Below are 114,342 nucleotides of genomic sequence, written 5' to 3'. Positions count from 1 at the left end.
GTTAAAGCTGAATCGGTTGAAGTCCATTAGCAATGAGGTACTTTCTACTATAGGATTAATATTTTAATGTTTTTATATATAAATATTTTAATGTTAATATAGAAATAATTTCAAAATGAATAGTTTGAAATAAAATCGAATAACATTGGCAGTCTACAAAAATTCAAGAAAATCCAATATAATAACAACTCGTCAAATTGGGATTTAGAGCTCTTTAGAGATAACTCTTTTGGTTTTTAAACGTCCTCTTATTCTCTTTCTTCATATACCCCACATCAAACAAGAAAGAGTAATATTCAACACTCTAACCTTGAAAGTCTTCGAACTTCACCAACAAACTTACCTTCATAAAGCCCTAGCTATTGGGGCAATGCAACAATATGAGAAAATTTAACAAAATATATTTATATAATAATATATCTTTAACGAATAAATTTGAATAAATAAAACGTCAAAATTAGAAGATAACCTTTTTAATTTATAGAAAATAACTTACCTAATTTAATTTGATTTTATTTAAAAAATATGAAACCTTTTTGATGAAAAGAGAATATGAAACTTAATAATGATAATTTGTATTGTATTGGGTCGTTTTTGTAAAAAAGACATTGATGACATGCCAAAATGATGACATGCAAATATGTGGGGTTTAAAAAACTTATGTATCAATATTATAAGAAAATCAATAAAGAGTTTAAACTCCCATTTTATTTTACCACCACATGCAATGTACAAGAAAATTTGACAAAAAGATTTTATATATTGTGCATATTTATTAATAAATAAAAAGTCAAATTAGATAACACATGCAATGTACAAGGAAGTTTGACAAAAATATTTTATTTACAATGCATATTTATTAATAAATAAAAAGCCAAATTAGATAATTTATAAAAAAAAAAAATAACATACATAATTTAATTAAAAATTATTAAAGAAAATCAAACCTAAATTCAATAAGAATTTCTTTATTGCTAGGTTGTTTTATCCAAAAAACTAGTGATTTAATTGTTTTTAGCTTAGACAGTCTAGTACTGTTGCAAAATCTAGGCTTTCAAAAAAATGAAAAAGAAAAGAAAAGGTTAAAAATGTGCATGTCATATTATAATAATCTAGAATAGATATATAGATAACCCAAAAAAAAAAAAAAAAAAAAGAATAGATATATAGATAGGTGGCTCTCCGTACACCGTAAGTCTGGCATGGCCATACCATAAAGAAACATAGAGCGTAGAGACACCGTATATAAAACGAAGTGTGTTTTCAATAAAAGTCAAGTTTTTTTTTTTTTTTTTTTTTTTTTTTTTGAGAATCAATAAAAGTCAAGTTAAAATTGGCGCAATAGGGATTTCTTTGGGAGGTCCATATATAGCCCTAGACTAGATGGCGACCAAAAAAAAAAAAACAAAAACACAAAAATCAAATGAGCACAAATATATATATATATATATACTACTTTTACCGCTCCTATTAACAAGAAAAAATAAAAATAAAAATAAAAATGATAAAAAAAATAAAAAAAATGAGCACAAAATAGATATACTACTACTCCTACTAACAAGCACAAAAAATAAAAATAGAAAAAAAAATTAAAAAAATAAAGAAAAGAAAAGAAAAAGAAAAAGAAAATAGTTTTAATTTAAAGAAGAAGAAGAGGAGAGGCTGTTTGTTCTTCATACGTTTCATTCCCCAGTATCCAGAACAACTAACAGAAATTAGACACACAACACAACACAACACAACACACCCTCTCTCTCTCTCTCTCTCTCTCTCCCTTGCTATTAGTTTTTCTTTTTGCTCATAAATCTCATTCGCACACAACCAACCAACAAAGACCTATTTCCCAAACCCAAACCCAAACCCCATTTTGAGAATTTCTATTTCTCTCTCTCTCTCTCTCTCTTTCTCTCTGTGCCGCTTTCGCTTCCCATAGTGTGAAAAACAAAAACACTCTTCTCTCTGTTTTATTTTGTTTTTGTTTTTTGGTCCCCGAAACGCATTGCTCTGGTTGAGAATACACTGAGGCGGTTATTAAAGCGGTTACGTTTTATATATTAATTTTTTTTTTCTCTCATCAACCAACCGCAAAGGCTAGGGTTAGTGCTCTCTCTATTTCTCTCTCTCTCTCTCTCTCTCTCTCTTTAGAACTTCCTTCTATTTCGCCAAAATAATTTTTGTGATATTTTTCAAACCCTAGGTTTTGGGACTTTACAATACACAAAACACGTTTGGATTTTCCTCCATCTTTTCTAGGGTTTCTAAATTTTCACACATTTTCACTCTGATTCTGTTTCTCTGTTAGGGTTTCTTTTTTTCATTCTTGTTTTCTTCACATTGGTTCTGTTTCTTTTGAATCGGTTTTTTCTCCAATTTTTCTGGGGTTTGGGGCAGAGATGAGGGTCTTGTGAGTGTGTGGCAATCGTTTTTCAATTCCATCTTCAATCAAACAAAAGATGGATTAAACCCATTGAACTCTCATGCATATTCTTGTTGCCATTGCTCATGTGCTTGTGCTTTGGGTTCGAACTTGTATGAGAATTTGCTTCATTTAATTCCATTCATGGGGTTTATTTGATAAACAAAAAAAAAAAAAGGAGGAACTATTTGAAGTTTAGGTTTGAGTTTGGTTGGTGATTGTGGAGCAAAATTGGTTGGATTTTGGGGAGGAAGAAAGTGAGTTTGTATAGAAGGATAACTCTCTGAGAAATTTTGTGCTTATTTTTGATTGAGATATGAAGGACATATAGGTCCTAGACGGGAAAAAAAATAGAAGAACCTATTACAGTTAATTGAGTGTGTTTGGAGGACTACAGGTTTTGGGGAGGGAAAGAAATTTAGGGTTAGGTTTTACGGCGTAGAAAGTCGGGGTAGAGAAAAGGGTGGAGTCGGTGAAGGTTAGGAGTGTTATTCTTGTTAATTCTGATCATGTTCAGTGCTCCTTATGGAAAGAAGTGAACCCACATTATTTCCAGAATGGTTGAGAAGTACTGGAAGTGTTACTGGGGGTGGCAGTTCAAGCCACCATTCTGCGTCAACTGCTTCTCATTCAGGTACTATCAAATTTCCGAGTTGTACTTACCGTTATTTTGCCTTTGATGCACAGAAATGTATGTATGTATGTTTATGCTTAGTTTTTGGCATAGGGTAAACTAGTGCTTAGGACATTTCTGTTGTTGAAATTGTAGTTCTTAAGTCTAGGCATGTTTAATGATTGTGCTATTTCTTCTGTAGATGGTCCTTTAGTGGCTCATCACACACGGAATAGAACTTCTAAGAGCACGGGTGATTTTGATGCCCCTCGTTCTGCATTTCTGGACCGGACATCTTCATCGAATTCACGGAGGAGTTCTAGTAATGGTTCTGCAAAGCATGCTTACAGTAGTTTTAATAGAGGTCACCGGGACAAGGACCGTGAGAAGGAAAAGGAGAGGTCAAACTTTGGGGACCATTGGGACCGTGACTGTTCTGACCCTCTAGGAAGCATATTTCCAAATAGGCTAGAGAAGGACTCGTTGCGTCGTTCTCAATCAATGGTTTCCAGGAAACAGGGTGAACCATTGTCACGAAAAGTTTCTGTAGAGTCTAAAACCAGCAGCAGTAACAATCACAATGGCAATGGTGTGCTTTCTGGGGGTGGTATTGGTAGTAGCATTCAAAAGACAGTGTTTGAGAAGGATTTTCCCTCACTTGGGACTGAAGAAAAGCAAGGAGTGCCTGATATAGGAAGAGTTTCTTCTCCAGGTTTGACCACTGCTGTTCATAGCTTACCTGTAGGTAGTACAGCTTTGATTGGCGGGGAGGGATGGACATCGGCTCTGGCAGAGGTGCCTACCATTATTGGCGGCGGTGGCAGCAGCAGCACAGGATCCTTATCTGTTCAACAGACTGTTGCTCCAGCTTCAGGGTCTGGGGCTTCAAGTTCAATGGCTGGTCTTAATATGGCTGAAGCATTGGCCCAAGCTCCATCACGAGTTCGTACTACCCCCCAGGTAATTGAGCAGGTTTTCCATGCATTATTTTAGTTACATTGTTCAATTTCCTATGTGCTATTTTGGTTACATAATCCACTCTTGTGGCTGATCTAATTAGACCTTTTATTTTATTTTTTCTTTGTAGTTATCTGTCAATACACAGAGACTTGAGGAATTGGCTATTAAGCAATCTAGGCAATTAATACCAGTTACACCTCCAATGCCTAAAACTTCGGTAAGAGTATTTCCCTTCATTCATTCATGAGATTTCTGTCCCTTTTAACCTATCTTTTATGTTAAGTATTATATACCGACATCAATACTATAAGCCTTAGGACTTCTGGATATTGTGCAAATTACAGATAAACTAATATTTAGGCATACTCCAATATCAAAGATGTATTCTGGACTAGACTGACTAAACGAAATTATCATTGAGAAAACTGAGATACACTGTTTTATTTTTTGGTATTATCTTTGATGTTTTATTAGGCTAAGAGCCTTGTAGCTCAATTGGTTGGAACCTCCTAATGTTTCTAACAGAGACATCCAGGGTTCAAATCTGCCCTCCCCTGTTGTAATTATCAAATTATTTTTGATGTTATATTACTTGATATAGTTTAAGTAGTTGGGTGAGGCTGTAAGCTTTGTTTTCCTCCTGTTTTGTCATTGGTGGTGTTGCCTTTTATTTTTATTCTAAATAAAAGTCATGAAACATAAGTGATAAGCCAAATAGCATTTTTGCATTGAACCAGGGCAAATGTTTGATTTATTTTTGTGTCTGCTGTTTGTAAGTTCTGTATTTTGCTTCCTTCTAGTACACATTTTTTTCTTTGGGCTGTTAAGGCTGGAAATTACTATGTAATACTGCTGATGGTGAACTCTTGTTATACCCCTATTGGCTCCCAATGCCTGATATACATATGAAAATTGAAGAAAAGAATATAACATTGGAAGATTGACATGTTTGCAGCCTTCCTAGAACTTAGGTTTTGTAGGTAATAAATAATGTTGAAGTTCACTTTAGATTTTAATTCATTATTGATCTAGGAAATGTCAAATGTTTGTACATTTTTCTTGTTGATGCTTTACCTCTTCCAATAAACCTTTTTTAAAAGAGTAGTTGAACATAAATAATATGCATGTACATTTTTAATATATCTGTTGAAAATTTTACTGTCATTGCAGGCTGGAGAATGTTATTATAATTTTTTTTTTTTTGGGGCTAGAGATTGTTATAAAGTAATTTGACATTAGAGGAAAAACACTTAAAAGCCACAGGCTATCACTCTATCTAGAACTTCAGCTCTGTTTTGTCCATTATTATCGTTATTTTAAATTTTTAGATTTATGTAATGAACTCTATACAATTACCTGCTTTATCCAGGCTATTCATTATAAGTTATGTTTCTGTATACCAGATATTTTGAATGCTTTTACAGGTTCTACTTGTTGGATCATTTTTGTAGAATGTGCTTATTGATGTGATTTTGAGGATTTTCTTTTCTTTGGCCAGAGACATGATTTATAGGCTTATCACCTTGTCGTTAGTTTGCATTTGATCCTCTCCTTGTTTTGTTGTTGTTGTTGTACCCTCTCTATGCAAGCTATTGACACTTTTCTTCACTTTTGGATGTGTAATATTTTTTGGCTGCTGTTTAAGAAGTAGATAGTGGAAACCTTTATAGGCAACATTGTCATGAGTCTCAGGTTGAATGAACGGCTAAAAAGTTAAATTTTCTGATTGTGTGAAAGAAAGAGTTTTGTCTTAAATAGCTTTATTTTAGAAATGTCATTATGCAGAAACCTTTTGATGGCAAAAGCAATAATATTGAGTTGCAAAAAATGAATTTTAGTCGAAATTAGCCGAGTCTCTAAGCGTTCCTAGTAATGTGATTATTGAAAAATTATATGGTAACTTTAATTGTAATTTAGTGTTTTGTTTTTTGGCTTCTTAATTTTCTTCAGCTTTTTAAAAGTATTTTCTCTTTTCTTTTGCCTATGGGATTCCTAGAGCTGTGGTGATTGGTTGCTCCTTTCTATGTCGTTAGACGTATCTTTGTATTTTTTAACTCTTTTGCCCTCCTCTTCCCCCTTTCGCCCTCGCTCTTTTCAATTTCAATGGGAAAAAAGAGAAATGCATCTTTTTCATCATTTATTGTGTGTTTTTGTTTATACGACTATGGGAATAGATATCAAATGTGAATTTCTCTACCCATCTCTTTCTTATTGTCGTTTTTGTTTTTTGGTTGAAAAGTGGTGTCCAATCTGAAGTAATAGATGTTGCCATAAGCTATTATTTTGTCAAATGGTGTTTTATAGTCTTAAAAATGATATGTGGTAGGTGAAAGATTGCAATGCATGTGTTAGGATGTCTTGCAATGGTTTTAATATAAAAGGGTGATAAATTCTGCAAATTTCAGATGATTTCTGTTGAAGCAACTGTGCTATTTTGTAAATAAATTCAATACGCTATGACTGAATGGGTCTTTCCTTAATATTATAGTTTACAACAGAAATATCTTTCTCCTTGTGTTTGTTTGCCCTGATCTTATTGTTATTGTAATGTAATATGATATTGATATTTAAGTTTTGCTCATTGGTGGACCTAGTATTTTGTTTAAACATTGTATTTGTTAAGAGCAGTTGTTGTAGTTAATTCTTTATGGTTTAGTGGGATGAGATAGAAATATTTATAGATCTTTTTTAATCCTCTTTTCCATTTGTCTCATTTTTTTAATTAAACCAATTAAATTTTGTTTTAGTAAAGTTAGAGATAAATATTTGTGATTCTTTAATACTCTCTCTGTTGTGGGTAGGTGCTTGCTTGGTGAGGGTGTTGGCAGGAATACAGTGTGTGTGTGTGTGTGTATTGTATACCTTTTGTAATCAGATGCACATGTTAGGTTTAAGCCAAACAAGTTGCTTTATTAGTATTGATCGATATGTTTGCCCATTATGCCAAAACTAGGAGCTTGTATGGTTTCATCATCTACTTGTTAGAAACTTATTAGAATACACACTAATTAAATTAAGATGAAATATTTGTTTTGCTGAATAACTAAGATGGAATACTTGAGAAGCATTAATGTAGTACAAGATGAATGAGATATCACACATTTACTTGGAAAGCATCCTTATATTATGTTAAAAAATTAGCCTACTTTCTGTTTTCTTGGTGGACCATAGAACTTTTCATTTAAAGGAATGTAAAACTGGGCATGTTTGTGCTCTAAACATTTTAATTATGGTAGAATCATTATTGTGATGCTGACTTTTATGTTACCCAACAGAGATTTTTAAGTTTTTATTTTCTTCTATCTTTATGCTTGTGCAAACTCTTGGTTCAAAATTCATGAAAACCATGATGCTTTGTAACTTAGATTGTGGAATGTCTAAGTGGACTTTGCTTGCTTACAGTTCACACCTGGAGTTGGCTACTGTCTATATGTCAAAACATATACATGCCCTTATACATATCAAGATTCTTATTAAGTTATCTATTGCTGATTTCCTTTACAGGTCCTCAATTCCACTGACAAATCAAAGCCCAAAACAGGGGTCAGAACTACTGACGTCAATGCAGCTGCCAAGAGTGGGCAGCAGCAACCATCTTTACAAAATGCTAATCAATCTCTTCGCAGTGGACATGTCAAATCTGATGCTACCAAGACATCTCATGGGAAGTTTCTTGTTCTGAAAGTGCCATGGGAAAATGGTATTTCTACTTCTCCAAAGGAAGTTGCTAGTCCAACAAATAATGCCCCCAGAACAGCTAATAGCCAGCCTCCTGTTACTCCATCAGCTGCATCTACTCCTTTGAGGAGCCCTAACAATCTTAAGAATCCCTCCTTGGAGCGCAAGGTTGCTGCATTTAATCAGAAATCAGGATTTAAGGAAAGGAGACCTTCCTCGTCTCAAGTACAGAGCCGGAATGATTTTTTCAATCGTTTAAAGAAGCAAACTTCAACAAATACTTCTACAGTTCTCCCAGATTCTGGCCCTGTTATTTCATCTCCTACCATGGAAAAATCTGATGAAATAATTGGGGAAGTAGTCAGTGCTCCTGCAAGCCCTCATGCTATTGAAAATGGTGCTGAGGTCACAAGCAATGGTGATGCCTGTGAAGTGGTTCAGAGGTTTTCTGTTGTTGGAGAGGACAACATAAGCTCCAGTGCAACAATTTGTCCAGATGAGGAAGAGGCTGCTTTCCTTCGTTCTCTTGGCTGGGAGGAAAATTCTGGCGAGGATGAAGGCCTTACAGAGGAGGAGATCAACTCTTTTTATCAAAGGGTAAAGAACTCTTGCCTCTATGACTTTTACTAATATGACCATAAAACCGGGATCAGTTTAAGTTCACGTTTCCTTTTTAAGAGCTCTCTATATTGGATTTGTTGGGAGGTGGAATTACATCCTAACCTGACTCAATGATATCCAACCAAAGAATTATATGGAATTTTTTTTCCTATTTACATCTTTTGTTTCTTTTGGAGGGGAGTAGAATTAGTTTTTCTTTTATTACTAGAGGTTTGAATATATCACGTTAGGGTTTGAGTAGTTAGTGACTGTGTTAGTGCCACTGGCCGATTCAACGGAGAAGAGTTCTTTCTGTATTAAAATATGAAAGTTAAAAAGCCATCATAAGAAGTTTGTTACAGCAATTTGCAAATGTAGTTTTACTAATTTTATGTATACTCTGTCTTGTGCAGATCCAGATCATGAAACTGAACCCATCGCTGTGCCGAGGTGTGCAGCCAATGCTTTCAAAGTTGTCTGAATCTCATTTGACTAGCTTGGGTGGAGCATCCTCTGAGTTGAGCCCACCTGACTCTGGATCTGAAGCTTGATTTACTTTTTCCATCACCCAAGAGATCCAACGAGTTCCAAATTTTGATGGCAGATGGTTTCTTTTTTTTCTATTGTTTTGAAAGAAAGCTGACGAGTGGGTGTGAAAGAAAGAGGTCAGGTATTGGTTGGAAAGTCTGCATTTTGCATAATGCAATAAGTTAAAGGTGCCTCAAGCCTGCCTGCCTAAAACAGGGAATTTTTTTAGGTTTCAGGATTGGTTGGGATAGGTAAGGTTAGGGGATATTTTGTCTGCAGTGGAAGATGCTGGAGAAATCACATCTTTTGGGGGGTATTTTGGTCCGTTTTTCCTTTTCCTTCTAATAGGGTTCGATTCTACAAGATAAAGCTTATGTGTTTTTGGTCAATTTTACGGAAAAAAAGAAAAAAGAAATCAGAAAATTCTATTTTTAGTTTAGCTCTTGTCGATATATGTTTTCCAAGTTTTTCTTCTTTTTTTTTTTTGGGTAGTGCAGATCCTGTTGATAGCACTAATTACACAAATAAGAAGAAAATAGAAGAATTTGAGTTTATAAATTGATTTCTCGTGGTGGCTCACACAGTAAAATGCGTTGATTGAGCAGGAAATATGGGATCATTCAGCAGAAGCCAGACGAGAAAATATGATTGAGACCATTTCAGGCTTGAAAAGTGACAAAAGGAAAAAGGCAGAACATTTATAAAATCTCTATTACCCTGCTGTCTTGCATTAGATCTGAGGGACAATTTGAGAGGAATGAAATGATGTTTGGATTACTTTAATCTGAGGTTGAGCTCAACTCTGGCTGGTTTCAAATTTTCAGTGAACAATGGATAAGTTGGTTTGGTCATTTGGATATCAATAACTATTTCATGCACTCTCTCTTTGATGCTTATGTCCTATATATGATATCTACTACTTTGATGTCCTTGTACTTGTGTCATCGAGCTTTGACACAAGTACCCTGTTGACCATGAATTCCTTGCGAAGTTGGATTGAAGCGATGAGCATCGAGTAGGCTAACATAGTGAGGTATAATATCTATCCAATAGAAAAATTGTTAAGTGTGAGGCCTAAGCAAATATAAGAGTACAAATTTCTCATAGTGGTGCACCAGTAAGTGACAAAAATGCGGTCGTACCCATCACGGCCCCGAACTGCACTCTTAAAGAGCCCATGGAGGGGGATATATATTAGAGCTATTGTCGCCATAAAAGTTGTCAAACTTAGTGCTAGTCATATATTTTGGTCATTGCTTGAGGGATATATGGGGATTACGGTACTGGAATTGTATTGTTTGTTAAGGTGATCCAAAATTAAAAGGCCAACATCAGAAAAGTAGGTGGTAGGTAGTCTTACTCCTCACCTCTTTTTTGGAGGTTGATCTTAATACTTGAGCAGTAGCAGCAGCTCTAGGAATTATTTTTTTAGGGTAGTCATTAAAAAATTTAAATTATACAAAATCTAATAAAGTGATAATTTGAATATTTACTATAATTGTGAGTTGAGTCACTAAGAAGAGTAAAATTGTTGTGACTTCAAAACCAAAAAGAATATAATTGTCATCATCATCAACAACAATATTTTTCTTGGTACCACCTTTTAGGGGAAAATGAAATTAGAGATTATTTTTTATTGAATAGGTTGAATGAACTACAAATTTAAATGTTCAGCGATTTTTATCTTTTTGTTTTATAGTAGGCTTTTTGTTAAATAGTTAGATCACTTCTTGTTGTTTGGTCTAATTTTGTTTTTGTGTGGTTTATGTTTGTTGTTATTTGGGCTAATATTTATTGTTGTTATTTAAGTTTTTTTTTTTTTTTTAATAATTTTATAAAAGAGATTAAGGGTTATATTTGGGGGACATAATTAATTTTGGAATAATGCTACGTCCACAATATATTTTTACAATAAATGTTATGCAAAAATCTGATATTAATGGGTAAAAAAATAATATCAGTATTGAGTTCAAATTAGAATTAGTAACAACTTATCACATTATTCTTATTTTTGTTGAACCCAACTTTTTGTAATTCTTAAGTCAAGGTGTTCAATATTTTTATTAGAATAGTCACAATAGGTTAGTTTAATATATATATATATATTCTTTTTTTTTTTTTTTTTTACCAAGTGTATATATGTCATTTTTTAATATATATATATATATATTCTTTTTTTTTTTTTTTTTTACCAAGTGTATATATGTCATTTTTTGCAAGTCAGGGTAATCCTATGACTACCCTGGCTTACATGTAGAGCTGCCAACGTCGAACAGGTCATTTTTGGTATGCTAGAAAAGTGCTTGTGGAAGTACAAGCTTAAAAGTAAAAGTCATTTTATTTGTTAAAATTTTCAGGACAAGTTCAACCATCCATCAATTTCCACTTGCTTCTACTAACCACAAACGTATAATTGTAAGTACCAAGATTCAAGGGTCTGAGGAATCAAGGGAAGCTGAGCAATCACGAACATAAAGCTGGCCCATATGCATATCTTAATGGCTGTAACTTGGCTTCCTTGTGTAAATGGGATTGTTGAACATATATTTAGAGAGGCTAATTTGGTGAGTCATACTTCATAATATCGTTCTGGGTAATTATTTTGAAATGATTTCCATGTCCTACCATTGGGGATGGGGTTGATTGATTCTCCTGTTTTTGTCTCGCCCTCAGTTTGAATTAATTCGTTACTTAGCCGAGAGAGAGAGAGAGATCTTGCTTTGATTGATGACAAATTAGTGTATGCATCTATATTGATAGTAATTTGGTCAAATCATTTTGAGATATACATCATACAGTTCATGTAAAGTTGTCATTCACCAATCTCAACCTTCTTCTAATTATTTTTCCTGTTGGCTTCGTAATCATCATGTTTTTTTAATGAGTGAGTTTGGTATAAGGGGAGATTCAAATCAGTGTCTCCGTGTGCGTGTGTTTTCCTTGCCTTTTGTAATCATTATTATTATTATTATTATTTTTTTAATGAGTTTGGTCTCGAGAGATTCATATTAGTGACCTCTGTTTTATGAGGCATGAATCTCAATTGAGTGGATTACTCCTTGAGATTTTTATAAGCTAATTTAGGGAAAACTATACAATGCTCCAAAATTATAATAACTCATTGTAGATTCATGCAATGAGCAGAAAAATGTGAAGGCTTATTTTTTTGTTAACTGAAAAATGAAAATAGCATATGAGACCTATAAGCCAAACCTTTCTTAAATTGATGTGATTATTTTCTAATAATGTATAGTTGATTCAATATATTAGATTTTCTAAATTAAGCTATCTATATTATTGTTTGAAAGTGTTTTAAATTTTGTAAATATTTTTTTTAAAGGAATCAATACATTTTACATTTATTATTATACAAGGCGAGATATTTTGTAGATAAAGAAATGTGTAGTTGAAATTTGTGTCTAGTGCTTCTTACAAATGGTTCATCCTTTATACATCTTGACTAGCCTAAAGACAAAAAAAAAAAAATTAATAATAATAATAAGAAGAAGAAGAAGAAGAATAATATAAAAATCTATATAATTTTATCTAAAACTTATAAACATTATGTTGAATATGTGATATAATTGTTAATAAAGCCGCTTCTCTTTCTACACAAATCTCTCATACCAAAGCATTAGCATTGTTTAAGTTATTTAGTAGTAAATTACTTCTATTATACATGCCCAAAAACTCATATTCACACACCTATCCATCACACTACCCCTATTTAATTGCAAGTTAGCAAAAATACGTTGAATTGCAAGAGCATGAAGATTGCTTGCAAAATTTCGATTTCTACTACATGCCAAAATTATCAGTCTTTTCAATCGTGCATAATAAGAATACTCCATAGTACTTAAAAACCATCATAATAGAAATAAATCATAAAAATAAAAGAGAAGCAAAAAAATTGTGCAATACAAAATGTAGATTATGTTTAATTTTGCCCTTACAAGTAGAAAGTTCTTAATCATTTCATTTTTCTTTTCATCTATTTTATTTATTTTTTGAAGTACAAGTAATTTGTGTTTTGGATGTTTGGGAGAGGAATTGTAGAATTTCATGTGTATTATTATTATTATTATTTTGAGGGGGTCTTATTATTTTTTTGATATTGAATCTTTGCAGCTTTTTTTTTTTTTGTGTTGAGGTTATTATTTTAACATAATCTTTTTGTGTTTTAGATATTAGTGAGAGGAAGTTTGTATTTTGGTGTAAATTAAATACGAAGTAAAAGGAAAAAAATATGTAAATTACTTTATAGCACCATTTTGTTATGGACTTTAAGAGCATGAAAAATTAGGTTTACAAATTTGATCTTACAACTAGGATTTTATAATTTATAGAGGTACTCTTTTAAACTATAAGAGAGAAAGAGAGATGGACCAAATGGACAGATGTGGACCGAAATGAACCATTGTGGACTGAACTGGATTGAAATGGATTGCAGTGACCTGAAATGGACTGTAGTGGACCAAATTGGACCGAAAATGCTGATGTGACTCAATATAAACGTAACAACATTAAATACTATCTTTAGACTTTTAGATATTATATAGAATAAAGATGACATACTATTTACTCACATAAATAGTCGATCCAACCATGAATTGAATTAGTAAATAGTGAGATTTATTATTATGTAAGAAGAGAGAGCGTATAGTACTCCTAACAGACATGTTGTTAGAGATATCTGTATAGCAAAGCTATCATTAACTGATATGTGCAGACGTTATCTAGCTCTCTGGCCATATCATTGAGGTCCAAATAGTGATTCCTCATAAGAAATAAAAACACCACTAGCAGTTTTGTCTCCCAAAAATGAAAAGATTAATGTGAAATAGGGCCGGGTTTCTGAAAGATCTCGTACTTGATGATTATAGGCTTGGTAATGCTTACTCTTTGTTCTTCTTCTTTTTCCTTCTTTTTGGGTGAAAAATGCTGCTTACTCATAATAAAGTCCACACTTTTTACAAAGGCCTATAACACAACAAATTTCCTCTATTATTAGATTTAAGAACAATGCATTTCCCCATGCTAGAGATCAAACAATTGCTGTATTTATCATTTGGGTTATTATATGGCCCTCGAAACTGTAACAGTTTGCATGAAACCATTTAGCATATAGGAGAATCAATTACTAAGAAAGATAAGCATAATGTTCCAACTTCCCACTTTTTATTATCATCCTGGTGAGTTTGTTGTTTTAGGCTTTTAGAAGAGTCTACCTTGTATCATATTGATACAACAGTGATATGCATTGCGTTCTAGTATTACTAGCAGCTTTCAAAATTTTGATAAACAGGCCGAGGGTCCAGATTGAAGAGTCCAATGCTCTGCTCTTCTCCAGCTGGTTTCTTATCTTCATTGAGCATTTCAAACAATAATGTATAAATGAGGCAGTCTAGCGTCCTTGGCATCCCACTCCTCACCAAATGAACGTAAGGTTTGCCTTGTCATCTGTACATGAGTGCATTTTCTTTGCTCATGTAGGGATTCCTTCAGGCACTTGGCCAACCAGTCTCTGATATGGCAACAGAAAAATTAGCTATTTTGTCTCCAATTCTGCGGAAAAAGAATTAACCATGTCAATGAAGAGACTAGTTTATATTTATCCATTGAATGTGGTGTAAGAAAATATGCTCTGGGTCTGAGGCATAGTCAAAGTAAGGGTAACCTTGAGCATAAGGGGTGAAACTGTGCGTACCAAAAATGATGTGTCATCCTTTGTGGCAATAAATGCTTCTCCAGAGAATGCCCCAGCTGAAGGAGGATAAGAGGTACCGAGGATGTTCATGTAACAACCGCTGTGATCTTAGCGCTAGGCCAACTGAAGTAACAGCAAGGTGCATGTTGGTCATTACACTAGCAACACATTAGACGTCAGGTCCAGGGATCACCTTGTTTCCTAATGTGATTTAGCCAAACAACTCGTCAATTGTGTAACGGAAATTTGAGCACTAACCCATTAATTGGCCAAATATTGACTCCAATGCAAGATTTTTCAGATCTTGACTTGCCACGCCCAAACAGAATTGGAGATTTGAAACTTGTAATGCTTCAAGTACTTCTGGGTTTGGCTTGAATAGTAATGAATATGAATCCACATCTTTGACTAAGTCTTATTACATCTTTTGGAGAGAGAAGATTATATCCATTTCTTCTATAATTGACACCAATGTGAGAGGTGCCTGCTTTATTAACAAAACAAAACTGTTTTAGCATCATCAACCGTCAGTATCTGTTTGATATAAGTTTTCAAGAACTAATTTTATTGACATTCATGTATTGCAGTTTTCAGATCAGTGTTTATTTCATAGGAGTAGTTCTGTCCAAATACCATGAGAAAATAAAGGAACCAGATTTAGTTCTATAGGCTACTCATGCAGGCTGAAATTAAGTTGATCTTCCTTCGTAAGTAATATCAGCTATTCCTAGCCTGGCTCTTTCATAGAATACAAACCTTAAGAGGATTCAGCCTATGCTCTCTCACACTAGAACTCCTCTGCCTTGCTACATCAAATATGGAGCCTGCTGCATTGAACAATAGCCGGTCAATCTCAGTTGACAGCAACTAGATGAAGGGTGTAATAGTTGAAACTAGTAAGACGTGGGACGCAAATATGTAGGAACCAGTATGTGTTTGCTAAGTAGTAAAGACACTTAGGAACCACTATATATCTCAGAAAAAGAGAAACTTCATACTCAGTTCATGCAATTCCTCAACCAATGTAAAAAATGTGAACAAAAAGGAAATTCAGAAACTAACCATGAATGTGTAGTGGCAGCATTTGGGATAAGGATGAAATCATGGTTAAAACATTTAAAAAATTTAAATTCTACAGTAGCTAGTTACCTTTTCAACTTTGCCTAAATGTTCAATGCCAGAGTCTAGAGTGGTAGGAGTCCAACTGGAGAAAATTATCACTATGATAATTGTCAGTTGTCATAATAAAACTTCTGCCAAGTTGACATCCACTTAATTGGTAACAATCTGTTGCAAAAGAAAACAGTTGAGGCTATACCAGACCACAAATGTGGAAAACCAATGCAAAAATAACTGCTCGTCAGCCAATTAAACATTCTGACTATTCATAGGCAAAATAAAACAGTAGCCAAGACAAGAAGAAACAGAAAACTCAAATGCTTGCCCGATTGAAATATTATCCTTTGAGACTGATCTAGTGAATTTCCCAAATGAACTGTGCACCCAATAAGAAGAACAGTATTGTTGAAAAAGAAATTACGATCAGAATCACATGGTAATCTTCTGCCTAGATAGCATTTGATGAGGCTACACTTAGATAGCTTGATGCTCCATCAATGCTACAAAAGTGATTGAAGGTGAAGGCTTTCTTATATGCTAAGAATTGCATACACCTACCTTAGTGAAATCAAACCTAGATGACAGCACACATAGTAACTGATCAACTGAAATTCTCTTTTACACATAAAATCATACAATAACAGTTTCATATAAGTATGGCAATTTAAAATATCATCCAATTTGCATAATCAGGGGGTTTTGCTATTCCATGGATATAATATTTTTAAAATTGGTAAGTTACACATGCATCCAATGAGTTTTGAACCCAGGACCTAACCCTCCACCCATACTTGGGAGAGGAGGAAGTGACATTTAAGTAAAGGCTTATTGGCACTATTCCATGCAGATATAGAACATGGAAGCCATGGCTAAAAAACAGCTCATTTGACAAAGAAAAAGACTTGTAAACTAATCAGATGACTTCCTGGAATATTAAATGGAGCAATTATCACATAAGGTGAAAAGATTACAAAAACTGAAACACTGGGAAATGGATAATATATACCTGCATGTGGAAATGCATGGTTCTTATCTTGCATAAAAGGGAGAGGAAGTTCCAAGTTCAGTAACAGAAATCCAATTTTTCCAGTTCCATTAATCAGCTGTATCCAAATTATAAAGCAGTTCTTTTGCTAATTGACCAGCCTTCTGCAGCTCCCCTCTTGAACAGAGTGAAGCTAAGACAGTGTAGAAATTGTCAAAGTTAAGAAATTTAGATCTTTTCCCTGATCGATCATAATTTTTAACCGCCTTCTCTACCTCCTTAACATCGGACAATCCAAACCCCAAATCAATTTCAGAGCGCCATGTTACAGACCTCGAAGCAACTGTACCAAATCCCTGCCGTTCATGAAGACTTTGTATATCTGATTTATGATGAGCACTATACCATCTTTGAACAGGAAAAAACATAGATGCAACTTCATTAAGAACTGTAATAGCTTCTTGGATACTTCCTTGCTCACATAAATCAACAAGAAAACTTCCTATTGACTCTGTTTCAACCTCAGTATCAACTCTGTTTATAAGCTCCACAACTGACTGAGACTGAAGCATTTCTCTCAAGATACTCCTGGCTTCTTCCATCCTTCCTTTCGCACATAGACCTCTGATCAAATACAAGAAACCCAAGAAATCAGGGGATTCACCTTTCTTCTTGAATTCAATAAAAAATCCTAGAGCCCCTTCCATGTCACCCTTTTGGCTATAGCCATTGATAACAGCACTAACAGTGAATTCCTCAGGCTTAAGGCATTTTATCTCCATATCATACAGAAGCCTAAAGGCTTCTTCCATTTTACCGAACTTGCAATAACCATAAATTAGTGAGTTATAAACATGTGTATTTGGTTTGAATCCCCTCAGAACCATTCTCTCAAACAAACGCTTGCCATCTAGCAATAGTCCCTCCCTACATAAAGTGTCTATCAATGTAGCATATGTAATTTCAGAGGGAGCTAAATCAATTCTCTCCAATGAATCAAATAACCTAAATGCTTCAACAAGGCAACCCTGACGGCACAAGCCATTTATAATGGAATTATAAGAGATGATGTTAAGGGTAATCCCCTTCTTTTTAACAAATGTACAGAGATCTAACGCTTTATCAAAATATGCTCCCTTGCAAAGTCCATCAACTATAATTGAATAATCAATCACGTCCATAAGAGGTAGATAATCTTCAGCCTCAACAAGAAGTTTGTATGCATCTAAAACTCTACCATGCTTTACAAGTGCCTTAAAAACAGAAACGGGAAGAGTGACAGCGGAAATCTTCTCCTTGATTCTGTCAAGAAATTGAATGGTGCTGTTGGCATCTTTTAGACTCAAGTAGAATGCTAATATCTTGTTTACCCTAGGTTCAACTAGGCCATATTCTTTTAAAAAGGCAGTCAAAATAGGCTGACTGAGCAAAACTTTTCCGCCACTAATAAGCCCTTTTAAGATTAAATAGTAAGACTTGAGTGTCACAGTTGACCCTTTCCTTCTCATCACCATGTAAACTTCACCTGCTGTCTCAGGCAAACCTCTCTTGCACAAGAAGAATATGGCAGCATTACATATAACATCATATTCTGGCCTTTGATTATTCAATCTGCAAACTACATTTAAGACCCCATTTGCACTTTGTGCTTCAAAAATTGCTCTGATCAACATCATGTGGATATTACCATCCAAAGTTAAACCTTTCTCATTTAGTTCAATAAACACTTCAGTGGCCATATCCACCATACCCTTCTTACAGAGCCCATTAATAATACTATTGTAGCATGCAGCTGAAGAAATAGATGTCCTCCTAAACTCATCAAATATCTCAAGTGCCTCATCAATTCTATTTACTTTACAATACCCATTGATCATTGTACAATAAGTAAAAGAATCTGCAACTATATCCATTTCTGGCATTCCCTTGTAAAGTACATAAGCATCTTCAAATGCCCCAACCATAAAGAGTGCTTTAATAAGTATATTACACATAACAATGTCCATACAAACTCCAGCTTCTTCCAATCTCCTCTTTGTTTCCAAAATCCCTGTTATATTTTCTTCCCCAATGTACCCATGTAACAATGTGCTATAAGTAATAACATCTCCAGTGACGCCCTTTGATACCTTATCAGCCTCAGATGTCCTCCCAAATTTGCACAATCCATTGATCACAATATTGTACGTCACAGTACTTGGACTAATTCCCCCCTTCTCCATCTCATCAAGCAGATGAAAAACCCGATCAAAATCTCCTCTCCTACACAACCCATTAATTAAAGTTGCATACATAAATTCATCCACCACAATCCCCAAATCATCAACCATTTTGAAAATGGAAAATGCTTCTTCCAATTTCCCTCTCTTGCAAAATCCCAACATAATTGCAGTGTAAGTTACCAAATTGGGCTGTACTCCATCTTTTCTCATCTTATTCAAAAAACCAACTGCCTTTTCCACATCCCCAAGCTTGGAAAACCCATCTATCAGTATAGTATAACTCACGGTATCTGGGTTTATTCCCCTTTCAACCATTTCTTTCTTCTTTCTAAACACCTCCATTAAAAGCCCTTCAGCTACATACCCACAAATCCAACTACTATAGAAAACCACATCAAATGCCATTCCTAGTCCTTCCTTCTCCATCCTATAAACCAAATCACCAACCTCATTCACTCTTCCCAACTTACAAAGAGCACTCACAAGAGCTGTATAAGTCACAACATTAGGTCTCAAAGCACCTGAACTCACAGCATTTTCAAAAAACCCTACAGCAAGTTCAGGTTTCCCAATCTTACAAAACCCAGCAATCAATGAAGTACAAACAAAATTATCAAAAGGGTATCTAACATTTTCGTCTGTCATCAACTCTAGCACCTCAATTGCCCTACCCATGTTTCCCTCAGAGCTAAATCTAAGAATCAATGAAAAAAAAGTGAAAGAAGAAGGCACAATACCATTGTTTCTCAAGCAAAATTGCAATAGTGATAGTGCTTTTTCTGGGTTGTTTTGTTTGGTACAAAGGCCTTGAATCAAAGAGTCCCACATGCGAGTTTTGGGGGCTATCTGATCATGGGTCTTCATGAAATGCTCTGCTTCATCAAATTTGTGTGATTTGAGGAGAGCCCATGTGAGGATTGAGTGGGTGTGAGAGTTGGGTTTGATCTGGTTTGAGCTCAGTTGAGAGAAGAAGTGGATGATTGAGTCGTACCTGTGGGTTTGGGAGAGAAAGAGAAGGAATTTGTTGATAGATTTGAGAGTGGGAGTGAAACCTCTTTTGAGTAAAGTTTGAAGAGAAGAAGAAGAAGAAGAGTGGAAGAGTTTGGTGTTGGAGTAAAACATTGTTTTTGGAACAAAGAATTTTGGCCAACGATGTCGTTGGTTGCTGTTAGGAAGAGAGGGCCAGTTTGAAATATTTTTGTGTGTTTCAATTGAAATGAGTTTATTTTATGGTTTAGAGAATAAAACTGAAGGTATAACCATGATCATGCATGTTTTTCTTTTCTTTTTTACATTATTGGATCTAAAAAAATAAAATCCCAACCATTAAATTGACTTTCTCTGTTTCAATGAAATAAAGAGAATTTGTTCCTATTTAGTAAAAGACTTTTGTTGTTGTAAAATAAATGAGTTTAAACTCCATCTACACAAACAAATAAAATAATCCAATGGTACGTGTCTTTGGTAGTAAAAAACAATATTATGGAATGGATGCATAAGTTTCTAATCCTATTATATTTATTTTTAAAAAAATTAGGATGAAAAACTATAAACTAATGGGCTTCTCATACTACACTTTTTTTAATGATTTCCAATTAGAAAGCACATTTATTTTCAAAAATTTTAGATTAAAATGCATACCCAAAATTTGAAACCGTTCGTATTCATACCCGTTGTATTTTAAATAGCAATAATTAAGTATAATCCTCGTGAATGAATTTTTTTTTTTAATGAAAAATCTGGTTATCCAATTTAGTAAACTATTTAACAACACCATTGAACGAGAGAGACCCATAAATTTTGTTCTTTCATCAAAATGTTTGTTATGGGAATTTAATAAAATATTAAGGTTGAAATTTTAAACGACACTAAAAATAATAAATAAAAAAACATAACTTTTTTTTTTCAATAAACTCGAGAGTTACAATAAGAATGATATATTTTGAACTATTTCTGTTAAAACACTCAAAAGATGTAAGTTGAATTATAATTTAAAGGCTTTTGGCATGAAAAATAGAACCTTTTTTTTTTTTTTTGGAGAAACATGAAAATAGAACCTGGGATTGTACTTCAATCTTTTTTTTTTTAATCTTTATTGGGCCTTGGGGTTTAAGTCAAATAATAATGACAACATCAATGGTATTTGATTTATATGTTTTGAACCCACAATCCCTCTCCCCCACTATTTATCTATCTATGAATAAAATAAAATAACAATGTAAGAAGGGTACCATTTTGCGGTGGGCATTGTCTAAATATAAAATTTTAATGATATGGAAGAATTATGTTTGAACCATTTTATGAAAGACCTGGTAAATTAGAGTGAGTTTAATGCTTTAAGAGATACAAATGACCCAAAGGGGTCAATAGCAGCAACAGTAAAGGTAGACAAGTGGGAAAAAAACCTATATAGAAGAAATATTTTGAACTTATGTCCACTTTACCACTTTACTACCTATCTCAAGTAGCTGAGGCAAAAAGTGGACCTTAAGACTAATCTCACAGAGTTGCCCATCTGCGGTATAAATGACAAGAATGGCAGTAAATGTAGACTTGTGTGGAAATAAGGAAGAAGCCGGAGTAATATGATTGCAGCATGCAAAATCAATATAAATCAAGGGGATTTATTTGAGATGACAGACATTGTAGTAGAAGAACGGGACAGAACCTAGTTAATTGGTGCCTTGACATAGGCTGCAATAAGTGGAGGCGATTTTGATGTACTATTAGCAAGAGGCTCAGGAGCAGAGAGTGCAGAGGGACTAACAGTAGTAGCCTGGTGAGAGGGAGGCTAGAACTGGTTCTTGAGTTGCACCTCGCAATGCTTAGTAACTAAGTAACCATGGCAATGGGAGATACTTACATAAGGCGTCCCACAATAGATTTGGATGCATTGAGAGAAGTAGTCATGACAACATTTGGAGATGGCATATACATAATGGAATGGTTTTCTTCAGAGATGAGCTGTTTTGACTGTACCCTCTAGAAATAAAGTAGTACAATGCAAAAGATAGGCTCATGTGTGCTCAAAGTCCTCTTGAATAGCCATCATGAAATGAATAAATTTAAGGTGATCCCAATAAGTTGCAACTAGCTTTGCATCTTTTAAACGAGTTAGTTGAAGATATGTAGCAGGCGATTATTCACATAGGTTAGTGACCTGGGAACAAAAATCAACAATAGATTGATTTGAACGTCATAGGTTGAAACTCTCAAAAAAAAATAGTCAATGTAAATTTGGGCCTTGATTGGATATTGCAATGATGGATTGTGCAAATGATTATAGCATTTAGGTAAAAAAAAAATCTCACGCGGTTTCGAGAGTCCTAAACTTTGACATTAGGCTGTTGATGGAAGAATTGAAGTATTAATAAACCATGATAAATGTAATAGATATAACATATATAACATTTCATGGTTTAGAACTTTATATTAAATATTACAAATTTAAAAATATATCTAGTGTCACATCATTTCAGATTTTAAATGATACGATTCTCTATACATTATTAAATCCAGAAAATAAAATATCTATTATGAAATGGGATGATCTTATTCCACCCAATTTATCATTTAAATTCCAACAATTATTACATGCTAGTACTACCCTTATTGAAAGGTTGCTAGAACAAAATGCTAAATTACCACATAGGCCAACTCATAATGATCCAATCTTGAAGATTAGTCATTGACAACTAGTAAACTTGTATGAGTTGAATACCTTCTTACTGAAATTAGGATCAAAATCATATTAATCCAACGTTGAAAGATTAGTATTGTAATACTAATGGCATCAACAACCAATAAACTTGTATGAATTGGATACCATCTTACTGAAATAAGGATCCAATAGAAGAGTAGCTAACTTCAATCATTCATGTCTCAACAAATTTCATAACAAAGTAGCAAACAACACATATATATGTCATATGAAGTAACATCAAATTTTACTTTTTGAAACAGGGCACATGTGACAATGTTTTAGAATATCCACAGTATAATTCAAAAATTTTGAACATCCATGCACAATGCACTGTTTAATTTCGTTGCAGAGGAGACCATCCTTTCTCCAAAGACAGAGAGCTGAGTTCAATGGGTTTTCTTTTTTCCATTTTAATTTTTTTTCTCACCCAACCACATTGCACCAATTGATAAAATCAGAGGTTTAAACAACAAAGTATGCTTGATTGTAATCAAAAGCCAGTGGGCCCAGGACCCATCATTCAAAGTGGGACCCTTTTCTATCTTTATGCTGACATGGCTGAAAAGGAATTTGGTTGCTTGAAGCATGTGAATGTAAAATTGTAACCGAAGTTGGCAAAAGCCCAAAGACAAAACTGAAAGTGCCTTCCAATGTTACTTTGCTACGTATTTGGCGTCCACTTGTTCACAAGCAAAATGATAAGCCCTGGTGTTGCAAGAATGCAAGAAATCACTCTCCAACGGTTTCCATCTTTTCCATGCAAGATTATCTTCCAGCTCTCCTCTCTCTCTCTCTCTCTCTCTCTCTCTCTCTCTCTCTATATATATATATATGTACCCATGGCCTCCCCATTTCTTATTCTCTAACATCTACAGATCTCTCACTCTCTCTCTTTCTCTTTCTCTCTCTTTCTTTAAGAAAGTGCTCTATAGGCTTTGAAAAATAGTATACAAGAAACAATGGCTTGGGATCTTATGCCTTTCTTGGCCATTGTTCTACTGCAAGTGGGCTATGCAGGGTTAAACATCATATCAATGCTTGCCATGCAATCTGGCATGAACCCTCTTATTCTCGTCGTTTACCGGCTAGTTTTTGCAACCATGGCAATCGCACCTTTTGCATATTTCATGGAGTGGTAACTATAAGAACTCAAGAGTTGATATTTATTCACCATAGCTTTACTTTAGTCACATTTTGCTTGTTTGGTACTGGTGGGGTTTAGACTTTTCAAATAGGAATTTCTTTTTGATTTCTTGAATTGGGCTTGATAAGTAACATATAATTTTTTTCCTAGACAGAAAACCAGTCTTCATTAAAAATCAATTAGAGTTTGGGCTAAGAAAACAACAGAAATGAGCAGAAAACAATATGTTGTATATATCTAATCAAGTTTTTCATTCTTTTGGGCTTTCCTTAAGTAACTTACCAAAAAAGAAAGGGTTTCCTGGTGGAAAGAGAAAGCATTTCAAAAGAAAAGATCTTTAAAAGTTCCTTGAAGATATTGAAACTTCTGACAACATATAAACAAAAACAATTTTACAGTGTGCTATGCAAAAAAGATAAAAGCAAGTTACATCTGATGCAACTCTTGCTTAATATTACATCGCTAAAAAAATTTTATTAGATAACTATCTTGAAAATCACACTATTTAGTTATATGTTTTCTATGTTGTTAACATACATGCCAAATTTCATGTGAACTAATTTTAATTTATTATTTGATTTATAAATTCATGTTCTGTACATAAATTTAAAATTCAAAGAAGAAAAAAACCCCTTTAAATTTTATACATAGATAAGATAGTTATTGATTTGTTATTATTTTGATATTCTACAAGCCTATAAATTATAGAGAGACAAAATAATTCAATAGTGAAATAGAAAGTTATTGAGTAGTGTAATATTTGACAAATGTTATGCACTTGAAGCCAACCCATATATGTACCATGTCACTTCTTCTTGCAAGTGTTAAGGGCTAGCTAGATCGCTAGCCTCTCATGGTTGCCTCGCGTATCACATGATTAGCACATGGAAGAAGGGATCCTTCCTGGCTATGCAAATTAGAAACGTATGATTAATATGTTTCACCTAATGTTTCAACTACTTTTCTCATACCAATCCTCATCAGGTTTTCCTAAAGTTCTTTAAATTCTCATTGGTGCAATTCCTCTTTTACATGACCACAAATCTTAGCACTTTACTCTTTCTCTCTCTCTCTCTCTCATATTATATGTTGCATGGGAAGCTTGCATATTTTTTGATTCCTCATTTCTATTTAGCATTCAGTTCACAAGTCTATGCTTGTTTATAGAGGCAGAAGTACTCTTTGTCAACATTTTCTTTAATGGGCTAATCAAGTGCCAGGACATTTCATATCTTTCTGCATAAGTAAATGCTTGTTCATCATTAACTTTAGAACAATATATTGACATTTCATATTTCCCTGCAGGAAGACGAGACCCAAGATAACAATACCTATTTTTCTCCAGTTATTTTTGTGCTCCTTAACAGGGTAAGTTTTTAATTCTGTTCCAAATGTAGTAGATGAAATATTTGTTCAATCTTTGCATAGGTAGATTAAATCTTCTAGTCTTTTTTTGTCTGCCTGCCCAACACAAACATTTTAATGTGTACATTTTATCTTCTACTCTTTTGGTTTTCTTTTTACAAATTAAGTTGTCCTAAATTACACTTTAAATGCAGGGGAACTGGAAATATGGTCTTTTACCTTGTAGGTTTAAAACACTCAACCCCAACAATTGGTAGTGCATTAAGTAATACACTTCCAGCATTCACTTTCATCCTGGCTGTCCTTTTCAGGTAGTTTATTCAATTTTGTTTGTTCATGAAAATTAATCTTGGTTTCTTTCTTCCAATTCGTATGAATTGAAAGTTTTTGGCTGATGTTTTTGTAGGCAAGAATCTGTGGGAATTAAGACCAAGCCAGGGCAAGCTAAGGTAATAGGGACAATTATATGTGTAGGTGGAGCCCTTTTATTGTCATTCTACCATGGACACACCATTGGTATAAGTGTACCTAGCATGCAGTGGACATATGCTGAGAATATGGAAAAGAATAGTTCCACTTCTAGCAGCCATGGAAACGCCATCATAGGCCCCTTGCTTTTTATTGCTAGTTCTCTCTCTTGGTCAGTTTGGTTCATAATCCAAGTAAGTTTAGCTCCGATAATTCTATGAACTGCTCAGATGGATCTAACAAATATCACCCAAGTTTTTCTTTTGGTTGTACTATTGGATCATTTGCCAAGTTCTACTTCAAATATTTGGTATATGGTCCATGGCTCAATCAATTACTGAGATTCATAACTTATAAAGTGAGAATAGTTTTATATTGGTTTGTGTTACATTGCGTGCATGGTTCAAGTGCAAATTTTCAGGTCTTGATAACTCCTTGTACTAATTCATTTTATAATTTCAGGCAAGAATGAACAAGATTTTTCCAGCTCCTTATACAAGCACCACATTGATGTGTTTCATGGCTAGCATTGAGTGTGGGATCATTGCCTTATTCGCCAAACACGACATTTCTGCATGGTCGTTGAGCAATCCAATGTGGCTTGTTGCATCTCTCTATGCAGTATGCTTCACTCAATTTGCCAACAATAATTTGCATTAGTGTTTCTTTCTTTTCTTTTATTTTTCTTGGGACAATGAATGCTTATTTCCAGGCCTAGGAAATTCTCTCCAAAAAAAGTTGAGTTGACAAGGTTAACAATTTCACTCACCATAATTGATGTCAAATATCGTTAAGCTAGTGAGCTCTCCATTTTTATGTTTCAAACACTTCTGGCAGCCATTTCTATCAGGAGTTAGTACACCAAATTAAGTTGTGAGAGTTCTAAAAAGTTTTTAAGTTAGCCAGATGATGTTTCATACAGCCTATAAATTATCAGTTATTTGAACATTCAAGATAGTTTAAGGCCCTAATTTAAAAACCATGCTGATTTCAGGGGATTGTCAGTTCTGCACTAGCATTTGCCATCACTTCCTGGGCTATCCAGGTGAAAGGTCCTCTCTATGTCTCGGTGTTCAGCCCCTTGTTGCTTGTTATCGTGGCTATTTCCAGCTGGGCCCTGCTTCATGAGAAATTATATGTTGGAACGTGCGTATAAAAAGAAAAAAAAAATTACTTACTAATTTGTTATTATTTTGAATTCATTTGAATCGGAGTTTTAATTTCAGCTTGTTGCTTGGTTATTATTATTTTGAATTCATAGAAGTTGCTTCAAGTCTGTTGTTTATAACAAGTTTGATCAGCATATTTTTGTTACTAAACCTATATGTTTAATTCAGTGTTTTAGGGTCTATTTTAATCGTCCTGGGGCTCTTTGCGGTTCTATGGGGGAAGAATAAAGAGATGAAACGGATTAGTGCTATCGAAAAGATAGAAACAGCAAAGCTAGATGATGCCATGATCCAGAAGGACGACTTGGAACTGCAGGTGATTGCAAAATCAGATGGCAATCTTTATGTCACAACAAAAAAGGAGAAGCAACAAGAAAATTAATCCAGTTCGGCATTTATTCAAGAAAAAGAAACAGCTGCACAACATTTCTTGTCACAACTCGTGACTCTCTATTTACTTTGCTGTAGAGGTAATAATGGCTTCCACATTCCATGAGGACTCCAATGAATCTTAAATTGAGATGTTATTTCTGTAATCCATGAAATGCATGCTTGTGTTAATGATTTCGAGTTTTCAATGGTGTTGCTGCCTTTGCTGGCTCATGTTTCTGGTTCATAGTAAGGATGATTTGTTTGGCAAAAAAAGGGAAAACATAAAAAGACAGCTTATGGATACTCCATCCAGTTTTATTACATTTATAATGTAAAGTTGCAGAGAAGTTTTGTTACTCCACAATAAATATGTTATACAATCAAACATACAGCCAAAGATTTTCAACAGAACAGCATGAAAATGTTAGGAAAGGAAATCTACACCAGTCATCACAAATTCAAGAGTTGCCTTGGGTTTACTTTGATGCTCAAGATTGTTACCAAAACACACATTTACATAAGGTTAACTATTTCCCATCTCATTGATTGAATAAGTAAAAAGATACATGTACAAATGGCTACCCCACTTGTAATTTCAAGCACCAAATGGAAAGCATATGATTCACATTAGTTTACTCTGGGTGAGAAGTCCAATAAATCAGCCCACTGCAAGAAACAAAATTTGAGTTAGTGAAAAAACTAGCCAGTAGCACAACATTCTAAACATTACGGTGATGTATAAATATATCTTCAGAACTGAAAGCAGGCACGTGTGTGTGTGTGTGCGTGTGTGTGTGTGTGAGAGAGAGAGAGTGAGAGAGAGATGGTCATCTTAGACCCACAAGGCAGCAAAACCCTTCTAAGTTATCATAAGTGTGCTCAGAACCGAGTTATCATCAATGTGCTCAGACACGGCGTTGAGTTGCAAGTTGACTGATATTTAGGGTGAAAACAAAGTCATTTAAACCAAAAGGAATTTTTTTACAAGATTAAAATTTAATTCTATTGAAGAAAAAGTCAGCCAGCAAACCTAATTACTGAAACAATATCTCAAAACAAAAAAAAAATCTTTGGTAAGCTCCACATGCACCCGGTGGGTTTTGAACCCACAACCTTACCCTCCACCCATTCTTCTTGTGCAAGGAAGAAGTGTCCTTTGAACTAGAACTCATTGGCAAAACAATAGTCTCAAGATGCTCTCAAACATGGAAAAGCGGAGGGAAAAAATTCGGCTAAAAAGTACTTATACATCACCTAAAAATACATACTTGAAAAGGCAGTACTGATATGGTAATGTGCTCTTGAAGTTGTGCCCTCACATTTATAACTAGGAGACAAAGTACACAAATAAATCAATCTTAAGCTGAAAGGCCTTTTTTTACCTGATCAACACAAACACACATTGCAGGACACCCGCAGTTCCTGTCCACACAGATGGGCCAGTTGTTACAAGTGAATCTTGTATTAATAGGCCCACTGATGCCGCTAGAGATACAAAGGACACAACATATGCGAAGAAAAGCCAAAGCTTCAATCTGTTGCAATGATGGAAGGATTAGCAGCCATCAACTCACTCAAAGGAAAAAGACAAGGGTGCAATTTCTCATGTCAGATAAATCTAGGAATAATGCAATAGAACAGATACCAGCACCACAATGGAGAGATCAGTGCTTCAAAATTATTTATTAAGAAAAATCTAAGAGAGATCATTTTGGTTGAGTTTCGTCTGATTAAGGCATAAAAATCTTAAGGATGTCTGAACTTTCCCCCAACCAATCAGAGGTCAAATCACAGTATTCAGATCATTGGCTCATTGCTTAATTTACCTAAGTCAGTCATTGCTTGGTCTGACAGGAGAAAAGAAGAGAATTTTTTTTGTAAATAAAACTTTACATGGAATGAAAAGAAGAGAATTTTAAACCGTCATACTCCAATGGCAAAAGTCACATTAAAGATTAAACCCAAAATAATTCCCACATCATTTTTGTTTTATTTAATGCTTATGTAACATGAGTGTACATAAATAAACATCTGATATATATATTCTTATAAGTTTATTCACATATCCATACATACTACGAATATGTATTGAAATAATTATATAAAACAATAGGCATAGACATTTGTAAACTAAGATGGACTTTTTTGATAAGTTTTATGGCAATAAAACTACCTCAGGAAAATTACAAAGCACGAGATAGCTTAAAGAATTGCTATTAAAGGAATTAGACTCAAAGAGAAATGGAATTCATAAATTCTGTTAAGGTGCCACTGTCATTGAGACCCACAACCATGGACCACCCACAAAGTATTCTAAGAAACAAGAGCTTCAATTACATCTCCGACCCTTCACATTTTCAAAAGGATGAAAATTTCCCTCCACAAAAGCCATATCAAACAAAACAGAGAGAAGTTCCACACACCAAATGTGCGTTTCCCAATCCAATTCTACCAACCAACTTGTAAATCCATTACTCTACACAACATAGCCCAGTGTTCTCCAAAGAGACTGAAAACATAGCCCCATAGTTCACAAGCAAACTCACACTGCAGTAAGAGATGATCCCACAACTCCCCACTATGACGGACTTGATCTTGTTTTATCACAACTCTTTTTAACATCAATGCCAGTATCTTCCCCACATTAAGAACAAACTGAAGTGCATATCAGGTTTTTTTTTCCCATTCACTTTCCTTCATTGGCTTTCCTTAATGACTCACTCCCAAGTAACCGGACTAGTGGAACCTTTTTTTTTTTTTATAAGTAACATTACTAAAAACAGAAAAAAGTGCCACCCAAGTACACTAGTAACCGGACTAGTGGAACCTTTTTTTTTTTTTATAAGTAACATTACTAAAAACAGAAAAAAGTGCCACCCAAGTACACTAACTGTATACAGAGGGACACACAGGACAAGAAAGAAAACAAAAAATCTAAAAATAAAAAATAAAATAAAAATCTAGGAAAAGCTCAAGGAGGCCAAATAATCTAAGGAACCCCAATCATGAAAAGCTCAAAGCATGCTGAACTCCTGTTGGCAAGGGTTGTCTGGTCGGCATAAAATAGTCTCATTGGGAATGCAAGTTCACATTGCAAGATTTGGAGAGGCGGAATAATAAAACTTTTGAAGGTGTTAAGAAATCTATATCAAGATCAAGTATGCTTTTTTGTGTTTTTTGTTTGAACATAATATTGTTATTGGCAGGGTATCTTGTATTTCCTTTGCAGAGTTTGTGGATTTCTCAAACCTTATATTGTAATTCAATGTACTTGATTTCTTATTTCATCAATAAAATTTGTAAGTAAATAAACACCACTAACTATTTTTCCTCTACACATTTTTTTAATTTTCTAGAACTTCATAATTCTTAAGAGCATTTTTTATATCAATTATGTGTCACTCTTATATACCTCTAGTGTACTAAGGTCATAACTCATAACTCATAACCCATTATTTGTGTTTATCTTACTTGTCAAAAAATAACATCTTTCTTGATTTCTCCATGTAATTGATGAGGTTATGCACTTCCAAAACAAAATGCATAATTCACTTGATTGGACAAGTTATGATTCTTAGGTACTATGAAAGAATCTTAGGGTATAAATTTATCTTCACTCTTTCAGCTTTTCCAACTTCATTTGAACATGAAAAAACGAGACCTCAACAAGGGAACATACTCAAGAACGTTTTTATGAGATCATTTGGAAAGTTTTTTACCTCTACAAGATACATAGTTTTCCAAAAGAATTGATTATAAAAAATAATAAAAAATAAAAATAACAAGAAATCCAAAAATATATGAATAAATTGGATAGTATGCATTCTTATATTTCATATATGCAACTATTCAACAAATAAAAGCCCCTGATGCATTAAAAGCCTGCACCCCCTCCTAACTCCTAATTACAAAATCTTATTACATAATGTACAACCAGGTACTAAATAGCGATATTCTGTGTTTATATGTGTGCATGCACACATTGACGGACCTAACAATTAAGGTCCCCTAAATGACCCCCATATTCTCATGAAGAGTGACTGTTGAATTTCAACTGTCTGCCTAACAACAACCCTCCTAAATTCTGTACTTGAGATTGGTTTCCCAACAATTGAGACAATTTTTATGAAATGGATGGAGTTTGCACTCTCGCACCTTCGAATTTCCAAGGACAAATGCTTCATCAACCCATATCCTAAGCCTGCTCTTATTCCTCCTACTTTTAACCTTTCTAATCCCTTTAAAAAACTAATCCACACTCAAGTAAAATGTCTATCTGACTCTCACCACACACAATTGAGTCTTTGTCTTCAGCATTCTAATTTCTAGATTAGCATTCAACCAATATAACAAAATCTCCATCAATCGGTAAAACCTAGACACTACCTTCAAAAATCAGCAGTACATTTGTTGCCCATATTCAAAATCTTCATTACACATCACCACTACTTCAAGAACCCGTGTTCTAAAAAACCAATACCAATTTCTTTTAAATTTACAATAATTTTTTCGTTGCGTGTAACTAGTATGGGTATGGACCACTGCATCGAGTCCCCAGATTCTTTTTATTATTATTATAAGTAATCATCAAATTTATTAATGAAACAGGTTACGCATGCTCATGAAGATGAACACTTACGAACAAAAAAGAAAATGAGTCAATGAACCCCAAAATTCTAAAAGACCCAAAACAATTTTTACACTCCTTTATGATAAATCTTAGTGCAATTAGCTATTATATAGACATTAAATCTTAAATTTCTGGCCAATAGTACCACAACATTGTTTATCGGTGCTCTCATTTTGAACTTCAAAATTCAATAACACATTTGAACTCGGATTGAAATATCAATGACAATTCTCGAGCAAAAAAATCAAAAAATCCAAAAACAAATAAATAATAAACACAGAGAGAAAGAGAGAGAGATTACAGACCTCCACTCGCCTTCTTCGTAGGGAGAGTAATCGATGTCTTCTTTCCTAACGCAATTGAACATCAGAGCCGCAAAAGAAGCAAAAAATCCTACGAAACCAGCAACAACAAACAATCGAATCAAACCAAACCCTAATTAACACGATCGATATAATTACACAGAAACCAAAAAAAAAAAAGAGACTGACCAGGAAGATAGTGGACGAAGGAGACCGAGACGGAGCTGCAAACGACGGCGTCCACCCAGAACCACCACCCGGCGCCGAATACGGCGCCCGCCACTCCTGGCCCGAATATTGCCCAAAGCTCCGACAAATCCATTTCTGCGATTTTTGGAGCGATAAGAAATTGTTGGATTTTGTTTGTTTCTTTTTAAGAGCTGAGCTGATCCACTTCCAAGCCTAATGTGATGAATACTGAGAATTTGCTGTGCTTCCTTCCCAGTATTCTATTCTTTCTTTTCTAGTGTTATTTCTGTTTTCCTCTATATTTCCTTTTTATCTTTACTTTATATATATTTTGTCCTCGTAAAATAATAAATAAATATAAACCTCTAAATATAATTCATAAAAAAAATTATAAAAAAGAAAAAAGAAAAAAAAATCACTAAGATACGGTTTGAAATCCACTTATTTTGCTAAAATTAAAAACTTTTTTTAAAAGTATTGTAAATTAAAATAAAAATTAGTTGAAATAGTACTATGAAACTCATGAATAGTACCAAAAAGTACAGTAAGACTCATAAATAATAGCAAAAATAAGTTAAATAGTAAAATAAATTGACTTTCTAATCAAGGACGAAATTGGCTTTTAATCAGGGACGAAACTAAGATTCACACTTAGGGGGGGGGGGCCGAAGTCCTTTGTTAAAGATTTTAAAATTTTGAAATATCAATACTAGAGGTGGACAAAGTTGCATATTAGCATTAATTTATTAATTATTATTTGTATTTTTTATTTTGAAAAAAATTAATAATAAGATTTTATAATTAAGAGTTTTGCAAGTTAATTAACACGTCTTAATATTTTCAAGGTCCAACTAATATATGGATGAAGCGATCAATATGTGACATAGGACTTGTCTCTATGGCTATGAGGGTGGAGTCATTTGAGAGGGGCATAGAGTTCTCAAGTGAGAGAGACAAATTGGGTAAAGGTTATTGGATTTTTGTGATTTTTTTTTTTTTTTGCTAGAATTTGTAATTGATTTGTTGTTATCATTTTTGTTTAGACCGAATTTATGATTTGTCAAAAGATTTTCTTATTATTTGGATATGTGCATTTTTTTTTTATTATAGATTTTTCTTGTTATCTATTGTTGAATTTCTTGGGCCAGTTTGTAAATTTTTTGGGGAAGGGGAGCCAAGTATATAAGTTTAAGAGCCAAAATTAAATTTTTTTTTGTTAATATACATACTAGTATTTTTTTTTTTCAAAGGTTGGGGGGGGAGGGGGGGGGGTGGGGGCGGAGGGCATGGCCCTCCAGCCTTTGAGTAATTCCGTGACTTCCGTCCCTGCTTTTAATTTAAAGTCAAACGCACACTAGTATAATTGAGATTGAGATTATCTAAAATAACCTTATGTTTTATTTTAGAGATTATTACAGATTTTGAATCAGTTCATTTTATTTTATTTTGAACAAAAATCAAACTTAAGCTCGAGCTAATGAAAGTGTTAGATTACCCATTTAAGCTCGATTAGTTTCCTTACCAAACAAACTTGAGTTTATTCATAAGTTACTTCAACTGAATGTAACCATCTTTGGTTTGTTTTTCTATAAATATGGAATCATATATTATATTAAAGTTTAGGCGTAATTATAATCTAAATCAAATTAAAATTAACTTGATTCTATATAAAAATAAATAAAAGTCCAAGTTATGTCCAAATTTTATTTTTATTTTTTTAAATTTGGGTTTCATGCGAGCCTTTTACCCAATGTGATTAGTTAGCCTTTTACCTCAATTTACTTATAAAAAGCGGGTAATGAGATTCTGACAATGGGAAGACCTCCTGAGGCCAATCTGGCGGCCCAAATGAAAGAGTTTATGGTCTAGCCTATATCCTCCTACCCCTTTTGTGTATCCCCTGAGGAGTCCTAGGCTTAATGGTGAGTTACTCCTCTTTTGTTGTTCCTCACAATGTTCTCTCATGTGTGTCTCTCGCCCTAAATTTTTTCAACCCCCTTTCTCACTCCTTCAACTCCTAGTTATAGACTTCCTTTACTAGGATTGTCATGATGATAGAGAGGCTTTTTAGGTAAGTGGGGCCCCTTTTAGAACATATTCCTGACCAGATGGGGCCTACTTCTCAAGACACATGTGACAGTCTTGAAACTTACACCTACTGCCAATTAGTTATTGGCAGGTGATTTCCCCCAAGGCACTACCGTTGCCAAACAGCCATGTCCTTGATATGTAGCAAATTTTATGGACCGGTGTGTCCTACTACCTGTTACTGGGCTTGGGGTTCTCGAAATGTTGAGGTTGATGGGTTGGGCCTCTATATCACGCCCGTGCAATGGACTAGACCTCTATATCATGCCTATACAAGTTCTAACCATGAAACCCAAGGGGACTACAATAAAAACAAGCATTAAAACATTGCTTTGGGATTCGGTAGTTTTAACTTTTAAATACCTATAATTTATATATTTATTTATCTTCTTATGTTTCATGAGGTTGTGCGGCAACATGAGAAATTATTATTTATGTTACCNATTAACAACAAATCAATTACAAATTCTAGCAAAAAAAAAAAAATCACAAAAATCCAATAACCTTTACCCAATTTGTCTCTCTCACTTGAGAACTCTATGCCCCTCTCAAATGACTCCACCCTCATAGCCATAGAGACAAGTCCTATGTCACATATTGATCGCTTCATCCATATATTAGTTGGACCTTGAAAATATTAAGACGTGTTAATTAACTTGCAAAACTCTTAATTATAAAATCTTATTATTAATTTTTTTCAAAATAAAAAATACAAATAATAATTAATAAATTAATGCTAATATGCAACTTTGTCCACCTCTAGTATTGATATTTCAAAATTTTAAAATCTTTAACAAAGGACTTCGGCCCCCCCCCCTAAGTGTGAATCTTAGTTTCGTCCCTGATTAAAAGCCAATTTCGTCCTTGATTAGAAAGTCAATTTATTTTACTATTTAACTTATTTTTGCTATTATTTATGAGTCTTACTGTACTTTTTGGTACTATTCATGAGTTTCATAGTACTATTTCAACTAATTTTTATTTTAATTTACAATACTTTTAAAAAAAGTTTTTAATTTTAGCAAAATAAGTGGATTTCAAACCGTATCTTAGTGATTTTTTTTTCTTTTTTCTTTTTTATAATTTTTTTTATGAATTATATTTAGAGGTTTATATTTATTTATTATTTTACGAGGACAAAATATATATAAAGTAAAGATAAAAAGGAAATATAGAGGAAAACAGAAATAACACTAGAAAAGAAAGAATAGAATACTGGGAAGGAAGCACAGCAAATTCTCAGTATTCATCACATTAGGCTTGGAAGTGGATCAGCTCAGCTCTTAAAAAGAAACAAACAAAATCCAACAATTTCTTATCGCTCCAAAAATCGCAGAAATGGATTTGTCGGAGCTTTGGGCAATATTCGGGCCAGGAGTGGCGGGCGCCGTATTCGGCGCCGGGTGGTGGTTCTGGGTGGACGCCGTCGTTTGCAGCTCCGTCTCGGTCTCCTTCGTCCACTATGTGAGTGGCGGTAGGTTAGGAGGCACTGTTCAGAGGTCTTCTCCACATAAATGCGGCCAGAAAAGCTGTTGCAATGCATTGAATACGGTGGCAGCAGCCTTTCCCTCAGATATTTCCTCATCCTTATCGTTCCTGAATATGCTTTGAGCTTATCTTGATCAGGTGGAGTCCTCGGAAAATCAATCAGGCTTTTCCCCTACTCAGTTAGTCTCCGATATCATATCAAAGTAAAACATCTTCCTCGGACAGGTGATGTCCTCCTCGGACTGGAGATATCCTCCTCGGACAGCGATGATTCTCTACCAGGAGGATTTCACTTCACTCTGGGCCCTGCATTCTCCGCATCTTTCTCTTCGGATGTGAAACAGTCCTTTCCTGGGTATTCGGCCCATTAACTTGGGCCTGACCCCCTTATCCCCCACAATATGTATATATAAAGAAGTGCTGTGAAATTTGGAATTTAATGAAAAAACCTTTGAAGAATATGACAAGTGCTCAAAAGTAAGAGATAATTAATTAATGTAGGGGAAAAAACAGCCTATGTAAACAATTATAGTCACAAAATGTAGGTAATGGGGGAGTTTTTAGATATATGATGTGTGGCTTCATTTTTTATTACTTTTAAAATTTAGTTATACTCATTTGTCCCCATTTATTAGTTATTTATTTATTTATTATTTTTTATAACTAAAACTAATGTGAAGTGCATGCTTGGGAGAGTAGAAGAAGGTGGACATTAAAGTCTCTCTCTCTTGCGTGCGCATACATGAGATTGTAAATGAATGAAGCTCGTTCATAAACAACCTGACTTGACATGATACAAAACTCATTAATTTTTTTTTTTTAATTATAAACAAGTCAATCTCAAGCTTTAGTTTTCAGTTTGTTTAATAAATGAGTCAAGCCCAAGCTTGTGAGCAACAAAGATTAATAAAAATAAAAGTTCAGCCTAGACTTGTTGTGGGATTTGTAAGGAGCTTGAAATGTGCTCGACAAATAAACCCATATCCAAGCCGATAATTAATTAAGGGTTGGAACTACTCGTCCAAAACAAAACGAGCTCAATGATAGGCTTAGTCTGAGCTTAATAATGTTCGTTGTATTGAATCTCGAGTTTAAGAACTAGATATTGAGTTTAAGTTCAACTTGACTAACGAATTAAGCCAAGTTCAAGTTTTTTGACGAGTTCAACCTTGAACATTGTATGTAAAATTGATTTAAGTGAAGCTGAGCTTGAATATTTACTTTTGTTGTCAAGCCAAATGCCTCTTTTTTGGGGCTAATTTAGAGTAGCCCAACAGGTTTTTAGTTGTGAAAGCTGAAAGGGTTTAATAATTTTTATTTTGTTTAATTACTGAATTGTATATATTAAATATATAAAATATAATTATATAGTATTAGATGCGATGTGGTGCGCTTTTTTGCAAATAGAATAGCAAATTGCACCACGATTTTTGCACCTCTGCCATGGCTGGCAGTGTAGTGACCACATTTTAATGGTTGATTTTGGTCGGTTCAGATGCGGTCATGGTTCGGAGTGAATTTTTGTACACCCTAATGAAAAAACAAAAAGAAAAAAAAGAAAAAACAAAATAAAAGGGGAACACAAATTCGTCGGTAAAAAAGAGAAAGTGATGCTAAGCACTCACCCAAAAAAATGCTAAAAATACTGACACGACGAATGAGTTTGCATCACAATCACACTCACGCTTCCCCAAAAAATTAAAATTAAAAAGAGCAAGCATCAGTGCATCACGTCACCAAGCCAATAACATAATGCTACGTGGTAATAGTTATTTGACACACGAACGCAAATCTATGGCGTCACAACACACAAGAAAACCCCACCTATAAAAATATCTCCCAAAACGAACCGCTCTCACTAATCGAATCTCTTTCTCTCTCTAAACTATTTTTTCCCTCTCTCTCTCTCTCTCTCTCTCTCTTCACCTCGAAAGCGAAATCGAAGTACGAAAAAACAAAATCGTTTTTTTAAAAACGGATCCGAAGCAAAATACGAACCAGAATAACTGAAAACCCTAACCCTAGCCGCGACTTTATCCTCTCTCTCTCTGCATGTGAAAGACGTTAGCCACAGTGAGATTAGGGTTAGGGTTTCATTTTCGGTGTAAGGAAGGTCTCGAAGGAGAGCCAGATTTAGGATTAGGATTAGGATTAGGATTAGGGTTAAGAGTTTTGGGGGCTCCGCCGATGGAATGCGGTGGTGGGTGGTGTTGTTGTTGCTGATGACCGGAGACCGATGTCACCGGCGGAGGAAGATGATGGGTAGGGGTGCGGACGGAGGTTGTGGCACTGAGGAGAGGCCTTGCCCTGTTTCTAGGGTTCCGGCCAAAAATCCGGCGACCCAACCGGAAATTGAAGAAAAGCAGCGGACTTCACCAGATATTGATTTGTACTCGCAGGCTAGGAAAGCGCTCAGCGAGCGCTCGCCTTTCGACGCCGTTCCCGAGGAGAATTCGGCTTTGAGTTTGCTCACTTTGCCTAGTGGGTTGGCTAGTTTCTTGTGGAGGAGTTCGGATAGTCGAAGGCGGCACAAGAAGTCACATTCGGGTGCGGATAAGAAGTCTGCTCGGCCAGCTCGAGGTTCCAACATTTGGGTTGAGACTGAGGAGTACTTTAGAGACCTCACATTGCCTGATATTGAAGCCTTGTATGAGGTATCTTCTCCTCTTAGTTCTTTAGTGACTAGGAAGTGTTTTCTTATTCCGTTTTTGGAAAATGACCCGAGGGCGAGGGTAGGTAGTTTTGGAAATGAGAGTGTGAATGAGCAGGGTGGGAATGAAGGTGGAAATGGGAATGGGAGTGGAAATGGGGATGGAGATGGAAATGGAAATGAAAATGAAAATGAAAATGAAAATGGAGATGGAAATGGAAATGGGGATGAGAATGGAAATGGGGATGAGAATGAGAATGAGAATGGGAATGGGAATGGGAATGGCAATGAGGATGGGAATGGAAATGGGGATGGGAATGCAAATGGGGTTGTTAAAGAGGAGGAGGTAAAGAGTGAGGCTGAGCAGGCTATGGAAATTGACACTGTAGGAGCTGACGTTTCGGCTCAGGATGAAAAGAGTTGTTCTGTTTCTGCTTCCTCTGGCGGGTTAGAGTGGCTTTTAGGAACTAGGAATAAGATTTCTTTAACTTCGGAGAGGCCTTCGAAGAAGCGAAGGCTTCTGGGTAGTGATGCAGGGTTGGAGAAAGTTTTAATTGCTTGTCCTTGTGAAGGGAATTCATCTTTGTGCCATTTTTGCTGTATGGGTGACACGGGCAAGGAGTCCAACCAATTGATTGTTTGCAGTTTGTGTAAGGTTGCAGTTCATCAGAAGTGCTACGGTGTACAGGAGGATGTGGACGAGTCTTGGTTGTGTGCATGGTGCAAGCAGATGAGTGATAGCAGTGATTCAGTGAAGCCTTGTGTGCTTTGTCCGAAGCAGGGTGGTGCTTTAAAACCCATTCATAAAACTAATGAAAATGATGGAGCTTTGGAGTTTGCTCACTTGTTTTGTTGTCATTGGATGCCTGAGGTTTATATAGAGGACTTGAAAAAGATGGAACCGATCATGAATGTGGGAGGAATAAAGGAAACCCGGAGAAAATTGGTGTGTAACGTATGCAAGGTGAAGTGTGGCGCTTGTGTTCGGTGCAGTCATGGTATGTTCTGTTGCTTCCTTCCTTTATAACATTCTTCATTTCATTTTTGGTTGGTACACCTGCGGAGCATTTTAGAAACTGGAATATGAGGCCTAGTTGTGCATCTATTTGACTTCTGTGTTGGGTCAAATTTCAGTTAATTCAAGTTACATGTTATATATTTATTTATATATTTTTGTTTTTCTGGATCTTAGAATTCTTTTTGATATATGTCTATCCCTGAGCAGGAAATTGATGGTTACATTTCGTTTTGTTTACATGATTTGTGTAACTGATGTACAAGTTGATTGGATGAATGAAATCATTGACCCCATTTCTCAAGTCTTTAAGACTAGTCTGGCTATATAGTACAGTATTTATCGTTGGATGCCTGAGGTTTTTTTTTACTTTGGAGTTGGGTAGAGATTCTTGTTTGTTCATTTTTCTATCTTGCATTGACAACTCCCCTATATCTAATTATTAATTTTAAGTGGCAATGATTATTCTAACTTGCTAGATAAGCAAAGGAAGACATCAACATACATTGATTTCTCATTGAGTTCTATGTTCCTTAGAGAGGGAAACAACGGAGAACCCATCTTGGATGCTTAATCAACAATTTAGAGTTCTCATTGGAACAAGAAAGCAAAAGACAACCTCAATTAATTCTTGAAAATAATGTATAATTCAAAACTACCTATTACTGTTTTTATTTTTTTGGGATAAGTTAAATTAAAGGGGTGCAACACAAGGACTTCTTACAGCGTCCCCCATCCTAGTACTACTCTTCCTATTGCTTTGTATATTTAAGAATAATAAAACCTAAAACCCTGGAAAGAATGAACCATGAAAAAAGATATTGACTAATCCTAAACTGAACTAGGCAGTAGCTTATTTTTTAGTTGCTGCCCCTGCACCTAGCTTGTTTTCATACTTTTTAAAAATTCAACGTTTCTTTCCACTCCACCTTACTCTTCCATATGCATTGTTCAAGTGTTTCTAAAATATTGTGGCCCAAATGTTAGCTTGTGTGGTGGCTTATTTCATCAAGTGATCTGTGGCCTCTTTTCCCAAACTTCTTCTTTTAACCTCTCTCTCTCTCTTGTTGGAGCTCATTGGGTTGTGTTACGTCAAGTTCATTCCTTCCATTCTCCTTGTTTGTTGTAACTTTAAATATACATATGCCAATTATGAAGGGTTGGTTTACATGTTTAGTTGGCTTATTGCACTAATTGCATCTGTTGCGGATGGATTTTATATATGTATGTATGTATGTATGTATGTATGTATGCATATGCTATTTGCCTTCTTTCAAAAAGTTTGGAACTTTATGAAGCTAGTAAGTGAAAACAGTATTAAAGGGCAAGCATTTTTTCTCTTCTAATGAAATTCTTTTTGTATCTAATTAAGAAAATTGCTCGCCAATTACTTTTTTTTTAACTCTTTTTAATTTATAGTTACATTTTAAGTGTTACTAATGGCATGCAAATAGGACATTGAAGCACTTGTCATTTGCTATGCTTTGTTGGACACTTATCCTATTTTTAAAAAGTTGGTGGTTTAGCACTCGAGTACATGATACCTGATTCTATTGAATATGCATTTTGAGATGTGCAGAAGTATTCACCTTTATTTGCTTTTTTTAGAATTACAATTTGTTATACATTTAGTTAAAAACTTAAATTTTGATTGGTAAGTCACACACACACACAAACAACTGTCCTTTAGTACCCGTGACTTCACCCTTTATTCTGCTCTTACAAGGGAGGAGGTGCCATTTGAACAAGAATGCATTGGCCCATTTTAGAAAAATATGTATAGTTACTGTTTCTTAGTTTAGTGACAATGTTCTTTAGCATGCAAGAAAACGTTGTAGCAAGTGAACTCTTAAACAAAGAGAAATATAAATGCTTGTATATATATATATGCTTAGTAGTATAAATTTTCAAAGACTCCTATACATGTTCTTATATTAAATTTTTTTTTTAGTTGCCATGTCTGTCACCTTGTGTTCATTTATGGTCTGTTTGGTTGAATGAAAATGGAGGAGGATGAAAGATGGAAGTTGAAAAATTGGAGGATGGAAAAAGACCACTCGAGCCCATCAAAAACCATCAGAAAAGTGAGGAGATTTTTTTTTTTATTTTTTTTTATTTTTATAATTTAAAATTTTTTTAACTTGGAATTTAATATTTTGCCTATTCTTATACAATAAGGGTATAACAATAAATTTATTTGAATAACACTTTCTATTCTTTCGGTTTTCCATCCTCTCTACTAAACAAACATAAGAGAAAATTGGAACATTGTCTATCCTTCCTCTATTTTCCATCCTCCTAATTTTCCAACTTCTCAAGCAAGTAGACCCTTTGAAAATGATAGTTATATCCCATGTCCCCAATTTATGTCTTGTGTGTGCTTGGGAACAATGATTGCAAAAGTGATGGGGCACATAACATAAGTTGAATGTGTTTTTTATTTATTTTTATTTTTATGATGTGAATCCTCACCAAGCTAGCGCCCTTTGGACTCACCCCTGTGGACTAAATCATGAATACACTACCCCACCTGCTAGAACCATGTATCCGGTAACTCAGGGGAACTCTTGGTGGGGATCAAACCTAGGATGTATGGGTGTACAGCTCATCCCAAGCCTCTAACCACTAGGTTGCACCCTGACAGCTATAACTTAAGTTGAAGGTGTTGCAAAGACTCAGTTGATGTTAGGGCTAAAAGAATAAGGCAGCAGTCTTTTGACTAAAGTTGAGGTCACCAAGTGGAGTAGGAAAATAGGAAAGAATGATCTTAGTAGTTGTGAAGGGCTTCAGTATTTTACTTGCTCACTTTGGAGCTTCAAGTCTATGATTGCAACCATTTTATCCTTTAAAATATAAGGCTGCGTTTGTTTTGGGTGAAAATCATTTCTGGAAATGCTTTTCTGTAATTACGGGTGTTTGGTTGCGCACGGAAAATCAATTTTCCGGAAATTGATTTCAGTTGACCAGTGGTCAAAGGTGAAAATCACTTCCCTTTCTATTTTCACTTCAAATATTATTTTCCGGAAAACTGAGAAACAAAGAGCACGAAGAGAGAGAGAGCCTAGCGCCCATCGCCCATCGCCGATCCAAGCCCAGCGCCCATCGCCGGCAATCACGAACCGCCAATCCAAGCCCAGAGCCCATTGCCGGCGACGACGAACCCAGTCCCCATCGCCTCACCGCAATGAGCAGACCCAGTCGCACCTTCGATCCAAACCCAGCGAGCCGCACCGCACCGTGCCGCGCCGATCGAACCCAGTCGCACCAACGAGTTGAACCGCGAGTCGCACCGCACTTGCCGATTGAATCCAGTCGCCTCACCGCAACGAGAAGATCGGATTTGATGATTTTTTTTTTCTTTGGTTTTGTTTCTTTTGTGGCTTTTGATTGTCGGAGTTTGCTGCCATGAGTTGAATTGGAGTTTTGGTGATGTGCGGTGTTGGGATTTGGCTGTGATTTTGAAATTTTTTGTAACAAAATTTGTTTGGATGCTGAGAAAATAGCTGAGAAAATGTGAAAAATTGTAGGAAAATAACATTTTCAGAATAGAACTAAACACATGAAAATATTTTCTACAACAATTTTTATAATGCAACCAAACACTTGAAAATATTTTCCTTTTCCGGAAAATAACATTTCCGGAAAATAGATATTTTTCGAAAAATATTTTACGGGAACCAAACGGACCCTAAATATATATATTTTTTTGGGCTGAGCAAATTTAATATTATTTAGTAGAGAAGATAGTTCACACACTTAGGTTTTATATTGAATCACTCGTAAAGAAATACAATTTATATGAAGAGTTTCCTGGAATTTATAAAAAGACAGATTTTCCAGGAATATCCTCCAACCCATAATGTGGTGATTTATAAAATTATCCACGTGTATTAAATCACATACCTCATTAAATTATATAAACAAGTTATGTGACTCATTAAATAGGACAAGTGGCTAAATCTACATGTGGTTGGTTGTTTGAATAGCATGTTTGGATAACATCTTAGTGGATTATGAATAAAAAAGAGAAAAAAGAATATTAACTGTGGATTGGAGGAATTTTTCTCCAAACTGGTTTGGAGGTAAACTCTATAGTGTGTCTTCCTTACATTATGCAAGGCTAAAGAACGCTAGGCTTTATTTGAAAAATGAAAAAAATTACTCAAAGGAGTGAGTTAGCAGATTTGGAAGGAAATTTCAGACCAACAGATGAGGTGGGATTCATTTTGTTCTTGTCAATGAGCTCTAGCACGTCCTTCCTTGTAAAAACAAGGTAGTGGTTAAGGCAAGGTCATGGATTCAAGACCATTGGGTTTGTGTGTAATTACTAAGAAAAAATGTTTTCTAGCCCCATGTTTGTGTATATTATGGTGTGTTTAAATCTCTGCTCTTTTTATTTTTGATGAATACTAGATTTTTTCCCCAAACCAGGGACATCTCTAAAGCAGGATGTAAACCAGCGAAGCTGCAAGTATTTAAACTCTACACTACTATAAACTGGAACATGCTACACCAAACAAAAATGATTATGAAAAACCTAACAACAAGAGATAACTTAGCATCTTCATGAACTGAATCAGGAAGCTTCCAAAAGGAGCATAGATTCTCATTTAAAGCTGACTTTGGAATTCCTGATAGTTAATTGAAATCTCACAGCCCCTTTAACTTGATTAATCAACCACTCCTCACTTCTAGCCCTTTTCATGGTCTATGCTTTAATTTTTTTGGCATGTATGGAGTGAGAAGTGGGGTATGAATTGAGCCTGCGTATGTTGAAATCTTAAGGAGATCTAGAAAATTGAAAAATGACAAAAGCTAGATTTTGCCTAACACAACCATCTAGGTATACAAAGATTTTAAAGGCATAGACCTCTGAATATTAGGTTGTTCTGTTGTTTCCATTAAACTCACAAATTGCATTAAGGAACAGCACTCCAAGTTTAGCCTCCTACAGAATATCTGCTTCAAACCCCAAGCTCTTTTTGCCTTAGTGAATGTCTAAAGCTTGTTCTCTCCACTTAGAAAGATGAGTTGCCTCATCTGTAAGAATGCCACTGTTGTGAATTTTCACTGTACTTAAGTGGTTTCCATGTCATACCATAGGTCAGCAAGATAGTATATTTGTGTCTGTGTCCCTTGACAAAGAAGCAAGCTAAAGATTGTTTAACGTTAACATTAAGTACCTTTGAATGAAGTGAGAGATCGAATCATGATTTAAAGTTATCTTTCCGCCAAACTATGCTAGAGTGGACAAATGCTTAGGGTGTTTTTACTTTTAATTCTTTGGCTGATTGCTTGATAGTTGTACTTTCCATACACCATAGTTTTGATGTTTTGTTGGTTCCTTAGTACACTGCCTGTGTGCTTTGGTTCCTTGTATGTTTTCAATTTTATTCAATGAAGCATTATTACTTTTTTTTTTTAATTAAAAAAAATTAACATTAAGTAGGCCAGAACTCTCAGTGAATGCATATTGAAGGATACCTGGCTTATTAGTGATCTTAACATAATGATCTTTTGGGATTTAGGGTTTATGTAATCGTTGAGGTTGTGGAATAGTATTCTTTTGCGCAAGCCTGTTTTCTTAACTTTTTTTTAATAGGCTTATTACTTACCCAAAAAGTTTTCTTTCTTATAGATTTCTTTATCTACTCTTTTATGGTCCTTTAAATGGTTGTCTTATCTATTTCAATGATTTTTCAACTACTTTTCTGTACGTACTTTGCAAGCTTTTAAGTTTGCTTCAATGAGTTCTTTAATTGATGACACATACTTTGAGTTAATTGCTGCATCTTGCTGTACAGTTACCTCTTTTATTGCCTTACATTAGTTAATATATATTTAATCAGTCGGCTTCAAGTGCGTTCTTTTTAGATGTGTTTATACTCTTTATTCTTATCCTCCCTCTGTTAACGTGTTTCCTTTTTTGGTTGTGGTTTATGTTCAGGAACTTGCAGAACTTCGTTCCATCCTTTATGTGCAAGGGAGGCAAGATTGAGAATGGAGGTCTGGGGAAAATATAGATGTGATGATGTAAGCCATCTCTATTTGCACCCTAGGATCAGAATTTCTTCTTATAGTTGTTATCAGTACTACTTCTGACATAAGTACTACTACTGCGGCTACTACAAATATTGTTAAGGGGATGTTTTTCTTAGTTATCTTGCCCTCCAACTCGTCTTTAAGAGTTGGTTTTAGGCTATGAGGAGGATTTTTGACTATGAAGCCTGCATGTTTTTAATACTTCTACAGGTGGAGTTACGAGCTTTTTGCCCAAAGCATTCGGATGTACAAAGTAGTAGCAGCACCTCACGTGTAGATGATCCGACTTTGGCTGTTGGTGGTGACTCCAATGTTGCTAACCATCTTCCGGTGGCAGTCTCTTTGAACAAACTGCACAAATCAAAGATTGATTGTCAAAATGGAGAGAACATAGCTGTCCATATAGGAACTCCTGATGCTACTAATAAATCAGGCGATAGTGGATTACAAGAGAGAGGGTTTTCTTCTTCCGGATTAAATACTGGGATTATGTCAGATTGTGGTGATGCACAGCAACTCATTAATGTGGGAACGCTACAGAGGAGTACTGAGGATGTTAACCTATCTGACTCCCTTAATGTTGCACTGATTTTGAAGAAGGTACTTGTGTGTGTGTGTGTGCACGTGCTTGGGGTGTCAATTGTATACTCAGCCTTTTATTTTAGCTCCAGCTTGTTTTTAGTTTTTGTCCTCTACTTTTGCAGTTGATTGATCGAGGAAAAGCCAGTGTGAAAGATGTAGCATTGGACATTGGCATATCACCTGATTCATTAACTGCCACACTTGCTGTAATACATGAACTTTATGTTTAATAATTAGTTTCTGTAAGTAGTAAGAGCACGTAGTTGTCGCTCTTTTGCCTTTTCTTGTATGTAATGTCTTCACTTTCTTCCTGCAGGATGATGGCATGGACCCGGAATTGCGTTGCAAAATATTGAAATGGCTTAGAAATCATACTTATATAAGTACTTTAGAGAAAAATCTGAAAGTTAAAGCAAATTCAGAAATTTTATGCAAGGGTCAAGGTGGAACAACTGATGGGTCTGATGCTTTAGCAGTATCAGATTCTAATAATCCAGATTCTGTTGCTGTTAAGTCGGTGCCCCCACGGAGAAGAACCAAAAGCAACGTTAGGATTTTGAAGGATAGCAAAGTAATATGTTCTCCGGCGGAATTCTTTAGTGACAATGGGATAATGATGGCTAAGAATAAAGTAGATCAATTTGGCAGTGAAGAAACAGAAAAATCAAGTAATATATCAATCCCAAATGCTATTGAAAAGGTAATAATTTTATAGCTTGCAGCCTTTTGNTTCCTTTTTTTAGGGGGGGGGGGTGTTGGGGGTGGGGTAAGGTTTTATTCTATCACTTATTGTGCTGTCCTGTTAGAATATAAATTTTGTTGTAAATGAGCAACATTAGAGAGATATGAGGGAGAATGTTAGCAATGTTTTTTTGTTTTGTTTTTTTTTTTTTTGGTTTTGATTCTCCTTGAGTTTCCTGTTCTATGTTTCTTAGGGTTAAAATCGTAGTCTATATAAGCACAGTGTTATACTTGTTTGGGAGTTATTACAAGTTAAAGAAAATTTTTCTTCAAATTTTTCCAATGGTCTTGTGCTGACTCCTAGGTTTTCTATCCCGCTTGGTGTTGACTCCTAGGTTTTAAATTTTCTGTTCAGTTTTTGTGTCGCATCAAAAGTTCCTGTAGTTTTGTTTTCAGCCTAGTAAAATCCTTTTTCAATAATAACGTTTTAGTTTTGATGTCATTTTATTATGATTATTGTAGGTATAGAATTTGTTTTGCGTCTGGAAAGTTGGTTTCTTCAAGCTCTTTATGGTCAGGTACCTTCCCATGAAATCTTCCTGCCACCCTCCGAAATTCTTCCACCCTTACTAGATTGAGTAGAAATCGTTCGCCATTTTGCTCACTTGGCCACTTCTTGAAGTTCTGAATGTGGTTTGGAAGTGATATTTTTGTGAGATCTGGGTCCTTTCATGTACTTGAGTGTAACATGTGTTTCTGGTCAAACCATATATGATTGAATGTATGGTGTGATCTTACCTATCCAAAAAAAATAGTATGGTGTGATCCTGCAGCACCATGGGGGTTCCATCTAAACTCCTATGATCACAGCCACCCATTGAAGTAGGACAAAGAACCCTGATTCCAAAAGATGGAACTTTTTTTTTTGGGGGGGGGGGGGGTGGGCAAAAGTCAGAAAATAGTGAGGTCTTTGGTCTTAAACTTGGAAGATAGGTTTGATTTTAAAAAGATGGAACTTGATGGAGGAAGGATGATTCAGGGTTTGAGGAGTGGTGAGAAAGTTGCTAGATATCACACCTAGAATTCCTATGCATTGTACCAAGGATTTCCTTGGCTTCACACCTTGAATTAAGGTTGCATCACAATTCTCAAAGATAAAGAAAGCTTCATAGCTACTGAGATTTTGATAAAAACTCTTCTTTGAGTAGAAATCAAAGGATATATGCAACTAACTTAATCCTTATATGATTTGGATTCCGTGAACTTTGACTAGTTAGCCAAATTACAAAACTATTAATACCAACAAATGAAAAGCCCAATAACATAGGCAACGCATAATATAGCCGAATGGACCTAGCTACAGCCCATACCCACAATTCTGGTAATTTTGTAAATGCCCCTATCTCCTAAAATCAAATAAAAAAAAATAAATAAAACGAGCTTGTCCCTGCCTGCATCACCCATTTATGATTGTGTGGAAGATTTTTCTGTACTGGGGCCCATATATATAATTGATGGTGTTTCTGAAAAGTCAGCTTTATATGGTCATCTCAACGGTAACTATTGTAGGATTCCATAATTGACAGAACCTGATGCAGATTTATATTTTGCTGGTTATTTGTCTTCTACCTGATTGTTTTGAGGTTTGATAAAGGCGGTTAATTACATGTCTGGTCTTTGCCTTGGTATGAAGGAAGAAACCCCTGTTCTTTATAATGCATGAGGTAGTTCATTCAAAATAAAATCTCTTTTTTATAAAAATAGAAACCCTTCAATTCATTTCAATTTGGCATGTGTGTAATTGTGTATTGATTGTTAGGATGGTCATCACTCTTAAGCTATGTTTTTGGTATTATGACTGCATTTAAGATATGTATGGTAAGAATTTTTAGGTTGTTTGGGGCTAAGTGGGCGGTGCCATCGACAATTGCAGACCTAGTATTTGGATGGAGGAATTGGTTTGGGAAGCACTATTTGGATGTTTGGAATCTTACTTTGTTATGTTTGATGTGGATAGTGTAGAGGGAGCGGAATAGCCACACTTTTAAGGATATTGAGAGACCTCTTGATCAGCTGAAATCCTTGTTAATTCATTTCTTGTTTGGTTGGTTTCACGCACGTAGTTTTACACATTGTAATTCCATTTTTGAGTTCCAAGACTCACTTTGATTTCTATGATTTTCTGTACTTTTTAAAGATATTATTATTATTATTTTGATAAGTAATTCATGAAAAAATGACAGAATACAAAATCCAAGCACACAGGCAGTGTACAAAGTGAATGGGAAAACTCCAAAAAACTAGGACTCATGAAAAGTACATCTATCTATGGAAAATATTTTGCCTATCAAAAAACCTTTTTGGATACATTTCAAGTGAGAGAGGGAGACTCAAACCTTGTACGTCTCCATTGGAAACACCAATGTGTCATTTGACATAAAGGCCATTGGCACATATAAAGTTTACTTCTTCTTGAAGAGAAAATACTAGAACTATCACAAGTGATCACAACTAATTCATTTTTGACGCCTCAAAATTTAATGGAAGGAATCCTAAATTGGCCATCTGGGTTGCTGAATTCCTTTAGGATGTGTAGCCTGATCTCTGAAGGGTGGATGATCTGGTTTCTGCCATTGTTGAGCTGTGGGCTGTGCTTTGTGCTCTTGATATCTTTGTGTCCTACTGTCCTGTGAGAGTGATCTAGTGAGGTAGATGGTTTGGTGTATGTAGGAATGAGAGAGGTCAATTGAATTACAACAAATTTTCCGATTCGTTCCTACTCTAAGGTGAAAATAGGAATGTGTGAAGCAAAACCTGTAGTTACACTTCTCACAGTTTCATAAATAGGCTGTTGATTGTTAACTAACTTCCTGTCCTCCATATATGCTTTGTTAAATTTTTATTATTTTCTGAAGTTTTCTGGAGTTGCGTTTATGCACTTTGGTCCTAGAGCTTATGCATTTAGCTTTATACTTCAATTGATTTTTTTTGGGGCTGCAGAACTCCACTGAGGCTGATGGGATTGTAGATTCTTTGCTGAGGCATTCACCTAAATCTGAAGGTATGCACTCATCTTTGTGATCTATATTCCTTTTTGTCAGTCAAATAACTGTTCTTATTTGTACTTATAAAAAAAGCTGTGTATGTTTGTGGTTGCTTTTATGCGTGGTATCAGGCTTTTAATTCTTCACTTCTATTTTTTTGAAGATGATATTAGTTTGCGTGCTTCTTGATTATGTCTACTGTTCTCTTTTATTTATTTATTTATTTATTTTATTTCTATTAAAATCTGTTCTTGAGTGTCCTTTTACCTTTCTTAGCAATAGAAAACAAATCAGTTATCTGCAAAATGTAATGTTGATTTATACTTTTATTGAAGAAGAGTTTCAAGTTCATAGTTTTCTTTATTATCACTCTTGAAGTGGTTTTAAGTCTATTATGAGGTCATGATTATTAGTCAATTTACTATTTTACAGATGAGAGGCCTCGTTAGTTTTGATAGGTTGACATGCTGTTGTTTTGTTTTGTTTTTTGTTTTTTTTTTTTTTAATTGTCATTTGAAACATATAACATTTTCCAGGTTTATGTTTCCTTTTTTGTTTTGCAAGCAATTCAGGTATCTGCTCAACCGTTTATATGTTCATTGCAGGATGACATTTTGGTTGTATTTTTATTATGAAAATGCAGTTTAGCAAATTGATGACAGTGTGAATAAAAAGCATTTTGTAAATATTTCCTTGGTTTTTTTTTTTTTTTTTTTTTTTTTTTTTATTTTAGAAAATTTTATTAGTGAATACATTTTAGTGAGGGTCTAGCATATCTTGTCAAAATTTGATGCAATTTTTTACGATTAACATAAGATCTATTTTTCTTTTTAAAAACTAGTATGGGTTATATTAGAATGTGGAGCTCTGATATTGACGTAGAAGTCCTCACTGAGGGATGCTGCTAAATAGTAGTTTTGCATACCTTCAGCATGCAGTTGCTGTGAAATATTGGCATGATAGTTATTAACTAGAGACATAGGAAAAGCTCCTGTTGTAAAATTAAAGGCACAGATTTTCCATTTGAGAATTTGTTTGGAAGTGAACTGCTATGAGAGAATCCTCATGCTCTGACCAATCAAATTAAAAACAAATAAACCAATCTAACAATTACCAGTTGCAAATTAGCAGCATATTGGTGGAAGCATTGTTGATGCACACTTTATTTGATTGGTCTCGAGTATGGGGTCTTACAGATTGTAGCACGCTTATAGAATTCACAGGATCATTTCTTTTTTGTGTATGATCTTTTTTGTAATTCTTTTAGGTTACACAGTGCTCATGACAAGGGTGTGATCTGGTAGAATTGAGTGAATTTTTTGAGAATCTCATTTTATTGTTTTGATAAAGTAGATGCTGGTGTGCTGCAAAGAGTGATTTAGTGGGCACTAGTGAAGTTTGAATTAGAACACACTATTCCACGTTCTAGGGCTTTGAACTTCCCGCGACCAAGTTGAAGCTTATGTTCTGGATCATTCTTTGGTTGGATGGTTTCATTAAAGCATTTTTATATTTCCTCAATTTTTGATTTTTTGTACTTGTTATGTTTTCCTTTCTGTTCCCCCCCCCCCCCCCCCCTTCCTTCTTAGATATCCATTCTATTTCTTGGTTTTAGTTTTTTAATAGGTAATAGAAACTTTTATTGAATAAAAGTACATCATGTTCACGATGGTGAACAAATTGTACTTGAAACAATTACAAACAAATCAAAGAGAAGAAAAAGTAGATTGTAGGAAATGGATTTACCGCAGGTGATTCTGATTTTTACTATGTATTTCTTGGTGAGTCCTTTGATACAAATTGCATTTTTTGGACAGGCAATTCTGATAGACCCTCAAATTACAGCTTTCCTGGAAGGGTTCATTTGGAGGACGTTGCCATTTGTGAGCAGAAAGCATCAGTGAATGGAGACCAGGGAAATCCAGTTTGCTCCACTGTAAATTCAGTAGTCTCTGGTGTCATGTAAGCTTTACAATGGATCTTTTATTTATTTATTTTTATTGTTTTTTTGTTTTAAGGATCTCTTGGCATTTGTTACGTGGTCATTTTTGGAAGCTCTGGCAAGCTACTCCTTTTTCTCTGTATTGCTAAGATGATGTGATTTCAAAAGAACTTTTATGATTTTGTTCTCATTCGTGAAATGTAGGAATACAGAAGCAGTATCTAGTTTTTACATCCACCCGTGTATTTGCAAGAAATTGTTGCAGATGGAATGGGTGATGCTTTCGAAGCATCCAGTATATGAATTTAATGGTAATGTCTTTTCTGTTCTCTTCATGTATTTTGGATGGTTCTAACAAATGTTTCCCTTGACAGGTCCAAGGGGGAGAGAAATCTCTCGGTTGGAGGCATCTTCCACTGCCAGTTTTTGCTGTAATCACCAAAATCAACTTCCAAAGTGCAATAACAAGATATGTAACTCTGATGGACTGAATTTAGAACAATTGGCTAAGGCTAGGGAAATGGGTGTTTTAGACTTGTCTCCAGAAGATGAAGTGGAAGGAGAAATTGTTTATTTCCAGCATAGGTTGCTCAGCAATGCAGCCGCAAGAAAGCAGTTTACTGGTCTCTTCTTTGTTCTCTTTACTTTTTCAGAATATTTTGGACTTTCTATCATTCATAAATTCTTGTACCTCTTTTTTTGGTTCCTGTCACAAGGGGCATGGGTAATTATTATATTTCTGATGTATGACCCATTGTTTATGACTGGTCTTTGCAGATAATTTAATTTGTAATGTTGCTCAGAGTTTACCACGGGAGATTGATGCGGCACGTTGGCAGAGATGGGATTCTGTGCTTGTTAACCAGTATCTCTGTGAGCTTAGAGAGGCAAAGAAGCAGGGTAGGAAAGAGAGAAAGCATAAGGAAGCACAAGCTGTGCTGGCTGCTGCGACAGCTGCTGCTGCAGCATCCTCCAGAATTTCATCATTTAGGAAAGATTCCTTTGATGATTCAGCTCAACAGGAGGTTATTAATTTATTGTTTTCTGAAATGTCTTTTACCCATTATCTAAGCAACCACTAATATTTGTTGCCTTTTGATATCTTTGATAATTTACACTTTTTTATCTCATCTCTTTCCCAGAGTTTGACAAATTTGAATACATCTAACGGGAGGTCTAGCATCAGCTCCCAGTTGATGCCACGGGTAACAGAGACACTTCCAAGGGTTGCCCCAAGGGTTTCATCAGAAAGGCAGTCTGATTTTGTTCATTTGGTATCAGATCTTTCTAAGGAAAATCCTAGATCGTGTGATATCTGCCGACGGTCTGAGACAATATTAAACCCGATTTTAGTCTGTTTGAGTTGCAAGGTTGTCTAGTCTTAGCCACAAATTATTATTTGAAGACTTTATATTCTCTCTGCATGAGTTTTAAAGAATTATTTTTCTAACAGGTTGCAGTTCATTTGGATTGCTATCGTAGTGTTAAAGAATCTACCGGTCCATGGTGCTGTGAATTATGTGAGGATTTGTCATCTAGAAGCTCTGGAGCTACACCTCATAATTTTTGGGAGAAGCCTTATTTTGTTGCGGAATGTGGTTTATGTGGTGGCACTGCTGGTGCCTTTAGGAAGTCATCAAATGGTGAATGGGTCCATGCTTTCTGTGCTGAGGTGAAGTTTTTTCTCTTGTTGTCTACTTATTTTTATTTCTTATTTTGACCAGAATTCTTAATTATAATTTTTTTAATTTTATCATTTTATAGTGGGTCTTTGAATCAACATTCAGGAGGGGACAAGTAAATCCTATTGAAGGAATGGTATGTCTATTTGTTAAGTCGTGAGGGAATCTCGATTTTAAATAATTTATATTTTGACTATATTTTTATATTGATTGAATCTGGCATGATGCATGGAACTTGTTCTTTGTGCTGAACATTTTTGCAAGTTTAAGTGTAACCCTGCAATGATCTTATGTAACATCTACAATTTCATGCAATGGAATGCAGGAGACTGTTTTGAAGGAGGCTCATGCTTGCTATATCTGCCGTCGTAAACATGGTGTATGCATAAAGGTTAGGGCCACCTTAAAATTTCTCCGTTTTGTGATTTCTATTTTGGACTGCAAGGGGTTCTTTGCAATTAAGTTTATTCATGTTTGAACAACTGTAATCTCTTTATCTGCAGTGTAACTTTGGCCACTGCCAGATCACTTTTCATCCAACATGTGCCAGAAGTTCTGGCTTCTACATGAATATAAAGAATTGTGGTGGCAAGTTGCAGCACAAGGCTTATTGTGAAAAGCATAGCTTGGAGCAAAGGGCAAAGGTATAATATTTTATTTGGTGTTTGTTTAGGGATTTAAGGATTTATAATTCCTTAACTGATTGAATCTGTGCAGGCTGAAACCCATGAGCATGGAATCGAGGAATTCAAGAAATTCAAGCAAATTAGGGTAAGGTTTATTGTTAATGCTCGTATACTTATCTCTATGTAATATTCAGATTTAGGATCCATTTGGGTAGATGTCATTCGTGTTGATAACTTTGTCAGATAAAAGAAGTTGAAATGTATTGGAATCTTGAAATTACTTTGTTGGAGCTATTTCTGTAAAATGAAGGGAAGATACTTGATCTGATTTATCTGTCACATTTGTAGTCCTTTCATTGGGTCCTTTTTTGTTCTCTGGTTTCTGGTGGCAATATGAATCAACTCCAAGTCCTCATTCCTTTACCATTTTGTGTCAAAGACATCAGTTCCATCCCCCCACCCCAACCCCCACTCCACCCTTTACAATAGTTATGGGGTTTTGTGTTATACTAAGTTACCTTAATTTCCCTTTTGTGTGTTCTTCCTGTGCTTTTAAGGAATTTTTTCTTCGTGCCTTTCATTTGGAGGTTGTTGGCTAGCTTCTTTTATTGATAGTCTTATTGATATTTTGGATTTCCTAAGTTGCTTTTTTCCTAGAGATGTTCCCTATACACACTATTGTTTGCTTTAGTTTGATGCTTTGTGAGCCATTTAAAAAAAAAAAAAAAAAGGTACTTTAGTCTGCATGCATATTTCTTGTTGATTTTTTCATGCCTTTTGATACAGAAAATATAGGCCAAAGAAACTGTGGTTGAATCTGTTTTTGGGGCAACTTAGGTGATGAATTTAAGTATCATTTGGGATATCTGTTCTCCTGATCAGTCAGGATGTATGATTTTCTCATTTTTAATTGAGCTTTATCAGGAGATGGCTTTTGGAGGACAGTGGTGAGGGTGAATAGTGTTTTTGCTGAAGGTACAGAATAGTGTAGGTGGTTAGCTTGTGGAGGAGTATTAGGAGTGATTGGGATGCATAATTGTTTGGAATTTGATTTTCAGTATGGTAGTTGAGTTAGCTTTCAGCATGATTTTTAATGTGGGGACTTTGCATTGGAACTCATATTTACTTTTATGCAGTAGATAGAAGCAAATTTTGTTGACTATATCAATTAATTTACAACGCTTATTAGAAGCCAAGATTTATTTTTAAATTAGGCTAAAATTTTGGTTTTCTCAAAATTTGGGTTTGTTGTAATTTGAACTTGCAGATCATCATCTATGTAACCCTTTTGTCGATTCTCATTAACCTTCTTCTATTAAATGGCACATGAATCTGAATTATGAGAGCAAAATGACATTGTTTTAAATAAAAAAAATAATGAACATCAAGTACAATGGAGGTATACTAGATGTAAAGAAAACTAGACGTTCAATGATCAAGAAACTCTGATAAGTTTGAAAAAGAAAAAGTCCCCGAGGCCGATAACCACTCTAAAAGTCCTCATAAAATGCAATTTTAAATCTGATTTTGACCACTTACACCCTTTAAAGTTTCTGGCATTTCTTTTCCTCCTAATACTCCACATCAAACGATGAGGAATCGCCTTCCAAATCTCACTATTACAATGTCGCCCGGAATAGGCTTGCCAACTAGCTAGTAAATCCACCATTGGGATGGGCTGGATTTTACAAGGGGTTTAAGAAGTTGAAGGGAGGCTTGGTATTAGTTTTCCTTGTTGTTAGAACCTTTGGCTTGGTTATCCTTAGAAAATGTGAGAAAATGATACTGGTTGGTGCTATTTGCATTTGAGATGTGTGTTTTCTTTATTTTGGTATATGTAGGGTGATAACAGAGTAAGTTGATTTTGAATGCTGTCCCTTATATGGTGCATGAATTTGGAAAAGAATTGTGAAAATAAAGGCACTGAAGGATTGTTTTTAAAGTTGTTGATGTTGTTTTTGAGTCTAATATTAGGTTAAGTGAAGACAATTAGTGGCTTCTCCCTTTGTGTGTGTGTATCTGTGTAATTTGGGACTTGATTTTCCATTTTTCTGCTTTGTTTTTTTTAATGTTCCTTGTGGAATTTCCATGTACTAGGGTTACGACTGTGTTGAATATTTTCTATAAATTTGATTACTCACTAGGAAAAAAAAGAGAGGAAAAAAAGGAACAAATATACTGGAGTTGTAAAGCAAATAGAGGAGTCTAAAAATCCTTTGCTAAATGAGCAATCCTTATAGCTTAAGGTATCCTCCATGTCATTAGCTTGTCAACAAACTAAAGATCTTATCTAAATGGCAGATAGTTCAATAGTGTTCTGATCCTATGAGCAAATTTGAGTGTTAATCTTTCTACTGGTTATCTACTGAATAACATTATATACTATACCTTTCTACATGAGGACTAGTGCTGCTACCCTCTTTCATTGTATATTTTTCTAGTTCCCTTCAACTATAGCTTGATACCTGTTCATTGTCAATTGCTGTAATAGCTTCTAATGAAGACTCTCACAGTTCATGCTCTTTCTAAGCGTGCTATGGTAAGTATGTGATTAGAATCCTCAAGTTCCCACCTTGGCTAGTGTCCAGGTGTATGAACTTATACTATGAGTCTTATCATGCATTTTGTGTTCTCTACATCAAAACTTACCTTGTCATATGTTCCCGTCACAAATCATTTACATTCACTCCTCTCCTTTTTTTTATTATTATTTTTATTTTTTGTGTGGGGAGAGGGCAAGTTTTAATTTTTAGGCTCTGTCAATGATTGATATTTGACCGCTACCTATGTTTCTAAACTTGGTTTTGCTACTTTTAGACTGCTGTAATCTTGTGATTGAATCCTTGTATGTTTTGTTCAGGTTGAACTAGAGAGGTTACGCCTTATTTGCGAGAGAATAATCAGACGTGAAAAAAAGAAGGTAAGTAATTGTAAATTAAACAATGTGGTTTGCAACTAATATTGTATTTGTAACTATGATTGTTTTCTAGAGTTGTCTCTAAAGATTCCTATTATCTTCTGATATTTTCTAAGTTAGCTGAGATATCTTCTGCCATGTTGGCCTACTTTTAAATGTGTCGATATGAAACCTCGTTGCTGTGATTCTGAATTTTGAAACCACATTTATCTATTGTATTGATATCATCTGAGGAATCTGACTCATTTTTTCCGTCTTCTGGGCATGCATGGGCTGGTTTAAGGTAGACAAGACTAGATTTAAGGTCATTGTTGAGGCCTATGACCATTAGTGGCCTACCCAGTTTGATGGTTTGGAATGTTCTTTTCAGTAAACTGTTAGTCATTGCAGAACTGCCTTCTTACAATCCGCTGAAGTTATCTTATTTCAAGGATGTTATAGGGAAGGACTGGAAAAGAAAGAAATCTTTTCCCTGGCTCCTTTAGTGGGCACTTCAAAGGCATGAGTCATGAATTCCAGTCTACACAAGACCGGAAAAAGATTTGGGAAAATGACAACCCCTTCCCCGTGAAACCTACACTGATCCTTGAAGTTTGACTATTCATTAGTTTCCTCTTTCAATTTATGTGTTTCTCTACACTTAACTTCTTCCATTAAGTACCTGTTAACTTGCCAATAATTTATGCCTCTCTCTCTCTCTCTCTCTCTCTTTTTAAGTTTTAATTTTTTATCTTATTGGTAAAAAATGCGCTAAAGTGGATCTTATACACAACCTCACCCTCCACTTTGCTCTTAAAAGGGAAGGAGGTACCATTTGAAGTTAGAGCTCATTGACTTAATTTAAGCCACTAATTAACCAATGATGTAGAAGAATAAATCCAAATTGCCCTAGACAATATAAAAATGAATTTCATTTAGAAGATGGTGCTTACCTCCCACATTGCTTTTGACACTTGTTACTCGCCAATTGGTCTACTAAACCTACTTTCAATTAGTATAGATTGGTTGAAGTTTGGTCATTTGATGGCAAGTTTAGAATGATTTGGAAAAATGAGGAATGCCATTGTAGACTTATGTTACAGTGGATGCGCACCATGAATGAAAGTTCCTGGATTATACGATTTAGATTTTTGAAGAAAAGAGAAACAGGATTCATAACAGGACAGGCCAGCTAGATAACATCCTATGCTAGTAGTTATCCATGCCTGGCCAGTGCTTGTGGAGATGACTGCGAAACATTTTGCAATATCATCTACAAGCTTACTAAATATGAGGGAGAGGGTTAAAAAAGAAGATGTAGATGTTAATTTTTTGGGTGGCTGTTGCTTTTACAGATTCACCTCGTAGATGTAGATGTTAATTTATGGCTGCTCACTGCACTTTTTTTGTACTGTTTTTTCAGTTGATTCTCTCTCTTTTAGACACGCCATTCCATGTAACCATTTTTTAACTGCAATTTCTATCTTTATGCATGGGTGGAACTTGTTTGATTTATTTTTTCCCCCTTTTCCTTTTCTGAATCATTGCAGCGGGAGTTGGTTCTATGCTCTCATGACATACTCTCTTTCAAAAGAGATCAGATTGCTCGTACACTGCTAGCTCATAATCCCTTCTTCCTTCCTGATGTTAGTTCTGAATCAGCTACAACCTCCCTTAAAGGGCACACTGATGATTATAAATCATGCAGTGATGCAATCCAAAGATCAGATGACATAACTGTGGATAGCACAGCTTCTGTTAAGCGCCGGATTAAAGTTCCTGTTTCCATGGACACTGACCAAAAGATAGATGATGACTGTTCCACATCTCATGTTTTTTTTACCCGAAAGCTCACAGAGAGGTCTCAATGTTCTGGGAAGCAGATTCCTCAGAAGCCTTCTTCTGTTGCATCTCGTAATCTTTCTGATGAGGGTGGATGGAGGTCGAAATATAGAAAGGTATTGTTTATTTTGATTTTGGTATGGTATACTGTATTGTTTCACTCTCTTTTTTCTACTGGTTCCGGACTAATGCTCCTGCTGTAATTCTATATTTACAGCATGCTGAGACGTTTGAGAAGGAGATTATAATGACATCAGATCAAGCGTCTATGAAGAATATGCGGCTACCTAAAGGATATCAATATGTTCCTGCTGATATCCTTCACAGTGGGGAGCAGATAAACCAGGATGCCTCTTCTTCTGGTGAACCATCGGAACGTCATGAGTAAAGGGAGGCATCTTCTTTTGGGTTCTGATTTTGCCTACTAAGGCTACCACCTGTCGAGGACAAATATATTCTTCCCTGAGGCTGCCACATTTATCTGATTATGAAAGAGAGAAGGGCAGAACGAACACCGAGCTGGGGTTCTGGGTTATGGCCGGTGTCCTCATAAATGGGAATCATACTGGTTTGGGCAGGGAAATTTTGACAAAATTGTTGTATATTCATTGTGAGAGTAATTGTACAGTGGGTGAGGGTTATTCCATTTGCATGCATTAGAAGGGCATGAATGTCTTTGTATTGATGCTTTGTCTCTCTTGGGGTGGGGGTGGGATGGAAGCTCAAGTCCTACTTCTGGTTGTATACGAGGGAATTAGAGGGTATCACCTACTGTGCCTGCTCTGTAAAGTCGGTGTATATATTCCTACACAATATCAATCATCAAAGAAATGGCGCTCAAGATTGATTATAGCTTTCGTTTAAATGCAACCTTACTGTGTTTATATTGCTCGTTAATTGGTCGCAATTTGACATTTTAGGGTTTGTAACAGGGCAGTAGGATCCTCATTAGCTATTTTTTACTCGTTAGACAATTTTTTTGTCAGTCAGATTTTGAGCTCCCTATATCTTATATTTATTTTTGTATCGAACGATAGAAACATTGTCAGTGGCTGCTGTACAGTTACTTTTTACCATTAACATATTCTACATATCAAACGAGACTTAGATGTGAGACTCTGTCTTCAACCACAGCATCTTGGCTCTGTAAAAGGATTCGCTTCTGTCTTGTTTTTCTAACGAAGGAGGGCTGTTTGTTCATTTTCCAATAAATTTCTTGTTTTTGCCTATGGCCGTGGGTATGATTATGATAAGACTCTCTCCCTCTCTCGCTCTCTCTCTCTCAAAGCCGCTAGCTTCATTTAAGAAATAGTGTCCTGATTTGATGGTAAACTCGAAAATTGCAATCGGTTTAAACTGATCCACGTTGTGCTAAAACACAACGGCTTTTTTGGTCCAGAAAGCCTTAGCAATTCCTCTTCGCCAAGTTGCCTCAGCTCTGCTGCTCCATATAATATTTCAGGGTAATCATTCTTCATTCCTTTTACTTGAATTTATCTTAGACCAAATAAAGACTTTGACCCTTGAAGTCAGATCTAAAAGAATTATTAGAGCCCTCCATGATTACCTTAAAAAGCACCAGTGCCACTTTCTTGCTATTTTCTCTGATATAGACCAACCATGGAAAACTCTTTTTGCCTTTTGATAACTAATTGGATTGCTCCGTTTGACACTTGTGATCAACTCCAGCATTTGGTAACCAGGGCCTCTATTCTTGTTGCATGTGAACCTTATCCTAACATGCACAATTATTACCATGTCAGAGCTATGTTTGGTAACTTGTAACCATGATTCCACGTTGAGAAGGTGGGGCGTTTGGAAAGAAAGAAGAAAGAAGTGGGATCGTTAGATTTACCGAGAGAGAGAGAGAGAGAGAGAGAGAGAGAGAGAGAGAGAACGGGAACGTTGGGTGTAGGAGTCCCGGGGATCCAAAACTTGGCGATGGAGGAATGATAGTAGTAGAATTAGAGGCAATGAAGAAGAGGAGAGCGAGTATGCTACCACTGGAGGGACTCCAAATACCACCCTGTCAAAGTCATCGAATGCCACAAAATGCACTCTAACGATTACGAGTACTACCTCCACTACACCGAGTGTATGATTTCTCTCCCCCCTTTTTCTTTTCCTAAATTCTGCTTTCACTTTCGATTGTTGCTGTTAGGGTTAGGGTTTTCAAGATACTGAAAATCGTTGCGCTCTGCTGGTTTATAATTTTATTATTGGGGGTTTAGGGTTACGGTTAGGGTTTTGGTGGTGAATTGTGATTTAATTACTGATTTTTGATTTTATGTGAACTGAAAGGAATTGAGTCAAAAATGCCTGTGTTTGTAATTGAGGTTTTGGCGAGTTCAGTTGCAAGTGGAATTATTGATGGCAGTGACTTGATTGAAGGTTGCTTCAGTAACATTGGAAAAAAAATATTAAAATTGATTCTAAATGATAAAGTATTATCGGCTGACTAACGTATGAAAACATTTGGAAAAATGAATTGGTCTATTCATAGTGTGTGTGTGTATATATATATATATATGAGTAGTTTAATAGTTGTGGATGAGGAGATTTGAACCCTTGATGTTTCTGTTGGAAACACCAGGAGATGCCAACCAATTGGAACTATAAGGGCATGTTTAATAGACTGTAATATGCGCTGTAATGTAATAGTTATTCCTATGGTTTAGTTATTCTTTAGTTTGGTTATGTTTTTATTATAAGGAATAATCATTCCTTATGAATAGCTATTCTTCAAAATGAGGAATAACTATTCCTTTTTAAAAGGTTGTATTAGCTATTACTTAGTAAGTGCAATAATTTCAAAACTTAATATATTTCAAGTAAACAAACTTTCCATATACATTTAACAATTATAAAAATAAAAAATCATAAAAAATAACACATATCTCTCTTAAATTTAAAAATAATAATTTTTAAGGAAATATAATTATATGAGTAAGAAATTTTCAAAAATAAATATTAAGTTTCATTTTAATGTTATAACTCACAACCAAACTAATGAATATGTTTAGTTATTACATTATAACATATTTTATTCCTAGTAATAAAGATTACAATTCCCGTCGTAATTCTCATTCAGTGTACCAAACGTACCCTAAGACACTTGGCTATATGGATGCCTATTTTTTACTCATAAAAAAGAAAATGATAGACACCATATATATACTTTTCAATTTGTCAAATAAGCATCTCTTCCTTTTTTTAAATAAAGGGTAGAAATCGAGGCATTGGTCCAATCTAGAAAGGGTGGCCGAGTTGTGTTTACCAATGAGAGAGAGAGAGAGAGAGAGAGAGGGAGAGAATACCATGGAATGTAGAACTTAAGGGATTATCAATTTCACAATTGGGATACAATCTTGTATAGTGCATTAGTGGGCTCAATGTGCGTGAGAGAGAGAGAGAGAGAGAGAGAGAGAGAGAGAGGAAACCCATGGAATGTAGAACTTGAGGGATTGTCGTATGATAAGTAGTGTACAATCATGTTTTAGTGCATGGATTGGTTCACTGAATTATGATCAAGGAGGATCTTTTAGAAGAAATTTAAAATAAGTAATTTTTGTGGTTAACTTAAATTGAAATTGAAAGATGTGTGAGGGATCTCATGGGGCTGTCACAAATATGTGCATGCTTACAAAATAAGTCACAACCATATTTCACAGCAATGTTCTTTTTTGTGGCTGCACCCTTTTCGTTCCTTTTTTTTTTTTTTTTAATGAAGATTTATTACCATTTAAGAAAAACATTTTTTTTATATGGCATTCCATTGATGTCAAAATTGTTACACGCGTTCTTTATGTAGGCCCTTCTCTTCACAATCCACATATAGAAAAGCGAGATTTTTTTTTTTTTTTTTTATTTTATTTTATTTTAAATTTTGTAATGTGTGTGTGTGTACTTGGCTATTTATTAGTTTGTGCTTTTTGACCGTCAATAGGAGGCTTGATGAATGGGTGAAGCTTGAATCTCGATTCTGTAGAGACTATTGTTGATGAGAAGGTGGAGGACAAGGTAATGAGTATGTGATATTTTTCTAATACATTTTTTATTTGCTTCTCCCACAGAATTTACTCTTTCTTATTTTTAATACTAATCACAAGAATTGTGCATGAGTTTTTCCAGGTTACAAGCTTGAAAATGACACGCCACCAGAAGCGAAAGATTGACGAGACACATGTAGAGGTAAATACAAGTAAAAAAATATTTTCAAATATTTTTTGCTCCATCTTATTTACATTCCTCTTTGTACTGAAATCCTGTCTAAATTGAAAGCTTAAAAGAAACCATAGAGATAAAGGGAACCAAAAGGTGCATGTACTGGATGGGTTATCTGATCAGCTAGGATTAAAATGAAAGTGGAATCTGAAAGTTAAATACTTTTCGTCTCATTCTCTTTTATTTTATTCTCTTGCAACATCACACACCTAGAGGGTCTTAATTCCATTATCTCAGCCTTCACTCTAGTGTTATCTAATCTAGAGCCTATTTTTCCTGAATGTTAAAATGTATTACAAGAGGAAAATAATAGAGTTAGATTTTGCATTGATGAAACTTTGAGAAGATTTAGCAGGCAGTTATATATCAGTTTTGACTTTGAGCCGTAATCAATATGTCATGGTCTGTCATGTGTCACATGATTGCACTTGTTCTCTCTCTCTCTCTCTCACACACACACACACACACACACACACACATGAACATGCACACACACAACACATGCATACACACATGAATTCATAACAGAGTGGAAATAATGTAACATCTTTTTAATTTCTTGTGAGAAGTAAATGATTTATTTAGTGAAATACCAAATGACATGAGCTGCTTACATTTAGAATTTTATGAGCTGAATCTCTGGCTGTCATTCGAGTTTCCTGCCTCCATCATAAGTCATGTTGTAATTTGTAGTTATATAATCTGAATATTTTCTTCACAACTTTTAGGGTCATGAAGAGCTTGATGCTGCCAGTTTGCGAGAACATGAAGAGTTCACAAAAGTGAAAAATATAGCAACTATACAGCTTGGAAGATATGAGATCGAGACATGGTACTTTTCCCCCTTTCCACTGGAATACAATGACTCTGTGAAGTACTTCTGTGAGTTTTGCCTCAATTTCATGAAGCGTAAAGAACAACTTCAGAGGCATATGGTGAGCAGTGCTTCATATTCCACTGTCTTCACTCACTATATACTTTCAGTTTGTGGTATAGTTGGCCTTTAAGGAGGAATTGTATTGGCAGCATTGAGCTGTATTCAGTTCAACGGTTATAAACGTTAATTTTCTAAATTTTGTTTGTCAATTTGTTGTCTAATATTATTGGGTTTTCTTATATGTTTTTTGATTGCTTAAGTGAAATTTGTGCTGGACATGGTTTGTCAGAAGCCTTGATGGATAGAAACCACATGGTTTGAACCTGGTCTACAGGGCATTTAGATCTCTTCCTTTTGATGTCTTTAATAGACTTAAATTTTACTATAACTTATTACTATATTATTTTAAGAAGAGATAGGAGACAGAAATTTGTGTTATTGAGGGGTTAGATTTCATTTTCTTGGCTATCTTTTCTGTTAGCAATTTCCCTTTCTTCCTTTAATTTTTTGTAATTTTTGTATGTATTTGGTCTATTTTATTCTTATTCTGCATGTGCAGAGGAAGTGTGATCTCAAGCATCCCCCTGGAGATGAAATATAACGATGTGGTACATTGTCAATGTTTGAGGTATGTTGTTTTGTTATTAGTGGTGGTTTTATTTGGGTTAATAAATTTTAAACATCTAAGTACAGTTTGTACGTAAGTTGTTTTGCATGTGACTATGACTATAGTTTGTAGCTCTCCTTCATCTGAGATTTCCTTTTCCCCAATTATTTTTTGGCATTTAAAATTTAAACGTGTTTTTTCTATCGGAGATTATATATCTGTTTATAAAAAGACATATGGTGTTAAATGTAAATATCAATTTGTATAACTTCAGTAAACAGACTTCATGTATAACTTTATCAAAAGAACTATGAGTTTGGTTTACTTTTAGAATATCTTGTTATATGGTTTATTCAATATTGGAATATACGGTTTCCTTTCTTCTTGTTTCCCATATTCTGTTTTGTATTATTTGTTTTATAGGATACCCTGTTGTATATGAGCATATTTAAATTTTTTAGTTGATTTAAGCTTTTCTTTAATTAAATGTTTCAAAACAGGTTGATGGCAAAAAGAACAAGGTTTATGGGCAGAATCTTTGTTATTTGGCAAAATTTTTTCTTGATCACAAGACCCTCTATTATGACGTTGACCTCTTTCTGTTCTATGTACTGTGTGAATGCGATGATCAAGGATGCCACATGGTTGGTTATTTTCCTAAGGTAAATTATTTATCCATTATTATTATTATTATTATTATTTTTTTTTATGTGCTGTCTGAGTGAAAATGTTGTCTCATACCATTTTCTTAAGTATCATGACATTTTTATCAGTCAAATCTGAAGGCCGGAATACTAGCATAAGAAGCATGGAATTAATTGGTCATGCATTTAGGTGAATCCCGCATTCATTTGGAATTTACTCAAACAGTTGCTAATCACAATCCTACAAGTTATGATTCTTTTGGCCTACAATGTTGTAGGATTGTGATTTATCCAAAAAAAAAATTGTAGGATTTTGATTAGGATTCTTAATTGGCATGAATGGAATGCATGCTTGTAAGTTGTAAGTTTATTTAATTGCTTTTATGAACTATGGTACTATATCATGTATTGCCTCTTTGCTACAAATGTATTTAGTGGTGATTATTTTTTCTTTCTGACATTCTTCTGACTCCCGATTCAATAACAATGTGACAGCAGAGTAATGGCTATATTCCTAAGTTAATACTGTGTTTGAACTTGACTTATTTGTCAGAACTCTGATTGTAGAGGGTACTAAAATTAGTTTCAAGATACAAGGTTTAAGTGGTAGATTTTAGCCTACGGGCTTCTTGCCTTTTGGTTCATGACAATTTTGGAACTACAAGTTTTAGGCAATATCTTCAACCTCCCATCTCTTTGTTGTTCCATTGCTGACCTTCCTCATGAACCGTTTGATCCTATTTTACAAATTTTTTTAATGTTTGTTAAATATAATGGATAAGCAGAGGGACAATTTTCAATATAGACATGAGTTTGAATCTTTCTGAAATTTCTTAAAAAATTTACATATATACATAAGCATGTTTTGTCTGCTGGTGCAGGAAAAGCATTCAGAGGAGTCTTATAATTTAGCATGTATCCTCACCCTTCCTCCCTATCAAAGGAAAGGCTATGGCAAATTTCTAATTGCCTTTTGTAAGTTATCTGCCTATTGAAATTCTACTTTCTATTTTGCATGTCTTTGTTTTGGTCATGTATTTTCAAGCAGAAAGAATATCTAACAATATTTCTTGCATGTAACAGCTTATGGACTTTCCCAAAAAGAAGGTCAATTCGGCACACCTGAAAGACCCCTTTCTGATCTTGGGCTATTGAGCTACAGAGGATACTGGACCCAGGTTCTTTTGGACAATATTGGAAAAGCACAAGGGCAATATTTTTATCAAGGTAGCTTTGTTTGAATGTTTGTTAAGATCCAGACAAGTTTGCCTTCTGTGGTTCAATTGCTTATTGTCTCCTGTGAAGTTGTTTGGCGTTTGAATATCCCACAGAAATGGTTTGAAATGTTATGTAAAGAATTTTTACATCTCTAATTGCTCACATTACTGTGTCTGAAATGACAACATAAGTAATCTGCACCAAATGATTTTTGAAAAATAGTAGCAATGCAAAGATTGGGCTCCGCACTTTGAAAAGTAGAAAACATTGGGTTTGTCTATAGATATAGTAAAACCTGATAATTTTGTACGATATATTAGTGTAGATGTTGATCTTTGACAAATCACTCTTAGCATTATCTTATCTTATCTTATCTTTTTTTCTGACTGGTAAACATTTCTAGAGTTATTCCATTGGTTTTTATTTTATGAACTTTTCTCGTGAACCACCTGCTTTCTGCTGGTTATTATTGTATTAGTACTTTTCTATAAATCTTTCACTCTTTACAGGAACTTAGTGACATGACAGTCATTAAGGCGGAGGATATCCTGGCCACCCTTCAGAGCTTAGAACTGATTCAGTACAGGAAAGGGCAGCATGTCATCTGTGCTGATCCAAAGGTCTTGGATCGTCATCCAAGAGCTGCTGGTCCTGGGGGTCTTGAGGTTGATGTTAGCAAATTGATATGGACTCCTTATAAAGAAAAAGTTTAATGTCAAACAATTTATCCAGATACTGGCTACCAACTTAGACGTGTAACTGACCTCCGATTGTATAAAATATAAGCTTCAGGGTATGAAACTGGGTATTCTTCCTGGAGACTTTCTTGTCATTATCCATCTTATGACTTTGTATGTATGTATCAACAAATAATTAATAGTATATTCTTAATTTAGTAGGTGTAGGCTACAACTGACTCATTGATTTTAGATTTGTGAACTACTTGTTTAGATGCATTGTAATGCTCTTCTGATGATGAGATAAAATGACAAAAAAATTGGGAAGGTGATCCGTGAGAATGGAAAAGATTGAATTGCCATCTCTTTGAAAATATTTTGTAAAACCAAACGTCTTTAGATCATTTTAGGCATACTTTATATTATCCTTTGACTTAATGATTGAAGTATCTTTTTGTCAAAATTTGAAGCAAATTTGTGTGGTTCTATGGGGAAGTAAGTAAATGTTTGAGCTTTAAAGGAAAAAACAGAAATTTGAAGCAAATTTATGTGGTTGTATATGGGGAAATAAGTAAATGTTTGAGCTTTAAAGGAAAAAAAAAAAAAAATTTGTGCCGTGGCTTTTCTTCCTTTCACGACTGCCATTTGGAATCCAACAACGCAAACTACCCTATATTGGTGTTGCCACTGGTTGAGTCATCCTGGTTTGGCTAAATTTGTATTCGGTTTGGAGTGAGTGGTGGTTGCAAAAGCTGTTTATGTCGGCAAAACGCGTGTACATGTACTCGTTTAATTCTCAGCACGAGAAAACTATGGGCAAAAGGCTTTCCTTTTTCTTTGGTTCTTTTTGTCCTTGGTAAGACATTGAATTCCCTATCAATGCTACAGTCGGATGATGACACCTAAAATCTCCAGCTTGATTTCTGTTTAGAGAAACCTCCTTGAAATGATGAGTGCAAGGACAGTTGAATTCGCTTGCTCTTCGTTTGAAATCCATGCACTGAACAGAAAAATGAACTAAAAAGCTTTGGTATTTCAATTTTCACATCCCATTCCGTTCTGCACTCTTTTTCTTTGCTTAAAGACTAGGTTTGTCTTCGTTCCAATCCAATTCTAGTATTACTATCTATTCAATCGATTCCAAATACGTAATGCAACTTTTTTCTTGAAAACCTTTTGCCCTTTCCTTAGACTCGGTTCCCACTTCCCACTATGACACTATGGCAATCACCATAAGCACTCTCTCTCTCTCTCTCTCTCTCTCTAACTGGAGTAATGTTAACTTTTCCTATTACCGGAAAAATAAAATAAGGAGGTAAGTTCGATCTGTTTTGCTATCACTTGGCTTGTCTGTTTCATTTACACATAGTCAATTCTACATGTAAACAAACTTCTAAAAGGCTTTACGAGATAACTTCAGGCAGGATGATCTAGTGGTGGCTTTTCTCATTGACTCATTTATTATGTTAAATAAAAAAAATTCCCTGGATCTACATGAGAACAGTAACCACATACATCATGATCAGCAGCACCAAATTTTGAGCACAGGATTAAATAATAATATAATAAAAAATTTGTAAAAACTAACTGAGAACATTTACATTACTTTTTTCTCCCCCTTTTCTTATGCATCATCTATCATTCTATCTCACTCACCTCTCAATGAAATTTTCTCATCAAACGGTGGTAGGTTGAAGATGATGCCTAGTATGATGAATTTGTTGAAGCTGTAAAGTTTTCAGTGCAACCCCACCAGATCTTCTCTTCCAAAGACTGTCTGCATCCTCTCCTTGAGGCTTTTGCTCCTTCTTGATGACTGGCAATGGAGGATCCATATCAACAATGCTTATACAAGTACGATTCTCATTGCTACCATTCATGCTCACTTGTCTCCTGCTTCCACAGCTAGCAGTAGTGGTAGTGGCCATTGTGGTGGGCAGGTTTTTGCTAGAGAACATTTTCTTGAGCTTGGAGTACTTGACACTGTTATTGTTGTTGGTGATGTTGTTAGTACTATGTCTGGTGTTTTGGTTGAGCTTGCTGTGTGTAGCTGGAAAGCCAACTACTTTGTTGTTCCTTTTCACTTGGCCCATGCAACTGATTCTGGGGGACAAAGGGTCGTTGGAGAAGGACACACAGCGATCTTCCCATTTGGGAATTGTAACATCTTTGATGGATGGTTTTGAACACAAAATGGGCAAGAATGTGTTTCTTGAATGGAGATTCAGTTTTTGATGGGGGACTCGATTGTATTCATTTCCCATTTGGAGTTTAGAAAGAGAGTAAGGATATGGGATATAATAATAAATATATAATAGTACTTCTCAAACCTTCTTGGTTATTTTAAGAGCTTGCACACACGCACTCAGAGAGAGAGAGAGAGAGAGCAGTGAGATGAAAGGTTAATAAGAGAAGGAAATGGGCAGGGGAATTTATCTTTGTTCAAGTCTCCTTTGCCTTTGTTTTGGTCTAAGCAAGGAGAGAAACAGAGTAGTGTTGAGATTGTCAAATACGAACAGAGTGATGTGTACTTACGCAACAGTGAGAGGTTACCCTTTTATCTCTTGTGTTAACTTGGTCTATGAAGTACAACTTAAAACCATAAGGAAAAGGCCAAGACACCGTTTGTTGAAGACTAATTAGTCTCGGACACGAGTTGGCAAAGGGGACCAATATTTTAGAGACTTTTGGAGTAGCTGTGTATGTATGTGTAAAATTGGATGAAAAAAAAATGCTATTTGTTACTAATTATTATAGGGAGGGTCCAGTATGCACCTTCTACCAATTTTACCAAACCATAGCCAATTGATTCATGCCAAGTTCATACGCAACTTGTGATGAATCATTCGCTGACTCTCACTTTGTCTCCTTAGGGCCCCAAGTAACAATTTGCCTTCAGCTTGGTAAACTACCCTGGAGGAAAAAAAAACATTTTTCATGTGTAATTCATAGGTTTAGTGATTGTTCACAAGACAAAATAGAATATAATGTAAATCAATTAAGAAATTATTTTTCCAAGGAAATATCAGGATTCAGGACTCTATCATTCTGGCCTTTATTTGGGTGTTTTATCAATGAAAAATCATTTTTAATCTCCCCTCCCTCCCAAATAAGCAGATAGTTTGTTCAAAAAAAGAAAAGAAAAAATCAGATACTCTAAAAATATAATTGACACTAGTTAACCACCCGTGTAATGCACGTGAAAGTTCAATGAAATATAATTTTATCGTAAAAAAAAAATGTTTTTCTTTTTCTTTTATTATGTATATAAAATATAAATATAAAATTTGATAATTATGATAGTTATTAATAGACATTTACTTTGATTATGCTTATATATGAAATGTGATAACTATGGTATTTATTAATAAGCATTTATTATAATTGTGTTTTTATATGGAACTATTAATAATATAATTGTGATAATTATTAAATAAATATTTATTATGATTGTGTTTTTATGATTCCTATCATTTAATTGGGAGTTTAAATATAGAATAAAATTTAAGTCCAATTAAAAGATATATAATAGAAAACTGATGTGTAAAATTGTGATGACACAAAAACTTATATGGCAAAATATAATGAGATTAATTAAAAGTTAAATTTTTTATGTTATATATATATATCATAAAATACTATTATAAATTATTATAGATTAAACTCCAAATCAATTAATATAAAAAAAAAATTCTGTTTATATCATATTATTTTATGAGTTTATTTATTTTTCAATTTATACCATATAATCGAATAACTATATCATTCATTACATGATGAACTTTTACAACATATCAAATATGTCCCTAGTGTGAAATACGAAGAAAAATACTTAATAGTTTTACATCATTGCAGATTAAGTCGTTGTACAAAGTCCAAAGTCAACAAGCACACACTTACTAGATTAGTTAATGTTAATTTAAAATGAACCCTACTATTTCCTTTCCTTTTTGCAGAAAAAACCTATAACCTTGACTGGAAACATCTTAAACCGGTCAAAGAGTCCGACAGCTCACAATAATTAATGGGAACACGTATTATTAGGTGGAATCACGTTTGCCAAGAAGCAATTAAAACACGGGCTTCACTATATTATATACTATCATCATATTAAAACTATATAATATAAAAAATGAAGATTGTACCAGAGAGTAAAAGACGGCAAGTTTGTCATTTTCATCTTCGTAATTCGTACGGAACATCCACATTATCATTCATTTCAACCATTTTCTATAAGTTTATCACAATTTTTCTTGCCCCGTCGAATATATATAATAGAAAGAAAATCTCTGTGTTCCTATTATTTGACCACATTACTATAGCTTTGTTTGTTTGTTTGTATTTTTTTTTTTTTTTTTTGGGTTCAGTAAAGACACCATTTATATTTTATTGTTGACCTCTATCAATAGAATTTTGTTGTAATTTGAGTATAGTTCAAAAATTGTTCAAATTTGACGAGATTAAGATCCATTTAAAGCTGATGAATTGATACCTTTTTTAGCAAAATCTTTTACATTATAATGATTTTTTTTTTAGTCAAACTTGTTTCATTTAAAATTAAATATATGAGATTTTAAAATATACATAAATCTAAACCTAATTAGATTTAAAATGAGTGAGATATAATCACAATCATTCGAAGTTAACACAAATGGAGTGTCATCATGAATTCACTTGACTATTACTCGAGCAAAATTGCATCATTTTTTACCTAATTTAATTTCTTATCAAACTTTTTTTTGTTGTCATTGATAATATTAAGTATTTATCACACACACAGGGAGATGAGTGAAAGTCTTAAAGAAACTGACAGTGGTGTATATCCTAAAGGCCTAACTCTTGGATATAATTATTTCAACTATTTCACATTTTTAACATGGGATGCAACTATTCTAACCTTGAGAGAACCTCAATTATTTTAGCCTAACTGTCAGAGGACCTTCTACATTGGAAGTTCTCCTTTCAAGTTGATGCGGACTGCGTTTGTTTGTCAAGGAAGTTCAATAAAAGATTTATGAGTTTTGGGGCCACTAGGCCCACTACAGAGGAAGGCCAATAATTAAGTTGTTTGCCAAAGGATATGAATCGAGTTTAGTCTACAAAACGTTTTGTGAGTATAGATTGATTGCAACGTGTTGTATTCTATAGTGAATTTTTCAAAGTTTGGCCACCCCAAATTAGTTTTCTTTCAAAGAGTTCTTCAAAAGTTTTCCATTTTATCACCAAAACCTTTGCGTTGCTTTAATTGTTTTATCAAATTATTAACTTAGGGCATAAGTAACAATTAATCTATTAATTGCAATGTTCTTTTGATCAATCTCGGATTTTTCTGAATTGGGGTGTTTCTTTAATTTGAATTTTTACCGACTTTTCCGGTTTTGAGCTCCTAAAAAGCGAGTATGTGCAACTTTATTACAACTTTTGTTGGTATAGTTGAAAACTACTTCTCTAAAGTGTTTGGTCTCACCTTTGGCAGCCTCAATCAAATGACTTACCCGGGATCTGTTTGAGTGTTGATGATTTATAATTACTGAAAGTATGGTTGTGGAGTCCCCCTCAATGATAATATCTTTAAATCAATTTCTTTGACAATTTGGAAAGCTCTCTACACTCTTATTTGACAAAAGTTACCATTTGGTACTTTCCTTTTCACATTATGAAATGGTTTTGAAAACCTATCAAATCATTGAGAGTTGGCTCTCTCTCTCTCTCTGATTTGACAAACCAATCCAAAACTTCTGTTCTTACTTCTTAATTTGCGGTCCTTTAGCTTGAACTTTTTTTTTTTTTTGGTGAAATTACTTTAGATTGAACTTAAGAAAGCATGATTGACAAGGGTCAAGAGCACAAATTCTAAGTAGCAATAAATTATGAGTAGATCATGCTCTTAAAGCCAAGTGCCCGAAATCTATATATGCAATTCGAAATTCTTTCTGAAAATTAAAGGACCGATCATGATGAGTAGCTAGTCAATGCATATCTCTTCCTTCGTCTCTCCCCGAACTCAGCTAAAATCAAAAACAAAAACAAATTATGTTAAATTATGATTCCCAAAGTTACAACAATTCAAAATAAACAGAACTTTCTTCTCATAAAAATAGTTAATGATTGACAAGGGTCAAGAGCACAAATTCTAAGTAGCAATAAATTATGAGTAGATCATGCTCTTAAAGCCAAGTGCCCGAAATCTATATATGCAATTCGAAATTCTTTCTGAAAATTAAAGGACCGATCATGATGAGTAGCTAGTCAATGCATATCTCTTCCTTCGTCTCTCCCCGAACTCAGCTAAAATCAAAAACAAAAACAAATTATGTTAAATTATGATTCCCAAAGTTACAACAATTCAAAATAAACAGAACTTTCTTCTCATAAAAATAGTTTTTTTTTTCTCATGAACTGTTCAAAGAGGATAACAGGTCAAATCATTTTAAGCTGAATTTTTTTTTTTTTTTTTTTTAAAGTCAGGTCAAGTTAAAGGGTTCAAGTCCAATTTTTCCAAGTCAGTATTATATCATCATGTTAAATTGGTGATTTTTGATAATGTTGATTTTGTTGTATCCTCCACATAGTATTTTTGGCTTATAGTAATCAAATTGTTGTTATTGTTTATGTGGTCTGAGGGAATTTCATAATACAATGTGGGAAATAATCATGGAATGTATTTCACATATCTTTCTCTACACTCCTTGAAATTTTTTTTAAAATTTTTTTTAAGGTTTCTTTTTCTCCTTCAATTTTCACTCATTGTTGCTAGTTTGTTTTGTGGATGTCATTGGATCAAACTTTAATCCAGTAATGGTTTGAAAATTTTTCTTATGTTAATAGTAAAATTTGAATTTTTAGAATTAGTAAAATTTTTATTTAGATGCTAAATGGCAAAATATAGGCTTAGTGGATGTGTTTTGTTAATTAAGTGTGTGCATTTAACCCACCAACTCGATAAATTGACCCAATTCAATCTCAAGTTTTGGGTTGGTTTTTGACAGGTTAGTAGGTTGGTTCGGGTTTGGATTGTCAATATTTTTAACCAAAGTAAATAGACCAAACTCATGCTATTAATAGTTTAACAAATACGTGTACTTTAAGTTAATTAGTGTGACTGTTTTTGGATTTCGCAACTAAATTTTAAAATTTTCATTTGATTAGTATGACTATTTTTTAACCAATTTTTATTTTAGTATTTTGAATCTTAGTTTTGATGAAATTGAAATACTAGATCCAATTATGTATGCTGCAATAATTTATTGAACAGTAAGCATAAATAGTTGAATAAAAATTTCATGTTTTTTTTAGATCCAACACAATGTATGTACAAGTTGAGATGAGATTAATTAAGCTGTCAACATTAAAAAATATTATCCATAAAAAAATTAAGAATATTAAAAAAGACTGTCAACAATATGAGGCCGTTGCTGAGTCCACGTTTTGCATTTTGCATTTTTTTTTTTTTTTTTTTTTTGGAAAGTGAACAGTAAAATCACATGATTTTACTGTATAGAGACAAAAAACACTATTCATGCACTGTTTGGCACTGTTCACGCACTAAAAAATATTGAAAATGAGTCCCACGGTACTATTTACACATTTAAAAATTATTTTGCTACAGTATTTTCAATTTTCAGTTTTCAGTTTTCAATTTCAGCAACAATAAGTTCAATCCAAACGGACCCTATATGTACAAGTTGAGACGTGGTTAAACTCAAATATAAATTTGAAAGTAAGATCTAATTTAATTGAGAGTAAACATATACTCTATATATATAGATTACAAAACCAATGCCAACATAGTTGGATTTTGGGTTCTTCTAATAATGATGATATGGTGCAGCTCGAGATTTGATTAAGATAGTGTAGTCTTTTGTTAACCATATTCACGAGGAAATAGGAGTAATTGTAACTCAATTCCTCTCACTCTTTTTTGGTGTAAATTCAAAGTGGCCTCCCAAACGTGTGGCCCACATGCAATGAAATTAGAGGGAGACCCCACATCCACCGTCGGATCCGGATCTGGATGCCCTTGCCACGTCACACATTCGTGGTAACTGGTAACTACCAAATCCCTTTCTCAAACAGTTATTTCTGTCTTCAATGTTTAGACACAAACAGTAATTTCCTTTTTCAGCAAAAAAAACAGTTATTTCTTTGTCTTCAATGTCGTGAGAGAGAGAGAGAACAGTTATTTCTTTGTCTTCAGTGTTGAATGAGAGAGATTCCATGTAAAAACGATGTTTCACCGATCACAATCGTACTTACTATTTAGACAAAAATTGTGATAAAATGTGTTATCATAGAAGAACAATAAAATGCTAATGTTGAATCACTTTAGTAAAATTTAAAACTATAATCACTACTATGTTAAATACTATAATAAATATAAAGATATGTTCAATTTCACAACTTATTAATTTATGCGGTTATGAATAGTGTGTCCATTATTAATTTGTGCGACCCACTACTTTTCTTCAATCACTTACAATTGTATAAATTAACAGGTCATAAATTAAATGATGTTATATTGATAGTATTATTGTTGTAAATATTAATCTCATACACGTGTACGGATTTGATAAGTTTCAGATATGCAAATTTATTAATTTACTAATTGGCTAAAGGATATCTTATTTATTTATTTTTGGTTGCAAAATATAGTACCAAAAAATCACAGGTAGGGGACAGATCACATGCAGATCACGTGTGTGGAAAATTGAAAATAAATGGTGATGCATCCATCTTAACGGACACGCCATGCATGTAAACATATGGGAGGCACGTGAAAGGCTCATTTTGTCCCCAATTAATTCTTATTTTTTGAGAAGTAATCCTCAATTAATTCTAGCACAATTATTTACACAATTTTTATCCCAACTTTGTTGTAATTCTAACTTTTTTTTTTTCCCTTCTAGTACAAGCCTATTAGGCTATTACCTTCCCCGGATAGAAATAGAATAGTAGGCTACTATTAATGAAGACTATAAGAATAAGAGGACAAATATATGCTTCTCAGAGGTGATAGGACCATCAATAAATATGACCACTGACCTGCCTAGTTGAAAATTCACTTTGATTTGTAGCAGCCTATAGTTGGAACTTCGAAGCTTGAGTGGAAAAATCCCTCTCTGTGAAATATGAACAAGATTTTAGAATTTTCATATAAAAACTTTTGTCCTTTCTTTTGGGGGGAGGGGTGTTGGGTGGGTGGGGGGCTGATTTGGGCCTCAAAAGCCCAAAGCAGGACTTTAGTCCACCCCTAAGAGCCTTTGAACTCATAGCCAAGCCCACCATTTATGGGCCCACTAGGATTGGTTCGATAGGGCATCTTGACCGAAAGTGAGTTGCGGCTTGAACTTCATGGAGGACCCTTGATCCCCTTAATGGACGTCTAGCTGCTGAACTTTACTCGGTTATTGACCTCAAGTGACCATAACGGTCAACTTTTCTGAGGGTAATATAGTTGCCTTCTTGAGGACATGTTCTCCTTAACTGGTTGATTGATACAATTCTCCTCAAAATGCCACTAATTCCCTTACATGTCAACAATTATTGCACACCACTAATCATCAATTGTATTTGACATGATTGAACCTATCCCTTATGTAGTTATGACTGCAATTTTGGGGGTGCTATCTTGGCACCCTTCCTCCCAACCAACCAAAAATAATAATCACTTGCATGTCAAGAAACTTGATTTAGCCAAATCCAAGTCATCTTTGCCCTATAAATAACTAAGGTATGCAACTCTTCAACTATTATTACCATGTCATTTTACACTTTTGTGTTGACTTAACCATCAAAGCATTCTCAATCAACCCCCCTGCCAGTTGATCCTAATTGTACTAAAGATTTTTTTTTTTTTTTTTAAGATTTTTTAAGAGAATTGAACCTTCGATTAGAGCTACTCAGGTTCAATCTCATTAAACATTCTTGTTACAGTTTCATCTTTCTTAAATCACCCGATTCTATTATTAAGAAAATGCAAAAACCAAAATTAGAGCTAGTCAATAGTCTCATTCTGTTACTTCTTGTTGATCAATCATTACTACAATTGTTGGTTTATTATGGCATTACAATTATTATTTTCTCGCCATTATTATTGTTAACACCACTATCACCAACAAGGTCCTATGACTATCCACAAGTCCACCACATTCTATTACTATCATCTTCTGTGACAATCCATGATTCATATTCCTCCCAAATTCGAAAACTTAGTAGAAAAGGAAAGTGCAATTGAGATAAAGTTGGCTACGAATGAAGGTACTCATAAGCCTATATAGGCTTTGAAAGAAGAAAAAGCCAAAAAACATTGGTAAAGTGCGAGTGTGCAATGGATAGCAAGTGCAGAAAGAAAACAAGTAGAGGTAAAGCAGAGTTATACGCACTACTTTGGAGACACTGCTATTGTATTTGTGAGAAGCTATGTAAGAAAGAACATGCTTTGTCTTGACTCACATCCACGTTCATATTATTAAAGGTTGTTGGTCCCAAAAGAATAATTAAAAAGGTTCCTTTGTTGATAGAAACATTGTCCCAAATATGTAGTAGTTGTAAAGCACGAGATATGGAGGCTGATTCGCTGCTTGTTGGTCTGTCCACCTACAATACATAAGAGCGGCCAAACATGTTCGCATGCACGAGCCAGCATGATCCCGAAAAATCCAGATCAACAGCTAAAAAAAGTGAGGGAAAGGTATAGAAAATCGCACCCTACACCTTATTGGATAATTAGCCCATGTTTACCTTATTACACACTCATTATTGTACACTCAGTATACATAATTTTTTAATTTAAATTAAAATCATACTTTCAAAACGTAAAATTCGATTTATTTCAACGAAAAATAATTGTTCTGGAAGACTGTGTTGAAAGGGTCAAATTCTCTATGATACAAAATTATTAAAGGAATAAGGGCTAAAGAAAAATTTCAGAGAGAAGCAGACAAGGTGTGGTGCTGTTCCCCTCCTATCCTATGGTCACAAAAGAATAAGTATTAAGTAGACGATGGAATAACACCGCCAAGTTTTGTGGTTTTGTGCGCAAAGCCTTGACAGCGTCTTAATGCTTTGTTCGCTACTGTTTGTATATGACATGGAATGTCGAAATTTGTTGGTCAAAGAATCATTTAAGTCTTAATCTATAAGTATAAAATTTTACTAGGACAATTCCCAAGAAATATTAACTTGGGAAATGCCTAAGAAATCTGACTCAACTCGATTTTATTGGATTGGGATCCGATGCCATGCATGCAATCTGACTCAACTCAATTTTTATACTATTAACTTTTAGATCTCACATGGTTGTGGAAATTTCTTGGTCCAGGACTCCAGATTCTAATCCAATTTTACTGGCAGAAAAATACTATGCAAATCTCAAACCGACATATTTTCAGTATCCTAAAAATACTGCACAACTTATTTTCATAATTTTTGTTTTCAACTAAAAATAAAGTTGGTGGTTATTGATTTTCTTACAAGAGCCTACTATGATATCACTTTATTGCTTATCTTTGTTAATTTTAATTTGCCACTACAGCAATTGCAAAAACAATTGGGGGAAGAAAGCTAAAGTAGGTCGACTTATTAAGTGTCTGTTTGTTTCAGCTTTTAGAAACTGAAATGCACGTTTTGAAGAAAACTGGAGTTCAAAACCTATTTGGTTCAGCACAAAACGCAACTTTTTGAAAAAAGTTATGTTTTGGGCTAAGGCATAAAACACGCAAGCCATTATGGAGCTCTGGATGTCTATTTTACAAAAAGTTCATGTAAGTTCTCAGCTATCCGTTGGGCTCTTCGGGCAATTACCAAATTATTCTTGATAAATCATCTTAATTTCCTCAGTAAATATTATTATTTTTTTAATAATTATTTTATTGAGAAAAGAAAAGCTCATGTTCAGCAATGTATGCATAAATAAAACTTTCCTAAAATTTTCAACCGAGAAATATAGTAAGAGAGATTATGAAATCTACAACGGAATACTTTTCAAGACTACTCCTCCAACAACTTATGAAAAACGAATTTTCCAACAATACAATTGAAATCTCCTCACTATCAAGAGTGCAATTATTTCTCACCCTCCATATCTTCACATAAGACAATACAGCTATCTTTGCTAAGGAGTGTAACATGAGTACAACATCAATCTTCTACCCAGAAACCACGTCTACTAAAAACATTTTGGCCTATATATATTGACCAAAGACTTGACTGCAAAAGTTAAGCTTCACAAGATGTCGAAAGATCAGTCGGTGTTGTTTTTTACCGGCAGTTTAGTTTAAACCACGTATGAAATAAAATAGTCTTGTATAATCTTCTACGTATTTGTTTTGACTGTTGACAAATGCTGCTTTAAGCAGGTAGTTGTACTGTACACATCCTGGTATGGTTTTCATGGGCTCCTCTTATTCATGCTTGGTCGCGGTCGGTATGTTTACAAAGTCCATACCTAATCTAATCGTAGTGCTAGTGTGTATGTGCCAGAATTGAAAAGGTCAGACTAAGCAGTCCCAATTGTAGTTCATACAATCTTTGAAAAGCATTGATTGCTTGAATACGCATTCAAAATATGGGTCCTGAATGAGCATATAGTATGAAATTTCACTAGAAAGTACTACAAATATTCTTCCCCTGAGGTAACAGTCAGAAAATTGAAGTTAACAAAACCTTTTTCATGCTTACCATGGAAAATTCACTCTCTTTGGGTTTACTTGAGCAATCATACAACAGAACTGCAAAGCAGTCAAGCCTCTAGGAACTCATAGCAGTCCAATAACATAAAAGGGCTTGCATGCTATGGGGGCCTAGCTTATAGAAGGCCTTCAAGAGCCTATAGAAAAAGAATCCACAAAAGAAGTGGGGGCAACAAAAGGCAAAAATGTGTACGCTTCAAAGAGGAAGATCAATGGTACAGTGGCAAACTAAACCAAAAACCATATATTCCGTGTGTCTTAATACTTTCTTATCAATTTTCAATTCTACAAATATGCAACTACAAAAAAATCAGCCCTTGGTATTATGACAAGTGTCTTCTACCAAAAAACAGGGGGGGGGAGGGATAAACTAACCTACCAATCACCTCTCCTAGACCTTGCGAAAGTTTATGCATTGGGTACAACTTTTTTACAAATATGCATCTACAAGTACATGTCATTGCATTTTAGGATTGAGGATTTGCCAACTTGAGTTGCAGTGACCTCGTAACTTCATGGAAATGCTAATTAACGATTTCCAAGCCATAGGCTATATTTCCCATTTCTTTAAAGATTTTTCTCACTGCACTCCCAATCAGACAGCATGGCAGCCACTCGTTGCCAACAGAAGTTAAAGCAACTGACAGTTTCACATTCACCACAGGAAAAGAGAAAGGAAATAGCTTGATGACTGCTGTTTATTCGAAAATTCAACAAACTTTTAGAAGAAACATGATTTAAGAAAAACTTCATTGTGAAGTCTAGTCATCTCCCGCATCTTGAGGAGCCTCATCCTGGGCAACTTGATTCAAAATTTTCCTCTTCCAATAGTGTAACTCTATCTGAATCATCATCAGTCCTAGCTTGCTTGTTTGACTCATTTGGTTTTTCAGCTTAGCATCTTCAAGTTCCTTTGTGACTTCTGGATGCTGTTGTTTCTGAGATTCTGGGTTGGATGAAGCAAGAGGTGACTCATTGGGTTTTACCGCTCTAGTATCTTCAGGTTCCTTTGTGGCTTCTGGATGCTGTTGTTTCTGAGATTGTGAATTGGATGAGGCAAGAGGAGTGACACCCAACCCTTTGGCAAGACTAACATACTTGAAAACAAGTTGCTTGTAATTATTTAGCAGGTCCTCTACATCGTTGAATGTTAGATCACCAACATTGGCAAAAACGTATGGATAATCCCGAAAGACTTGCCTTACCATATCCTCCTTCAAAAGCATGGTTGCCCCTTTATTCTCCAAATCCGAGAGGGATGGAATTTTTGTTAACTGATCTTCTGCAAATGGGACCTCCTTACTTCGGGATTTTGATTCAGACGATTTGGGTCGTATTGTGGAGTCCTTATCCTTATAAACATTCAAAGATTGATATTTAGATTCCATTGGTTCTGCTCTAGATATGTCTCCTCCAAATCTATAATCACTTTGATCAGATTGACCATCAAAATCAGACGATATCCCAGACAGAAGTGCTCGAGCAGTTTCCATGTTACTTTCAAACTCGGTTTCATCCATTGAAAGGGCCTTTGCATCAATGTTTGAAATGAAGGACTCAGCAGAAAGCATGTTGGTAAAAAAATATGCTGCTTCTGCAACTAAGCGAGATTGACTCCTGTATCTTTGTATATACAACAGATTTGAGTGCAGTTGTGGAGGGTTTGCCTGCATAATATTGTCAATGCAATTGTAAGTACAACATTCTAAATGCCACATTTCAAGGGCCATTAACTAACAGTGATCTTATGAATCATGGAAGCCACTAGTTTGCAAAGCATTAGTGATAACTAAATCAGGCTTTGTGCCCTTTGATATTTTGAACTTTCCACCTTCCGCATCCTCTCCCCCTGAAACGGATAGTTTAAAGGGACACTTCATTTCATGATATCATGAGACATAATACATGTCTTTGATTGTATCACCATAGTAGAATCACTTCTATAACTTTATCATCCTTGAATTCTAACTTTTGAAAGAATAGGAAGACATAAAATATATAACCAAAAAAAATCTGAAGGAAAATGTTTCAAGACCCATCTATGGTGGTTAATGAGTAGAAAATTTATAGGAGTACTGGAGTAGAAAGCAAACAGCCAAAAAAAGAAAATATACCGAAAATATATCAGGACTGAGTGGTAGTAGTGCTGATATTGATGAAAATATCAGGAATTAGATTAGCTAACTTTCTAATATCCAAATTTTTTAAATGGGGTTTTATTTTTAAATGCAACTTTAGAAAGCATAGCATCTTTAGGATACAGACGTGCAGGCACATAGATATCAATGTTTTATAAACCAGACTGTTAAAAGAACTGAAAAAGTGAGAGGTCAAGGTCCTGTCACCAAGTCAATTGGATCAGAACATGACATTATAAATGTTTTTATGTGTGTGTGTCTATCTATCTATCTATCTATCTATCTATATATATAGTCAAATTGAAGTAATATATAAATAATCAGCTTGATAATGGGGTGTGATAAACCTCTATTAGGTTTGAAGTCCAAAGTTGTAACTATAAAATTTTCATATTTTTAAATTAATTTGTAAAATAAAAATTATATATGTATGTTTTATTCATTTAGTATAATTCTTGGTGAAGGCTTTGAGTAACTACTCGGATGTTTGGGTTCAAATCCTCCTACATGCAATTGTAAAAAATTTTCCACAAAACCTTAAGAAAGGAGCCCATAGTCAAAGGGGTCAACAGAGGTAAGACCAGACCAAAATAAAGACTAATCGGCAGTTCATTCAACCAGTCCAACCAGCTGGTCCTGTCTGGTTTCTGTAACTTCGACAGATTTCACATATTTCTTGTCCCCATGTCATAAACTATTTTCAAGATTTTACTATCTCCCATGTCCATGCTTCATAGTCAATGATTATGAGAGTAAGCAACAATCAACATAAAGAATCCAAAACAGACTGAAGATACTAATTTTAGTGTTGAACACAAATACCCTATATCTGGAACCAATTGCAAGATTCTCTCTCTCTCTCTCTCTCTCTCTCTCTCTCTCTCTTCCGGATATATAACTGTATGGTTACAACAGGTAAATCATGTAATGGTATATATTTAATCTCACCTTTATAGTAACATAAATCAGAACAGGAAGAAATTCATCAGCTCCAGGCACATCTTCTGAAGAAATAGAAGCATGAAGCAGCAAGTTACCGATAACCTTGCAACAATTGAGGATACAAACAAGCTTGTCTCGTGGTGCCTTGTACATGTTGATCTTCTGCAGTTCTTTCTGTGCAAGCTGCCAAAACAGAGCAAGAGATGCAGGTAAGACCCCCAAAATAAACCCCTACTCCAGTTTCCAAATACAACTAAGTGGGCAAGAAAGTGCATAGGAATAGAAACTAGTTTGTTAGCCATTTGTGGTTTCACATCCCACAATTTAAAGGGTGTTCCATTATGCACTTCTGTAATATATATATATATATATATATAACAGATCTTGTATTCATGATCTAATCAACATGCCTCATTTGATATGATTAAGCCAACATTTTTTATATTGGGAACTAGCAGTCACCAAAAGATATAAAATGGAAGGACCAATATGAAGCCAGTGATTCTGTTTAATTGGCAAATACTCGACACTCAGTGTGCCATTTGTGGAATCAACGTGGTAACAAATAATGATGTATAACTTCAACAATGGTAAATTTGTAATGACATCATTATACCATAATTGGTACTCACAAATATAGTAACATCTTTTTTTTCCTTGATTGGTAAGGTTACACATTTACTTGATGGGCCCTTAATCCACAACCTCATTCTCCACCTTGCTCTTCCAAGGTGCCACAAGACAGAATTGCACCCTAAGTTTTCTGCCTTGTGATTGCACTAAGAATGCCTACTTAGTCACAGCCAACACCCAACACTCACATAAAGGGACACTATAACAATTTGTGTGAATCAAGTAAACACAACATAAACAAACATGCACATCAAACGTGCAAAGCATATGGAAAACCTTCCAACCTTTTATTATTTTGACTCAAAGCACAGATGAAACACTAAAAGCTTTTCCTCACCAAAACCTCCCTTAGCCTAATCACAACCACCAATGCTTACTGACCCAAAGAGTATTACAATGTTTCCCCATAATGAACACTCTGGTTTTTGCCTCATACATAAACTTACATGTTGTCGACACCCCCAACAGCATATGTTTATTATGTGCAGGAAATAACTGTCCCTTGACTTGCTACCAAATCACGGGAGCAGTCTTCAGGACAAACTGCCCTGTTGTCTTGGAGCCTTTACCCTGCTATTAGCACATCAACAAAGTTCGCATAGCATGCCATTGCTTGATAACTGCCACAACATGCTACTGCCACCTGTTAGACACGTGCACGACCTATGCACATGTTCCAGCCCACCACAGACCTTGCTCTTCCATGGCAGCCCCAAAACTTTGCCAACATGCTTCCTTAGTCTATGCACCACCATGTGCCAGTGCCATGTTCTAGTTTAACCACACATCACCACCCATATGCAAATTCAACATTTTTTTTGATAGGTAATAAGAATATTATTAAAACAAACTAAAAAACAGACGAAAGCCAATACAAGGTGTTCATGATGGTGAACACAAGAAAAAGCAATAAACAAAACAACCAGCAAACAATGAACAGGAAAAAACTTAAAGAGCAATACTAAGAGAAGAAATAAACTCTAAGATAGTGGAGCATTCCGAGAAGCCCCAACACCTAGACCAATCAAATAAAGTCTTCTGGCAAAGAGCTTGTAATTGAACCAAGGATTTCTCGATGTCCTCAAAAGAGCGCCGATTTCTTTCCGCCCAAACAATCCACATCAAACAGCCGGGAACCATATTCCATATGTCTGAATTAAATTTTCCCAGCCAAAAACTCCAACAATACACCAAGCTTTCCACAGAGCCTGGCATCAACCTTTCTTGGCCATGCAAACCACAGCCCAATTTCATGTACACTAAACCATCATGCTACACTCAGGCAGCAGTCACACAGCCTACACACTGCATGACAACCTACCCAAGACTAAATCCACACAAGGCTACCATGGTTCATCCTACTGCACTTGCTGCCCACAACACATGCATGGCTTGCAACCTGCCAAGCCATGACCACAAATTATTGTCTTTGCAACGCCACTATCACACTGCCATTATGCCAACTCGTGTATTCATGCACTACAATAAGGCAACATGGCCTATTATTATCTCAAGGAACCTTACACAGCCCATGGCATGCCTCCCTCATGCCCATAAGTTTGTGTGGCTGACATGGATGCAAGGTGCCATCACATGCAGCTACCCTTCTCAACCATTAAGGGTCTTTATTTTTCTTTTTTCATATAATTTAAAAGTTGGGAGTGGGCAAATTTGCACACTAGATGTCTTTGTTGGAAACACCAGGAGGTCTAGCACATTGGGGGCAGCTGTCATTTAAGCTAGAGCTCACTAGCCACAAATATAGTGAAATCTACATAGTAAGTGCAATAAAAACCAACAAATTAGTTGTATCACACTTTACAGGTACTGAAATTTTATGGGAGCAAGTTACAATCTCTTCCTATCACTTCATTTGGTTTTTTCATGCTAAAGAAAAGATCCTCACTTTAAGGAGGATCCTCAACACCTTGAGTTTCAATTTAGTAGAAATAGGTAGCCCCAAGTTAAGGATTGAAGTTTAACAAGCCTATATAAGCTCTCAACCATAGTTATAAATATCATACCATATTAACCACAATATTCCGCATTGGTATATCATTCCATACACTTAACCCCTTGATACGTACTGGTTTAAATATCAGGGTGTTTCATCCTATACCATTGTTTCAGCCGGTATAAAATCATACTTTTTTTTGGGTAATTTTTTGAGCATGGGAGAATTTCTTTTGAATTGAGAAAATATAAGTTCTTCTTAATTTGATGATGAGTTAGATGGAGTTATTTTGAGTTCATGAGTTAGATGAAAGAAAAAGATGGGACAGCTTTTTAGGCTTTACTAGAAATGTCATTGATGATGGCTTTAGAATGGGTATTGGCATGATCCTTATTGAGATTTATTCTAGCCTTTTCCTTATTCCTAAGGATAGAGATACTATGGTGGCAGATTATTTAGAGAACAGTAATGGGTGCTTTCATAGGAACCTGTTATTCATCAGATAGGTGTATAATCAGGGATTAGAAGATATGGTTCAGTTACAGGATGACCTACATACAAAAGAGTTATGTTGCCAGGAGGAAGACACATTAGAATAGATCCCTCAAAGACACAAGGATTTAAAGTGAAGAGTTATTATAAAGCACTAAGAGGAGGAACGATTTTTATTCCTCGTAAGCGTTTTTTTTTTATTTTTTAAGGTATTCATTGTCAGAGTATTTTGGAAAGTTTGTGTTCCATCACGGCTGGCTTTTTAGGTAAGATCATTATGGATTGGTGCTTTAGGAAGCAAGGGTTAATCATTATGGATTGGTGCTTTATGTGCAAAAGCTAGGAAAAGAGTGTCTCATCGTTTCCTCCATTGTAGGGAGGCTTGGGAAATGTGGTCTCTGATTTTTTGCTTGTTTGGTGTGTCCCTGGTAATGCCTTCTTCTGTGTTGGAATTATTATCTTGTTGAAAGAAACATTTTGGTAAGAGAAGGGATCGGGAGATTTGGAACATTGTCTGTGTATAATGCAGTGTTGTTGGAGACAGATATGCTTGATGCTTTGAGGGGCAAGAGAAGCATACGGTGAAGTTAAAAGTATTCAGTCATGAAGATTTTCTATGACTGCACTTCAACTTCCCTGGTTTATGCCACTGTGGACTTTCTGGAGTTCTTGGACTATTTTTTTTATAATTATATTTACTTTCATTTTATTTTTTTGGGCTTCTCCTTTGTATACCTCACTGTGTACTAGAGCTCCCTTTGGCTCTTTTTCTTTTGATGGATTTTCATTACTTTCCTCTTAAAAATTAAAAAAAAAATTAAAATAAATAAATAAATAAAAAGAGAAAGAGCTCTGAATTGAGGAAGATGAAGCAATAAATCATAGGCAGAAAATATTCCAAAAGAAATAATGAGGAAAGGGATATTTTGTGCCATAATGCCTAGTTTGGATGGAGGGGAAGGGAGGGGGAGTGGAGAGAAGTAGAGTAGAGTTGGCCGGAAATTAGCTCCATCCAAACTGGCCATTACTGATATGCAACTACATGGTAAAGTATCAGCTCTGTGCATAATTAATTTTAGTACAACAAATATAGCAGTCAATCTATACCAAAAATGGAAACCATAATTTATCAGTTAATACATACAGTACTGGCATAAACTGGGAAAAATCTCGATTCATATACTTGTCCAAAATATTATTATGGAAACTAAATTTCAAAATGCTATTTAGATCTCTCTTTTTTTTTTCTTTTTTTTAAATGGTTGTGTCTAGTGCACAAATTTTCACTTTTGAGGGGTTTAGGAGAGGTGATTGGTAAGCAGCCTCACCTCCTCCCCCCTTTTTTGGATAGGTTGATTTCCATTTATTTAGATATAAAACTGATACTAAAATAAAGTTTTATTTGAAAAAAGAATATACCCCTAAGGACGGAGAGGGGTTAACTATAACAAATCATCTTGGACAAAAGAACAAAACAATTTGACACAGATGGAAAACTTAAAAAGCAATTAGTCACAAAACTTTCGAAGGGAAAGGATAGCTATGTGCTTATTTTTGTCTATATGCAAAGCCACATATATAAGTTTGTATGTGCAATAACTAGCACATTTATTTGTCCGCGTGCTGAAGAACTATGAAAGCTGCTCCTTACAGTGGAATTAGAGTTAGAAGGACAGGATATAGACAGTACTTATACAATATCAGAGTGTGTCTTGTTGGATCCCACGCCTAAAATCATTGAAGACATTTTGGATTATGGGAAAAAGAAAAAGATCTAAAAATGCCTTGTTTCACACACAAACATGCCAAGAATGTCACTCCAGGGATGTAAACATGCGCACAGACACGGAGTATTGAATAGAATCTATACTTACTAGCCATGATGTTTCATTCTGAAAGGTCCGTTTAATATCCAAATTTTCTGGCCGAATGAATTGTTGAATCAAAGCCATCTTCTCAGAAAGTTGGTGATCAAGTTTTACATCATCTGGATGTGAAGCAAATACACGAGTAAATAACTTTGTCATGACATACTTCTCCAGTCCCTGCATTTGCAATAAAGCCCAGAGGTAACAAATCATTTTAGGAAGAAGTATGATCCTATAACAGAATACATTATGAAAAAACACACCCAAGAAAAAAGGAGATAAAAGAATAAAATTACCAAAAAAATTAAAAATACATAAAATTCATTCGAACAAATGATGTACAGTTCAGTAAATCTGAATTACCCAGTTTCTTACTTTGATTATATGCTAACTATTGCACACACGATCCCATAAATAATTGCACCAACAAATGGGAAAATATCAGCCATTTTGGGCAAAAGGCCAAAAACTCAAGCAGTTTCTTGAAAACTTGCTTCAGATATACTCCGGGTGAAAAAACATTAGACATTCAGTTATCGTTAGCTCCAAAAACTTATAGTTTAGGTGGCAAAATTAATGAAATAAATACATCTTGATTCTTGACCAAATGACATTATTTTGGTTCATTTTGGATGAAATCATAATCCATCCCACGACCCTAAAATGCAAGTACCAAAGATAAAGTTGCTTAGCATAATCAGAGAAGAAGACAATAGAATTGAGGTCATTTCTGATTTCTGAACCAGTTGCTGATTCCAGGCACAAGAGAAAGATTCCTGCAGTATGCATCAGGTGTCCTGGGTCACACTCTCTCCATATGCTACATACTAAATACTAATTGTTGATATCAAAGAGTACACGGTATCAAGGGTCGTAAAGTTGCCTCTAAATCAAAATTACTGTTCAAACTTCAAAAAATCACGACAGAGAAAAATACGAAGGAAATTTTTTTTTTTTTTTTAAATGAGCTTTTTTTTAATTTTAATGTACTTTATTACCAAAAATAATATAGCAAGAAAGAAGAAGAGAAAAGGAAAAGCTGGTCATATATGTAGGATGGGGTAATCACTGAGAAAACCAACCATAAAAGGAGTTAAAAAAAGCTTCCATGGCCTTACTTCTACTGAGACTCCCACAGACTCACAGTCACCTGCCCGTCTGCCTGCATATTTATACTCATTAGAGTTTTGTACAGAGGTGGTGTTTTGGTCTGGTGCATGGTGTGTACGTTTACTGATCATAACAGTGATCACAGGCACCTTAGTATCGTTAAAGAAAGGTTATATGCTAGTTGTTGCTATCAGAATTTGCTTCCTTTTTATCTATGTATCTTCCACTCGTTTTCCAGAGCTCTACTGCCAAAAGTAGGAAGTCAGAGATGCTCACCTTGTGTTTCAGCTCATAAAGACGTAAACAAACTCTAGAATAGTAAACAGTTCCTACTTATTTTAAAGAAAAATACAATTATGAGTGAGAAAGAGTTGCTAGGGTTTTGAGCTTTTAAAATCTTTACTTAACCAGCCTGTGTAAAGTTCTTCAGATGTTTCAATTCGAAGTTTTGAACTCATCAAGTAATTCCTGTATAGTGTATATGGCTTTTTTACTATTACGTTTGACATAAATCCCTGTAGAGAAAGGAAACGTGGGAATTTCAGTGGATCAAAACTGATTATGAACTATCAGAATTTTTTTTTTATTTTTTATAATTCAGTAAGAAGTCTTATTGTGATACAAAGACCTACACAACAGGCCAACAAGTCTATTTCCCAACAGAAAACAGACCTTTTTACAACACAGACATTTCAATTTTTCTTTTGTTTTCTTTAGTTAAATTTGAACCTAATCCAACACCCACCCACCTGTAATCTTAGCTAAAGGCCTGAGGCCTAGGAGCCTAGAAATTAAATTTTAACTTGGTAGCTTTAACAGAGGCTAAATTTTTTTTTTTTTTAATGACAATTGCAGACATACTGGGTTCATTTGTTCTATTAGAGCCATTATATTGGCCATTCCTGTACACACTCTAAGAAGATAAGCAATGTCATAACCCCAAATACAGAAGTTGGATATTATTGTTAGACTTATGGTTAAGTGATTAAATTCATCATTTCTTAACAGCTTAAGCTTTTGGGACAGTTGGTAATTTAACATGGTATCAGAGCAGGAGATCTTGAGTTCGATCCCTGTCTTCACTCTACCTCCCATTTAAAATGTTAAATTCCCACTTGTTGGGCCCCCACTTATTAAGGGGAAGTTTAGGCTCTCAAGTAAGGGGGAATGTTAGACTTATGGTTAAGTGATTAAATTCATCATTTCCTAACAACTTAAGCTTTTTGGACAATTGGTAATTTAACAATTATTTATATATAAAGTAACATAAATCAGAAATTATATCCAGAGTCATATAGCCTTCTTTCTCCATCCCTTTATGTCTTTATTTCTTCTTTGCTTGAGCTATAATTTTAACGCAATACTTTTGGAAAGAATAAGCACATGCAATGTGCAATGTTAAGGGTCATGCCTCTATGCAATCAGGTAGATTGTTTGCATTGTAGGGTAAAGCCTGCCATGCGAATCAAAAAAAAGGATGGGGGGAGCAAAGCCAGCTGTGAATGTAAGGGAAAATGCTGGTTGGTTTGGTAGCTTTCTCAGACCTAGTTTATTTTCAGGATTTCAAAAACTTATGTTAGTTGTCGTTGTTAATAATAATTATTTAAGAAAACCAACCTTTAGTCCCAAAATTTTGGGTTTAGCTATGAATCATCAACAAACTAGTCAAGGTCAGTCACATGTATTCTTTTCCACCATTTATTCTATTCAAAATCATACTCTATATTACTTACTTAATTGACATATTCTTTTTGCTATTTCTATTAATGTTATTTTTTATCTTCCTCTACCTTTTTTTTTTGTTTCCTTAACTTAAATTAACTAACTTTTTATCATTGGTGCATTAATCGTTCTTCTTTGAACATGACTAAACCATCTACTAAAACTCTCCCTCTCCTTTGTTTCTACTTTTACTAAGCTTACATTCCATGTACTTTTTTTTGAAGTATTATTATTATCAGTAAGCATTTATGTTAGTTTCATGAATACCCAAACTAAAGTGACATAGACAGTAAAATGTAAGTTGGAAAGTCTCTACAATCAATCTTCTATGGTGATGTCACCTCAACAACTACAATTACCTCTTGGCGAAATTCCCATAAGGACCAAAAAAAAAAAATTGTTGTTCGGTCATTTCGATCAAGATTCTTGGATTGACTATTGCACAATATAGTAAATTTTTATCTTTTTGAAGACCTTTTCAGTAACCTATAATATGGTCAGGTAGAAAAGATGTGTTCCATCAAAAGAAGAAATAGGACATCATAATAAAACAATCATGCTATCAAAGTGTGGAAATACTAGGTAAGCGTCCAGTAACTCACTTCACCAGCACTCTCCAGCTCCTCCTCTGAGCAACCAGCCCAGAGTGGGTGAGCCCTGAAAGCTACTTCCATCTTGGCAAAGAACTCCTGTACTGAAGCACCATCCCTCTCTGGATCAGGAGCATTGTTTGAAAAGGAGACAATAAAACTGCCATATAAAACACATCACATTCAAAACATTGCACTTGACTGTTTTGTAAAAGGAAATGTATTTTCATCTCACCAACCAAAATATGCAGAAGGAAAGAACCTTTTTAGGTAAATAAATATATAAACAAAGACATGGAAAATCTTTTACGGAAAGGCTATCGAGAATTCTAGTCATCATCACTCCATGAGCTTCTATGAGCTCTCTTCCTCTCTAGGTTCCCCTCACATAACACGACTCGCATGCCTAGTCAATGGATAGAATACTTAAATGAATATAACATTTGATGAAAGATCGTACACGCTCAATCAACATTTAAAATTATTTCTCCTTTGAATATGTTCAACTAGCACAATTCTCAAACTTTTATAAAAGAGTGTGACCAAATTCAGATGCTCTATATGATTTCCATTATGGGTCTTTTTCATTTTAAGTGCTTGGAATTCAATAAATTAGGGGAAGTATCTTCACGCAATCTATTTTACAGTCTCTAATTGCAAAGGAATTCATAACAGAAGATGGCTCAGCCGAAAATATAACTTCCCCATGAAATGCACGTAAGGTCAACTTAGGAATTCTTCATCCATTGCCAAGAAATCCTTTTGATAAATCATACATACCATATTAGTCAAATAAATGCTCCCCGATCAGCTTCCCTATATATTCACCAATTAACACTTCATTTATATGTGCGTGTGTATATATATATATATATATTTATATTTATATATACAGCAACAACAAAGCCTTAGTCCCAAATTTTTTGGGGTCGAAGATCAAGTTTTAAAAACTTTTCGAATTAATATTTTAGAAATCTCACCATTGGATTACACATTTCTTTTGTTCTTAACATACACATCAAATTTCGTGTTAATTGAATCACAAAATCATGCTTTGTGTATAATTTTAAAGTACCAAAAAAAAAAAAAAAAAAAAACTTGAAATTAAAAAAAAAATCTTTTATGGAAAGGCTATCAAGAATTCTAGTCATCATCACTCCATGAGCTTCTATGAGCTCTCTTCCTCTCTAGGTTCCCCTCACATAACACGACTCGCATGCCTAGTCAATGGATAGAATACTTAAATGAATATAACATTTGATGAAAGATAGTACACGCTCAATCAACATTTAAAATTGTTTCTCCTTTGAATATGTTCAACTAGCACAATTCTCAAACTTTTATAAAAGAGTGTGACCAAATTCAGATGCTCTATATGATTTCCATTATGTGTCTTTTTCATTTTCAGTGCTTGGAATTCAATAATTTAGGGGAAGTATCTTCACGCAATCTATTTTACAGTCTCTAATTGCAAAGGAATTCATAACAGAAGATGGCTCAGCCGAAAATATAACTTCCCCATGAAATGCACGTAAGGTCAACTTAGGAATTCTACATCCATTGCCTAGAATTCCTTTTGATACATCATACATACCATAGTAATCAAATAAATGCTCCCCGATCAGCTTCCCTATATATTCACCAATTAACACTTCATTTATATGTGCGTGTGTATATATATATATATTTATATTTATATATACAGCAACAAAAAAGCCTTAGTCCCAAATTTTTTGGGGTACGATCAAGTTTTAAAAACTTTTCGAATTAATATTTTAGAAATCTCACCTTTGGATTACACATTTCTTTTGTTCTTAACATCCACATCAAATTTCGTGTTAATTGAATCAAAAAATCATGCTTTGTGTATAATTTTAAAGTACCAAAAAAAAAAAAAAACTTGAAATTAAAACATTTTATAGATGAAATAGGTATTGGTCTGTAATTGCCATGATATTTTTGCAAAAATTTGATAGATAATAACTAATAAGATAGCTAAGCTAATGATCTCTACTTCAAAAAATCATGCTAAATTGAAATTGAAATTGAAATTCTAAGTCGTAAGTTAAAATAGCTTAGCTAGTCCAAGTCCTAAGACACACTGGCGTGTTGGCTTGGCTTGGCTTGGCTATACTAGAGCATGCATTTTGGATCATTTATGAATTTGACGGAATTGAATGGAAGTAACAGTGAGAGAGTGAAAGTGAAAGTACCTTTTGATGGATTTGACGAAATCAGCGGCGGAGGGTTGTCGCATGCGATCCAGAAAATCGTGCAAACCTAAGAACCCGTCGGAGTTCTCCATTTAACCACCACCGTCACCGCCACCGTCCGATTACTATCAAAACTCGGATTCCGGAGCCTCTCTCTCTCTCTCTCTCTCTCTCTCTTTCTCTTTCTCTCTCACTCTTGAGGTGAACCGTGGACGAGACTCAAGAAAAGAAATAATACGTAGTCCGTATTCCGTAATAATAATCGTGTAGTTTTTAAAAAAAAAATTTAAAAGTTCTGATTAACGTTTAAAAACTAATCACGCTTCCGATTGATTTGCCAAGGCCCGAGACCAACTGGCAGAGTGGCCAAGCCCAAGACCAACTGGTGTTTTTTTTTTTTTTTTTGGGTTAAACAAAAACTAGGATAATTCATTTATTAAATTACTATTTGTGAGTCTCATACTACTTTTTATCTCAGTTTTATATTAAATAATTTAAATTCTTTTTTAAAAAAATAAATAACTTTTAGTTTTTGTCTCATGCAAATAAGCAATTCTCAAACAAATATTAGTCAATGTTGATACCACATTCGGGACAAATCTAAATTAAGCAAAGGAAAAAAAAAAAAAAAAAACCCCTTGCCTTAAATTACAATTATAGTTAGCTTAGTAGAATTGTGTAACATCACAATGTAATCAACCTGTTAAAAATACTTGTTAAAAATTCAAATTAAACACTCTTATTTCTAAATTATATGGCAAATGCCGCAAATCCAAACGTATATAGAGGTGGTCCTTCAGAAAAACTCATGCTTGATGGACATGTCCAAGCTAGCAAGTACATAAACTCGATCCGTCACAATCGTGCGTTAAGTTAATCTTAAGTCTGTGCAAGGATATTCAATAATTCAATTTTTAAAAAGTCAAGGAAATTAGGAATCCCACCCAACTCAGAACATGCATATATGAGGGGTTTCTTTTTTTCTTGATGATTTTCATCACAAAACTTGAAAATTGGAATTACAATCACACAATATGGTGTTGCAGCAAAAGCAATGCGATTTTTGTATTTCAGTACACAAAGTAAAACCAGTTCAAACAAACGTTAATAATACAAGTAATTTACTTCTGCTAACGGGGGCTACACTATGCTACCCCACCCCAAAAAAATAACCTATCTTGAGATATCTGACAAGTATTGATGTAACTGAACTGCTTAAAGTTTGAATGAACAGCGTATGGACTTGAATGTCATAAATATATGCACAACTTTCACCATTTTAATGCTCTAAACTGCCTGTGTCTATGCTGTCGAACCGGTTATAAATTTTCCAAAACCTTGTCTGTGTAAGGACCTTCTTGAATTGATTTATTTTCCAAAACCTTGTCTGTGTAAGGACCTTCTTGAATTGATTTAATATACAGCGCTCCAAACGGCACCATCTCCTTCACCACACTTCGAGTGAACAAACTTCATCTTCTCCACTGACTTGCAGATTCCGCTGCAGCTCCAATCAAATGACGCAACGCAAACATTACCTGCCTCTGCCTTCCACTCACAATCTGCAACAATGGAGCATTAATTTCAGTTAAGAAGAGAGAAAACACAGCTATTAGTTTACACCGATGTCCATAAACACCTCATGCCTGAAAGAGAGGTGACTTGCATTTAGAAACCAAAATCTAAAGACCCCAACATTTAAACATCCAACCCAAGATGCAATAAGTACTAAGTAGTAAGAACTTCCAAAGGACTTTCTGGCAAAATCAAAGCTCAGATTGGTATAACAATGTTAATTATCTTGTGGTGTATCATCTAGTAGCAGTAAACTAGTGCCCCACCTCTTTTTTAGTTCTGAAAATTATACTCTCTTTTTTTCCCCTTTGTGTATTCTCTAATTACATATATCTTTTAAAAGCAGTACCTGGTGGTGTTCCACAGCACATATTGTGATCATCAATGTGCTCAACTTCAAGACCAATAAACCATGAACCAAGTGACACATCTTCATTGGCATACTTATGCAATATAGGCCTGCAATCACAATCAACACCTCTCGTAACTTTATCTGTATTTCACAAAGAAGAATGCTTGTATGTGAAAATGTTCCAAATTTAAACACTACCACACCCAAAAAGTCTTGGGCACATTGTCTTTATTTTGGGCCAATACAAAGTCTTCTGAACACTCCAAATTTTATGTCAATTTCAACTAATGAACATAATTTTAAAGTTTCAATGAAATTTTCAAAATATTTTTTTGACCTAGGCAAAGACCAAATATAGTGTCAAAATTGTCGTCCCAGTTTCAATGAAATTTTCAGAATATCTTTTTGACTCTTAAAAAAGATATAAGAGAGTGACCAAATTTCAAAATAATTTCATGCTTTAACAGGTAAAAAAAATATATCAATTTATTGGTTATCTCAGAACAATAGCTCTAAACATAAAATCTATGAAGATGAGGTCCATGAGCCTTAATATAGCAGCTCACAGGGTACCAAATTAGGCACTTTCATATGGGAAACCTTACTGGTTGATGGAGATGTATGTGGCTAGATCCTTTGAGATTGCATATATCTGCCCAGTGGCATGTCGGAAGTATTTATTCCCCTCTTCTCCAAATTTCCAGTACTCCGGTTCATGATATTTGACATCCCTAAAAAAAAGGAACTTAAAATGTCAACATGACACTACAGTGATAGGGCAGAAACAAAGGGAATGGTAATATTTTCATTCAACATATAATCTGTAGAAGTATTACGATCGAGAAAGAACAGGTCCAGATTTCATGCACCCAATGTAGACTCTAGGTTTTGAACGGTGACGGGCAAGAGTTGTAGCCAGCGTACCTACAAAAGTAAGACATGTAAGAAACTCAACCAAAGAAAGGGTGAAATAATATTTTCTTTCATATAACACAATAGAGATGTTGAGGCCATGCGTACCCAAATTGACATGGACATCATCATCAACTTTGACATAGAAGTCAGCATCCCATTTTGCAACTGCGGTTGCAAAGAAAATCTTTGTTTTTGAAGACAGCTCATGATACCCTTCAACATGCTCCTACAACATAATGGAACGTATTGAAAGTTTGTTACCCTTTTCACGGCAGAATGTCTTACATATTTAATACACAACTTTATGTACATCTTTTTACCAGCCTAAGAAAGTCTTTGTGCAGAGACTCTTCTAAATCAATAGCTCGATCTAAAATGCTGTTGGCTGTTGCACTGAACCAATCATCCAAATATCAATCAGTTCAATTCCATTAGAAGCAAAAGATTTTTTTTTTTCATTGAGTAAAAGCAACAAAGAAACAATGACAATATGATACTTAAATTGAATGTTCAGAAAAAGCTTGAGCCCAAATGTTAGATCACAGCATACACTACAGAGATTCTGTAAAGAAATTTCAACCGATTTCTGATGTCAAAAATCAAAATGTGATTTTATATTCTAAAACTAAATTGATGAAGCATGCATGCAGAACAGGCTCCCACAAAATGGGCAGTTTGATTGTCCAGGACTGGGAGACACCAAAGTGACTTTGATACAGAATAATTGACTTGATTAGTTAACGAGTTACACAACTAGTCTGAAACCAAAATTGTTTTTTTTGGATAAGTAGTGTGAAACCAATTATGTTACTGACAAAAAGAACCAGCAGTGGAAGAACTAGATACTACAAAATGTAAAGAGATTATTATATGGCAAATGTCACAAATGATGGATCCTATAGATGCAAATGCAATCATCATGAATTACCATATCATATTCTGTGGCATGGTCTAAGGTTATATAATTTAAATATAGTTATTTCAGTAAAAGGCTTTGTTACAGCAGAGCAGAGCAGCTTACATTCAGGTTAAATGACTGAAGGTTAAAGCAAATGTAGCAGAGATCAGTGAAAAGAATGGATAGCTTACAGTTTGCTTCATGCAAACCTATTGTGTTTTGGCAACAAAACAGTAAGAAGATGGGAAAAAATGGTGTAAATTATTAAGGCTAATGTGGGAGCTGCTCTTTAGATGCTTCAAATACAGGAAGAATTCAAGCAAGTATTGCTATCAATCCAAACTAAGATATTCAGGGACCATCAACGCAGGAAAGAAAGAGCAAAAAAAAAATGTGCAGATACATCAAGCCTTCTTGATGCTGCCCACAATACAGTGAATTTGTAAGGCACCAAAAGTTTCAAAAGGTTAGGCAAGTTCATAAATTGGTGAACAGTTTATGCAGAGTACACTTCAGAAATCTAGTCATGCACTAACCAATACTCATAATTACATTTAAAAAGGAAGCAGAGCTAGGGCATAGTTAATCTTGTCTCAAATTTGCTCCTAAAAATATATAATTATGAAGCAACCAAGAATTCATTAGTATCGTTGCCCATACTTGTTTTAGTCATCATTAAGAACTGCAAAAGGAGTGATTCCATTGATCGAAATACTTCATAATAACCACATAAATATCTCTTCTGCTCAGGAATTAAAGTCTTCCTGGACATGAAGTCATGGTGACATACAAAAGCATTATCAAGCCATTTCTGCTTTCCGTTAAGTTTTTACATTTGCGAGGATTATAACATGGAGAAAAAAAATCCAAAATGTTAATTGACTGAGAAATTAAATTTTTCTAAATCTTTTATTGAACCAAATTGAATTTTAAAATAAAAAATATATATTTTATTGAAATTTTTTGGCATGAAAATACTCAAAGAGATTCCATTAACCCCATTATTTCAAATCCTATAGAGAGCAGACTGAAATCAAGAAGCATATGATCAATCCAGCTTCCAAAGCATGCTAAAAGTTTCTTTTGCTCAGAGATATCTATTATAGAGCTAGTGCTTACAAAAGGGACCAAACAAACAAGTAATTTACCTGTGGCCAATCATGAACCGGACCACAATTCCCTTCTCACGCTCCAATTGGACAAGCTTTTCACCTAATCAAAATAAAAACATAGACATTCTTAACAAATGAACCTACAACAATAAACAAATGTCACTCAGTACACAACACAATCACTTTTGCAGGGTAAAAAAGGTGATTAGCAGCCAGCCTTTCCAACAATAATAATATGATGTAACAATTACCTTGGGGCATCCAAGTCATTCTAACCGAATCACGCCGCTTCCTACTACTGAAAGCAGTGTTGATTCCAATAACTACGAAGGCTTTCTTCCTTGGTGCGCCATTTTGAGGCAAAAAAGAGGTGGCAGCAGAGCCATCAGAGATCCCCATTTCCCGAGAACTCCGAGTTGATGATAACTCCTTGTTGAGCATTGAAATCTGCTTGTCTAGAGATCTAACAAGCCTCCAAAAAATTCCCAGAAAAGCGTCCAAATTGTTAACAAAGTAATTAAGAGCTTCATAATTGTTAACCAAAAAAAAAAAAAAAAAAAAACCTAATCAAAATAAAAACATAGACATTCTTAACAAATGAACCTACAACAATAAACAAATGTCACTCAGTACACAACACAATCACTTTTGCAGGGTAAAAAAGGTGATTAGCAGCCAGCCTTTCCAACAATAATAATATGATGTAACAATTACCTTGGGGCATCCAAGTCATTCTAACCGAATCACGCCGCTTCCTACTACTGAAAGCAGTGTTGATTCCAATAACTACGAAGGCTTTCTTCCTTGGTGCGCCATTTTGAGGCAAAAAAGAGGTGGCAGCAGAGCCATCAGAGATCCCCATTTCCCGAGAACTCCGAGTTGATGATAACTCCTTGTTGAGCATTGAAATCTGCTTGTCTAGAGATCTAACAAGCCTCCAAAAAATTCCCAGAAAAGCGTCCAAATTGTTAACAAAGTAATTAAGAGCTTCATAATTGTTAACCAAAAAAAAAAAAAAAAAAAAATCAAGGAAACTAAGAAACTAAGACAATTGCTAGTTAATTTGAACTCACTGAACTGCGTCTTGGGTTTTGTGAATACTCTCCATTACATCGCTATTCGGTGCCGGTTTCTGATTTTAATTCAAAACCAATCCCAAACATAAACAAATAAAAATATATTAATGTAAAACAATGAAAATTCAAATACCAAATACAACTTAAAAAAATATACATACATATATATATATATATATTGGGTTGAGAATTTTTGTTATTGTAAATAAATAAATATACCGTTTTAGTATTGCAATCGTCGGCGACAGTTGGTAACTCTTGTTCCTGTCGACGGTGAGACATGAGCTGACCGTTGGATTCAGGTGCGGCCCACATCCTGTGTAACCAACGATCCGACGTCACAAGCTCGTCGGCTTTCGAAAACAACAATAACAAACTACAACTAAAACCCAAATAAACCTTTAAAAAATCGAAACCAAACTGACTCTATTTTTTAACAAACTATGAAACATGTGAATACTAAATATTAGTCAGAAAAAAAAAAAAAAAAAAGTATGAACCTGCTTGTGATGAGAACGCCAAGAACGAAGGAAGCGATGCAAATAATGGGTATCCATTTGGCTGAGATTCTACCAGAACCAGAGCTCCGGCTCTTCATTTTCTGTGTGTCTTTTTGTAAGAGAGAGAGAGAGAGAGTGACACGAAGCTAAGAAACGAGGAAGATGTGTTGGGTTTATAATCAAAGTCTATTTAAACGAGGTTGAGGTTGATTGTTGTTTATTTTATTTTATTTTATTTTTTTAGTTTAGGCGCGTTGTTGTTGTTGCCTTTGGAAGGTTTGGAGTTTGGACCGTCAAAGTTAGGCAGTTATTATATGCGGCCTGGTGTACCTATTGAAAACTCAATGCATAAATAATAGTTTTGTCCTATAGTAATGTCCGCGTCAGTCACGGCAGGAGTCAAGACCCCAATTTTGGGCTTTTTGGACTATAAACGTGGAAACCCAAATTATTTGACTTTGCTTAAATGGAATGGTTTAAAATACTACTGTATTACTTTCCTCTTTAATTTTTTTGCATGAATTTCGTTCTTTTTCCCTAAACCATTAAAAATATTATATTTATCCCATTTGCCAATTTCAAAATAATTATTGTAAAAAGTTTTTTTTTTTCCTTCATAAACTATTTGGAAAAAAAAATCTTTAATAAATTTAGAAATAAAAAAAATATATTTTAAAGTGTATGGACAGAAAGTGAAATTCATAAAAACTTTGGACTAGAACAATATTTTAACTAAAGGGGTACATAATAACTAATAAAGGGAGGTATTCATAGATAGGGTTATGATGAAGTAAACTTTATTCTAAAAAAAAAAAAAATACTTGATATAATTATTTGTGATGTTACATTCCTCTATAATATTTTATTGTATTACATATTTTGAGACATTATCAACATATTTATATATATATATATATATGAGTTGGGTTAAAGTTACACCCAAGTAATGTTACACCACTTAATTTTTTTAATTTGTTGAGAATTTTGAAAAATTCACCATTAGATTACATTTTCTTTGTAAATTCTCTATGCTTGAAAATTTTCAAGGTGGTCAAAAATTAATAATTATGTCATCAATCAATTGTTTAAATTCAATTTTTGTACTTTAAAATAATGCATAAAAGATGATTTTATGAATCGAATAGTAAATAATATCTAATTGACGTGAAAATTTGCGTAAATGTTAAAAACACATAGAATATGTAATTCAACGATGGAATTTTCAAAATATGAATTCTATAACAAGTTATTAGGTGGTGTAACATTTCTTAAAGTTAAATCAAATGTAACTTGAACTCAACTCTCTCTCTCTCTCTCTCTCTCTCTCTCTCTCTCTCTATATATATATATATATATATTTCTCTCTGTTATAACGTACACATATATCAAACTTTATGTCAATTAACAATTATTTAACTTGTGGGTGTTCCTCTCTGTTATAACGTACACATATATCAAACTTTATGTCAATTAACAATTATTTAACTTGTGGGTGTTCAAATGCCTTTTTATTTTCTTTTTCTTAAAGTCAATTTTTTTAAGTCTAAGCATTGTTTTTAGAATTTGAATTTTAAACTGTGGTAAGGGTATAACTTCCTATATATTTTAAGTGGATGATCCTTGGACATTGTTGGGCTAGAACCTATGGTTGTGCTCTGTAGGCAAAATTTTTCAAATATTTAATAACTATATATATGTATATATGTATTATAATTTTTTTTTAAAAATAATTTTGGGTCCAATCTAACACGTAGTTCCCTCTACGGTGGCTTGCAAAGTTGAGTCTAATGTTGATTGCATTTATAAAATGGGGCTACCATGTGAACCACAAAATACAACGGATATAGAAAGGCACCCAAAAAGAAATAGAAAAGAGTAATAAATTATGCCATCTCCGGAATTTATGTACAAAAGATGGATAGACTACATTATGTCCAAGAGATTAATAGTTAAAATTAAACTAAAGTGAAAATCCAAAACGTGAGATGTGTGGGTAAAACTTAGGTATATCATGCAATACATTAGTTTTTTCAATTAAATTCAAACACGTATTTGTTTTGAATTAAATTGTCTTTGGAAATGATAACACGTATTTAATTATAATGCTTTTGTTTTTTTAATAGGTACAAACATATGTCATCCAATTAGTGATGATTGCCCATTGTCATCAAATTAGAAGTATTCTATTTGATATCTAATTTGATAATTATAACCAGTGGGGAAAAGAGGATATGAACCTTAGTTCTCTATATAAAATAAATCAAAAGTTATAAAGTTTTCGGTAATTAGATTTTTTTTTTTTTTTTGAGAAGATGGTAATTATAATCTAATTGTCATAAAATTAGAAGTGCACTTGACACATAATTGGAGTATAATTAAAATATAATTTAGATTATTAATTGAATTTTCACTTTAATATATTAGCACCCAACGACCTATGCAATGCATGGAAAAGATCAATAATATATTATTTTATCTAAAAAATGATTTTATCTCTCTTTTATTTTGTATATAAATAAAAAATTTAAACATTATGATAATTATTAATTAGACAGTTATTTTGATTATGTTTGTATATAAAATACTATTAAATATTAGATATGATAATTATGGTAGTAACTAATGGGTATTTATTATGATTGTATATGTATATGTGTGTGTATATATTATCATGATAATTATTATAAATATGTATTTCTAACTATTTATTACCATTTTTGAGACATGAAGTAATCTTTGAAAAATTAATAACAATATTCCTAACATAAAAAATTTAAACATTATGATAATTATTAATCAGACAATTATTTTGATTATGTTTGTATATAAAATACTATTAAATATTAGATATGATCATTATGGTAGTAACTAATGGGTATTTATTATGATTGTATATGTATATGTGTGTGTGTATATTATCATGATAATTATTATAAATATGTATTTCTAACTATTTATTACCATTTTTGAGACATGACGTAATCTTTGAAAAATTAATAAACAATATTCCTAACATACCCTTTTAACACACACAGTGAAAATTTTATATACTACACCACATCATATCATTATAATGTTCTTTCAAAATTTATCATAAAATGAATTATTTGTAATATTAAACTTACTTATGGTGTCTCATGGGCAAAGAGAATAACAGTGGCAAAAAACTAGGACATCAAATTTCTTTTTATATAGAATATTTACTTTCTTTTTTATTAGATAATTATGTCATCAGTTTTTTTTTTTTTTAAGGAATAAATGACATCAACTAAAGGAATGTAAAAGCCTTGGCAGCATAGTCAAATTAGGTTAACTTGACTATACAAGGTTCGCGGGCGCGTCCATGCCAAAATTCTGGGAAGGAACCCATTTGTCATTGACTCTCAGTTCATTGACACAACGTGATATATCATATATGTAGTCCAAGTTCAAATAATTTGGACTAACAATTTTTTTTTTTTTAAAGAAAAAAATTTTTCAAGTGATAATTTAGTGGTAGTGACCTACTTTGTAGCTAGAATCTCATGTTTGCTGTTAAAACTTGGAACTCCACCTCTTCATGATCAATCTAATCCCGGAACAAAAAAAAAAAAGGAACTTAAATGCTAAACTTATGTGAGGGACTCTAATTAGATCTTATGAGAAATATGACGAGTTATTATTATAATAATTACCAATAGTTATAGTTGGTTAATATTTTTAGAAAGGGAATATTCAGATTTCATACTACCTTCAGTTACCTTCTTCCCTTCTCGCTTGATCCAAATAGAGAAGGATTCCCCAAAACAACTACATTTTTTTTAAAAAATTAATAGGTATTTTGGTTTTCTTTATATATATATATATATATATATGTGTGTGTGTATATATTTATTTACTATACCTCCAGTCAAAATTACATAAAATTAAGCTTCATAAATTTTTTTTTTTTTTTTTTTGATAATAAAGCTCCATAAATTAGATATATTAGCATAGATATAAAAAGAAGGTAAGAGTAATAATTTATTAGGTGAAGTTATTAAGGATCACACTCTAGATATTAAGGAAAGGAGTTGAATAAAAATAATTATTTTTTAATATTCATTTTATTACCTTGTTTGAGAGTTTTAATGAAGAGAATAAGCCAAGAGTTTGTAATTTAACTATGGTACGTTTGGTACACTGTAATAGCTCATGTAATGTAATAGTTATTCATGTGTAATATCAATTCAGTCATTGGTTGCATCTTTATTACATGAATTAGTTATTACATTGGAATAACCATTCTTTAAATTGAAGAATAGCTACTCCTCTTTAAAATGGATGTAATATTTTTCAACTCTTCATATTTTCCCTAACTCCTCAACTTCCATTCTCCCTTTACAAAACCCCTCGCCTCTCTCTCATTTCTTCATTCCTCACGTCTGATCATCTCTTTCTCTCCTAAACTCTCTCATCCTCTCCAATGGCACCCAAGTCCAAAACCAAGAAAATCTCCTATTTGATTTCCAGTGATGTCTTTAATCTCACACATTGGAATAGGGCTACAAGGCTAACTGAGCCTCCTCCATTGACCTTCAGGGTGCAAAATCATCTTTCAGAGGGTGCAAGGGCCAGATTAGCAAGTTTTTCAAAAAAATTCATTTTCAAGTTTTGCTCTGATCTTTCATTTTGTTGTAGGATGGGTTTAGGTGAAAGTCTGATGCCTTAGGAAGCGTAGAACATGTTTAGCATGAGTTTTGATAAAAAAAAGTGATCGGAATGTCATGGGGTTCCCACTGTTTATGTTCATGCGTTCGTAGCCTGTATTCATGCATGCGTATGCTCCATTCATGCGTACACATCCATGTTCATCAGTTCATACAAACGCATGGTCCAACATGCATACAAATGCAGATGATTACTCGCTCTTTGTTGTTCAAAACGAATGGTTTCATTTTGTAAATTTCGAATTATTCCAAAGTTTGATAAGTTGAATTAATCAAGTTTGACCACGGGTTTTCCAACAAGCCTTAAAAGGAGCTCTAGGAACTTTGACTAGTTCTTTGAACAACAAGTTACATTTACATACCATCAATGCTAATATTGGCATGTGTGGGCCTACGTGCGCATGCTGGCATTCAAAAACCACAATTATCATTATTTTGACTCCTTTTCACCTATTTCCTTATCGAACGAAAATTCTCATGTCCTCCTTCCATCTTTTTACAGGTCTTGCCACCATTCTTAGGCAAGGGTAGTAGTAGTCATACCTCTTCTTAGTACAAGGCCTTGATTGATGATACAAAGGCCTTAGTGCGTGTAGTCGGTTTCAAGCCCATCCTATGTTTACTTCTAGAGAGTTCTACCAGTGCCATCTTGGTGCTATCTCTGGCTAAAAGGTGGTGGGACACTACCCATACCTTCTATATTGCTGAGAGGGAGATGATAGTTGTAGATACCGTATTTTTTCTGCCTCAATTTGCATGTCAGACCCAAAAAATCTCAAAAGTATTAACTTTTCTCCAAAAGGCCATGGAAACATCTAGTTTGACGTGGCATAACTTGTTCGGGCACTAAAGCAATCAAAGAGCCATTTTAGGTTTTTAGGTCAAATTGACCAAAATGCCCTAGTCAACCCTGGGTTGACCGAAAGTTAAAATTGGTCAAAATCATCCAAAAATAACATTTTTCATGCTTCTACAAGAAACTTGTGCTACTCAGTGAATTTTGTTAAGTTTGACCAAGTTTGACCCAGAGTTGATTCTTAAGGGTCCTAGAAACCCTAATTTTGATCCAACCATTAGAACTGGTTTAAATTAGCGTCATCACAAATATTACTAAATTCCTTTTGCAACGACTATTCACGGGTCAAAATCATAGTCAAACGGTCGAGATATCTTGAAAACTGTGCAAGGCGCATTAACTTGCTTCCTAGGGCCATAACGTTTGATCCAACCATTGGATTTCAAAGTTCTTTCACTTTCCAACATCTAGACCTTTCTAGGGACACCAAGATCAATCCAATCCAAGCCGGGAAGGCCTCCACCAAGCCATTACAAGGTAGCGGCCACTAAGTGGCCGTCGGAGCTGAAAGGTCACCTTTTTGTTATAAATACCCACAGACCCCCCTCAAATCAAAAAAAGAAGAAAAATTGGGAATTTTGGAGCTAGGTTTTATGCAAATTCTCTCTTTTCTCTACATTTCTCTCCCATAAACACATTAAAAAATCTTTGATCCCTCTCTTTTCTCAACAATCAAGAGTTTGTGTTCTTGCACTCTTTTTCCTATCCTTGGTCTTAGGACCTTGGATTTGAGGTTTAAAGGACGTAGATGTAGATTTTTCACTACAATCTACCCCCTTTGCTTTATCTTGCTTCCTAGCATGTCTCCTTGTTTTTTGCCATGTTTTAACGGTTTGATGATGTTGGTCTAACCTTTTTGGGCTAGGATATGCCTAAATATTGTGTTTGTGCATAGATCCATGTGCCTAGGTGTTTTTTCCATGTTCATGCTTAGATCTACTTGTTTGTGCGCTCCTTGCCATGTTTTTGGTCAGATTTATATTTTGGTGTGCTCCTTGCCATGTTCATGTGTCTAGATCTACATGTTGGTTGTTATGCATGTGCTTCTAAAGCCTTTCTATGTCTTGTTATCTCCTTTTTCTTGTGTTTTGGCCCTTTTGGTAAGTTGTAGATCTCGATCTTGGGGTCTAGGCCTACATCCATACACCTAGGCCTATATCAAAGGGTTTAGATCATTTCCTCTATGCATGTTTATATTTGCTTGCTTGCTTCTATGCTTTATCTCCATGTTTGCCTGTTTAGATCTAAGCTTTGCCATGGTTTGTGCCCTCCATGTTTGCATGTTTATATATGCTTGTTGGTCTTTAGGGCCACTTCCTTGTGTGGTTACATCTGTCCCTCCTAGGACTTGTTTGGATGCAACCACTTGTTCGTGTGCTAGATACATGTTGTTCTCCGCTCCACGGGACGTTGGTATGCTTGCCTTGCTTGCTTTGAACCACCTGTTTGGCTTTCTTTCCATCTTTGTACACTTGCCTACATGTTCATGCATGAGTCTGTGAATTGTCCATATTCCAATCCAATAGAACCCTGGACACTCAATCCAAACCTACATTTGTCCTCCTAGGACACCATCTTTTGTTTGCCTCTTCGTGTGCTTCACATGTTTGTTTGCCCCCTATTTGGCACCTTTTGATAGCTTATCTTTTAGCAAGCTTTCCTCCTACTTGTTCCTTTACTTGTTTACTGGCTTGTTTCTGTTGTCATTCCATGTACACACATGGAGCATGGACATATGGAGTAAGGGTGCAACCCCCTAAGCACAAGCAAAAGGGCAAGGATGCAAGCAAGAAGATGGAAGCCCACAAAGGGCAAGGTTCAGTAGATTAGGTGGCCTAGCCCCTCCTAAGTGGTTTTCTCCTTCTCTCTCTTTTTAAGCCTCTTCTCTAGTGCATGTATTAGGGTTCCCCCTCTCCTTGTACCCTTTACTTTTCTTGTCCTTTGCTTGGTCCGCATTCCCTAGGTATGACAATGTCTGTTTTATTTTCCATCTCTATGTGATAGCATTGTGCATGATGATGATGATGATGATGATGATATATAAATATATATGTCTGCATGTGTGTGGGTGATCATGCACTTTGAATGATGGACTCTCATGGCTATGTGAGTGGCCTCTCTATCCATGAGTGCCCTAGAACTGGTGACATGAGTATGCACTCAAGGTGATTGTTGTAGGTGCATATTTGTGTCATACTATGTGCATAGTCACCACGATGTAACTGTCTCGATCCATGTCACCAAGCGACATCAGTTTCCTCGTATATGCATCATATATCAACGTGCTTAATGCTTTAAGGGGCTCCGACTTGTCCTAGCACGAGCATGTTGGCATGCACCGTATACATAGGCGTGAAAACCTGCTGGTGCACCATAGCGCACCAAACGCGAAACTTTGCCAGATTTGCACCGTCAAAATGGGGCATCCCCATTACTGTATTCTCATGTTGAAAGCATGGTGAGAATAGCGTTTTGAATGCTATGATGCATCTGAGGTGAAGCACCACCGGATTTCTGCCATGAAAATAAGGCGAAATGCTGTCGGATTTTTGCCATGGAAATTTGGCAACGATTCCAAACACACTTGGAAAGCATCAATCGAGACCACACCCTTGCCAAATCCAAACCTCAAAGTCTAATTTGCTTAAAGCCCCGAAAGTTAATTCCAATAGCTCGTTTTCAACTGCCAATGTTTGAAAATTATGATTTTACCAAAGCAAAGGAATGTCTAGCGTTGTAGGGTGCCTAACACCTTCCCCACACGTAACCAGACTTCCGAACTCAAGAATCAAGATTTTTTTCCCATCCACATTAGATTAGGAAAAACAACATTTTTCTTAGCCCAGGATCGGTAATAAAATCAAATAAAGTTAGGTGACCAATCACACCTTAGAAAAACCCAATGATTGGTGGCGACTTCACTTACCCTTAGTAATTTCCTTGAAATCAACCTATATTCCAATCACACAACCTAAGGTACGACATTCCTCACACACAAAAGAGAAAATGCGTGAGCATCACCGCAATAGATGGTCAAGCAGCCACGAGGCGTCGACAGACAGGCAATTCCACTGGGGCCACTTAGAGAGTTTAGCCTTTAGAGCTTTTGATAAGATCCTAATCTTAGGACATTGGCTTTCAAAAACATTGAAATTGGCATTAGCCTCCTAGGCTTTCCTTTTCAAAAATGCTTTTACTATATCCTAGCAAACTATTTTCAAAACTCAAAAATATTTTCCAAAATTTTTTTTCAAATGGTTTTCCAAAAACCGGCTTTGAGGTATTTTTGTATGTGTGAAGCTTTACTACTTTCCTAAAGCATGCTTTACATCTTTCCTTCACATGTACGAACCTAGGGTAGTACGATTTAATTTTTGTTATAGCTTTATTTGTGCATATATTTGTTGTTCTTAGAAAGTCTTTCCCCTTTCATTTTAAAGTGCATGACATCACTCCACATTGAGTTGAACCCAAGCTCAGTATTGAAGGCGATAGATCGATGTGGAGTCCAGTTAGTTGCTAAGCGTCGATTTGTAGGCACTTCTGGGCCCATGGGTGGACAGGAGTAGCTAAAAAGGCCCCCCTTGATCCGCTCTATCCCACAACTTCTATGAAGGGAATGATTAGATGATCGAGGTATCCCCTAAGAATAGGACCAACTTACCAATTAAGCCGTGTCCCATATGGTTGGTCTAGACTAAGTCAAAACCCGTAAAGACTAGGAAGAGCCTAATTTGAATGAACATCCCAACCTAGGGTAGGATATCCTTCATAGGATTGTTTTCAAAATGAGTTAAGGGGAAAATGTCCAGTTTTCGTTTGTAGGCTTGCCCTTTTACTTGCGTCAAAGAGTTGTGCTCTACTCTAGGTTCTATCTATCCTATTTACACAGCATCTATGATTAATCCTTAGGAAAAAGCAACTCCATTGCTTACACATTAGATCATACGCAATCCCTAAGGGTTTCCAACTTTACAAGGGCATGCATGCATACATTAATGGCTCTATCATGTAAATGTTTATAGATAAAATTTATGGCAAGTAGTCAAAATTTTGCACCAAGGAGGACATTGCCAAGAGTCCAAGATCTTCTCCGAGAATGAAAGGCCATCCAAAATGAAGCCTCTTCATTGTAATTTGAATTTCCTTATATTGAAAAAGACCCACTGTTGGAGCCATTGTCTATAGCCCATGATTTGGGGGCATTGTAAAGAGCCAAAATTTTGTAAAAGGATTGCTTTCCTTGTAATCAAAAGAGAAGGGTCCACCCTACAATTGCAATCCTGATATGAAAGTTTCGATTACTTGCCAAGCTTATGTATTAATTTTGAATCACTATAGAAACTCACCACGATAAAATAAAAAATAAAATAAAATAAATAAAAAACCAACTCAAGGGTTTAAGCCAATATTTTCAAAAATGATAGGTGCATATTAAATAAGCGAGAACCTAAACTAACTGCGTGTTTGTTTTGTGTTTCCACATTGTCAAAATTTCAAATGTACCCCGTTCCTTTCCCATCCCATTCTTTTCCTTTCTAGGATTATAAAGAGAAAAGATTGCTGAAAAGAAACAATCCAAGTTACCATCACACTGTGATCTTATCATCACTAGGTCTCATGCTAAATAGATGTCTACTGGTGGTCCTTCCACCATTGAGGAAAACACTTATGAGATAGCTCTCTTGAAAGTGCGGATGGTAGAAATGATGCGCATGATGCAACAGCTAGTTGTAGTAGGGAACTGAGATTCATCTGGTCCCAATCTAAAGGTATTTGCACCCCAATCTAAAAATGAGACCCAGCCTCCACCAGATCCAAATCAAGGCCAAACCACACCTCCATTCATCCCACAAGGATAAGACCTCAAAATCTGGTTACAGCTAGGTCAAAAGTCAAATGGACACCCTGCTTAAGAAAATCTGTATCATAGAGGGCTCTGGCTCCCAAGGAAATATAAATCTGGACAGCCTGACCAATTTCCCTCAAGTAATTATGCCTCCCAAGTTTAAGGCACCCGGGTTAGTCAAGTATGATGGCACTAGAGATCCTTGCGCCCATTTGCACATGTTTTGTAGGAAGATGGCACCCTATGGAGACAATCATCCATTGCTTTGCCAGATTTTCCTTGATAGCTTAACTAGCCTTACAGCCACATGGTATGTGAGATTAGAAAAGACCTCTAGCTGGAGAGAAATGGCCAATGCATTCTTGGGGTATTACCCATTCAATACTAAGATAGCTCCCGGCCGCACAATTCTTCAGAGGATAGAAAAGAAAAGTAGGGAATCTTTCCGTGAGTATGCCCAGAGGTGGCGCGAGCTAGCCGCCCAAGTGCTTTCTCCCATGATGAAGAATGAAATGATCAAGTGGTTCATTGATAACCTTAAGCCTCCTAACTATAAGAAGATGATCAGTGCCCAAGTCACTCACTTCGCAAGCCTGATTCCTATTGGGGAGGGTATTGATGAGGGTATTAGGAGCAAGAAAATAGTCAATCCCATGGCTTTGAATTCTATGATAGAACAGTAGGTGAAAAAGGAAATCGGCCTAAAGGAAGCCGATGTCCACATGATTGACAAAACACCTAAAGGACCAAGGGGTGTCATTTCTACTTATACAGCCCCAAATGCCCAACCTTATTAGTAACAAGTTCAGCCAGCCTAAGCACCTTACCAAGCATTCAATCAAAGGGGAAGGCCTAATCAACCCTAATATCCTAAGGTGGCGCCATGAAAATTCTCTCTGTTACCCATGCCCAATGGCAAAGCTTTATGCCTATCTATTGGAGAAGAAGCTACTGACTCCAATATTTGCGAAGCCTAGAGATGGTCCACCTCTACCCCGTTTTGATCTATCTAAGAAATGTAAGCACCATTTCGAGGCCAAAGGGCATACCTTGGAAGAGTGTGTGCAATTGAGATACCGAATCCAAGATCTCATTGACAACAAGCTAATATAGTTCACCAACATGGACAGGCCAAATGTCATCACCAATCTATTGCCTTGTCATCTGAAAGGGAATGTGAACTCTATCTGTACAGTGGAGGAAAGGATCCCAGATTTCACATCCCCTTCATTCCCTTGGAAAGCCATGCTACAAGCTCTAGCCTAAGAAAGTCACATTATTCTAGAGAACATGGGAACACTAGGTTTCAACTGGGAAGTTTGCTCATTCTGTCACAGTGGGAACCAACATGCCCTATTCGATTGGAAAGTGCTCATGGCACAAGTTCAGAGTTTAGCTGAGCGTGGCATTATCTAGATCGAAAGAGAGGTCGTACTAAGGAATGATTACACGGTGGCCAGCCTATGCCGTCTGAGTACCCGAGTAGGAACTAACCACAACGCTCTGTCAATTGGATCAATGAAAGACTAGGACGAGTACTTACAAGAGCGCCTTTGTAATGTTCCTCCAAGGATGAGGATGCCAGCTCCAAAGAAGGAACAAACTCTGCCAGCCATTGTGGGTTTTGCTCCTTTGATCTTATCTTTGCATGGGATCACCATGCCATCTCCAAGGTTTGTCTAGAAGGGAACTCTTGTTGTCCCTGCCATTCAAGGTTTCGATCCTCTAGTTTTGCGAAAGCCTATCCAAGGAATCTCTAGGCTCTTGGCCCAAAAGATTTCGAAGCTGCTCTACCGAGCCTAGTTATCATTGGTCCAAAGATGTTCTCCCTAGTGCTAAATCTATAGACTCAAAAAGGCATGGTCATCCGTATGCAGAAGCTCTTCCCTTACAAAGATAGCCATCATGTCCCATGGAAGTACGATGTGACTTTGATCTCCACCCAAACTGGAAAGGAAGAGGTTTGCTCCAATATCTCTTCAGGCCTAGCCAGATTCACCAGGAGTGGTTGATGTTATATTCCTAAGGAACTAGAAAAAAGGAGGAAAAAGTTTGGCAAAAGCATAGCCGAGTTAGTCAGGAATAGGGTCACCATTGATGAAGCTGAGGAATTCTTGAAAACCATCCAAAAGGCCAATTATATCGTGGTTTAGTAGTTGAACAAATCTCCAACTCAGATTTCTATTTTAGGCCTATTGTTATCTTTCAAGGTCCATCATGAGGCTCTATTGAAGGTATTGAAGGAAACTCATGTTCCTATCGGTATTACAGAGTCCTCCTTCGAGGGTATGGTATCATTGGTGTTGGCCACCAACCAAGTCTTATTTTTAGATGATGAGTTGCCTCTAGAAGGAAAATATCATACTTTGGCTATACATATCATGGTCAAATGTGAAGACATAATTGTTACAAGGTTATTAATCGACAATGGATTAGCCTTCAATGTCTGCCCAATGGCAACCCTTAAGTGCCTTAAGGTGGATATGTCTCTTATTAAGCTTAGCACTATGATCATTAGAGCCTTTGATGGCATGCGTTGCGAAGTGCAAGGTGAAATCGAGCTAATGATTGAGATCGGCCTGAGATCCTTCATGGTTAACTTCCAAGTGATTAGAGTGGACTCTCCATACAATATGCTTTTAGGGAGGCCCTAGTTGCATACAACAGGCACAGTTGCATCTACCTTCAATTGGAGACTCAAGTTCATCTCTGAAAATTAGTTGATCATTATTATGGCTGAAGAACCCATGACTATCTTCAAAGAGACCTCTATCCCCTACATCAATGCTAATGCTTTTCCAAAAGTGTCCTTCCATAGCTTCAAGCTAGTTTCCATGATTCACAATGCTTTAGAACTTGAGTCTAGCTGGCCCATAGCAGTTTTGATGGCCATAAAGGAGAAGCCGTAGGATGTGGGAGCCCTACACTCATTGAACTCTCAGATAAAAGAGGAAGATTCGATTTGGGATACAAACCCACTCATGAAGAACTCTTTCAAGCTTCTAGAGGCAAGAAGAGGAAGTGTGCCACTTCAGGGATATTTATTGCCCATATTAGGACCACTTTTTCAGCTCTGGCCAAGGTCATTATGCTAGAATTTTTCAAGGAACCGGAAGACGAGGAGCCTAATCTAGCTTGCATTATTTAGCTCTGTCCCAAAGAGTTCTTCGTGAGCCCTATCACATCTTTCAAAGATGATCCGACTTCTACTATTCGACTAGGGATGCTAGGTGAGATAACAGGCCTTTGGACCATCGAGCCCTACTTTGTGGTTGCACCAGCTGAGTAAGGAGTATTTTCATCATCGAGTGATTAGGCCTGCCGATCACCCAAGAGGGTTGGAATAGCATATCTAGTTTGTTTTGCTTGCTTATGTCATTTCTTGCTTTATTTTTATTTCCTATTCATTTTCCCAATTTGTTTCCCAAAAACAACAAAAGAGAGCATTTCCCTTTTTTTCATTATCAAGTATGAACTTTGTATTCCCCCTACCCATAATCCGTTAATGAATTTCAACATATTATTCAGGAAAATTCTTCCATCCCTTTTTATTTGCTTTCATATGAATATGTGTGTGCAAATATGATATGTTTCTCTATATATGTTCTGCTCTATAGGAATTGTTCGTATTTCCAAATGGGTACATCGTCCCTTTGCCATAACGAGGGTAGAGATGATGTAAATGAGACAATTGGTTTCAATCATGATGTTGGAGGATTGGAAGAGGTCCCAAACTTACCTCAAGACATTCGAGACATCCTAGAAGCTCTTAACAAAGCGAGTGAAGGGTCCAAGCCCAATATAGAAGAGACAAAAGGGATAAACCTAGCCAACGATGGCGAGAAAAAAAGCCTGTCAAGATCGGGGTAAACTTTCCCAAAGACATGAAAGACAAGTTCATAACTCTGTTGAAGGAATTCAAGAAATCTTTACTTGGTCTTATCAAGATATGCCAAGGTTGGATACCAAGATCGTTGTCCACAGGATTCCAATTATATTTGAATGCCCCCAGTATGGTAGGCTCTCCAAAGAATGAAGTTAGAGATTATCCTAAAAATCGAAGAAGAATCCTACGTTTGGATTGCACTGAAAATGAAAGTTTTCTACATCTAGAATTTTTTACGTGGGTCCCACGCACTGTTCATAGGAACCATAAGTATAGATTTCAACAAATT

General features: G+C 35.0%; 8 protein-coding genes and 1 pseudogene across 15 annotated transcripts; 4 read left to right on the top strand and 5 right to left on the bottom strand.

The window, feature by feature from the left end:
- The first annotated feature begins 1,664 nt into the window (after positions 1 to 1,664).
- On the top strand, positions 1,665 to 9,234 carry LOC112025060 (uncharacterized). Its single transcript, XM_024057723.2, has 5 exons — positions 1,665 to 3,050; positions 3,232 to 3,989; positions 4,117 to 4,206; positions 7,494 to 8,264; positions 8,681 to 9,234. The coding sequence occupies exons 1-5, from the start codon at positions 2,942 to 2,944 to the stop codon at positions 8,816 to 8,818; spliced, it is 1,866 nt and encodes a 621-aa protein (XP_023913491.1). The 5' UTR covers positions 1,665 to 2,941; the 3' UTR covers positions 8,819 to 9,234.
- Positions 9,235 to 13,945: 4,711 nt separating this feature from the next.
- Positions 13,946 to 20,041, bottom strand: LOC112025049 (pentatricopeptide repeat-containing protein At5g57250, mitochondrial). Of its 7 annotated transcripts, none has more exons than XM_065782854.1 (6): positions 16,628 to 20,041; positions 15,652 to 15,789; positions 15,259 to 15,329; positions 14,761 to 14,989; positions 14,503 to 14,660; positions 13,946 to 14,360 (listed from the first exon to the last, which is right to left on the bottom strand). In XM_065782854.1, exon 1 carries the CDS (start codon positions 19,948 to 19,950, stop codon positions 16,717 to 16,719), a length of 3,234 nt encoding a protein of 1,077 aa, XP_065638926.1. In that variant the 5' UTR covers positions 19,951 to 20,041; the 3' UTR covers positions 13,946 to 14,360; positions 14,503 to 14,660; positions 14,761 to 14,989; positions 15,259 to 15,329; positions 15,652 to 15,789; positions 16,628 to 16,716. The 7 variants fall into 7 exon arrangements, with proteins under 7 accessions (XP_065638926.1, XP_065638928.1, XP_023913471.1 ...); XM_065782856.1 differs by having other exon boundaries at positions 14,503 to 14,625; XM_024057703.2 differs by having other exon boundaries at positions 14,503 to 14,989.
- A 3,374-nt stretch (positions 20,042 to 23,415) lies between these two features.
- Positions 23,416 to 27,311, top strand: LOC112016747 (WAT1-related protein At1g09380). Its single transcript, XM_024049242.2, has 7 exons — positions 23,416 to 23,666; positions 24,981 to 25,043; positions 25,235 to 25,351; positions 25,447 to 25,702; positions 25,971 to 26,129; positions 26,503 to 26,654; positions 26,846 to 27,311. The coding sequence occupies exons 1-7, from the start codon at positions 23,491 to 23,493 to the stop codon at positions 27,057 to 27,059; spliced, it is 1,137 nt and encodes a 378-aa protein (XP_023905010.2). The 5' UTR covers positions 23,416 to 23,490; the 3' UTR covers positions 27,060 to 27,311.
- Positions 27,312 to 27,499: 188 nt separating this feature from the next.
- Positions 27,500 to 32,485, bottom strand: LOC112025051 (uncharacterized). Its single transcript, XM_024057709.2, has 4 exons — positions 32,171 to 32,485; positions 31,985 to 32,072; positions 28,432 to 28,584; positions 27,500 to 27,715 (listed from the first exon to the last, which is right to left on the bottom strand). Exons 1-4 carry the CDS (start codon positions 32,301 to 32,303, stop codon positions 27,682 to 27,684), a joined length of 408 nt encoding a protein of 135 aa, XP_023913477.1. The 5' UTR covers positions 32,304 to 32,485; the 3' UTR covers positions 27,500 to 27,681.
- Positions 32,486 to 37,589: 5,104 nt separating this feature from the next.
- LOC112025052 (uncharacterized) lies at positions 37,590 to 59,600 on the top strand. The gene is made up of 19 exons (XM_065782853.1): positions 37,590 to 39,394; positions 45,359 to 45,444; positions 45,664 to 46,053; positions 46,158 to 46,241; positions 46,352 to 46,735; positions 49,717 to 49,777; positions 51,578 to 51,722; positions 51,907 to 52,013; positions 52,077 to 52,325; positions 52,480 to 52,727; positions 52,845 to 53,072; positions 53,156 to 53,374; positions 53,467 to 53,520; positions 53,710 to 53,775; positions 53,888 to 54,028; positions 54,102 to 54,155; positions 56,871 to 56,930; positions 58,457 to 58,864; positions 58,966 to 59,600. The coding sequence occupies exons 1-19, from the start codon at positions 37,939 to 37,941 to the stop codon at positions 59,134 to 59,136; spliced, it is 4,611 nt and encodes a 1,536-aa protein (XP_065638925.1). The 5' UTR covers positions 37,590 to 37,938; the 3' UTR covers positions 59,137 to 59,600.
- Positions 59,601 to 61,063: 1,463 nt separating this feature from the next.
- LOC112025086 (putative MYST-like histone acetyltransferase 1) lies at positions 61,064 to 67,350 on the top strand (annotated as a pseudogene).
- A 1,195-nt stretch (positions 67,351 to 68,545) lies between these two features.
- LOC112025073 (uncharacterized) lies at positions 68,546 to 69,654 on the bottom strand. Its single transcript, XM_024057739.2, has one exon. The coding sequence runs from the start codon at positions 69,257 to 69,259 to the stop codon at positions 68,672 to 68,674; it is 588 nt and encodes a 195-aa protein (XP_023913507.2). The 5' UTR covers positions 69,260 to 69,654; the 3' UTR covers positions 68,546 to 68,671.
- A 10,558-nt stretch (positions 69,655 to 80,212) lies between these two features.
- LOC112025065 (vacuolar protein sorting-associated protein 9A) lies at positions 80,213 to 93,599 on the bottom strand. 2 transcript variants are annotated; one of them, XM_065782851.1, is made up of 6 exons: positions 93,347 to 93,599; positions 91,146 to 91,293; positions 87,718 to 87,888; positions 82,771 to 82,947; positions 80,658 to 81,351; positions 80,213 to 80,565 (listed from the first exon to the last, which is right to left on the bottom strand). In XM_065782851.1, the coding sequence occupies exons 1-6, from the start codon at positions 93,436 to 93,438 to the stop codon at positions 80,474 to 80,476; spliced, it is 1,374 nt and encodes a 457-aa protein (XP_065638923.1). In that variant the 5' UTR covers positions 93,439 to 93,599; the 3' UTR covers positions 80,213 to 80,473. The 2 variants fall into 2 exon arrangements, with proteins under 2 accessions (XP_065638923.1, XP_065638922.1); XM_065782850.1 differs by having other exon boundaries at positions 80,213 to 81,351; positions 93,347 to 93,598.
- A 785-nt stretch (positions 93,600 to 94,384) lies between these two features.
- Positions 94,385 to 99,971, bottom strand: LOC112025061 (beta-1,3-galactosyltransferase 7). Its single transcript, XM_065782849.1, has 11 exons — positions 99,775 to 99,971; positions 99,494 to 99,590; positions 99,272 to 99,330; positions 98,913 to 99,133; positions 98,235 to 98,298; positions 96,509 to 96,581; positions 96,294 to 96,414; positions 96,110 to 96,197; positions 95,879 to 96,004; positions 95,271 to 95,380; positions 94,385 to 94,908 (listed from the first exon to the last, which is right to left on the bottom strand). Exons 1-11 carry the CDS (start codon positions 99,870 to 99,872, stop codon positions 94,760 to 94,762), a joined length of 1,206 nt encoding a protein of 401 aa, XP_065638921.1. The 5' UTR covers positions 99,873 to 99,971; the 3' UTR covers positions 94,385 to 94,759.
- Positions 99,972 to 114,342: the final 14,371 nt, after the last annotated feature.

The sequence above is a fragment of the Quercus suber genome, unplaced genomic scaffold (assembly GCF_002906115.3).
Source record: "Quercus suber isolate HL8 unplaced genomic scaffold, Cork oak 2.0 scaffold_318, whole genome shotgun sequence".
NCBI classification, from domain to species: Eukaryota; Viridiplantae; Streptophyta; class Magnoliopsida; order Fagales; family Fagaceae; genus Quercus; species Quercus suber.
This window is presented reverse-complemented; position numbering and strand designations above follow the sequence as displayed.

Bases quoted from the DNA above. Each gene is read 5' to 3' on its own strand.
- LOC112016747 (XM_024049242.2), top strand. From the start codon at position 23,491: ATGGCTTGGGATCTTATGCCTTTCTTGGCCATTGTTCTACTGCAAGTG. The intron at 23,667-24,980 runs GTAACTATAAGA...ATTTCCCTGCAG, and splicing joins TTTGCATATTTCATGGAGTG to GAAGACGAGACCCAAGATAA. The intron at 26,655-26,845 runs GTGCGTATAAAA...TGTTTAATTCAG, and splicing joins GAGAAATTATATGTTGGAAC to TGTTTTAGGGTCTATTTTAA.
- LOC112025052 (XM_065782853.1), top strand. From the start codon at position 37,939: ATGCGGTGGTGGGTGGTGTTGTTGTTGCTGATGACCGGAGACCGATGT. The intron at 46,736-49,716 runs GTAATAATTTTA...TTGGGGCTGCAG, and splicing joins TCCCAAATGCTATTGAAAAG to AACTCCACTGAGGCTGATGG. The intron at 49,778-51,577 runs GTATGCACTCAT...TTTTTTGGACAG, and splicing joins GCATTCACCTAAATCTGAAG to GCAATTCTGATAGACCCTCA.
- LOC112025061 (XM_065782849.1), bottom strand. From the start codon at position 99,872: ATGAAGAGCCGGAGCTCTGGTTCTGGTAGAATCTCAGCCAAATGGATA. The intron at 99,331-99,493 runs GTATATTTATTT...AATTAAAATCAG, and splicing joins ACGATTGCAATACTAAAACG to AAACCGGCACCGAATAGCGA. The intron at 99,134-99,271 runs GTGAGTTCAAAT...AATTTTTTGGAG, and splicing joins AAAACCCAAGACGCAGTTCA to GCTTGTTAGATCTCTAGACA.
- LOC112025060 (XM_024057723.2), top strand. From the start codon at position 2,942: ATGGAAAGAAGTGAACCCACATTATTTCCAGAATGGTTGAGAAGTACT. The intron at 3,990-4,116 runs GTAATTGAGCAG...TTTTCTTTGTAG, and splicing joins GAGTTCGTACTACCCCCCAG to TTATCTGTCAATACACAGAG. The intron at 4,207-7,493 runs GTAAGAGTATTT...TTTCCTTTACAG, and splicing joins CTCCAATGCCTAAAACTTCG to GTCCTCAATTCCACTGACAA.
- LOC112025065 (XM_065782850.1), bottom strand. From the start codon at position 93,438: ATGGAGAACTCCGACGGGTTCTTAGGTTTGCACGATTTTCTGGATCGC. The intron at 91,294-93,346 runs GTACTTTCACTT...TTTATATGGCAG, and splicing joins TTCGTCAAATCCATCAAAAG to TTTTATTGTCTCCTTTTCAA. The intron at 87,889-91,145 runs GTGAGTTACTGG...TTGCAAATGCAG, and splicing joins AGCTGGAGAGTGCTGGTGAA to GGACTGGAGAAGTATGTCAT.
- LOC112025051 (XM_024057709.2), bottom strand. From the start codon at position 32,303: ATGGATTTGTCGGAGCTTTGGGCAATATTCGGGCCAGGAGTGGCGGGC. The intron at 28,585-31,984 runs GTCTGTAATCTC...TCATTGCAACAG, and splicing joins TACGAAGAAGGCGAGTGGAG to ATTGAAGCTTTGGCTTTTCT. The intron at 27,716-28,431 runs GTAAAAAAAGGC...TGTTTCTTGCAG, and splicing joins TGTGTGTTTGTGTTGATCAG to TGGGCTGATTTATTGGACTT.
- LOC112025049 (XM_024057703.2), bottom strand. From the start codon at position 19,950: ATGTTTTACTCCAACACCAAACTCTTCCACTCTTCTTCTTCTTCTTCT.
- LOC112025073 (XM_024057739.2), bottom strand. From the start codon at position 69,259: ATGGGAAATGAATACAATCGAGTCCCCCATCAAAAACTGAATCTCCAT.